General features: G+C 34.5%; 16 protein-coding genes, 2 long non-coding RNA genes and 2 other non-coding genes across 23 annotated transcripts; 8 read left to right on the top strand and 12 right to left on the bottom strand.

The window, feature by feature from the left end:
• Positions 1 to 9,685: 9,685 nt before the first annotated feature.
• LOC125213795 (protein CHUP1, chloroplastic-like) lies at positions 9,686 to 13,764 on the top strand. Its single transcript, XM_048114533.1, has 6 exons — positions 9,686 to 11,016; positions 11,273 to 11,404; positions 11,492 to 11,673; positions 11,749 to 11,860; positions 13,203 to 13,337; positions 13,433 to 13,764. The coding sequence occupies exons 1-6, from the start codon at positions 9,859 to 9,861 to the stop codon at positions 13,574 to 13,576; spliced, it is 1,863 nt and encodes a 620-aa protein (XP_047970490.1). The 5' UTR covers positions 9,686 to 9,858; the 3' UTR covers positions 13,577 to 13,764.
• A 1,380-nt stretch (positions 13,765 to 15,144) lies between these two features.
• Positions 15,145 to 17,405, bottom strand: LOC125213796 (protein trichome birefringence-like 38). The gene is made up of 5 exons (XM_048114534.1): positions 17,028 to 17,405; positions 16,786 to 16,957; positions 15,946 to 16,121; positions 15,700 to 15,858; positions 15,145 to 15,624 (listed from the first exon to the last, which is right to left on the bottom strand). Exons 1-5 carry the CDS (start codon positions 17,315 to 17,317, stop codon positions 15,333 to 15,335), a joined length of 1,089 nt encoding a protein of 362 aa, XP_047970491.1. The 5' UTR covers positions 17,318 to 17,405; the 3' UTR covers positions 15,145 to 15,332.
• Positions 17,406 to 26,521: 9,116 nt separating this feature from the next.
• On the top strand, positions 26,522 to 27,418 carry LOC125215792. Its single transcript, XR_007175305.1, has 2 exons — positions 26,522 to 27,012; positions 27,100 to 27,418. It is a non-coding gene; the product is annotated as an uncharacterized LOC125215792 (long non-coding RNA).
• Positions 27,419 to 28,014: 596 nt separating this feature from the next.
• Positions 28,015 to 30,839, bottom strand: LOC125211069 (U-box domain-containing protein 7). Its single transcript, XM_048110754.1, has 2 exons — positions 30,341 to 30,839; positions 28,015 to 29,013 (listed from the first exon to the last, which is right to left on the bottom strand). The coding sequence occupies exons 1-2, from the start codon at positions 30,619 to 30,621 to the stop codon at positions 28,161 to 28,163; spliced, it is 1,134 nt and encodes a 377-aa protein (XP_047966711.1). The 5' UTR covers positions 30,622 to 30,839; the 3' UTR covers positions 28,015 to 28,160.
• Positions 30,840 to 33,641: 2,802 nt separating this feature from the next.
• On the bottom strand, positions 33,642 to 33,712 carry TRNAG-GCC. Its single transcript has one exon. It is a non-coding gene; the product is annotated as a tRNA-Gly (tRNA).
• Positions 33,713 to 35,795: 2,083 nt separating this feature from the next.
• On the bottom strand, positions 35,796 to 35,866 carry TRNAG-GCC. The gene has a single exon. It is a non-coding gene; the product is annotated as a tRNA-Gly (tRNA).
• A 387-nt stretch (positions 35,867 to 36,253) lies between these two features.
• On the bottom strand, positions 36,254 to 40,744 carry LOC125216770 (ubiquitin-like modifier-activating enzyme atg7). Of its 2 annotated transcripts, none has more exons than XM_048118534.1 (14): positions 40,335 to 40,744; positions 39,433 to 39,650; positions 39,062 to 39,253; positions 38,923 to 38,977; positions 38,749 to 38,843; positions 38,400 to 38,589; positions 38,215 to 38,323; positions 37,990 to 38,134; positions 37,750 to 37,908; positions 37,453 to 37,641; positions 37,128 to 37,328; positions 36,891 to 37,006; positions 36,648 to 36,804; positions 36,254 to 36,578 (listed from the first exon to the last, which is right to left on the bottom strand). In XM_048118534.1, the coding sequence occupies exons 1-14, from the start codon at positions 40,480 to 40,482 to the stop codon at positions 36,405 to 36,407; spliced, it is 2,148 nt and encodes a 715-aa protein (XP_047974491.1). In that variant the 5' UTR covers positions 40,483 to 40,744; the 3' UTR covers positions 36,254 to 36,404. The 2 variants fall into 2 exon arrangements, with proteins under 2 accessions (XP_047974491.1, XP_047974492.1); XM_048118535.1 differs by having other exon boundaries at positions 36,439 to 36,578; positions 36,913 to 37,006.
• An 897-nt stretch (positions 40,745 to 41,641) lies between these two features.
• LOC125209165 lies at positions 41,642 to 42,052 on the bottom strand. Its single transcript, XM_048108773.1, has one exon. The coding sequence runs from the start codon at positions 42,050 to 42,052 to the stop codon at positions 41,642 to 41,644; it is 411 nt and encodes a 136-aa protein (XP_047964730.1).
• Positions 42,053 to 44,335: 2,283 nt separating this feature from the next.
• Positions 44,336 to 45,918, top strand: LOC125212197. The gene is made up of 3 exons (XR_007174630.1): positions 44,336 to 44,457; positions 45,661 to 45,736; positions 45,858 to 45,918. It is a non-coding gene; the product is annotated as an uncharacterized LOC125212197 (long non-coding RNA).
• Positions 45,919 to 49,705, bottom strand: LOC125209164 (the record flags this gene model as incomplete). The annotated part of the gene is made up of 11 exons (XM_048108772.1): positions 49,418 to 49,705; positions 48,725 to 48,869; positions 48,527 to 48,594; positions 47,573 to 47,643; positions 47,132 to 47,383; positions 46,798 to 46,961; positions 46,657 to 46,712; positions 46,531 to 46,583; positions 46,293 to 46,461; positions 46,108 to 46,205; positions 45,919 to 46,014 (listed from the first exon to the last, which is right to left on the bottom strand). Coding segments are annotated over exons 1-11 (1,353 nt in total), but the record flags the coding sequence as incomplete, so codon positions are not given.
• Positions 49,706 to 51,580: 1,875 nt separating this feature from the next.
• Positions 51,581 to 52,502, bottom strand: LOC125216137 (dof zinc finger protein DOF1.5-like). The gene has a single exon (XM_048117771.1). It carries the CDS (start codon positions 52,375 to 52,377, stop codon positions 51,934 to 51,936), a length of 444 nt encoding a protein of 147 aa, XP_047973728.1. The 5' UTR covers positions 52,378 to 52,502; the 3' UTR covers positions 51,581 to 51,933.
• A 7,868-nt stretch (positions 52,503 to 60,370) lies between these two features.
• Positions 60,371 to 65,546, top strand: LOC125210981 (protein LIGHT-DEPENDENT SHORT HYPOCOTYLS 10-like). Its single transcript, XM_048110645.1, has 2 exons — positions 60,371 to 60,893; positions 65,096 to 65,546. The coding sequence occupies exon 1, from the start codon at positions 60,395 to 60,397 to the stop codon at positions 60,881 to 60,883; it is 489 nt and encodes a 162-aa protein (XP_047966602.1). The 5' UTR covers positions 60,371 to 60,394; the 3' UTR covers positions 60,884 to 60,893; positions 65,096 to 65,546.
• A 4,885-nt stretch (positions 65,547 to 70,431) lies between these two features.
• On the bottom strand, positions 70,432 to 75,390 carry LOC125210980 (pre-mRNA-splicing factor SYF1-like). Its single transcript, XM_048110644.1, has 5 exons — positions 73,719 to 75,390; positions 72,606 to 72,790; positions 72,341 to 72,511; positions 71,080 to 71,532; positions 70,432 to 70,993 (listed from the first exon to the last, which is right to left on the bottom strand). Exons 1-5 carry the CDS (start codon positions 75,196 to 75,198, stop codon positions 70,553 to 70,555), a joined length of 2,730 nt encoding a protein of 909 aa, XP_047966601.1. The 5' UTR covers positions 75,199 to 75,390; the 3' UTR covers positions 70,432 to 70,552.
• A 6,236-nt stretch (positions 75,391 to 81,626) lies between these two features.
• On the top strand, positions 81,627 to 83,202 carry LOC125213886 (peroxisome biogenesis protein 7-like). The gene is made up of 2 exons (XM_048114668.1): positions 81,627 to 82,214; positions 82,540 to 83,202. Exons 1-2 carry the CDS (start codon positions 81,677 to 81,679, stop codon positions 82,944 to 82,946), a joined length of 945 nt encoding a protein of 314 aa, XP_047970625.1. The 5' UTR covers positions 81,627 to 81,676; the 3' UTR covers positions 82,947 to 83,202.
• A 16-nt stretch (positions 83,203 to 83,218) lies between these two features.
• Positions 83,219 to 89,961, bottom strand: LOC125209163 (probable serine/threonine-protein kinase SIS8). The gene is made up of 14 exons (XM_048108771.1): positions 89,835 to 89,961; positions 88,397 to 88,775; positions 87,567 to 87,770; positions 87,279 to 87,470; positions 86,873 to 87,129; positions 86,439 to 86,528; positions 85,724 to 85,889; positions 85,078 to 85,384; positions 84,884 to 85,007; positions 84,756 to 84,775; positions 84,518 to 84,674; positions 83,872 to 84,160; positions 83,690 to 83,762; positions 83,219 to 83,622 (listed from the first exon to the last, which is right to left on the bottom strand). Exons 2-14 carry the CDS (start codon positions 88,640 to 88,642, stop codon positions 83,540 to 83,542), a joined length of 2,208 nt encoding a protein of 735 aa, XP_047964728.1. The 5' UTR covers positions 88,643 to 88,775; positions 89,835 to 89,961; the 3' UTR covers positions 83,219 to 83,539.
• Positions 89,962 to 94,449: 4,488 nt separating this feature from the next.
• Positions 94,450 to 95,096, top strand: LOC125215630 (abscisic acid receptor PYL12-like). Its single transcript, XM_048117102.1, has one exon. The coding sequence runs from the start codon at positions 94,507 to 94,509 to the stop codon at positions 95,050 to 95,052; it is 546 nt and encodes a 181-aa protein (XP_047973059.1). The 5' UTR covers positions 94,450 to 94,506; the 3' UTR covers positions 95,053 to 95,096.
• Positions 95,097 to 99,599: 4,503 nt separating this feature from the next.
• LOC125210830 lies at positions 99,600 to 103,323 on the top strand. The gene is made up of 4 exons (XM_048110432.1): positions 99,600 to 99,711; positions 100,888 to 101,958; positions 102,050 to 102,889; positions 102,975 to 103,323. The coding sequence occupies exons 2-4, from the start codon at positions 100,903 to 100,905 to the stop codon at positions 103,017 to 103,019; spliced, it is 1,941 nt and encodes a 646-aa protein (XP_047966389.1). The 5' UTR covers positions 99,600 to 99,711; positions 100,888 to 100,902; the 3' UTR covers positions 103,020 to 103,323.
• Positions 103,324 to 104,887: 1,564 nt separating this feature from the next.
• Positions 104,888 to 107,888, bottom strand: LOC125212943 (two-component response regulator ARR2-like). Of its 3 annotated transcripts, XM_048113254.1 has the most exons (8): positions 107,823 to 107,888; positions 107,561 to 107,641; positions 106,222 to 106,550; positions 106,049 to 106,125; positions 105,942 to 105,978; positions 105,673 to 105,865; positions 105,289 to 105,586; positions 104,888 to 105,220 (listed from the first exon to the last, which is right to left on the bottom strand). In XM_048113254.1, the coding sequence occupies exons 3-8, from the start codon at positions 106,538 to 106,540 to the stop codon at positions 105,074 to 105,076; spliced, it is 1,071 nt and encodes a 356-aa protein (XP_047969211.1). In that variant the 5' UTR covers positions 106,541 to 106,550; positions 107,561 to 107,641; positions 107,823 to 107,888; the 3' UTR covers positions 104,888 to 105,073. The 3 variants fall into 3 exon arrangements, with proteins under 3 accessions (XP_047969211.1, XP_047969210.1, XP_047969212.1); XM_048113253.1 differs by lacking the exon at positions 107,823 to 107,888 and having other exon boundaries at positions 107,561 to 107,786; XM_048113255.1 differs by lacking the exons at positions 107,561 to 107,641; positions 107,823 to 107,888 and adding an exon at positions 107,292 to 107,419.
• A 9,359-nt stretch (positions 107,889 to 117,247) lies between these two features.
• LOC125213289 (CBL-interacting serine/threonine-protein kinase 12) lies at positions 117,248 to 118,889 on the bottom strand. The gene has a single exon (XM_048113746.1). The coding sequence runs from the start codon at positions 118,708 to 118,710 to the stop codon at positions 117,334 to 117,336; it is 1,377 nt and encodes a 458-aa protein (XP_047969703.1). The 5' UTR covers positions 118,711 to 118,889; the 3' UTR covers positions 117,248 to 117,333.
• A 6,070-nt stretch (positions 118,890 to 124,959) lies between these two features.
• On the top strand, positions 124,960 to 127,770 carry LOC125213288 (calmodulin-binding receptor kinase CaMRLK). Its single transcript, XM_048113745.1, has 2 exons — positions 124,960 to 126,437; positions 127,010 to 127,770. The coding sequence occupies exons 1-2, from the start codon at positions 125,054 to 125,056 to the stop codon at positions 127,642 to 127,644; spliced, it is 2,019 nt and encodes a 672-aa protein (XP_047969702.1). The 5' UTR covers positions 124,960 to 125,053; the 3' UTR covers positions 127,645 to 127,770.
• The last annotated feature ends 2,063 nt before the right edge of the window (positions 127,771 to 129,833 follow it).

Below are 129,833 nucleotides of genomic sequence, written 5' to 3'. Positions count from 1 at the left end.
CGAATTAATAATATAGAGATGGAGGCTGAAACTAATTAAGGAAAAATATTGGGGTTGGCAGAAGAATAAATGTTGGTTATGAGCGTGGAAAGCTGTTTTTATATTAATTGCGGGAGCAATGGATGTGTTGGCAATTAATAAATTATGATTATTTATCCCATAAATTAGGGAAAACAGAACTTTCAAGGACCACATTTCATTTATTCACTAGTTTCCCCAGCTTCTGCTATCTTCGTTTCACGTACCTTTCATCATCTACAACTATCTGCCTTAACGCTACTTTCTTCGTACAATTACTAGTACTCCCTCTGTCCTACATAAGATGACACATTTTCCTTTTTAGTTTGTCCCAACTAAAATGACATATTTTCTTTTTTTGGAAACTTTCTCTCTCCAATTAATACACCCAACCACTTTTTCTCACTCCTATTAAAATATCTATTTTTCTTTATCTCTCTACTTTAGTACTTACACCCACCTTTTTTCTCACCAATTAAACACTTTAACCAAAAACTCCTAAAATCCTGTGCCGTTAAGCAATGTGTCATCTTAGCCGGGACGGAGGAAGTATTATTTATTTTCTATTATATACTCTGTATTTCTTTATTCTAATATCTTAAAAATTATTGTTGATATCATTAATTTTATAAATTTATAAAAATGAAAACTTAATTTATTCAATTTCTCTATAACTTTAAACTGAGTATAATAATAAATAAACCAAGGTTAAATTTTTATGTACTTTGTAAAATTAATTGTATCAATAAATTACCTCAAGCCTGCTAGATAACTATAAATTTGACGGGGTTCCAATAAGTGATCAAAGAAATGTCTGTCAATTGAAGTTTGCATGATTGGGCTTGGAGAAAACAGTCTTGCATAAAAATTGAACAAATTATTTTGTGTGTTTTCTTCTCATACAAACTTGGTACCTATTTATAAGTTCTAGTAGAACTTCAATAAGTATAGCCTTCAACACACTAGATAAGGAGTTGGAGGTATCATCATGATGAATGGCCAAAGGTCTAACCATATGAATATGAATATTTTAGGTCAATTGCATCTTGTTTCAGAGAAGACAAGGCATGAATACATAGATTTTTCTAATGTTCTCCACAACTCGTAAAGATGCACATCCTTACTTTTAAATGGTATCTTATTCGGGATATAGTTCGTTGTTAACAAAGCATCTGCCCATATGTTCCGAGGGTAACTCTGAATTAATCAACGTATCATTAGTAGTATATTTAACTGTTTGTTTTTTTTCTTCATCAATGTCATTCGACTGGAAGAATATGAAATTGTGATTTGATGAATCATAGTATCAGTTTTGTGGCATAATTATGCATGCTAGCTGTGCTACATACTTGTTACTTTTACCACTTCAAATACATTTTGCTTCTATAGTTAAGTTAATTTTATTCTTTATTTAAAAAAAAAATCTATGATTGCATACTTTAGCCCAAACATGAAAAGGTATCAAAAATACTTTTATGTAATCAATAGAAAACGTGATGAAGTACTTTTACCATCTAGCTTGCAAATTTTTAAAGGTGGTGTTCGGTTGTCAAGATAAAATTATACTAAGATATAATCTAGGATTGAGTTGTGAGATTATTTTAGTCATAGGAGGTTCGCTAGAACTAATTATCCCATGATTATCCATCTAGGATTGAGTTGTGAGATTGAATCTCATGAACCAAACACACTACAAATTTAATCTCGGATACAATCTTGCAAACCAAACACCTCCAAATTGTATACGTTGATATGGATGAATTCTATGGATTTCATGGTCAGCTCTATCAAGTGAAACAACTACTTTCACTTTTTTTTCTTCGAACACATACTTCACATCTTTCGTGTGAGTTTAGTTCATGTATGTTTAATAAAACAAGGTTTAATAATAAAATTTTTTTATTGCATTTAGATTTACATATTTCAATCCACAATGTCATAAATTATCAGCAAATAAGGTGATGTATCATCTTCCTTATATTCTTTTCGTACCAACCTAAGCGAGACGTATTTATTTTGACATAGAAATTTAGGTAGTGATGTTTAGTGAATTAAATTATTTATAGTAAAGCAAGAGAGACAAAAAAGTAACAAAGAGAATGAGAGATAATAAAGTGGTAAGAAAAAAGAAAGAGAATAAAATAAAAGAGATAATGAGACACAAGAGGATAAAGTAGGAGAGATGAATATGTTAATTATTGCTATAAATTAAAAAAAACGTCTCACTTAGGTTGAGATTTATCAAAAAGGAAAACATCTCACTTAAATTGGGACAAAAAGACTACTTATTTGTTTTCACAATGCATACCTTTACATTCGGCTTCAAATGATCATTCACTAGGAGTCTAACACCAGTGTCGATAATGGATATGCTGATATGCATCACATCCATATAGATAAGAACTTTTTCTCTATTATAATTTTGAATACAAATTATCTACAACAACTATCTTAGATGAAGTTTGGTTTCTCATAACTTTCTACGTCTAAGAAACTTGTGAATAGAACAACTCATTTTTATAACACATGACATGTTATATGTATCACTCGTATCAATAAACTATTCATTCAGCTAGTGGTTCATGTGGATACATACCACTGCAACCACCATTTGATCCTCGATGTCTTTTAACCAACACGTTCAAAAAATCTACACAATATTGTCTTCAACATTATATGCATTACGATTACAATTATATTGAGCATTACATGCACTGTTATATTAATATTGTGTGCCCGGCGTCGGAATTCTAGTTTAATTCGTCCAACTTTAGTTCACATAATTATGTTTTACAATAATAAAGCATCCCACATTTATTAATAAAATTAATGATTGTGAAAAATAGACAAAAAGAGAGATGTGCAATTAATAAAAATGAAAAGTAGCCCAAGACCTTGACAATTTATTAGTCTAATTAATTAAATGACATATGACAGCTCTCAACTAACATTTATTTCTTTTATTGTGAGTATGTCGTGTGAGATATGCAATATATAGACATAGTATCGACTCATGGCCCAAATTCTGTTTCAATTGGATTTGATTACACATAATTTCTTAGTTGATTTTCGACAATTTTTCTTGCAAAATCTAATTTATGTTCACATCAATGCACCGCCATATCTAAATCTCAACCGATGCATCAGATTTTTTTTTTCTCTAATCAATTTTGATATAACCAATGTTTTAAAAACCGGATCGGCCAGTGAACCGACGAAGCTACTGGTTCACGATTCAACCGGTCCTACCGGTTCAATCACTGGTCGAACCGTTTTACTGTGACAAATTATATATAATATATAAAATATATTCAATTTAAATGAATGATAAACTTTATTAAATTTTTTATCAATAAATATAATTAAATATACAAATTACAAGTTAGTGTGGATAAATTTTTTAATATTTTAGATATAAAAAAAGATAATTCATAATAATTCAAAAAAATGATATGACAAAATATATAAATAAATAAGAATTATTAATCAGTTTTGATGAAAATATACTATATAGTAAATAATATATTATAAACCTTAGGTATAACTACATATATTTACATAAGTACCTATATTATATAAATAATAGTTAATTTTAGTAAAAAAGAGTGAATTTTTTATGATAAATATATTATCATGTTAATACCTACTCACTAGAATATAAATTTAAACTTGAATGATTTGTTTGAGTAAATAAAAAAAATTGTTTTAATAATAATAACTAATGTTCATGTTATTAACAAGAAATGCTTGTGGTGGAGTGGCAAGAGATCATGAGTTCGACCCCCTCCAAAAGCACTTACTTTACAAAAATTTTAAACAATGAAGAAAACCGATTTCCAGTTCCTAACAATAAAGAAAACCGATTTCCAGTTCCTAGCTAGACCGGTTCGACCCGCCGATTTCGGCGGTTCGCAGCGGCCCAACATGCTGGCAGCTTTACAGAGAGAACCGGACCAGACCACTCACTGATTCGCGGCCGAACCGATCAAACCGACCGGTCCGGTCCGGTTTTTAAAGCACTAGATATTAACTCTTGAGACATCAAACTATATGTGAAATATATCTGACGTTAATATGACACCATCTTTAAAGTAAATCTGGCCGAAAAAATTTAATCATTGAAAAGATTTTTCCTACTATAAGTTACTATGGATTATAGAAGTGGTTGTACCAAACCAAATTATGTGAAGGAAAAAAAGTTTCATCTTAAATTTGAAAATATCCTACAATTAAAATATTTTCATCTTCAAGGCTTCAACCATAATCATTATCTGCATGTGTTCACATAACTATATACTCAACTTTTAAACAATGAAATTCTAATCTCCACGTTTAAGACTCATTGCATCAGTATTTAAGCGTGAAATACACCTCTAAACTCACTCAACCACCAAAAAAACACTATGCATTAGCTACACTCAACTAAAATTGTTAAGATGGATTGCTATCTTAGTTCCGAAATATATAAAAATGTAATTAAAGCTATTTTTTTGCTTCAATTTACATAGGATTGTCCATTAAATTTAATTTGATACTGATATATTTAAGGCTTCAACAAACTAATACTTTATCCATCCCACAAGAATATACACTCTTTCCTTTTTAATCTGTCTCACAAGAATATACACTTTCTAATTTTAAAAAGTCTTTTCTCTCTCTAATGAGGTGAGATCCATTCTCCACTTGCAATACTTTAATTACTCTTTCTCTCTATCTTATATTTTACATATTATACATTAAAATTCGTGCTGAACCCAAAGTTCATATTCTTTGAGAACGGAGGGAGTAATGAATACTACCTCTGTCCCACAATAAGAATCCAATTTTGTCATTTTAGTCCATCCCACAATAAGAGTCTACTTTTACTTTTACTATAAATAGTAAGTATGTTTCGTATTCCACTAACTCATTCCACTTACATTTATTATGAAACTAATAAATAAAAGAGAGACTCTTATTCCACTAACTTTTTCAACTCACTCTTATTTATATTTCTTAAAATCCGTATTGAGTCAAATGTGAATTTTTATTATGGGACGGAGGTTGTATTACTCTACCATTTAGAACTTTTTAACTAAGACATGGAGTACTATATTAGTATAATGTGCCTCAAAATCTGAGAGCATGGTGACCGAGAAAAGTAAACTCATAGATAAATGACTTGGACCATAAAGTAAAACGAGACAGAAAAATTCCAAAAAATAAAAGACAAAAATAATTAACTTTGATAATGCAAGATTCATTAAAGACACGTACGTACTATTCGTTGGGTTTGCTTCTCGAAGCCAATTGTTCTTTTCCTCCAAATATAATGCCAAAGGTGATTGTAAACGTGGGTATGAATCTTTGCATGACAAATATTTTTGGCTTTGAAAGTGAAGCATTGGCCATAAAATTAATTTTGCAGAAGTCACGAGAGTTAATTTATTAATTCTGGGAGTATGAGAGTATTACCACGAGAAAAAAGAATATTTAAATATACCATCTCGGATAACAAAGCGGCATCATCAAAGAGTGTTTGGTTTGCAAGATTGTATCCGAGATTAAATTTGTAGTGTGTTTGATTTATGAGATTCAACCCCATAACTCAATCTTAGATGAATAATTATGCATGTGATAATTAGTCATAACTAATCCTCTATTATTAAAATAATTTCATAAGTCAATCCCAAATTGTATCTTAATAATATTTTATCTTAAAAACTGAACACAAGCTGAATATATCTATGGAATAATTACTGGTTTTTGTCAAGTATTGGTGCTATACTCTATGGTATAAAAATTCACATATAATAATTGTTGAATTATTATTATAATATTGAAAAAATTAGCGACTAGTGGTGTGTCAACCGCTAAATCTTTAATGATCGCTACAGTTAATTAACTCTGGGAAAAATAAGATATACACTAGCTATATTAATACTCTTCTAGATATTATTAAGACTCGGAAAATTGTTGTATTATATCTTAATAAATAAACTCGAGACTAGTTATGATTTCTTTTATTTCTTTTATTCCATATTTATATTTGAAGCGTTTAGACTAATTAGATGTCCTTAAAATGATGGATACCGAACGTAGCAAATAATAGAAGAAAGAGATTGTGTCCTATGAAAAGGGCAATCAAGCAAGAAAATCGAGTAGGGAGTTCACACATCAACTTCACCACTTGTTAAATAAGTCTTAATTTTTATATTTCTACATATATTTATAAAACCTACTCATAAAATTCGAAAATAGATGGTTAATGTTGAATATTATATATACCATCATAAATTCATAACAATTCCGTGATATGATTATAAATTATTATTGTCCGTGCGGTAAAATGAATATTAACATTATAATTTTGAACACTTTTAGTCCTAAAAATGACAGGGTCATTAAATTTGACAGTCAAATATTAGTATTTTACTGCAATATTTAAATAATAGACTAAAGTTATTTTAATGTAAGATTATAAAATACTTATATGTTTACTACTCCATCCGTCCCACAAAGTTTGTCCCATTTTTCCATTTCAGTCCGTCCCATAAAATTTGTCCCATTTCACTTTTTACCATTTTTGGTAATGGACCTCATATTCCACTAACTTATTTCTACTCACATTTTATTATAAAACTAGATATATAAAAGTAGGACCCACATTCCACTAACTTTTTCAACTCACCTTTCATTACATTTCTTAAAATTGGTGCCCGATCAAAGTGGAACAATCTTTGTGGGACGGAAGGAGTACAAAAATGGACCATTCTTGTTTAAGTTACTAATTGGGTCAAAGTTAGTTTAACTGTTAGATTAATGGGACCGTCGTTTGTATGATAAACTACTAAATGATAATATTAAAGTGGAACAATCTTTGTGGGACGGAAGGAGTACAAAAATGGACCATTCTTGTTTGAGTTTCTAATTGGGTCAAAATTATTTTAAATGTCAGATTAATGGGACCGTCGCTTGTATGATAAACATACCAAATGATAATATTAAAGATAAAAAATCTATGTATTAAACACAATATTTTTGATCAAAATCGTAAAATAGTTATATTATATGTTTAACAGAAAAAATGAACTTTAATCAAAATAAAGTACTGTTTACGTGATAATTCATATGGGCATCTTTGTTGATTGAAGCAGAGAAGCCAATTCACCAGAACAAGAAACGATTTACTAAATGATAATTAATTTGTTTGTTTATATATTGTGCATAGTGACAAAGGAGCCCTTTGCGAAGACAAATAAAAATGTGAAAATGAAGGAGCAAGGTTGGTTAATGGTCATATTCGTTTTGCTCAGGGCCCTTTTCTGAAAGTGATATATCAGCCATGAAATTTACTAAACTACATCCCTCACCTAAAACTAAGTAATTGTAACTGAATATATTAAATATTGATAAGTAAATATACTTAGAAGCATATAATAACATTTAAAATTTTCATTATACAAAGCATATATGTATGTGTGCATTCCTTGTCCACATGACTTTACTTAATATTAATATCAAACACTAGTATATTTACTAATTTGAGTATGACTTCATGTGTCATTTGTCTAGTTCTTAAGTTTAATCTCATAAATGTTATACACATATGCCTCCTAAGAAAAATGTTATTATGCATGTGTTTTAATTAATTTATTATTATTTGAAGGAAAATGGAAAATTAAGTATATTATTATTATTATTACTATTATTATTATTATATACTCCTTCCGTCCCCAAAGAATATGCACTTTGGGTTGGACACGAGTTTTAATATAAAATTGGTAAAATAAGAGAGAGTTTGAGAGAAAAAGTAATTAACGTATTGTTAGTGGAGAATGCGTCACACTTCGTTAGAGAGAAATGACTTTTCAAAATGAGAAAATTCATATTCTTGTGGGATGGTGGGAGCATCATTCTAGTTGTTAATTATTATTTCAATCTGATTAGCAAATTCATTTTTTATATTCTAGTTGTTAATTATTATTTCAATCTAATTAGCAAATTCATTTTTTATAAGACGCATTGACTTGCATCTCTTGTGAAGAATCTTATTCACGTGACCAAAAGAAAATTGTTTCCAAGATTTGTTTGTAATATGTGTAGGTTTCTCTGTATCGATTTCAGTAAAATATGTACACTAATCAACTATCGAGCCAGTAGTACTAATAAATTACTCCTAATTATTATAGCTATAACAATAATAATAATTGTGATGAATTGATAATGATGACGACGATGATGATAATCATAATGATGATGAGATATTTATTAGTACTATATGAAATAGTGTTCGAACTCTACTCTCTAGCGACTTGTTCCATTCTACATGAATTATTTTTCTTTTGAAATGTTTCAATTTAAATGATAGAGTACCTTTACGAAAATAGAAAATCACTCTCTCTTTATTCTTTTCGCTTAACTCACAAAATAAAAATGCTTCACCTACGGAGGAAGTATTTCTTTATAACGTGTACCACAGTCAGAATATTTGTGAGTAAAATTTTAGCTAACGTTAACAGACTTTTCCAGAAAAGAGCACGAATATTTCAGGTATTCAATTTTTTATTACTGAGCAAGTTCAATTGAGTTGAAGTTTATTTATTTTCACGCTAATTAGTTACGTGTTCCATTTGGAAATTATATCTAGGGACATGTCGCACAACTTAAATTATTAAAATCGAGATCTCGTCCTCCTCATATCGAAATATTGCTATTAATATTTTACAATCAATATGATTTTTTTTTCATACCCTATTACCGTGATCTCTATTATAATAAGCTTTTAATATTTAAATCTATTTGAAAAATTTAAGCACTACTATATTTTTACTATTGCTTTACAATGAAATAACACAATTTATAAATCAAATATTTATTAAATATTTAATTCGCTCTTTTGAGGCATTAATGTTAATTATGACTCCTTGTAGCTATAAAGTCCAAGGCTAGTAAATTGGAGATTGAGTAATTTGAACTCCATTTTAGCCACACAAAAGGTAAAATTAAAGTTGCATCCAATCTGATTCAAACAAATAATCTCTTTTACACAATGTATCATCATTTTCTCATAATTTCAGAACCTGACCGTTGTAGAAATCTTCCAACTTTAATAACTTTAACCACCACCACATTCAACTTTCCACAATAAAATCCGCAGGTATAATAAAAATTAAAAGTAGCAATAAACTCCTACAAGTCTCCAAATTTCTTTCCATTAATTCAATTTATTTTATAATATGATTTTAGTTCATTTAATAATTAATAAATTAATACAATAGTAATAAATAATACCGCACTTTAAATACTCTTGAAAAATCTCAGCCAAAAATTTTAATTGTATCACATTCTACTCAGTTGGCCAATAGCCCTTGCTACTTTTGATAATCCCGTGGGTTTTAAATTTTTAATTGAAATTCAAAAATTGTAAATACTATCACGAATTACATCACGAGTAACATTCTCAAAACTTTATTATCGATAGAATAGAGGTATGGGTAGAAATATTGTGGCTGGTAAGAAATTAATATACTCCATCAATTATTTTATTTAATGCTTTTATTTTAAATTAAAATTACAATAAATCTGGATATTCTTTTCTAAAGTACTTGTCGATAAATAATCTTAGCGAATTGAAGCTACAAAAACATGGTTCTCTACTTACAATAGTTTTTTATTTTTATTACTCCTATTAATATTATTTTTATTTTATCATCCTAAAACAAAACTACCTATGCAAAGCTGCGTGAAGAAGAGAGTGACGCATGTAGTAGAATCGTCCTTCTCCAACATCTCAATTCAACACGATAGCGTTGGTGGAAAGAGAGAGAGCAGCCGAGTTATCTTCAATTTAAGGCAACAATGGTTGCTGGCAAAGTAAAATCCGTAATGGGGCTTCAGAAATCAGCCGCGCCACCAAAGCCCAAGCCCGACGCCTCCGCCAGGCCGCCGTGGTCTTCCGGCAAGCAGCAGAAGGCCTCCGCCGCCCCCTTCTCCCGCTACTTCCCTCGCGCGTCCGCTCAGGTCCAGCCCCGCCCCCCCGACGTCTCCGAGCTCCTCCGCCTCGTCGAGGAGCTGCGAGAGAGCGAGTCCCGCTTGAAGACCGAGCTCCTGGAGCAGAAGCTCGTCAGAGAGTCCGTCGCCATTGTCCCCGTTTTGGAGAGCGTCATCTCCAACAAAGACTCCGAAATCGAACTCTCTAGAAGGAAGATCGGATGCTTGGAAGCCGAGAACGAGCAGCTCAGGAGCGACAACGAGTTTCTCCACATGGAACTATCCAAACAAAATCAGATATACGAAGAGAAGATCCGATACATGCAGGCCGAGCTAGCTGAGATCAAGATAGCCGTTACCGAGTACGAGGAGGCCTCGTCTTCATCCACGGCGGCCGTGAAGCCCAGCGACGCTCGTAAACCAGACATACCTACCAAGTGTTTGAGAAAATGCGCGGCTCAAATTACTAATAAAACCGAAACTGACGCGAGGAGAGACGAAATCTGTGAGAGGAATCCAGCGGCAACGGGGAATTCGGAGGAGATTCCAGAAGCTTCCGATGTATTTATCGGGATAAGATCACGTGCCCCGCGCGTGCCGAAACCGCCTCCCCGGCCGTCCGCGTCGCTTCTCTCGATGGTTCGTTCATCTTCTCCCGAATGTTTGTCATCCGTCTCGTTGCCTTCTTACGGGTCCTTGTCCGATTCAGCGCACCGCGCATTATCGGAGATTTCCAATCCGCCGCCTCCACCTCCCCCGCCGCCTCCGATTAGAGGCTCCGCTCCGTCACTGCCAAAGAAAGCGGCAGCGGCGCCTCCTCCTCCTCCTCCGCCTCCGAAAAGGGGGTCGAATCCGTCGCCGGCGAAGGTCAGGAGAGTTCCGGAGGTGGCTGAGTTTTACCACTCTCTAATGCGGCGGGACACCACTTGCCGGAAGGACTCCGCCGCCGGCGATCCGCAGGCTGCCGGTGCAACGGCGAAGGACATGATCGGCGAAATCGAGAACCGCTCAGCTCATTTACTAGCCGTGAGTCCTCTGTTTACTATTTTGGTCAGGGTATGGGTGGTTATTTACCAACACTGCCACTGTGCCATTGGAATTTTACCGGACTTTTTTCAGGATAAGACAGTGTTAAGATTCGAGATCAAAATTGGTAGAGCAGAAAGTGTAGTAAACTGAACAAACCACGTGGCCAAAAATGACCATTCATACCCTCTATTGATTGTGCTCTCCCATTTCCAAATGTTTATCATTATCTGATTTATTACTGCTTTAATCACAGATTAAGACTGATATAGAGACTCAAGGGGATTTCATAAGGTTCTTGATTAAAGAAGTTGAGGCTGCAGCATTCACTGATATTGAGGATGTTGTGTCTTTTGTCAAATGGCTTGATGATGAGCTGTCTTACCTGGTAAGTACATCCCTTAATTTCTCCCAATGCTTGTTATTTTGTGTTTGGTGATTATTTTCTACTTGTTGTTTCTTATTATGTATAAAGGTGGATGAGAGAGCAGTGCTGAAACACTTTGAGTGGCCTGAAAAGAGAGCTGATGCGTTGAGAGAAGCTGCATTCGGTTACTCTGATCTGAAGAAGCTGGAATGTGAAGTCTCGTCGTTTCGCGACGATCCTAGGCAACCTTGTGCTCATGCTCTCAAGAAAATACAGTCTTTGTTTGAGAAGTGTGGACTCTACCTAATTAATTACTGGAATTTTCATTTTGTAATAAACTAATGTGCTGCTTTGCTTTGTTGCAGATTGGAGCATGCTGTGTATAATTTGTCGAGATTGAGAGAGTCAGCGACGGACAGGTACAAAGGTTTCCACATTCCTGTGGACTGGATGCTCGATTCCGGTTATGTTAGTCAGGTAAATGATCTCATTCTCACAAGTTGTGATCCTTGTTTTGATCTTTTTGAGTGTTGATAAGTACATTGTTAAAGGGCTATAGATTCATCTAATTAGTTGTTTATAATGTTGACTTGATTTATACTAGTGTTATTATGGGATTGCTTAATACTTCCACTTTGACTTGTTATGGTGGAGAAGATCTTCTCTGAATCTGTCATTTAGACAAAATTTCACATCCTTCATAAACAACTGTATTATTTTGCGGAGTTAGTCAAGGTCAACTCTAAACAATTATGCAAGCATTCAGAAAAAATCGATTTTTTTATCAAAATTATGCACAGATTGAATTATAGCCTATATATTTGAATCTATAGGCTGTTAATTATGTTCCGATGTCTTGACAGTAGTAGCAAGAAGTCCCCCTTTTACTGCCATACACTCATGTGATCTTGGCTGACTATCCAAACTCATATGAAGTTGTAATAGGAAACAACTGACATAACTTTTGTTAGTTAATTCATATTAATCCCTTCAAATGGATTAATACACTGGCCTTGTCCAAGTTCATCCATCTCAGGTGGATTTCGGCAATAGGTCTGTGTCAATTAAGGATTAGCAATAACTCACTTCAACTGCAGACATATTGCATGCATTTCACATGTCACTGATTGCATATTTAGTACTACCTCCATCCCACTCAAAGTGACGCATTTCTGAAAAAAAGGAAACACCACTGCATAAAATCAAATGTTGAACAAGAAACGTGTCGCTTTGAGGGAGTATCTGTTAACTGCAAATTTTTCTGAAAATTAAGCCTTATTAGTGGAATCTGTTGATAAACATGAGAAACCAAAGGAACAATGATTAAATGAAAAAGATGCATATAGGTAGTTGAATGATCAATTTTTTACTTGGTAATTTAGTATAGGAAGTTCATTTGTGGTCCCACGAGGTTATTTTTGCAACTGAAAATTTATGGGGAAGCATCATGACATACACAAAATTAAAGTTATGGTAGGTGAAAAAGAATGCCTCATTTTGTTTTGTCCAACTACTGCGTGAGAAGCACTGAACATGTGCAGGGCTCTCAAATCTTTAAGGTGCCTCTATTTTGTCTCTTTTGATTGGAATTTAGTATATTCATTAAGTTGACCTTAACCTTATCCCATGAATTTATGTCACTTGGGTACTTTTTTGCTTGCTTCTGTTTGCTTTACCACAATGTATCATCCCATTTTTTGGTGAAACTCTAATGTGAGAAGCTTACTTTTTACCACATTGGACTGTTCTACTACGCTCGGGTTTTACTGTGTTAAATAGCAGAGGAGGGGCTGACAGTTGTGATGAAATGTGTTTGCAGATCAAGCTGGCGTCCGTGAAATTAGCAATGAAGTACATGAAGAGAGTGTCGGGGGAGCTTGAAATGGCTGGTGGCATCCCCGAAGAAGAAGAGCTCATAGTTCAAGGTGTCAAGTTTGCTTTCCGAATACATCAGGTGATTGATTGTTTCTTGTTTAAATTTTTCTACTGCATCTTTTGAACTTCATATATTGCAAAGTGATCAGTACTAATTCCAATTGTGTTTCTTAGTTTGCGGGCGGTTTTGATGTGGAAACTATGAAGGCTTTTGAGGAGCTGAGGGATAAAGCTCGACTTTGTAACGTGCAGTGCCAAACACAGCAGCAGCAGCAGAAGTATGTTTCGAGGTCCTGTGCGTCGGCTGTTTGTCTGTAGACTAGATGATTGCCGCTATTTTTTTTGTGTAAAATAGGGTTGAAGATAGGGTGAGGATGTGAATATGATTGGCGGTTTCAGCTGCATTAATTTTGTGCAAACTTATTGATGTATAAGCTTCAACTATTTAAAATATAACACTATGATTTGAATGAAATTTATTTGAAGATAAAATTAATTTGGAGTGATGCCTTGTCTGTCAAATTTATTGAAATTGTTTGTTGAGGTCTTCATTTCTTTTTTCCAGTATGGATTCAAGTGTTCTACTTTTTTGTTCGTTGTTAAATGTTGTACATATTTAATATTCCTGCAAGCACTGGACAAATTTTATATTCCTGCAAACACTGGACATATTTTAAGTGTAGCAAAGATATGCATGATATATAAGGAGATGGTTCGTTTCAGATTAAAAAAAAAAAAGTAATTTCTTGAATATCATTCCTGACTCAATATTAGACCCGGTATATTTTGCGATGCCAACTGATATTAATATAGCAATTTCAATGTTCAAAGTTCTTAACTAAAAAAATTTCTCATGGATATCGTCCTTCATGTTTAACTATTAAGCAAAATATACAAGATCCTTTGAATGTAAGGGTTAGAGAAAGCTGAAAAACAGACATAGTAGTTGACATTAAAAACAAAAACTAGAATTGAATCTGTTTTCAGAATCATGTAAAGGCCCATTAGAATTTGAAATATGGGAGACGGCCCAAAACGCTAAACTTAGATGTTTTGTTGTTAATTGCCGAGTATATTCAGCCCAATAATTGCAACCGAGGTCATCATTGTGAAGCCCCAATTCCAGATTTTGCTTCCTTAACTTTCCAATCTCCCTCTTTTTTATCTGAAATTGGTCCCATGGCGATTGAGCAGAGTTGTGATGAAGCGGTTACCTTTCCTCCCTATTCTTCTATGAAGCTCCTCTTTGTTGAAATTGGAGTCGGACACAATCAGCATGGGTGCGTCTCTCTCTCTCAACTTCTTTTCTTTTTTACTTTTTTGTTTGCTGTTCATTTTGAAATTGCTATCCTCTTAAGTTTGATTCCCTTTTCAATTTCTTGTGATGATTTGACATTTCAACTTTAGAAACATCAGGGATACGCATATAGAATGATGATTTTTTGTACTATAATTTCTCCATTACAAAATTTTGGCCTTAGTAAAATATGTGTATGCTGCATCACTTTGAATTTGTTATTGGTAGTATCTTATACTCTATCCAACAAGTTTTTCTGCATTTACCATCTCCAACCATACTCCAAAAATGAGTTTTAGTGTAGAAATCTTCTCCAACCATACACCAAACTCAAACCCATTTTTGGTGTTTTTTGTGAAATAACACCAAATATGGTGTAACTGCAAAAATTTTGTGATACAAAAACTAAAAAATGGTGTAAATTTTGAATTTGGTATAAATGACTGGAGTAAAACTACGTTTTGGAGTGATATATACTCAAAAATGGGTTTGAGTTTGGTGTAAATGATCGGAGATGGTCTAAAGTTGTGAATATAGTTGGACTATGTTATTTCCAGTGTATATCCAAGTTTACACTGAACAATAAACATTTAACCAAAAAACAACAACTACACTTTCCTTTTCATTCAATCAGTGAACATTTTTACATTTGAATATGATCTTCTCCCTTAGTGCTTCAATCAAACTAATCACAATTGGTTTATAGTCACCCTAAAACTAAAAAAAAAAAAAAAAAAAAAAAGACAATTAATTATACACAGACAAAGAAAGGGCAGATCACATAACCAGAGCTGCATAGAGCAGCTGGTTCCATGTATCCGGCAACCCGGGAAGGCACCAATGGCTGCAATCGACCCCTGCATGATCGCCACTATAAGCCGATGGATGAGCATCCTTCCTCAACTGAGACAGAAACGTAATGTCTAACAAATAAACGCGCTTCTGCATCTTGCTCAACACGCTCTTAACAACCTCCACCTCTTTTGGCGTCCCCCCTGGATACGTCGACCCTTCCAGAGGCTGCTGCTCCCCGTTGCAAGTCTTTGACGACGCCATCCAGTCCCTACCTCTGCCAACATCACAAAAAACCAACACTTTTAGCAGCCATAATTTCAACATTGCATTGTCTAAACTAACAACTTACTGATAGTGAGTGGGAGAGATCCCTTGGAAGAACACTCTGGTCTTGGTGGGATCGACGTTGAGGTCAACCCAGCGTCCCCACGTTGTCATCCCTTTGAAAAAGGCCTCGAGGCGGTTCATGTCTTTTGACATGGTGGAGCCATACTGTATGTAGTCCCATCTGCAACCACAGCCACATATTATCAGTTATCATGCCTTCCCTACTGCACGATTAAAGTGGTCGAAAAAGACTTGATTCATTTCATACGATTGAGCGCTTCCTTTGTGAGTCCACCAATGCCATGTGTTGAACACTAGCATATCCATTCCTCTCCACGCGTTCCCTTGCTGAATCGAGTCCAGCTTCAGCACTCTCCCTATCTTCTCCCTCGTTATGTCCACTAAATATGGGGATCGGTACAGCAGTATCGTGACTCCATAATCCTGAAATTAGTAATCAAGAATAGTCACTATGGCGGCGGCTACTAGAACTCAATAAATCAGAGGTGTATTAAATGGTGTTTGGGCTTAGGCTGGCAACGGAGAAATATTTATTGTTACATAGCTGGAGATTAGGCCGCTGTGGCCCATGTGACAGGACATTCATTTATTTTGTTCAATACATTTAGTTTATTCAGTTGACGATTTTCACGTTTTTACCAAGTTCTAAGGTTATAGATACATGTAGGAGAAGCTTAAAAAAGGCTTGTTAAACTTTGTAGGATAGCCATTTCTCCAAATCTTGTATTAATCCATTACCATTAAGAATGACTGTTTAAAGAAGTATAGCATCTGATTCTGCTAACTGCTTGTTGTAAATTTGTTATAACAGAAAAATGATTCTTCAGCTACAATCCCATTAATAGTGTTCCACTTTTGATTATTAATAGTATTGCCTCTTAAAAGTTAAAGTGCGAGGCAATCATTTAAATTGTTGAGTGAAGCATCCGTGACTAAAGAAAGATGCTAACAACAACGGTCAAACATTAAAAAAAAAAAGCAGAAATTCTATAAAAATCTTATCTTAGGGAGTGACTTAGCTTAATAACATGGAAAACAGAGGATTTAACATTGATTATAGTACTAATTAGAAAAAAATTTATTTTACCTGGAATGTAACAGAAGAGAGGGTGCCCTGTCTGATGTAGTTGTATTTAGAATTGGGAGAAGCAGCATGGATCATACAAGCCAGAGACTGCCACTGATTCAAACTCAGCGAGTCTCCCACAAACATGATCTTCTTCCCACTCCATCTCTTGAGAAAATCCACCCCATCAAACCTGATTTAATTAGAAAGAATGATTTCAAATCTATTCCAAAAACACCACAGAAAGATGGATGGATGTGTACCTAGGGAGGTTGCAGGAGTCGGGCTTCCATGAGAACTTGAGGAACTGCTTATCGGGTCGGCCGTATTTAATGCAGTCGAATTCGGGGTCGATGAAGGGGCAGCCGGAGGATTGGTAGAGCGGGTAAGAAGGGTCCGGGACCCATTTTCCATGGAAGAGATTGCAAGAAGTGGGTAATTCTTTGCTTCGGGTAGCGTTAACGAGCTCGGATGCAGCCGGGAGTGGCAGCAGCGAAACGAGCAACGCTGAAAGCAAGATGAGGGAATGGCGGTGATTCAAAGAGGAGAGCATTGTGTTGGTGTGTTGTTTGATTGTTCTATCTCAGCTCATTATATATATAGGGAGAGAGAGAGAGAGAGGGGTGGGTTCACTCACATGGTTTATTAAGCGCAATAACGAGGATGAAATCGAGATGGAATGTAATGTATTCTGAGTGGGGGATGCAGAGGTGTCTTTTTCTACATTTGTTTTCTCAGACTATTCAACATTTTTGGATGCTAATAACATGAATAATAAATTAATAACATAAGTAACTCCATTCTATAAAAATATAAATAAAATAATAATTTGTTTTGTATTTCATGGGCGCGCAGCTCACGGGATTTTCAATTCTAACATTCTATTTCACGTTTGTTTTTCTTGGAATTCTATTAAGTATATTAAAAAAGAAATATGCTCTTTTCATTCTTGAATAGTAAAAGCTTTAATTTTCGACTTTTTTAAAATTTTGTTAAGAGAATAAATATATTTGGTCAGAAGTAACAATTTCCGTCTTTTATATGTAATTATTTTTTAGAAAAATGATTTGTTGATACACTGTTCATAATGCACTTATATTTTTCCATAGTTAAATTAAATAATGAAAATCGTATTATATTTATCCAACTCAATATTACAAATATCAATAAATAATAAATGTCTCAACATATTTATACAATATTAAAATAAGAATATCAAACTGAATCAAACTAAGATGTAGTAGCTCTGGATTTTATGTATAAATATTACGTATAATATGTTAATAATTTGTCCTTTCCGTTTTTAAAGTATTAATTATACTAAAATAGATGATATCCACATTAATTATAGATACATGTATTATCCCATAAACATTTTTGACAAATGACATTTATGCAAAATATGCAGCCAGCTAATAACAATTAACAACTATATGAGTAATATATATTTTATGTTTTCAACTGATTCTCATTCTAAGATAGTTCTCAACTGAATCAATCCCTAATCCCTATACATGTGATTATTATTAGTACGAATAAAAATCAAATTAAAAAATTTTCTTGAAAATCAGTAAATCAATTCATGGAATAATATTTCAGAATCTCAGATGTATCTTAATTAAATTAAAGATAATGGAAAGATCTTTAATTCAGAATAAAATCTTAAAATATAGCTATAGACTAAATTAGTTATGATCTCTTTATTGTGTTTTGCTTTCTACTCCCGGTTATTAGTCATTTTAAATTTGTGATTTTTTTACTATACGATTTCTTATCATTGCATTATCTACCAACAGTTGTTCGTGTACTTTTTTCATTTTCCGTTTATGTGTGATTAAATTCATAGCATACTCCATTACCTTTGTAAACAGTGTGCGTGCGGTACGTAGTCCTATTATTATCAATTCATCAAATGAAAAGCCAAATGCCAATAAAACTTAATATTATGAGTTAGGACGACGCAATAATTAAAACTAATAAGTGACCTCTACATCCTTAATTAACTTCTTTCATACTTTTTGGTGGGCAGAGGGCCAAGGAATTATAACAAATATAATATATATGTATTTGTGGGGGAGTGTTATATTGCTAACTCATAACTTAATTGATAACTACAACTAAATAATAGCCATTAGATATTTAAATTAAGGGCTTAGATCATTAATCCATAAATGTCAATACGATTAACGAAAAACGTCAATAAAGCCATAGTATTAATTCCAAAAAATATCACTAGGGGTATTAATGTCAATTAACTACATGTTTAATTATAATTAACTTTTCAAAGAAACCCCAAAACTTTTAATTCATACAACATATATACCAAATTAAAGATAATTTCATAAGGATTCCAATGGTCATAACTAAATATCAAATCCAATCCATTTGATCAATAAATCAATCGACTAGATTATATGTATCATCATCATCATTTTGTAGCATATTTAGGTCATTGAATGTGTATATATATTAGTTATGATGGTATTTGGTTAATTGGTTTAGTTAAATATTTTAAATTAATGATTAAATGAGGATACACCAATTTGTTTTTTTTCTATAAATAATTTTGATTCCCATAATTCATAACGTGGGAGAGTAGATCATTACATAATACTACTTCTGTCTTTTAAGAATAGAAACTAATTTTATTTTGGACGGTCCCTTAAAAATAGAACTTTTTGAATTTTTCTATATTAGAGTCTAGACTTCATAATCCACCAACACTATTTTAGCTACCTTTCTCTTCTCCTCTCTTACTTCAATCATTTTTTTTTTATTTGTTATCTCTCTTACTTTATCAATAAACTCATGACGTTTAAAAAATTTCTATTTTTTGAGGACGGATGTACATAGTATAAAGTATATCATTAAATTTATAAATCAATAACATTTGAAATCGATTAGAATACACAATATCAATAAAAAATCATGAGATCATAGAATATTACACATGCAAAGCAATGCATTATATTTTTAAGTACGTATAGCAGAATAATAAATATAACAACTCAATTTTCCAGATCATTATGTGATACTAGTACTATATATTATGATCATCAGATGTAAGATTATGCAAAGTCGATAAGAAGTATCTATTGTGAATGAATTATATGTGATTGATATTGCAGACAAAATATTTAGATTATTTGGTAATTTATATTTGATTAATTCAATTCAATTAAGAAAAGATAATTATGTAAAAAAACACTGATAGACTATAGTTGTATCTAAGTCTAACCCACCTGGCCCACTCAAACAGCGGGCTAATTGTGTGCAGGCTAACCGATTGTAGTTATATCTGGTTGAAAATTTACAGTCCTAAACCCTCTAAGTTTAGTAGGCTATTCGGATCAGCTTGCACTGACATCTCTACTTAATTATACCAATTAGATTTGATTGTTTAGTGATTCATAAATACTGTAGTTATTTATTATGCATTAATAACACCCACATTTATATATTTATTTAAATTCAATAATTATACATTTATGGATTTGTACACAACCAAAAATTAATTCTTTCTACTATATCTTTGTTGAAGCAATCAAAGATGGGAATGCGGTTAACAAAGTGGCTGTTAATGAAGTAGTGATTGCGAGAGGGTAGCATGGCCCAACGCACCTAGAATTAGACTCATTATTGACTCGTCGCCACCAATCATACCATACACATTATACATATAATATAAAATATAAAGTTATAAGCTACCCAAAAATTTAAGTTAATATATATAAATAAATAAATGTGACAAGTTGCAGAGGATGGCAGTGAAATTGAGGAGGAAACAAACTAAGATAGTTCAACATATAGATTTTCCCACTTGTCCAAATATTGTAGCTTCTTTATTGGAATGCCACCATGTGTTCTGTTCTATTCAACATCATAAGCTGGGTCCATTATTTCGTAATTATTTTTTAATTGACGCTTATCTCGTTTACGTATATGATTACGCCAATACCTTGATAAGTATTATTATTGCATTTTGGATTGGATACATTGATTATTCCAGAAAAAAGAAGAAGATGATAGTTACATTTTAAAGTTTATCAATTATGGAGGGAATCATAATAATTATTAATTCTTAAATTAACATAAAGAGAAAATTCTTATAGGTTGTTTATGTACTAATCCATTAATATTTTAACATATATATACGTTTAAAAGTTGAATTTCTAACTAAATAAAATATACGTGCCGCAGTGAAAATTATTTATTCTTTATTATTTTTGGAATCTTTCATTGATCACATGGTGATTACTTAATTTTTATTATTTTTCTTATGCCTAAACTTATTTCTGTTATTTTTATTTTATCAATAATCCATTTATTTGTGGTGTCAAATAAATTAGCAATTCGAATGCTGGCAGTTAACAGATCATCGTATATGTGTGGCGGAAAGAAGAATTACATTAAAACCATCATTTTAATTAACCAATCTAACAGTGACGTAAACCCTAATTATTGGGCTTCTATATCTTAATCTAACCCAAACATCATTTATAATGACGATTTCAGTTAACAGGATTCCAAATAAAGATATATTTAGTTTATTTTCTACTATTACTTTTAGTGTTGAAATCATTAGAGGTGTGCATCAAGTCTAATCAATTTCCCAATATAACTTTTTTTACAAGGAATGAAATATACATTTTTGGGGATCTGTCAATCATTTGCATCACACTTTAATTCATTCTGACTTCTGAATACTCGGCTGTTTGGAAAAAATATTCTCCTTGTCTATGATTGTGTAAACACCAAAATTCTAATTATAGAATTATATCTAGCAGTTGCCAAATTTGGGATGATATATTAGCTTGTACTACTACCAACGTCTTCCGAAAAGAAAAGTCTCAATCAACCGCGAAATATTGCAGGACTTCAAAACTATATATGTTTACATATACGAATATAGTACTAGTACTATAGTAGTATATTTTTATGCGACTTAGATATGCATCTATTGATTTTATTATAGTACTGTTCAGGCTCATAGTACTACCGAGGAATATTTTCATATATAAAATGATACCATAATGAATCAATTAAGTTGTAATGATATCTCTCATCCCTTAACTTATTACTTCCTCCGTTTCTTCATAATTTAGTCATTTTACCATTTTGAGAAGTTTCTTTATAGTTGAGTCGTTTCCTTATATGGTAACTTTTTCCTCTTTCTTACTTTACTCTCTCTTACTTTATTCCCTCTACTTTATTCACTTTATACTTTATCTTCTCTCTTACTTTTTTATCTATTTATTTAACACACTCAACATTCATTTCTAAAACTCCGTGCCGAAAAATTCCGCCTCAACTACGAAGAAACGGAGGGAGTATTTAATACAAATATAACATAAATATTTCCTCTGTTCATTAAAAATAACACGTTTTCTTTGGATTGCTCCACTAAAAGTAACATATTTTATAAATTAAAAATAATATTATTTCTGTTTTTTTCTCTCTTACTTAGTTACCTCTCCATTTTACTCACAAAACAATATTATTTAAATTATAGACTAAAAAAAATATTTTATATTTAATGGAACAGACATTGTTATATGTATTACATATATAATGTTGTATGTATATGAGAGTGGACGCGAGTTCAAAAGTGGTGATTATAATTGTTACCCAAAAAGGGCAAAATAAATTCCTAACAGTAGGAGAATTTAAGTTGAGTTCATCCGGTGTAGCTGTAATGACAATTAAGTGTAAATAAGTTAAGGCTGTCCTTTAATCTACACTAATTAACGCCGCCTTCAGCTAATCAATCAAAACTACTAAGCTGTCCAAAAGTTTGTTATATTATGCTATCTATCACATGTATCATGATGAATCTTCCATGCAAATAATATAATATATTATTAAACGAACAATTATGTTCAGTAGCAAAGCCAGCATATTTGACTATTTCAGAGTAGACATATTCTTTCTTTATTCCTTTTTATTTTTAATAATTTTGATCCATTGGTGACCACCCACAATGCTTTCAATATAAAAGTAGAACCGATTAAATTGAAAATACGACTTAGTAGTATTAATATTATCCATATGCACTAGCTAATCAAACTGATAGGCTAGTTAGGTCAAGTTCTGTCGCCAACTATGGTCCCAATTTGTAAATTGATATGCATGCACATTTCCCCCCTCAAAAATATTTTAATCCACTAGTTTATACTTTTTGAAAAATTATTAATTTTCTTAATAACTTTCCAACAAATTTCTATATTTATTAAAACTTCTTTATGTTATTCCGTGTGTATTTTAATTCTTGAATCATCAATCCTTTTTCTTTGAATTGAAAAAGAATAATACCATTAAATTACAAGAAAGTGTTTCACTTTGGTGATCAGCTTGGGTGTTTTTATAGATGGTTTTATCACAACTTATTTTACCGATTGAGTTTTGTTAAGCTTCGATTGTAATTTGGTGCAGAATTTATTCAATATTTATGACTCCATTACGAATAAGAAACCCTTAATTTAAAAAAGAAAGAGAAAAAAGACTGCCTTGTTTTGTAAGATACTCGAGTAGTTGCACTGTATCAATTATTTGGACTCAACCAAATGATCATTAGACTCGACCCATCACCTACATTTACAATTTGAGGGACATATGAAAGTGGATTAGTTAAGCCATCTAAAAGTTTACTATTTTATGAATTGACAAATATAGCGCGACTCGACCTACTCTAATCTCTATTATTTGAAATAATAATGCTAGTGGTACTCTAATTAACTATTAGAATCGAAAGAAATAACAAAGCAATTGAAACAGAAATGAAAAAGAAATACTCATAAAAACAAACTAACTGTAAGTTGGATCGATGATAACCCTCAACTAGCTGTTGTTCAACCATACCGAGCACAATTGGCATTCACCTCACACTTTGAGAATCGAATCCGAATTTGACTGGGCTCACGATTATGACCATAAACCATCCGAAATCTATTGGCATTGGCCATGTGAGAGTCTATAAGGCCAACGTTTTCAACATCTATATATATATGGGTGGTCCAATTTTGAGGTAAACGGGTAAAAACAAGAAGCTTCCTTAATCAAAGTGGCACTCACATTCTAAATTTTGTCATCGAGTTTGATTGCAACCAGTTGAAAAGTGTTCTCCAACATGTTAGGTAGTAAAATGAGTTTGATATTTGTGATAGAAGATGGAACTTGTGATTTCTCAATTACAAGATAAGATTATTTGGTATATGGCGACAAAGGAGCAATAGTCAACTATTAAGGTGAGTGACAAACGAAATTTATGGGATGCACAAATAATATAAGTTCACCTAAGCACATTGGTCTGTGCTGATTAATTAATCTTTCTACGGATTCTATTATTATCGGAAATAATCTAGTATTTCAATACTATTGAGTTAAAGTTTCGGAGCCCACCCAATATGTTCTGCTCATGTGTGGCCACCTTATTTTTTGTTGTTGTTTTGTAATTTTGTTAGATGGGCATAATAATTTCTTCTAAAATAAACAAAAAAATTAAGTCATGTTTCATTTAGTCACGATGCATTATAATAATACGACATTGAGGATATTATGCGGTTGCTAATTGGTCATGGAATGAACACGTCAAATTTAATTCTTGAAGTTGAAAGAACATGTCTTTCTACTCAGTCAATCTCGAATTTTTGGTCTATATTTTACTTGGTCAGTGTAGGCACGATTTGGTACATTATAGATAGTGACATAATTTAAAGCTCTAAGCCTTTAATCCCAGAATCAAATTGAGTTATACTAATAATGGTTTTATGGAGGAATGATACAAAAGCAGCCCAATTTTCGGCCCATTATCTCAAAGCAGGACAGTAATTCCTATAAGCCCAACTTTATAATGAATATTACTACCTCCGTCCTGAAAATTTGTCCCATTTTTTTTATTTCCGTCTGTCCCCCAAAATTTGTCTCATATAACTTTTTACCATATTTGCTAGTGGACCTTATATTCCACTAACTTATTCCTACTCACATTTTATTATAAAACTAATATATAAAAGTAAGACTCACAATCCACTAACTTTTTCAACTAACTTTCCATTACATTTCTTAAAATCCGTATCGGATCAAAGTGGGACAAATTTTGGGAGACGGAGGTAGTATAAAATTTGATGTTTTGGATTCAAAGAATTGGATCATGTTGTTATATGTTGAAAGTGTTTTTAAATGCCAGGATTGTCATTGGGGTTGTGTCTGAGTGGTAGCATTGGCAAGGCAAGTGAGAAGAGGCGTGGGCTAGTTGTGAGAGCATCCAAATATTTGCCGTGTCAAACCAAGAGGAACAGATCACGAAAATCGCTGGCTCGAACGCATGGCTTCCGCAAGTGGATGAGCACCACCAGTGGGAGAGCGCTCAAGATCCGACGTGCCAAAGGCCGATGGAAGCTCTGCAGTAAAACCAACCCCAGCAGCGGCAAAAGGGCCTGATCTTGTCACTAGTTTGTTTCTTGCTTACAATTCTCCCTCGATTCAGTTCTAGTTGTCTACTACTTTGTGACTCTGCTATGTTTGAAATGTAAATGTTTTTCTCGTCAAATGCATCAACGGCCAGCTTGATGGTCTTGCAACCTAGCATTTTCACTTACTTCAATTGCATTTCCACAAGCACTGTGAAAACGCATCCCGGTAATTGAAAGTGCCGAAGACCAAAGAGTGAGTTATTTATACCAAGCATGGCTAGATCCGGTCCCTATGGGAAGGAAAAAGAGTTCCATGCTCTTCCTTTCGAGAGGGGATTAGGAAAAACTATTGATTGCACTTCTTCCCAACCTTCGTGAGCATGAAAAAACGGCTCAAATGGTATGATAGAATCATACCTAAACAGAAATGGAGGTGACTTCCACATTGAGAAACTCGAAAACCATGCTATTTTCCTCGATCTCGTCCAACGTTTTTCTTCATTTTTCAGGGGCTTTATTGGTGGATATTTCTTAAGGGTTATTTTGTCACCTTTTTCATAAATAGTAGTAGTAGTAATAGGGTTATCGTAGTAAAACTTATATAGAAATGAGAATCATGTTTCACAACTTTTTTCGGCCAAACTTTTCTTTACATTTTTGAAAGCTCGTGTTAGACTCAATTGAGAGTGGAACAGAGGAGTAGCATATTTATTGAGTTCAGTTGGACTATTTTGATCAAAATGACACAATGTTAATTTCATATCTAGTGGTTTACTTCATAATAAAGTAAACCTCAGTAAGTAAAAAATATACTACGAAATAATTAGTTATAATATTCAATTCTTAATTTGCAAGCAATAGTTGTTCTCAAATTTGATAGATCACTTCATAATTCATTGGTTACATATATAGGATTTAATTTATAGTAGGAGTATCTTCTTGCGATAAGCCGAAGAGAATGGAAGCATTCATACAATATGGTTACACTTTTTTGCTTGAAATTATAATGATAGTAGTGTAATTAAGCAATAGGGTAGGATGGTCGCTTGGCAATGCCGCAGAGTCCTTCCACAATTCCACTCTCCCTTTGAATCTTTCCAAATCCAGCCTCACCCCAGTTCGTTCCCCACGAATTCTTTACCAACCAAACGTCTGAGTGAACTAAAGCAAATGGAGATTTTTCTCTGGTATTGTTCAACTTGAAGGAATGTCTATGACTTTTTGCCAACACACACGTTTCACAATTCAAAACATGTGAAGACGAAACAAATTCGGGAAAGAGTAGATGGAGATACCCTATAGATGAGTGGGGGTGAATTCCGTAAATATCCAGTTTCACAGGGGTCAAAATAAAAAGAGCTTGAGTTTTGGGAGGTATTGTGCAAAATCCGGACAGTTTGAGGTAGCAAATGGGTAGGAATATTTTGGTGGGTATCTTTTGTGAAATAATGGAATTAAGGGGTTGTTTATGGAATTTGAAGAAACTTGGAGTATTTAACTCCAATACTCCCCTTTCCAGATCCCTATCCGCCGCCACCCCTATTTCCTTTTCTTCAATTTTGTAGCTTCTGGATGGTGGGTGTTGATCGATGCTTTCCTCGCCGCCGACCTTACCTCCAACGGCCTCAAGCTGTGTTGCTCCTTCACTAACTTTTGCAACGTCTACTTTAATGCCTCCTTCTGTCTCTGTCACGGCACTAATTACAGCGCCCTCCGTGGCAGCAGGTCGACCGTTGCTCATTGCCACCATGGTACCGGCGCTGGCAGCTCTCCGTCGTCCCTCTTGGTTTCGACGTAACGGTGATGTCGAATCACAACAATTGACAAGGACGCAAGCGTACGTCTTCTTTGGCGTAATATGCCCCTCCTTATTCTCCGGCAGCGGTGTGTAACGGACGTCCTCTTTTTCTCTCATTTCTGGCAGCTGAAAAAGAGTTTCACCACGAAGATATGGTCTTCCGCGGTTTCCTAATTGGGAGGAGCTGTGTCAATGGGTTTCCTAGTTCCGCGGTTTTGATATGATCTGCCCTTCTCGTCGGCCTTGAGTATCTTAGAAATCCATGGCTAACAAACTAAGAACTGAGTGGTTTTTGAGAAGAAAAATACCTGTACAACTAAGAAAAAAGGGGAATATATAATGAGGCTAATTAACCAAGCGCGTTTTGTTTAGCTGTTTTATTTTACGGCTGTATGATATTTTGAGACTTTATGTACACCAAAAACAAATTTCATTCACCATTCTACATTTCTATGCTTTATTTGGAAAGAAATCACAAATGTATATGAATTTGACCGGTTAAGGGTAGTGAATATTTCCAAATAATAAGATGATTTGTGCCAAAGTTTAGCATTAATTGTAAGAATGGAATATTCCCACAAGTTAGTTACTACTATCATTTTTCAATCTTTAGATGAGCTTATGCTTTGAATTTATGCATAATATTTCAAACTAATGACGAGATTAGGCTCGTAAATCAATTCTTGATTTTTCAAGCTCCATACGAGATGATGCTCAGAAATAAGAAATAACTCGTAAAACTCTACACGAAAACTTAATTTTGATCTTTCAAACTCGAGACGAGATTATGCTTGATTACAATTTTTCAAGGTCTAGATGAGTCTATGCTTAAATGTCATTAACAAGTTCCATATAGAGATGATGTTAACAATTCATAAGTTAAAAGACATGATTTTTCAACCTTTAGATGAGATGATGCTCAGTTTGTAGAGGAATTGGAATGTGCATTGTTCTTAGACACAAACACAGCCACATATGTTCTAAACTTGTTTGCCTAATTGAGGCTAAAACAGAGGATAATCACATATCAAAATTAAAAAATACACCAAAAATTTATTACTATTAAAATAAATCATCCAGGATTTACAATCAGAATCACAAACATGTAGTTGCACCAGAGGTGCAACCACCAGTTGTACCCATTCCTTTGTATATACCAAAAAAAAGTACTACTATGACTGAATTTTCTAATATGGTAAGCTCTTAGAACTGGTGCTAACCACCAAAGCCTTGAGCTTGGAAGCATCTCCGGCCGCTCCATTAGCACGACGCGTGATGGTCTCCATGTTCTTATACAAACTCTGTTTCACAATCTTGGTCATCATTCTCTTCCCTTGCTCGGCATCCTCCTCACTCAGAGGCGATCCCATCGACACCCTCCCCACCTGCAGGGGCCCCGAATGTGGCCCCATCCTCGTCTGCTGCTCATCCTTGAACCACTGCAGCAGCTTCAGCGCTCTCTTCTGCGCCAACGGGCTCCCCAGCAGCGCCACTTCTAGAAGCACCTGCACGATCCCGGCCTTGGCCATCTTCTGCCTCTGCAGGGAGCTCTGGTGAGCCAAGACCATCAAAATGTAGGCAGAGAGCTCCTGGCACTTGGGCTTCTCCTCCCATGTCATGATCTCGATTAGCCCCTCGGGCACCGTGGGGTTCTGCTCCAGCGCCTTCCTCCCGGCTGAGGTCACTACCAAGTTGCCTAAGGTTGCTAGGCTTTTCTCCGAGGTCTCCTTCACCGAGGCTAGCTTCGTTAGGCTGGTCACGATCCCCGTTGAGATCAGGGCTGGCGCGTTGTCTAGAACCGAAGAGAGGTTGTGCAATGTGCTCAAGCAGAGCTCTTCTGTCTCTATGCTTGAACTTGATTCAAGAATGCAGACTACAGTTGGAATGATTCTTGATGAGTTTAGGGGAAATTGAGTGTTGGCTAGGCCTGATATAGATAGGAGGAGCTCTGCAAAGTCTCTCTTATCTGTTTCCTCTAACAAACTCAAATTCTTGGGCAATTTTGATAAAATTCCTGCCTCCACCATTAAAGCCTTGTTCCTAAATAAGAAGCACAAAAAAATGTTAGTCATTCAAGAACTACTATAAGTCAACAAGATTGAAAAAATGTGAAAATCAGAGTTTTGTATTGTCCATATTCAAACAAACATGCCAAAAATCAGCAACCCATTATTTTATGATCATTTACATGAATTTGAATTATGCTACTTGAAATGTCCTTGAGCCGTGGAGATTGGTGCAGAGTCAGCGCACCAAAAGAGACCACCCACTCCCACTTGGGGAAAAGAGAGATCGAATTATTAGGCTTGTTAAGTTATTAAAACGCAAAATATGCTTCATGACATATTATACTATATGCTAAAGTTAAAAGTGATGTTAGCTATCGTTATCTTCAACCTATACCTGTAAGTTATAGTATTATATTTTCTGGGTCAATCATATCCTTACACCAAGAACTTCAATTTCCACTCTGTATCATCCTATAAAACTAGAATTTCAAGCACCACATACGACCAAACAAAGTCCAAGTCCTATTGTTGAGGCACCTAACTTTTAATTAAAAAATCCTAGAATATAGTCGTATCGGCAGGGGATTATGCAGAAAAAAATTGGTAAGAGCAAGTATGTTTTCTAAATTATATTCCTAAATACATCCGTCCTCGATTAAGAATCAAACTTTGACCGGAGTTTTAAGAAATATAAAGAAAAGTTGGTTGAAAAAGTTAGTGGAATGTGGGACCTATTTTTTTATATTGGTTTTATAATAAAATGTGAGTGAATTGAGATAGTGGAATGTGAGACCTACTTATTATTTATGATAAAAATGAAGTGTGACTCTTAATTGGGGACAGATCGAAATGAGAAAGTGTGACTATTAATCAGAGACGGAGGGAGTATATTTTTTAAGTGATTCATATCATTATAGAGATTTTTGCATAACAATTTATATAAAACTTTAATAAATGTAAATATTTTCTTTTTCTAAAAATTAGCTCCATTTGTGTCCGCTACTACATATCGGGGAAGACTTCTCCGAAGCCGTGGCGCTGCCGGAAACCGCAGTTGGCGTCTACGACACCGGCCACTCCACCCACCCCACAAGTGATTAATGGGCAGTAGGCCTCCATAATGGTTGCAATTTCCATTTGTGAGTAACATTTTTCCAACTAATAAAGAATAAGTATAGCTTCGGCCCCTCCCGCAATAAAATATATTCAATCATCCAACTAGATTAGAGACTATTTGCTTAATCCCATTTAATTCGTCTAAAAAACAACAATAATTTTCAAATTGATGACCAAGACCTCAAAATTAAACTCCAATTTCAAATGAAATTGAAACAAATTAATTAAAATTTAAAACTCACGTGAAAGATGCATTAGCGAGTTCAATAAGCACTTGCACAGCCAATCTTTGATGCGCCGCCGCCGCCGCCGCCGCCGATCCAACCATAGCAACCAGCGGCGGAATAACGCCGAACTCCGCCATGGTCCTCCGCCGACTCACATCTTCCGCCGCGAGCCTCTTCATCTCCCTCGCCGCCGCCTCCTTCTCCTCCCGCCCCCCGAAATGAAGCATCTTCACCGACTTCTTCAACGCCGCCATCCAATCCCGATCTTCAATCTTCGCTTCTTCACACGTAATCATCTCTGTATCAATCACAATAGCCTCCTCCGCCGCCGCCGAATTCGAGCTAGATAAAAATCTTTTAATTTGCTGGTTATGGAAAAAGAATGATGTATTTGAAGAAGTATGTGTCGAATTTGTAGTTGCCTAACCAATTATTTGAATATTGAATAATCATTTATGTCTGACTTTTTTTGTTGAGAGAGAATCAGAGACTTTGCGAGAAGATACAAAAGAAGCAGATAGCACATGCAGCTTAAGCAATCTGTCTCTTTCGTAGGATAAATAGAAATATAATTTTATTAATTTTTTTTCCGGTACAATTTCACGAATTTAGATAATGGGATTATTAAATATTTTAATGGAGGCTTAATTAATAATAGATTTTGGAACTCCCACAAATGCCCATGTGATATCCAGCATTTTAGTTGGCTGGCGTTTTGGGACACTGAATTAGTGAGATATGACCTAATCATTGATGTAATTTAATTCCTCAAGGGCTAATTAAACATAATGTTACTTATTAATGGATGCAACTTTATTTTTTTAAACTTACAGTCTTACATTATAAGATATAATACTGATCAATATCGCGCAGGTATACCTAACAGATCCGGTTGGGATTATTAATTCATCTTTTACATCCTCTAATAATTATCGAATGTATTTGTTTATGAGTAGAAAAACTATCTCTGATTTGTGGTTCCATTGTTAAGCTACAGAATTTATTATTTTAATTAAGAATTAGTTTGTTTATATGATTAAAATATAATTCTGAACCAACATTAATTGCTTATTGTGGTGTAATGCTTTGATCGTCTGGTTCCATATTCCACCAAAACCGCTTATTTGTTCAGTTGTCCTCACACATGTAGGCTGCAATGGGATAAAATTAATAAGAGCTTATAAATATTTTGTCATTTGTATTTGCTTATGATCATATGAATTTATATAATATAAAGTAAAAAAAAAAATTACTTCCTGATTTATAAATCTTGCTTCTTAATTTATGGATATAAATTACTAAAATACTTGAAGATTGAGTACTGGCTAGTTACCTCTATTTTATCCCATTTATGTATACATAAAATCAATTTTTCAGAAGTGGGTATGGCCTTTTCATCTTTTAAACAAATTCAGTTAATCACATGAATTGCCTGGTGTTTACCAACTATATATAGATGAATGCATATATCAAACGACTTCACATGATATATCAAACGACTTCACATGATATATTATAGTGCTATTATTAATTTATTATCATGTTGTCTTGTTTCCTTATAATTTGGACTCTGAGGGAACAAAATCTAGATATATATTGTCCAGGCCAATTTCCACGTTACCACTAATCATACTGATTCTATTTATTTTTGTAATATATAAACATTTAATACTGTAAGATTCATTTATTAGGCAATAAATTTCTATAGAAAATCGCAAGACACGTGTGCTCTATGTAGTGGTTTGGTCTCCCATATCTAAATTAGAAAAGGACATTTCATAACCAAGATAAGTCACCGTGTTGCATTATTTTCACTTGCATTTCTTTTGAGATAATTTGCATTTCGATTTGTAGGTCTCCTGAATTCATCAATGCAATCAGACCAAATTAAATTCATAATCATAAAAAAGAAATACAATTTGTTAGTATACCGTTCAAGTTCATCTCCCATTCCTAGAAAAATACCACTCCTTTTTCTATTTAATCTTTTTCTGAAGGGAAAGTTTCATTTATTTACGTGATCACCTCCGTTGTTTCACAAGATTGAATAAACTAGAATAAAGATTGGTCACAAAAGTGATCCGAAAATAATTAGAATTAAAAATTGTTGTCACGACATTAGAAATAATCCTCGGCATCACAACTTCTCCTTTTATTTTATAAATATGTATATTAATTAGAATAGAAAAAACGTACTTGAAAATTGAATTCCCGTACATAATCGGAAAGGGAAAAATATGATAAATATGACGGTGGCAACATTACCATTTACCACCCATGTGGAGTTGCATTAATGAAGAACTTTTAAAGCTTTATTAATTAAATTCATCATGTAATTGAAGTTGGCATTGGCATTTGGCTCCAACTATTAATCAATTTACATGTTCATGTGGAACAATATGGTGTGCTCCATGCACTCAAATTTTGTACACGTGCAATTCTCATACAACACTTGGCTCTTTCTAAATTTGCATCTAATCCTATATAAATCTCTATAACGCCCACTTCTCTAAACACACATGCTTGTGTCAATAAATCTCAACATCTTCAATTATACTCCATGTTTCAACGTTGTTTGACTAATCTAATGAATTACTACAATGCACAATTATCCAACAAATATACATTAGTACATGTATCTAATAACATTACAACTATACAGTGAGAGTTTTATATGGAGTAATAATAAATGTAACTTCCAATTATATCACAAAATGCAATAACAGATTATGGCAACGTGTTTTATGTAATAAAATGTTGCTGCGAGATAATTCACCAAAAATTATCTTGGTAATAGACTATACGCATTTTAATTTTTAAAATCAACTTGATAAATTAACTAAGAGTTAGAGAGAGAGAGAGAGAGAGAGAGAGAGAGAGAGAGAGAGAGAGAGAGAGAGAGAGAGAGAGAAAATGGTTAAAATATTAGTTCTATTAATGAAAAATTAATTGCGTTGGACTTTGAATTTATATGGTCCATATCTAAGCTGGTGTGATTAGGATTTCCACTATTTGCTTCTACTTAGATGGTGGCTCTTCCTCCCAATTCAATTAATCTTTTTGAAGGAAAACGAGGTCTTAATTCGGTCGTATATGGAAACGTGAATATAAATTTCTTAGTGGAAATGACCCAAATATGAAGTTTACATGAATTTGGCAGGTTATAGTTAGGAAAGCCAGAATTAAAGCACAAAGGTTATACAACTTTATCTATATTTTATCTTTTTCATCATCGTTATTTTGTGTTTGCTTGCAAAGGACAATGGATAATCCCATTTTCATTGGATATTATTACTAAAAATATTCAAAAATTTATTGCACCAGCCGGGAATCGAACCCGGGTCTGTACCGTGGCAGGGTACTATTTTACCACTAGACCACTGGTGCTTTGCTACTTTGTTTTCCATATTTGTTGAAATTATTTGCACTTACTTCGTTACAACAGAATTCTGAGAAATATGTCTGATAGTCAGTTTCCATATGCCACTATGTGCGATGGCTTGTCCTCACACATGTAGGTATGTATACATACCTACATATATTTGACAGTCAGCTTTCATATGCCTACGTAGGTATGTATAGCTGAGAAATTTCCAAATGATGCAAAACCTTGGTAAAATTTTATTGGATTTGAGTTCTTATTGAATAGACCTAATAAGAACTCGATATATTTAGATTGAGTCGGGTTAGATTCGGATTACCTGTTAATAAAATAAAATTACTCCTTATTTTACTATTTAAAATATATTATACTTTAATATTGAGTTCTTACATTTGAAATTCGTGAACATTTTCATCAATTTATTAAATTCAATTATTCACATAAATTGTCTGGTTTAATTTACCAGTCTATTTATAGTTGGTACCTCATAATATTATAGTGCAATCATATATGTATTGCCTTTGTTTTGGACTTGAGAGAACAAAATCAATATACGTATTCTCCAGCCAACTTTCCACGTTACTACTCATCATATTGATTCTATTTAATATTTGTATTCAATAAAATACATTTAATAAATTTTATAGAAAATTGCAATACACGTGTGCTCTATCTACTGGTTTGGTCTCCCATATCTTCGAAATCTGGATAAATTACTGCATATATTTATTTTTTCAATTCTTATTAGATAATCTGCATATAGGTCCCTTAAATTCTCATAAATGCAATAAGGAAAAAAAAATTCGTAAATCTTAAAAATGGAAATACAATTTGTTAGTCTAATTTTAATCGTGTATATAATTACGTGACTTTCCTACGTAGTGTGTAATAAGATTAAATAAAGAATAAATACTCCTAGATATATTTATCGAGCAATAATGTAAATTAAGTTCAAGGAAAAACAACATTGGATCAAGATCTAAGTTATGCGAAAAGAATATTGAATGCAATATAGAAGAAACTCTAATCCATTTAGTTGCCGTACGATTATCATAATTTAATTTAAGATTAAGTTGTGAGATTATTTTAATTGGATAGGTGTGACTATAACTTATTATCATATAATTATTTATCTAAAATTAAGTTATGAGATTCAATTTTATGAACTAAATATAGAAAATAATAGTACTATATATTTAGTCATATGATATAATCTTTCAAATTGAACTGAATAATTCAGTAGAAATATCTTCTGCTTGAATTAAAACGTCTACAAACTTGCTCCTCATTACCAATACCCAAAAACTAAACTTGTCACAGTCACACCATGTTTGCAAAAGGGATGGTGGCAAGTTTAGCATTTACCAGCCACGTGGAGTAGCAATTGATGAGAAGTTGCAAAGTTTTTTTATACCCATCAATGCCATCATGTGTTTGGATTTGAAGTTGGCAATATTTGGCCCAAACTATGATGCCATATTATATGGTGCTCCAAATTTTGTACACGTGCAAATGCCATACAACACTTGGCTGGGATATAACGTGACTTCCAAATTCTATCATACGGAATCCAAACAGTTCATAAATTAATGGTGTTGGGCTTTTCAATTTATGTGGTGCAAATCTGATTTAAGCCTGTTTCAAGAAGTAACGTGATTAGTATTTCTTCTAATTGTATCCACTTAATTAGATGGTCACTTCCAACTTGCTAACGTAATCTCCGACCATTTACGCCAAACTCAAACTCATTTTTGAGTATATGTCACATCAAAAAGTAATTTTACTTCAATCATTTACACCATATTTATATTTACACCATTTTTGAGTATTTGTCTAACAAAATTTTGGAGTAAACCACCATATTTGGTGTTAATCCATTCAAAAACCCAAAAATGGGTTTGCCTTTGGTGTACGATTGGAGAAATTTTGATGTATGGTTGGAGATGGTCTAACAACTAACAAAGAATAACTGCCTGCGTATTCATTTTATTTGAACAAAAGAAAAATTGCACCAGCGGAAAAATTGCGTATTGTTGCACCAGCCTATAAATATTCTAAAAAATTCTCAAAAACAAAATTAAATAAAACTGCACCAGCCGGGAATCGAACCCGGGTCTGTACCGTGGCAGGGTACTATTCTACCACTAGACCACTGGTGCTAATGTATTAGCCTAAGCTATCTGTTTTTATTATTAATATTCCATATACAGAGTATTTATTTTATTACTACAGCGTATTTGTTTTTTTGATGAGTTTCTGTGGTTTTATACATATAAAATGAAAATAGTCACAAATGATACTCCCTCTGTCCGCGATTAGGAGTCCCGGTCACTTTTGCACCCCCGTTTTATAAAAATCATAAAAGATAGTTAAAGTGAAGAAATGGTAAAGTAAGAGAGAGAATAATGTTGAGTATCAACAGTATTCTCTCTTTTACTTTATAATTTCTTCACTTTAACTATTTTTTATCATTTTTATAAAATGGTTGCGCAAAAGTGACCGGGATTCCTAATCGCGGACGGAGGGAGTATATGTTGACAGACCCATGTATAATATACTCGTTATTTATGCAGAAGGAAACGATGTTGTTAGCCTTTAGAATAAGGCAATTAACATGCATTCAGCTAAACCAATCCTTTTTTCAATTTATTTTGAAATTAATAAAAACAAACCTCTATTGCCAACGTTAATTAAAACTCAAATGAGAGAAAATTCATCATCGTCATCGCCAGTTTCATCAGCCCAATCCACTTCAAATTTGCCGGCTGATTTCATCAGTTCAGTTAGTCCGGTTAGATCTTCTAAATACGTCGGATGGTTGATGGCTTCAAGTATAAAATCCAATCCTCTCTTCTCATACTCCTCCACAACCTGCGCATGTTTAACTTAATCAACAAATTACATGCCTTATATTCAAATATTCTGTGAAATAAATCTTACAATGGAGCTACAAGCAGTGCAACTTGCAGACGCATGGCCGACGAGGATCATCTGAGAAAACTGGGACAGAGAGCCTCGCACTTGATGGGGCAGAATTCCGAGAGGTTGATCGCCGCCATTATCAATTGTGCTGGAAAATTCAGCTTTTGCTGATATCCTATAATGGATATAATAGAAAAGATAAGGAAAAACGTGGAAAGGAACTCACGGATAAAAGCTAGAAAGTGTTCAGAATAGACATACCCAGAAGGATGATGTAGAATACCTACGAGAAGCTCAACTGCGAGAGAAGATGCAATAGGAGCAAGTCCTGGACGTGTGACAGTACATTGCTGGTCTAATGTACGGTTAGAGGTTGACTGCCAAGCAGACGAGAACAGTTAAGATTGTTTTCTCTGTAATAAAGAAAGGAAAACATAGATGTGTGTGTGCTGGGGTGGGGGGCGTGATATCCGAGATCAGTAACTTCAAAATACTTACATCAACTGGAGCAACAACGTCATTGCAAAAGTAACAACCCAATCTCTGCCCCCTATTCTCCCCCTCAAGCGAGATGGTTGCGATTTCAGCAGATAAATCATTTACAGCTTCTGTCTTTATTTCATGAGAAGAACTAAAAGGACCAGCTCCATGGCGCATAACTAGAAAGCTATCAAACCCGAGAGCAGCAGTAATAGCGATCTACATTTAAAGCAAACAAGTTCATAAATCAGTAACCAGATACTATAATTCATTGGCTAACATATAACAGGAATTCAGATGATGATTACAGAAAAATCATACTCAAGGAGGAAAGAGGATCAACCTTGTTGGTTTTGGCACTAAGAAGAGTTGGAAGCCACCTACTTTCTCGTGTATCAGTTAGCAAAAATATTACATCATGTGAATCTATTAAGTTATGCAACTGTTTGCAGTCTTCAAGCACACTATTCTCGTCTTGGCTCAGTACAGGATGCCCAGGCATAGGAATAGCCATTACAACTGATTGTGTTTCCTGCGATATATATAGCACATGAAATAGTGAGAAAGACAATAAAAAGAACGTGCCCTTGTGTGAAGAAATTGACATCATGAACGAAATACAGAAGATAACACTATGTACCACTGCTGGATATATTCTAGATAAACTTTTAGCAGCTGCTATGGCCTTAAATTCACCACCATTCAGACAATCATCCAAGGTATACAGCGACTGCCGAAGTGGATTAGACATAGAAACTCTACCACTATCAACAAATGTGATCTTCCTAACACCCCATGCCTGAAATAATTAATAAAAGTATAAAAGGCAAGTGAGCTCGACACAAATATTGTGTGATATATAGATTTCTAAAATCCATACCATAAGCATCCTAGCAACCTGGCATCCAAGTGTACCTGCACCTAAAAGAAGGCATCTTGTAGATGACAAGACAGTCAGATTTAGTGATGGCAGCTGACGCCATCTCATAAGCTTTAAGTTTAAATCGGCAGCTTCAACTGCTAACCTGTCAATATCCATGTAAAACTAACAATTGGACACTGTGAAGAGGTTCTGAATTGTCTAGTAGTAGATTTTGCAGAATACCTATTTGGATCCATTGTCTTGGCAAGACTAATGCACCTTGATGCCTTTCTCCCTCTGTTATTGAGTTCCCAGCCAACAGCATTTGGCACGTTCTCATGATTTCTCAGCTCTAAATGAAGATGCTCGAATGAGAATGCATAAAAAACGGAACTTCTGAAACAAGACAGATATTCTGGTAGATCTACCTTGCGAATTTGATACTGATGCTTCTCCCACCAACGATGATTCTAAATCAGCCAAACCACGACTCTCACGATAGCAGAAAAAATGAACCTTAGGAAGACACCATCTTCTGAAAATATACCATAAGAAGTTTCGAAGTGGCCAACCAGGATTATTTGGAAGATGGCAAGGGTCATAAAATCCAAACAGGATCTGCAGGGAATTGGACATGTGGTTCAATTATGTAGCGGTGATTGGTCATTCAGCTTCATTCGTGCAAAGACATCGATATTAACAACATATGTCTTTTCTGCAATTGGGTTTAAGTTGATATTTTATTATCACAATCCTTTCAATACACATATGACAAACCTTATGACCATCCCTCTGACAGGCTTCAAACTCAGCCAGATGCCTAATAGTCGCAGCAGAATTTGAAGGAATGGATACCAGGAAGAAAGGAATATCTGCAAAAGACTTTACCTTTAGCTGTTACTTAGTGGAAGTAAAGACACCTACCTAACAATTATTAAGGATGGCATTTACCAGTTGTTGAGCACATATTGCGCCAATCATTACAAGCAGCCGTCACAGACTCCACCTACAAGCACAATGTTATCTTATATATCAAACTTAACATCTCAAAAAGATGAGAGTAATACCAGCAGCTTGATATTTAAAGCACCTCATTCTTACTAAACCATTGAGTAGCCGGCTTAAGATTAACAACAGTTGCTGGAGGGTCAAGAACCAATGCTGGGAAAGCAAACCAATAATAAAAGCTCCATTTTTTCAAGTCAGCAAATGAAATGACGAGGAATCTTGATAGAAGGCTGCAGTCCTCCTGGACTTTGCCGGATATGATATCCTCCAATATCTGACATTTCACAAAACATGGAAATGAGAACATACCCAAATTCAAGCAGATTTTTCGTCATAAAGATCAATTCAAACAAAATATGAGTTCGGACTTTGGAGCAGAAGAGAAAAGCCTCAACCTCAATAAATTATGCATAAGGCGAGTCAAAAAGATAAAACAATTAATAAAAATTAGACCTTTTTTGCTTCTGCTTTGAGTAGGCTTTGTTTGTCGAGAGCCTGGAACCCCTCCAATGTGTTTGTATTGTAAAGAATACCAGGGATTGGACATCTATTCCTGTTCCCACGACTTAATACAGGCTCAAGTGATTGTTCATTAGACTCAGGAGGTAATGATTCCGTGAAAAGAGTTAAATGATTGGATACTTGCCGATGTGAAGAAGGGGCATAGAAACCTGCCATGAGAGTTACAATAGAAGTGAAAACGTCTTCATGGTTCAAATAGCTACAGGTACTCCCTAGTCCCTAGAAGTCAATTAGTTCAAAGTACAGTGCTTGCGAAAAAAGGGTATCCTCATTAACCTCTAAAAGTCAGGTAGTTACCACTGCTTATTAGTGGTTAACAGTGAAAGCATGTAGTTTAGGGAGCATCTAATAAAAGAAAACCAGCAATGTTAGTAACATGCAATGGATTAGCAATGGCCCAAACATTTCCAATCTGACATTAGACATTTTCTACACTTTCAGGGGGGGATTTCAGTGGGAACCTAGGACCTGTGAAGTATTATCACTGCATAACTCTGATTTATTTGTATGCCCAATATATTTTTATCCCCTTAATTAATACCTACAATCTGATTAGCATTACTGATGCCATACAATTATAATATCATATCTAAACACTTAAATTCACACCTGAAAGGGGATAGAACAAATTTAGCAGTAAAGCAACAATGACATTCCATGAGACATAACTGGATGAATAAACCTAAAAGTAATTAGTGATGCCGATGAGATTGCAGCCTACAAATAACAGCACAATGCACTGATCTCAACGCAGTTTTAATTTGTGGAAGTCATGAATCAATCCAAAACAAGCTTGAAAATTGGAAGCAATCCAGGTGTAATTTAAAGTGTACCAGTGATAGGAATAGGAGATTCGTCAATCCCAAGCTTGTTGAGCTTCAGTGATGACAATCTGTGCCAAAATCCCTCGTCCACTGCACTTTGAAAAGGAGCGAATTGAAGAACTGATTCATTCCCTTCATCCACCGAACTGGACGACATGAATTCCTACGCTCCTCTTTGCTTTGATCGATCAAATAGTATTGACAATTGGGGTAAAACTACGCCGCATAAGGATCTGCGACTTGCACAACTCTATACCCAAACGCTGCGAAAAATTAGAAGAAAATTAGGGCACACAGTTGGGACTAATGGAGTTTGTGCCGTTCTCGGGTTTGGATGAGGTGAGAAGAAAGTTGGATTGAAGTCTTGTAGATTTCTGTATCTTCCAAATCCGATCCATACGCTGCTTCAACACCTGTTAAATCCATGTTTCTTGAATAGTTAAACAAAACATCTCGATTGCTTAAATATTTACGTCAGCGACCCCATTTTTGGGGTATTTTTTATGTTTTATTTAATTAATTTATTAAAAGAAATAGAGATTTTGATTTAATATACTCTACGTATGATTTAAAGATCGTATGTTGCATTTTGAGATCCGATTTTAAAAATCTAATTACTTCTCACTTTTTATATGCTTATTTTACATTTTACTAACTTTTGTCACTCAATTTTCTTCACAAAATTCAAATATATTTTTGAAGCTCGCATCAAATCAAAGATAATTCAAATAACTTTTGCAATTTTTAAAATATATTTTATTCCTTTTATTTTTAGACTGGAAGATATTTTTGTATTTTGTAATTATTATTCTCTTTTCTCTCATTTTATATTCCAACATAATTATTGAACTGATAATCGCTCTATGTGAAAAATGCTTAATTTAGTTCCACCAATTAGTGTTTACCTTTCTGGAATCCTACCTCTGTTTGAACTTTTAAGCCATTGTAAACATAATTTATTTGATAATCTATATATTAGTACTAGTATTAATTACTGTATATAGTACATTAGTACTTATCTTTATGATTTAGTAGTTGATAATGAGACATCTAGACTATCTTTAAATCCGTAAATGCATCAATTATAGTTTAGGTATTTGGAATGCTGAAATGTTGCTTACTAGTTCACCACAAGGTGGCACTGGCTTGGTTGCTTACGACTTCTAATTTCATTTATTTTGAGTTCATTGTAACATGTTTGCAGTGAGATAGTGTAAATGCTTCTTAAGCTTGGTGACATATCCAAACAGAGCTCATTATTTGGTGTATTAACATAGGAAAGTTGAAGAGGAGGAAGCATTCAAAGATTGATCCGATCACTGGCCAGGAGCAAACGCCTCGACCGGGAAAGTCTTGGTGATACCGGCAAGGCTCTTGAAGTGAATCTTCCCAGTGGGTGGATCATCAACAGTTATCTGACTCACCGGAGGCCATAGAATCAGCTCCTTGGCCTTCACTCCCTTGAGCTTCTTGATTTGCTTCTTCTCCACGTACCCGGTTATGTCCGTGTCGTAGCTCACGAGCTTGCTTATCATCTTGAAGTTGTGCTCCACCTTCGCCTTCTGCTGGATCCACATGTATCCGCTGCTCCTCACGAACCCTACTTCGATCACATCCGCCAGTGGGAGGAGGCCTCCTGGCAGCTCGAACTCTTCGAGGAGGGCTGTCGCCTGTTTTAGCCCTTCTTCATGGCCTTTCTTCACTATTGCTCCTTCCCTTTCTGCCATTCTTGATTTGTTTGTTTTAGTTTTGAGATTTGTGGGGTTTTGAAGTAGTTGATTGATCAGAATTTATACAATGGATTCACTCATTAGAAACAAAACTGTAATGGAGAAACCAACGTGATGAGCTTTGTTTATATCAAAAGAACTAGTGTTTTGCACAACAATGCTGCTCGTCATTTTCATTCGACTGTGTAATCTTTCTCGATTATGGCTTCTATAGCATATGGATCAAACATGAAAGTTTCTCTTGCTCAATAAAGAGTATCAATTTGATGCAACTGTCCAAATTGGTATAAAATGGTTTTAAGTAACAACATAAGTATGTACATATATAGTACACCCTCGTCCCGCGCATAAAGTGAAGCATTTCCTATCCGGTACAAGATTTTATGTAGTGTTGTTTTGTTTTGTGAATTGAGTTGAGTGGATAAGAGTGAGGATAAATCATGATACAGAATAAAGAAGAGATTATACTAAAATAGAAAATACCCTCTTAGTCTTTTATTAATTGTCCACTTTGGTTCTTGCACGGATTTTAAGAAATATAAAGGAAAATGAGTTGAAAAAGTTAGTGGAATATGAGTCTCATTTTTTTATATTAGTTTTATAATAAAATGTAAGTGAAATGAGTTAGTGGAATATTAAACCTACTTACTATTTATGGTAAAAAAATAAAATTGGATAATTAATAGTGGACAACAAAAATGGCAAAAGTGGACAATTAATAAGGGATAGAATTAAGTGAGACGTTCCTAAAAGGAAAATGAGTTGGAACAAGGGAATAATGCAGCGAACTACTCCCTCCGTTCCATAGTAATGGAGACGTTTCTTTTTGGCATGGAGATTAAGAAAAATTGTGTTAGATGAGTTAAGTAAAGAGAGAATAAAATGGAAAATGAAAAAGGTAGAAGGATGAAGAGAGAAAAAAGTAAGAGAGAGCAAAGTAGATATGGAAAAATATGTTGACTTTTACTTAAAAGGGAATGACTCTATTGCTATGGAACGTACTAAAATGGCAAATGACTCTATTACTATGGAACGGAGGGAGTAAAAAAGTTAATCGGATACAGAAATTATAAAAGGAATAATAATAAAATAAGAGGGCAATCATAACTAGTAACTACCATGGGAAGCATTGTAATTAACTCGTCGGTATTCAGAAAATTCCAAGTTGCTATTTTTGAAAACATTTTCGAACAACTGGCCTTGAAAATAAACCCTGAAATTGTGTGTCTTCATATATAATTACTACTAGAATATTAAAAGTTTAAGCAGTCATATTCGTAACTGCAAAGCAATTAGCTGGGGCTCATTTTTCGTGTACATTTGCAAAGCAATTAGCTGGAGCTCATTTCCGTGTTAATTTGCACCGATGCTTCTAACAATCTGACTTTGTCGAAACTTCACTACATTTTCATTTAATTTATTAGTATTGCGTCATCAGCGTTTCATAACTTCATTTAATTTATTAGAGTACTGATGTAAGAATTTTAATCAAATTATTTAAACGATATAAATATCTTAATTGAGGTTTTGTAGCTTTAACCAAACAATTTTTTCCAAATATTGGCCTAATTATCTTGAGATAAATACATTTACTTTTTTTGTACTAAAAAGTATTTTATGGACATAATTAATAACACTATGTATGTATGGACAATAATACTACGCACAGAAGAAAAAAATACGTATTGAACTAATTTAAAATTGAATTCCATTATTTGATGGTTTGGCCATCGACCAAATTGTACCCATCCCTAACTATTCCCAATAATATTTTGTTAATAATAATAAGTGATAGAGCTCGGTATAAGTTGAGACATCAACAGTGCCCGACGCTCCACAACTTACGTGGTTTATTTGACTTATAGATTAACATCCCAACCTAAACCACACATTTTATTCTTCTATTTTTTTTTGTAACACCAAAAACTATGTCAAAAATACACATTTTTACCAAAAAATAGAAAAAAGTAAAATAAAGTATATGCAATAAGCAAAATAATACTAGTAATAATTTCAGTGTAATTTTATGTTTTGGGTCCTCTATTACTAGAAGCATTATAATAGTAGGCAGATGGAAAACATTAGGAAAACAGTAGGCAGATCAAATTGAATATTAGAAGCATTATAATAGTTTTTCTTGCATTATTTAAGTTACTTGCTCTGCAATTTAATCATATATATACATACATACATATATATACACTACAGCTAGGGAAGCTGTTGCTATATATAAATGCAGTGTACCTGATCTTGCCAAATTATCAAAAACATCATTTCACAATTTACATTGCCAAATTATCAAAAACATCTATCATCTCATAATTTACATTGTTTATATTAACACATCGGAGATTTTGGGAACGAAGATACCAATTGATCTCTTGTGAAGTCTCGCCATGTCGGTTAGTTTCCCTCTCTTCAATCTAGTACCGTCGTGTATACATATGTATGTGTATGAATTGATGAACATGTGTGCATGAGCATGCATGGTAACTTTTTGCTTTTTACATTGTTTATCTTATGTATCAATATGTGTTTAGTATAACTGTACAAGGTTTAAATATACATTTCAAATACATTATATGTATAAGCATAAGATGAAACATAAGAACATAGGCTTTTTGTGTGTTCCATCTTAATACAAGACATTCCAATTATATTCAAAACTCAGAAGTGAAAGAATATGAATTATTTAGCCATCAAGGATTAATTCTTTTTCCATTGTTAGAAATATATGAACACAAAATTTTCCCAGTTTCAAAAATGGCAATAAAGTAATTAAGTACTAATTAGCAAGTTTCATGGAAATTTAATCAAGCTTTCCCGCGTAACGTTATTTCAACAATGAACAAAAATGGAAAGCAACACAACCAACTAATAACACAAGTAACATTCATAGGCATATGACTTCTACATTAAGTCATCTAGCTACAGACAAAATGGTCATTGTAGATGTTGTGTGATTTAATTTTCGAGGTCATGATTTTGACAAACAATTTACATGCAATTTAGTTTGGATGAACGCTTTTACTGATTGGGTTTAAAAATTATTGATACTTTTATTTTCTAATAGTAGCTCCATAACCAGACAAATATCATAATCAAAGTGGGGAAATAAAAGACAGATGAAAATGAAAGTATCTATATAATATATTACAAATAACACATATGTCCATAGTAGGGTTATGTTTATAAAAAAGAATTGGTGCTTGTAAGATCATGACAAAATCAGCTGAGGAACTTAATTTTTGAAAGATGGTTAAAATCTTATTTTGAAACACTTTGCAAAAATTATAAAGTCGTAAACATCTTATAAATTATTTTAAGGAACTTGTAATCTCGGCCAAACATACCCTCTAAATCATCTATACTCTACAAAAAGTAACTGTTATGTCACATATGAGTACGTTTATCACGAAATTGATGTAATTAAGAGTTGAAGAGAAGGCTTAAATTAATTGGAGTAATATTTCAAACTTTGTTATGTTATTATCTAACAATTATCACAATATATATTGTGGGGACAAAGCTATTAATGCATGACATTATTCATTATTGTGATATTATTATTCAATATGTATCTTACATCAATAATGTCGTTTCAGATTGTGGAGATGAGAGTGCACGTGGATTGTCCCGGATGTGAAAGAAAAATAACAAAAGCCCTTTCAAAATTAGATGGTACAAATCCTCTACTTCCAATTCCTATCATATCAAATTTATTTTGATTCATCCATTTCACATTATTCTTTATTAAATTCAGAATCATCATATACTAATTGAGGTGCAATATATGAATTAGGTGTGGACAGCATAGACATAGATATGGACATGCAAAAGGTGACAGTCACAGGGTGGGCAGAAACACCTATACATGGCGAAGAGTCTTGTTGTTTTATGGTGTCAGCAACATGCGCCACCACTCCGGCTCCAGCATTATGAAACCTTTCGTTTTTCCCCTGTTTATTACAATAAAGGTATAAATTAAAGAGACTATCGCTTGCCATAAGACGTAGTGATGATGTATGAGGCTGGTTTAAAGATTACTTAACCTGAATATTGAAGTGTGCAAAGAACGGCCAGAATATCGAGTGAAAGCTGACATCAACTTTCATCCATCCCAATCGTTGTAATCCACGTATCATTTCATCTGTAACAGACAATTTTCATTTCCTAGAAGATGAACAGTGATACACCTTAATAGAGTAGGGATTTTCATTCATAATTGGGATTGTACCTTCCACAATCTCATGATATTCTACAGTGTTCTGTGTGCTCAGATAATTTTGAGCAGCCTCCTTTGCTTCAGCTGCCTCTGAAGGGAAATTAGGGCTCTCGGATAAAACTGGCGGGCAATGCTCCACGTTAACAATGTGTTTGTAGCCATCCAATGACCCATTTGTAGGCTGCCAGTGTCAAAATTAGAATTCTGACTAATCAAGATAATTATACAAAACAAAGAAATGTGAATTTACTTTAACAAGTTCTTCTTCTCTTCTAACGGAGGATGTGCGCCAACCAACCATATCTGGACATCATTAAGAATGTGAGTAATCAATGCAACAGAAAACAACCATTTATAGTAATTGAAATCAGCATACGGTCATAAGAGACGTTTGCATAAAGCACCCGGCATCTGAAAGCAGCAAGTGCAGACCTGCAATGTAACTCAGAAAAATTAACTTAAGAGCTGAACACCAAGACAAAAGTTAACAGAAGAACATCATAACAAGTTCCCTCACAGAAATTTTCCTTCATCGCAGTCTGAGACCATTCGTAATAATAGAGGAGGTTTGTCGGCCTCTTCATCAGTGAGAAACAGCTGACTGCCAGTTTGCCCAGTAAAAATTGGAGCAATCGGTGGAGCAATTTTCTCCAAGAACGACACACCCAACAGAAATGGAAGCTGAATTATTGGAGAAAATTGACTGTCTGGAGGTCAGATCCCACATGACTATATATCACAAGTATAAGCTAATTGTGTAATATTCTACACTTAACTATAAACTATTAGTTTTAAATCAACACAAATAGAATATATATTTACAAGTCAATCTTTTAGTCAGCAAAATATACCTGTTTTCTTCCTCTTACTCCAAGATGCGGTGTTGCCAGGGTAATAAAATTAATTGCTTCCAGACCAGCAATCAAGCCACCATTTTGAGGAGATGAAGGTTCGGAGTTTGTGTACGTATTATCAGGAGAATCAGAAAAAACATTAGGGGTGTACAAGACAGCAATTGCATATCTTGCAATTAATCCACCAAGTGAATGGGCTAAAAATGAAATCTTTGTTAGGCTATCCGCCTTTTTCACGACCTCCGTGACCTGTTCCAGAAAAGAAAAGAGAAAGGGGTAAAGGAGAGAAACACTTCAACTGCCAATTCAGGCCCTACTCTTCATAATGAGCAGTAGAAGGACATTCTGGTTCTGGCATATGAAAAAATGTTGGTTCACAACCCTAAGCACACTAGTATTAAAGAGGATGTGTACAAGCCCATAACCGAAAGAACTTACTTCATCAGCCAGTCGTCTACCAGCACCATCAATGCCTGTGAAAGTCTTGGTGTACATATTACAAGAACTCACTGCAATAGACCCTTATTCCTTTTTGGGGTGTCCCAACATATTTTGAGCCATTTCTATTTATGGTAAAAATTTAACTACCAACTCCACTTACACCACTGAACAACATCTCCTAAATTCCTGTGCCCAAAAGAAAGGGCTCTAATATCTTGGGCGGAGGGAGTAAGAGATAAGAAATGCGTTGACTTTTGCTATAAAAGGAAATGACTCAACTACTATGGAACGTACCGAAATGGCAAAATGACTTAATTACCGCGGAACGGAGGGAGTACTACATTAAATGCGGACAGACTTTTGCATGCATTCTCAAGGACAAAAAGATGCTTTGTTTTGCATATTAAATCTCCAGTTGTTCCCCAAGAAAAGTCCCTGTATATCTATATCCCCATATACATGGAAAGTAAGCACTATTAGCAGTTGTAAATTGGCTCATTATTCTAATTCATTGCCACACATTGTTCTCAATAAGGGATAATCTATCCCAATTGTAATATTCAAATATACCCTCACCCTCACCCCCACCCCCACCTCCATGATGTGTTGAATAATGCAAAAGGTATGGAAAGAACAAAATTGGGAACATGTACTCACAAAAAGTGAAAACTTTATCAATACCACAAACATGATGAGGCCATATATTGTAACCCCAAACCCTTCACTAAGGCCACCTTCTCAGACATAGTCCAAGTCTCCAAATAGCATATTGCTGCATCATCAGTGGTATGACAATGTGGCAATGCTACCCCATACATTTTCTTTATTCCAAAAAAGTTTCATCCCCATGTCAACAAAATGGTACTACTACACAAACACTAAAATTGGAATGAAGTTATTGTTTATCGAGTGGACTTTATATATGTGAAACAATTAGAAAAGAAAACATACCATGTACCAAAAACTTTTTGCCTAATCGCCTCTTCAATTCTGCTTCACAATACGTCCAGTCATTTGGACTGCAATACTCAGAAACTTCAGCATACATAAAAATCATGTGCAACTTAATACAGTATTTGTTTCTATCTACTTTACATTCTCGAGATAGCTATCAGTATTCACTTAATCCATGTACAATAATCAGCATACCTCCCCATGATTCCATGAACAAGGACAAGAAGATGATCGGGTTTATCCTCCGAATTTATCATGGCCGTTGAAGAAGAAAGATCTCCTTGAGTGGTACTCATAGCTTCAGCCTTAAGGCTATGTTGATTCCAGATAACTTTTAAGCCTGCAATATGTAAATTAACCGAGTGAAATTGCAGCAGATATGCTATCATGCTGTATGATTAAGTACATTGACATGGAGTCAGCAAAGAATGTATCTTGCTTATTTGACCAAACATGGAGTACAGGCATTGATTAATTCCATTAGGCTAGAACATGACGTTTAAGCAAAGCATGATTGATTAATGATTAGATTTGCAGATGAATAATTGAGTGACCCAATCAAGTAAGTGGCTTTGTCTGTTAATGGAATTAAAATTAACAAATTCAGTTTGGATACATCAGGCTAACAAGAGCATAAATTTCAAAATCAATAATTAAAAATTGCATATTTTTCACAAAATTCGTGATCTCGATTCCGCAAAGATAAACAAGTTTCACAATCAAATTGCAAGAGATTAAGCACCAGGTTTTTACAGTAAAGAAAAAAACAAGTCAATCACCAAATTCCAGAAATTCTACAATTCCATCGCCGGTAAATAAATCACAAAATAGTGAAAATCTGTAAAATCTCGTCCACACATTACAGTTTTAGAGAGAGGAAGAGGCTACCGGAATGTGTGATGCAATTCCAGTAACGCCCTGGTCGACGAGACGAGAAATTAGAGTAAGAAGAATAAGGAGAAGGGGAGCAAGAGCTAGAAGACGACGGCGGCGGATTGACCGAATTGGTATGCCGGCGGCTGATAATTCGAGGAGAGAAAGAGTAAAACAAAGGCGGAGAGGCCGCCATCTATCGGCACTCTGTATTATTTACAGTCGTGAATAATAAATTAATAAAATCAGGAGTTTGTAGCCGATACTGAAGGAATGCCACCAAAATGTGAACTGAGTTGGACGGAACAGAGAACTCGGAAAGAAAACAAACTGAATTAGATTTTTCGATCGATACAAAATGACGCGCGGCGCGTGGCTAGTACTCCCTCGTCCGCTAATAGGAGCCCCGTTTTTTCATTTTAGTCCGTCCGCGAATATGAGTTTTGGTTAACTTTTCTCATAGATGGTAATAGGATCCCACATTCCACTAATCCATTCCACACTTATTTTATTTAAAATTAATATATGCAATTGAGACTCATGTTCCATTAGTTTTTTTCCATCTACATTTTCTTAACATTTAAGAACATTAGTTTTTTTCCATCTACATTTTCTTAACATTTATTAAAATATGTGTCGTCCATAAATAATATTCCTGACGGCGGACAGAGGGAGCAGTAAAAATTGGATGGATACAGCCCCCCTCTATCCAGATTTCAACGTACATGTCTTCAATAATGGGCATTGCACAGGCCCAGTTTTAGTGGGCCGCGATAGACCTGTCACTCAATTTCATCTTTGGCGAGAAATGATGCCATGATTTTGACGCTCAGGACTGATGAGTTTAAGAAATAGAGTTGATCAATGGTGCCACAGCCCTATTAATATTACTATATATCGAGTAATACATGATATAAGTTACAACTAGTGTATGTAAAAAAGAAACTAATAGTAAGTTATTAGTGGTGCAAGAGAGAACAACATATCAAGTATATTTGAAATAAATTACTTCCTCTATGAATTTTAAAGGAAAATTTGTAAAGTAAGAGAGGTTAAAAGAAAATGTGTCAGTGGACCCAACTCATTAGAGAGAAAGAAATTTTTGAAAATAGACAGTTTTTATTTTTAAGAAAATGATAAAAAAAAAAAAAAAAAAAAAAAAAAAAAAAAAAAAAAAAAAAAAAAAAAAAAAGAGTTTCTATTTTTAGAGGACGAGTTGAGTATTAGCGATGTAGAAACAGAAAATTAAATACTAGTGGTGTCTGTCTCATCAGACTGGGCCATGCTCTATAATGGCTCATCGACTATATGCAAGTTTTGTAAGAATTTCAAGGCCAAGGCCCAAGACTTTGCATGAGAGTTGAAATCTATAGTGTTTAAATTTAATTGTCATAGCATAGTTGGTTCGTCTGATGTTTATTTAATTATTTGTTGAGTCAGTCCCTAAGGGATCAAGATTAAGTTTCCGTTTTCTAGTAGAATTACAAGTTATTTTTGTGCTTATAAATTGAACTTATTCGAGTCTTGTAAACATAGATAAATATAATTATAGTTTTGAGTTTTAACTCTTTTACTCAATTGTGTCTCGACCAGCAAAGTGTTCAAGCAAAATTTCATCGACTTATCAAATTGAGAATTATAATTGTTTTTCTCGTCATTCATCATCTAAAAAATTCGAGAGTTTAAATATAATTGTTCGTAGCGTGTTCGAACATTGATTTATCTAGAATGCTGTGTTTTAGCTTTGTGGTGTTTAGTTCTTGACCCTTGTTTTATTATTCATTAGATTCCTATGCTATGCAACTTAAATAGATTGTTGAATGGCGCAGATCATATCGTATCAAAAACTCTCCTAAAAAATCCAAGTGCGCCGGCCTTCATATATCTAGTCTTACTATATTATTGCGAATTAATGAATTTTGCAAAAGGAAGTTTTCCATCTCAATTTCCACTCTTGTGATTAGTATCATAGTTGGCAAAATATTACTTTTATAAAACTCCACCTATAAAATACTCCTTCCGCAATTTGTCAGATGAGTAAATTTTAAGTACTGTATTTAACAATCATACTGCTATTACACTTGTTCTACATTTGCAGAGAATTCAAAGACTATGTTAACAATCATATACTTATATTCAAGTAAAATGGATTGTATAATATACTCTATATGATATAGCATGAGAAATTTACTTACAAAAACAATAGTGTCACAACAAAATGATTGAATTTAATTAATTATATTATACTCGCAAAATCACGAGGCTAATTTCATATTGCTCCATTTTTCAATAAACCATATATTAACTTGTTAGACCAATTCATTACCACACATTTCTACACATAAACTAGCTTCTTAGTCTACGCGTCTTACTTGTATTTTCAACGGTATAATCATATACAAAAATTTAAAATCACCAACTAGTACAAGGTGCATATGTACAACAAGAAACGTAGAAAAACGATCATATCCTATTCTCTATTTTCCACAATTAAATTAATCCTTAAACTACACGACAAAGAATCGGATATCTCAGCAACTCTGACTATTGAGATCGCATCTCCTCCTCTTCGCCGCCTCAAAACCGCCATGCTCCGCCGCCCGCCACTCCTCCACCTCCATCCGCGGCGCATCATTAAAGAAGCACCCCTCCGACGTGGCCGGCTTATTTTTGCGGCGGCCGGCTCCGATGGGGACGTTCCGGAGGGCCCCTCCGGCCGTCCAGTACCTCTGGCAGCCCCGACAAAAGTGTCGGGGCTGATTAACATTGTAGTTGTTGAAGTAACAAAACTTGGTCTCCGTGCTTTTGCACCTCGGACACGGGATGATCTTGTCCGGCCTCTTCTCAGCCGCCCGATCTTCCGCTTTCCATGATTCACGATCACAATCGCCCGCTTCTGATCGCTCCTTAATGATCGGGATCGTTGTTCCGAACAACTTGATCCCCGATATGTTTCTTTCCTCAACCTCCGCCATGGAAGCACAACAAAGAGAGATTAAAGAATTAAATTTGATTAAAGGGGTGATTTGGTGTGATGAAGTATTGAGGTATTTAAGGAAGAGTATTTATTGACTTGTTATGTATGAACTCAATCACACTACCATTCTTATATATAAGGATTTATGTGAGGAAAATATTGTGGTTACACATACTGTAGTTGAATAGAAAATAGCATCTGTAAAAATTAAAATTAAATGAAATGATGTGGTAGCCAATAAGAAGTGGGGTTAAGTGAAAAAAGTTGATGCTCAACTTTTTATCCATGTCATGATCTTGTTTAGTTTGAAAACCAGGGGAAGTGGGGCCCAGGCCAGGTATGTTGAGTGCAAAGTGGGAGCATAAAGGTAAAGATTAAAGGGATAAAGCCCAAAAGTTTCTTTTGATCTGATTAATTAAAATGAAATCCACTTGCTCTTTATCCAACCCACTTTCTTCATCTCTTTTTTAAATAACAAGGGACATAAAAGATCAACGACTTAAGATATTGATGATTGAAATATCATGGTAACATGGTTCGAGATATATAAAATTTATACTACTTCCGTTCACAATCAATAATTTTTTACTCTACAAAGTTTTAACAATCAATAATTTTTTACTCTACAAAGTTTTAACATAAAATTAGTAACATAAGAAATATATAAAAAAAAATAGGTCACATCTCAATGATCTCATTTGAAGCAAAAATTTGTTATGTGTCTTAAAAGTTAAAAATGACCGTCGTTAAAAAAAATTTGTTCATAAAAACATATCTTTAATTAAATATTTATAAAATAGTTGCAACGGATAACATAACCTTTCTATAAATATGTTCAATGCCAATTACAGCTGTTGTATTTTAATGAGTCAATGAAATATTTTCCAAGTCAACATACGTTTTTATAGGGTTAGGCAACTTGTGTCCAATTCCATCCATTTTATTCCTCTCTCTATTCTCTAACACTGTTTCACCATTTCTTGTCTTGAAATTTAAGGAATAAAAATGGTGAAATTAAACGGATCACTTTCAAAATCGTTGCGATCTTATATGAGTGACCCTTTTTCTCTTCTTCACTTTGGTTATAAATCACGAAGCCAGCAAACATTATAAGTTTGAAAATGAATTAATGTCGAAATGATTACTTAACTTTATTGAGTAACTAATTTGACTGGTTGATCATTTTATAAACATATTTAGTATGTTTGTCTAGAACATAAATGGACTAAACAGAAGTGATTCATTTTAAAAATTATACTAGTATATTATTTCATTTTAAAAGTATTGAACCGTATATATATAATATGTCAGCTAAGGTCTAGAATTTAGGAATTAGGTGCCTGCTTTCAATATTGATAAAAGTTTGATACCAAAGTTAGGAACTTTGTTAATACACAAATATTTATGATATTGATGTGTGCTACAAAAAATTTGGTCACTAAACTTTTTTGATGCGTTGCTTCTTTTCCAAATTTCACGTGTAACTTTAGATTTGGTCTCAAACCAATCATACAAATTAAGAACTAAAGAGGCTCTATATTTTTTCAATGAAAAATAAATAAAAGTAACATTAAAGGTGAATAGATCCTTAATCTCAGTCTGATGCTGTTATGGTAATGCTCTTCCTTTTTCCTGCAACTCGAATCTCCACTTACTCTAATGAATCTGTTCCTCATTTAATTATTTTTCTTTGAATGGAAAAAAAGTAGACTTTGATTATGGGATTACTTTGATAAAGATCTCTTTATTTTCGGTTAATTCAAAAGTGGCTAACCACATTTTTGAAATCATTTTCCACATATCTACTGTCATTTTGAAAAGATACACTTTCACTTTGGGAGTGCCCTTTATAGAAAAAATAATCCAAATTCCGATTGCATCTTTATTGCTGAACTGTTGAAGAGGGATCTAATCGTCTAAATATTGGTAATTTACTATAATTTCAAACATGAAGTTGTGTTTGACTTGGTCACTTCAACAATGCTCAGTGTTGAATTTGAAATCACAAAATTTCATTTTTTTCACCAGAGTTATATGATGAACTTTTTTCCGGCACTTGTGTGTATTAATTTCAATGATACATAGTACTGATACTGTAGCTAAACAATGATATAAAAGTGTACTAAACAGTACAGTACTAAAAATAATAATTTCTTTCTTTTTCTTCTCTCTCTACGATAATCCTAGAGTACCCCAAACTCGACGACCATAGCCTTGCTATACAACGGTTGTTGGAATAATTGAATGAACAATTACATAAAGCACTCTATAATGATTAACCAATAACAACGCAGAAGGAGCATAAACAATAAAACGGAAGCGTACCTTGACCCATATTAAATTGATAGGCGGAATAGCTTTTGTAGCGGCTATTGATCTTCTAAACGATCAGAGACATTCTTCGTAGTAGTCTGCCGAGAGAATACAGAGATATCGAATGTTCTTCTGACGTCCGGGGACATAACCCTAACATATATTTATACATAATATAAGTCCCTTTATTTTCTATTCGGTCCCTCATCAAATAGAAAATCACATATGATATCTACACTTATTTCCATAACGAATAAATACACTTTAGTCTAAACTTTAATCTCTAATAAATAACTTTAATTGGACAACTGAAATATAACTATACACATTAAATTAGTTATGTGAAAGCCCAAATTTCTAACAACAGTCGCACTAGACAACCGCTTAGTTCGCTCTTCCTACAACCGCTTAGTTCGCTCTTCCTGAGTCTATAATCGATAGTTTCATCTAGTTACTAGTACTTTCTAGCACACATCCTAATAGCATCTAAGATTTTAGAAAAAAAACCGCACTTTTAACCTTAATCATGTCAATTTTATTGAGTTAAAATATCAATCATGTGAATGGATGGAGTAATTGCTATAGCTATATAAAAATACAAGAGTACCAATTAAAAGTCTGATATAAAGACTCTCATCTTTTTACTTTAATATAGCAGTAAATAATAAAAGAAATTCATTATTATTACTATAGCTAATGACTTTTGCTCAACTCAAAAAAGCGTAAAAAAAGTAAAAGAAAACGAAACCAAAAAAGCGACCATAATGTCAATAAATAATTAAATTAAAGATCTTAAAGGCACTTCGAAAGAATTACATACCGCTTCCTCTTTCTTGAGATAGATGTTATATCTGGGTGATGACATAAATTTTACAAAATACTATTATTTTATGTGTTAAATAGAAAGAGAAAAAGTATAATAATTGAATGTATAAATAAGAGAGAAAAAAGTAAGTACTAACTAATAATGAAGAGAGAAATGGTAGATGAATGTATTGATTAGTGTTGAACTTTTTTATAAACTATGACATCTTTTATAGTATAATAAGTTAAAAATAAAAGTTTGATATCTTCCCGGGGACGGGTTGAATGTGATGGAGCATGATCTGATTATTTGCACTTTTATATTTCTATATAAGTTAATTAGGAGTAGTAGTTGTTGGTGTCTATAGAATAATTTAAAATGATAGTATCAATTAAAAAAAATAAAACTGTACTGGTTAATCATAGTCATAAAATGGGAAATAGAGCCAAAACTCTCTCTTGTGGCTCTGATTTTGTTTGTAGAAAAATGAATCAAGTTCATCTTGTAATTTTAAACAAAAAATCTTTTATCTTTGCAACTCTTGTAATCAAGAAGGACAACACTTTAGCATCACATCCAACTATCCAAGTACGATTCTGGACATATTCAATGAATTTTTGGCATTTGAGAGGTGTTGCAAATATGGTGGGCTCTCACAATTCACAAAGTTTATTGGGTTGGAACCTATATACATATATACACATCTGGCCCAGTGTATAGATAATTTCTTATACTAAGATTTTGAAGTTTTGGACTACTGCAAATAATAATCATTTCTTATGCTACAGGATCAAGCTAGCCTCTTTATTTGGGCATTTTCGTTTGATCAAGTTGTACAAAAAAAGTTGATGCAGGATTAGGAATGAAGATTTTTGAAAAGTAAAATGAAAAAAATATGTATATTTACCTTACGATGTGATGAATATTCTACTACTCGTTTATAAAAACAATAACTTTATAGGTTATTTTTACGTTTACGGCCAAATAATAATTGAGAACATTAGATTTTTAATATTATCTGGTCTGAAGCTTGAAAAACTATATACTCCATGACTTATGACCACTATTTAGAAGGTAAGCACATCATTTTAAAAACACTTAATGTGAGAATAATTTCATGTGGAGTTTATAAGACGATATGCCTTTTGAGAATCATCTCACTTGTCGTGTTAATGATTAAAACTTATTTGATAGATCATCTTTATATTTTTTAGCATAATTTTATTTAAAGTTTGAAAGACAAAGCATGACTTGTGTATATCAATTAACAACTACACTTCTAAGCATCATCTCAATAGTAGCATCAAAAACCATATATACTTAAGTATATTAAAACTTTATTTAAATTTTATATTCTCTGCTTCCATAAAAAATAAACAACATTTGAATTGACAAAAAATTGAATGCATAATTTAATAAAGTAAGAGAGATATTGAAAAAAATAGTGATCGGAGTACTATTGTTAGTGGAGAATGAGACTCGCCTCATTAGAGAAAAAAAATTATTAAATAAAATTGGTCTATTTTTAAAGGACATCCCTAAATGGCAAATGTGATCTATTTTTAAGGGACAAAGATATTAGTGGGATAAGACGAAAACGAAGATTACTATATAGAGTAACTGATAATTTAAATCAAGATTCCAAAAGTAGCAAGCTGGGCAAGCTATTTGGCTGGGAAACCTCATTATTTGCATATTAGGACCGGCTCTAATTCAAATTTATTTACCTTAATTATTTTAATTGAGGACGCCATATCTTTATTATTCATATTTTGCATACATATTTTGGATAGAAAATATTTATTTTAATTATATATAGATTTATTATAAATAATTATTAATATCGATATTAAATAAAATAATGGGAAAATATATATTTTATTTAGTATATAATCGTTGAAATTTGAAAACATATTATTTGAATGAATAAAACATATTTTTAAATATTTATATATTATTTAAATTAAGTAAATAAATAATTATGTTAAAATTTTCAAATTGCTATACATACTCCTTCCGGTCTCTATTAGACGTCTTATTAACTTATTTTGCCATTTTTGTTTGGTCACTGTTAGAAGTCTCATTTTACTTATGGAGTAGTACTATTTTTGACAAGTAAACTATATATTCCACTAATTTACTTTATTCACATTTTATTATCATATATAAAAGAAAATTCACATTCTATTAACTTTTTCTACCAATTTTATTTATAAAGTCAAATAATTTTTAATGCCATTTAAAAAATAGGACTTCTAAGACCAAATTGAGTAACATACTATAGAGAATGTGAAAAGAGGTGACAGCTAAAAATATAAAGTGAGAGGAGAGAGGAGAGAAAAGGCAGAGAAATTTGATATTTATGCTCTTTAGAGGCTTAAGGGTAAAATAGAAAAAAAAAACTTCAAATAATATTTTGCATTTTAATAGATTTGTGGCGATATTATTTCAAGTTCAGACCTATCAGCGGTAAAATGTATTTTATTATTATATGGACTAAATTTGATGCTCACTCTTTGAAAGTAATTATTTCATGCCCGTGATATGCATGAGTACATCATCAAAATTAATTCTGTTTTCTAAATTCAAAACATATTAAACTTAACTTACAAAAATTTAACAACCTCCAAAAATCATATTTTTATATAATTTCTCAATATTAATCTTAAAAGAAAGAGGACTTATATAGATAGATAAATGAATTATCCATAACATTAATACTTCAACAAAAAAAAACAAATTCAAAATTCTCAAATTTAACCAATTAAAAATAATAATACTACTATTTATAAATATTGTTAAAAGTAATAAACATGGTTAATTTATGTTTTTAAATGTACCACCAACACTTAAAAAAACATCTTTATTGTTAATGTCTCAACTAAAATTAGAAGACACAAATGGAAGTATCATAAAAAAAATCAAAAGATTAAGTTAATTTGTCATTTATTTATAACGCTTTCTTTTACATCATAAATTATTGTTATTTTTTTAAAAAAATTCAATGCAAGTAATTGCGTCTTATTTTTGTGTCCCTAGAAAATAAGTAATTATTTTGTAGTGAAAATACAATGAGACAGATTAAGAAGTTGATTCCAATATATCAACAAAATAATTGGGAATTAAGTTTTCTTAAAAAGCATTACTCTTGAGTCTTGAGTGTCTTTTCCTCGTAAATATAATTAACACTGGATTTGAAGTTAATTAATGTATTTTATTCAGTACATTAAATTCTAATTTAGTCTCCAGAAAATTCCATAATATTTTGAGACATTCAAATAATTAATTATATAATGATCTAGAAAACATAAAATCAAGGCTCTGTAAACTTAGTGTTGTCACCATAATTGAACAAATAGTAAGTTTTTGGCCACGATGTGGTACGTGCAGAAATGGAAGAAACAACACATTAATTAAGCACTTGGTGAATATTTAATACAAAGGAAATACGTGGATAGAGATTAAAGATAGCCCTGCAAGTTGCAACTAAGGGAAGATGAAGATGCATGAATTGCCTCCAGCCCTCCACTTGAGATCCCTCTCAATCTCTTACTTAACATGGTCCAAGTAAATAAATTAGAGCGGTGTAGCTAATTTATTCTATTGACCCAAACTATCTTCACGAGACCCAAACGTAGTTAGAATAATCAGGCCCAAAACTAATTAAAAGATACCAAAGTAATAACAATATGTTCCAGCAATCCAAATTTCTGCCCCCGCATCTGTTTATATGATACCTAGCCCAGGGCAGTATTGAGAAACATACCGAAGCAGTACGAATGACTATTGCTTCAGATATATGGGTGGAAAATTTCATATTGACAAAATGAAAATGCATGAAAAAATAAACTATCATGCGATAGCAATAAAGAACCTATGCCGATCATCTTGGACTCTGCGAATGTGATTATAAAGTTCTTATTCCATTATGTACCCTCTTCGTCCCATAGTAGTGTAAGAATTTCTTTCAGACACAAAGATTAAGAAAAATGTGTATAAAATACTCCCTCTGTTCCCACTAGAATTGAATTTTGCTTTTCAGCACGAGATTTGATGTAGTATTATTTGGTGAGTTAAAAGATGAGAGAATAAAGTAAGAGAGATAAAAAAGTAGAGATGATGTTGTTTCCATTTTAGGAAACGTTTCATTTTCAATGGAACAACTCAAAAAAAAAATGTTTCATTTTTAGTGGACAGAGAGTGTATTAAATATAAAATATAAAGAAAATAAAGTATGAGAGATGAAAATTTAGAGAGAATAAAGTAAGAGTGAGAAAAATGTGTTTTTTTTTTAACAAGTAAATGACTCTACTACTAAAATAAAAAAAAATGACTCAATTACAATGAAAATAGGGCAGTTATATTGTAGGACTAATGATATTTCTTGGCACGAATGCTCAATTTTTATGCTTATAATGTTTTGTTCAATTATACTTCGATTTTATTTATTTTCGTAGTATACCGTACTCGTACTATTTATTTAAATATACGGGTGTTGCTATAGTTGGCTAATTGTGACTACACCAAGTTTGTCCATCGGTCCAATTTTTAAAACATTGGTTGTTACAAAGTTGCAGCGACTGATCTCCGGTCACAGACGCAATCATAAATTCATGGATGTACAAACCCATAATAATATTCACACAGTACCAAACTAATCATGCTTTACACAATCCCTAATAATCAAAATCAAGATAAAATATAGTAAAAAAATGATAACTATCCTGGTGCATTTATAAACAGACGTTGAAAATTAATGCATGCACATAGCAATCTAGCAATAGGTCCCACAAAATGTCCCATCAAAATAAGTAATGATAAATAAATCATAAAAAGTCTTAACCATTCCATTATTTTGTTTCACCTTCTTCATTTCCAAATTATACCAAAAACAGCCATGAATGACTCCTGGAGCGGTCAAAGCAGCAACATTAACCCGGCACCGATTAGCCGGTACGAGGCGCAGAAGAGGAGGGACTGGAACACGTTCGGGCAGTATCTGAAGAATCATCGGCCGCCGGTTTCCCTCTCTGAGTTCAATTGCAGCCACGTGGTGGAATTCATGAGATACCTCGACCAGTTCGGGAAGACTAAGGTTCACATGCATGGCTGCCCCTTCTTCGGGCAGCCCGAACCCCCCGCGCCCTGCACCTGCCCGCTGAGGCAGGCGTGGGGCAGCCTGGACGCCCTCATCGGGCGCCTGAGGGCCGCCTACGACGAGAACGGCGGATCTCCCGAGTCCAACCCCTTCGGAAATGGAGCGATTCGAGTGTATCTGCGCGAGGTCAAGGACTGCCAGTCCAAGGCCAGAGGGATTCCTTTTAATAATAAGAAGAAGAAGAAAAGGAGAAAATTGAATGAAAGCAATCCCGAGCTGCCCGCTTGAATCAAACAAGGTAATTAATTTTCTCTCTCTCTCTCTCTTTTTATGTTATTGAAACACGATATTGAGGTTTGGAAAGCGACAAGTGGTGTGTGAGAAACATCAATCCGGTGTCTGCAAAAGCTTTGAAAGTTGGAACTAAAACTTGGGTGAATATATAGATTTGGGAGAGAGAAAGAAAGGGAGGGGGCAGGACCACAAGATCGATTGATTGATTGAATATATACTCCATTTAAGAATACTCTGTAATTCCTGAAACCCTACACAACTTAACCCTAATTCAGCTAAGATTGATTGAGTCTTGCTAGTGTTGAGAAGAGGCATTTTAAAAACGATGCAGTAATTCATCTGGAATTAAAATTAGATATTTATTATGGTTAATAAACTAGTAGTACTTGTTTTGGGGCCTTTGGGATCTGGGACATGAATGTCAGTTCAACGCATACAATGTCTGCGGTTTTCCTTGAATTGGGGAATTTAAATTAATGATATTTTTATTTAATAAGTACAGTACCATATCTATATACTCACTCCATCCTCAATTTAGATTTAAAGAACCTTATGCCATTTTAGTTTATTAACAATTTATAGAACCATTTACTTTATACCACTTTTAATATACGGACCTCATATTCTATTAATTTTTTATATTTACAATTCAATATAAATTAATATTTTAAATGAGTCTCACGTTCACTCACTTTCTCCTTTTACTTTTTTTCATGAAGTTAAACAATTTCTTAAAACTCATACTGAGTCATAAATAGCTCTTTAAATGGTGGACGGAGGGAGTATACTATAGTTGTTAGTATTTGTCTCCTTCTGTCTCTTACCTTCATTTTTTGTAGGCACTCCGTTCCATAGTAGCAGTGGAGTCATTTTATCATTTTAGTATATTTTATAGTATTGGAGTCATTTCCTTTTTTAAATAAAAATCGTCACATTTCTTCTCACTCACTTTATTCTCTCTCCATCTCTCTAACTTTTTTTATTTTTTAACATAATTTTTCTAAAATTGTCTGAAAAAAAATAAAACTGTCTCCACTATTGTGCAAGAAGGGAGCATGAGATTCATTTGTGAGTGTAAGTGTGTGTGAATATAGATATATATGTATAGATTCTTCACTTTTTTATTAGGTATTCCATGCTATTTGTTTCCAAATGTGCGTGAAATATTCATATATGGGGAAGCTCAGCTATCCTCATCCATTATAAGAGTAATGTTGTTCTTCCTTGTCTGTCATTACTTGTTACTAGTTGAATCAACTCGAGCTTTAAGATATGTAAATAAAATTGAGTGGAAAACGTTAGTGAAAAGTTAATTTATTAGAGTATTAATTTCTCAAAGTAGTGAAAAGTAAACACAGAGAAGCTTTGGTGGGAGAACCAAAAATGAAACTAGGGACAAGTAATGGCCGATGGATAGAGTAATGTTTTAGATAAAGAAGAAGTAACATTGTCTAATTTCCAAACTAAATCTATAGTCCTAATAGATAGTAGTATGAAACCTAAACATGTAGTATGTGACAGATCAAATGAATCTCCTTCCTATAATGAATTTGTAAGTCCCTTTTTATTACTGTATCGGACGTGATATCAAATACTAAATTTATTTTACTCCCTCCGCCTGTCATTAAACGTCACACTTTGACCCGGAACATGTTTTAAGAAATACTATAATGAAAAGTGAGTTTAAAAAGTTAGGAACATGTGAGTCTTATTTTTATACCCCCTCTGTTCCCTCATAGTTGAGGCGAAACTTTTCGGCACGGAATTTAAGAAAAGAATGTATATTGCGTTAAGTAGTTAGATAAAAAAAAAAGTAAGATGGATAAAAAAGTAGACAGAATAATGTAGAAAGTGAATAAATTAGAGAGAGTAAAGAAATAGTGATAAGAAAGTGTTTATTATTACTATATATATGGAAATGACTCAACTATGAGAGATCTTCCAAAAATGAAAAAATGACCCAGAGACCGGATGGTGTATCTATTAGTTTTGTATGTGAAAATATTGGAGGTGATGCTTTTTTTTAATTCAGTAAACAATCCTACTAAGGATTCAATGAATTTATATGTACGGTACAATAATAAGAAAGAGATACACAGACTCACCATAAGATATAAGGAATCAGAATAATAAACCTTATTAGTGCAAAACAAAGACCATATTATCAATTTATCATATTCATTTGATCAAAGGTTAATAATGTCTTACAAATCATACTACTATATTAAGATAGCGAATATTATGGAAGGTGTGAAATTTAAGGTGATAAATCTGCCTCCCCTAACTCACATCTATGTTATATCGTGATGTTATAATTATATCATCATAATTCATAACTATAAGATTAATCAATAAAGTATACAGCTACAATTTTCTCATTAAAGTATTAGAGTTTTCTCATTACAAATCAAAATATTATCTTTATTATGAAATTGTGAAATTAAGGTAACTAAATATAATGAGCAAAATTTTAAACTATACCATAATTGGAAATTATGGAGAATGACATACTTATCAATTACCATTTGTCCATTATCAATTAAAGTTAACAATATTAACAGGTTGTTACGTGAAACATATAGGGTAATCTTCAAATCCAATTACTTAATCGTTGTTGTATATTTATAGTAAAAATGTGTAATTATGACTTGATTACATCTCTATATATATACACATTCAAGATTTTTATTATAACTGCATTCTTATAATAAGTGATATTTTTTCTTTCATGGTGTTGAATAGAAGCATTTGTTTATAAAAATTTTGGTTTCTTGAATATTGATTGTGCTTTCTTTTATTATAACATGAGATAGTGTCAAAATATGTGAAAATCAATAAAAATAGGAGAAAATAAGGATATATGGAAATATTTTTATATAGAAAATGCAAGGCACGCAAAGGTGAAAGGTAGCTATGTATTGCTTGACTAGGATTAGTGCAATCTAGTCTAAAAGGATACTTTAACACTTAATTGAATTTAGGCCAATATATTAGCTTGATTCTTCTTATCAACCCTTAAACTGCAGTTAAGCCTCTCTTTTTTTATTGACTGAATTAAGTTTTAATATTCAAACTTAATATGAGTTGGGCTCTGTCGAACATATATGTTTACTGTTTCCTATGACCTTCAAGGACATGAATTAAGCCAAACTCTTCAAATATAAAAGCTGTGCTTGTAAGTATTTTATAGTTTTGTCTGAGGTCATGACCATTTTTAGTCCCTTACAAAATAATTCATAAGCAAAACAAGTTGTTAAAACTTTCAAAAGTTTGCTCTAATTTATGAAATCGATAGAATTGAAAAAAACATTTTCTTGACACCGCATATAAACTTAAAAATTGATAGTATTAAAAAACTACAAATATTTTCCTGAAATGTCATCAGAGTCACCTCTAAGTTTCTAGTATAAATATGAAATGATATATGTTTGTGAAAGTTCTCAGTGCTTTTATTGTTAAATTCATTTTCGTGAATCACTGTAAGTTTGGTAGAGTACTTTTGATTTTCATGAGTATCATGACATTGAAGATATTGTACAGCTCTGCATTAGATGATTTAGCTTGTGATTTCTTTGTGCAACTTTTTTTCCACACTATGATGTAGAAGTTGTGTGAAGTTGTGTCTATTTCTATAGTATATTGCATTTTGTATATATACTGGCTTCCATTAATGATGGGTCCAGGTGGAGTCAAGCGTCGGGACCCTACCGACGACCTATGAGGACCAGAAAACTCCTTTAAAAATTCAGTCTTTGGAGTTGCCGTCGATCACATGGTGCGGCATCTCAGCCTTAATCCTTCGAGGCTAGGGTTCAGTTTTGTTCATTGCAAGGGACGGCTTCACGCTGCCTTTGTCTTCTAACGCCGATGATGACCTTTTCCACTGTGTCCGACCCATGAGTTCAATTTTCTAAATCATTTCATAGTCCTCCTTAATGAAATCAAAATCTCACACTGTCAAATGTCCCATTCATATTTTACTATGCTGTTTTATCTTATTTAAATATTTTAAGTTTGATGGTACCATATATACACGTCATATGTTACATAGAATTCATATGAAATTAGAGCATGACTTCGAAATTAAAAAAACCTGTAGATATGCATGATTATGTAGAATAATCAAGTTGTTGTTCATTCTATTCAGTGGGACAACATTTGAGGAAATTATGTAATCAGTCTCAACTTTCTATGACTATTTTGCAGGACCAGATTCACATAGCAAGTTGTAGTGGATGGAGCAACAAGGTTGAGAGAATAACCAACATTTTGAAGTTAGTAAAACTGCTAGATCAAGAGCTTTTTTACATACTAAAGTTTAATATACTAAAAAGCATGTTTGGTAGGGTAGATAACTATCTAGAGGAGTTATCTACCCTACCAAACATGTGCTAAGTATACATATGTTGTAGTTTAGTGATATTGAAGTACCATTCGAATTATTGGTGGTTTCATCTTTCAAGCTTACAAGATCGATATGTCTAGTTTGAAGTGAATGTCCTAGTCCTCACAATCGAGGGGTTTGTGTTTGTTGTATTGAATCATGGAAAATTTTCATACAGAGTATTGTACAAGATTCTCCTCCAGATTGTGTAATAGATTCCATTTGAAATTTCGTATTTTTGGTTTTTGATAATAGTATAATTTTTTTCATTCATGAAAGGGGAGCTAATTATTGCAGGCGGCCGGTACTTCGTAGTATATGAATTCTAAACTAGAATTATATGTCATCTCGGTTATGACATGTTATATGTGGTGCAATTTCAAGCTTATTGTTTCTTAACATATAATTCGATCAAATGCAGTTCAGTTTAGATGATCCTCCTAAAAAACCAACTCTTCCGTGAAGATTAAAATAAGGGCAAATTGTGTATAAAGTCATGAACTTTCAAAATAGTTTGTTTTTTCCCATGAACTTTAAATGTTGCATGAAAAGTAATGAATTTTACCGGGCTATGTAAATTTTCCATTCAATCCGACCTAATAGATTTTCAACACAAGCTTATCATATGTGGCGTCAGAGGCGTGACTTGTCAAATGACAAATTTAAGGTTCAATTTAAATTGTGGATTTAATGCTACTTTTATGCTGAATTTGATTTGTGGAATTCGATTTGTATGTTTATGCCGATTTGTATGTTGAATTCGATTTGTGGAATTTGGTTTGTATGTTTTCATTTGTGCTACTTGTATGTTTGTGATAAGTCCAAGAACAGAGATTGCAAAGATAGAAGAGAAACAATCATAGGGGAGTTTTGTCAAGTCACGCATCCGCCACGTAGGATAAGTTTGTGTCGGAAATTTATCGGGTCGGGTCGGATGAGAATTTTACATAGTCTGGTAAAATCCATGACTTTTCATGGAACATAAGTTTACGGGGAAAATTAAACTATTTTAAAAGTTTATGACTTTATAGACAAGTTGAAAAAAAAAAAAAAAAAAAAAAAGGCTATGAAGTCTATAAATTTTGCAGATTTTAACCACAAAAATCGAATTTTACAAATTTCCGGTAACGATATCAACTGGGCTAACTGTACGTAATTGGTCTATGAGGTTATTGCAGCTTTTCGATCACAAATTATTTGGACTGTAACTTTTTCGAAATTCTCAACCGGTTACCCAAAACTTTTGGATTTTGTATACTAATCTATCAGGCCAATTGGCCATGGAAACATTAGTATATTTTTTACTCCTTTCTTGATAATTCTCGATTTGCAACGTCAAATGAATATACATTGATATTGTCCAGGTTTGACTCAGCGTGGATTTTAAAAAATGTGAAGAAAAATGAGTGAAAAAAGTTAGTGGAATGTAGACCCTACATTTATATCTATTAGTTTTATAATAGAATGTGAGTGTAATGAGTTGGAGGGAAGTAAAGTTCATTTATCACAATAGTAAAAAAAAAGGCAAAATGGACAACATTTCACGGACGGACCAAAAAGGCAAAACTGGATAACATTTCGCGGACGGAGGGAGTATTATTATTCCCTCATTCAAGGCTTTGAAGACATTACTAATAGTGTAATGATCCACATTATTAAAAACATAAAAGTAGTTGAAATAATATTAGTGGATAATGATTAATAGTGTAATGTATTGTAAAAATGCAATTTTCAAAAATAAAAATGAATAATTTTGGCACGAATTTTAAAAAATTGTTTGACTTTATATAAAACATCAATAAAAAGTTATTGGTTCCATTTTTATATTACAATGGAATGTAAACGTAATGAGTTAGTGGAGTATAAGATCCACAGTTTACTTACTAAAAGTGGAAAAAGGTAAATGTTTTTTTAAATGTGAAAGTAATGAGTTAATAGCATATGAGGTCCAAATGACAAATTGTGTCAGGATTTGGTATACAGAGGGAGTGTTATTTTATATCTGCACAGTTTATGTTAATTGTTTAGAATAAATTGAAATAATAAGTACTCCTATAACTTTAAAATTTTAAATCAAAATACATTTTTACATATACTCCATATTCTTAAAAAAATATTATATTCTCTGTACTCTCTTTATCCTTTAAAATAGGTATTCATTTCTTTTAGCCCGGGTTTTAAATGTTTTACCGAATATGGAATAAGCAATGTGTCAAGGTACAATATAAAATAACATAATGAACAATATACATAATGAACAATATTTTAGAAAGAGATGGAATACTTACTAAATTTCAAAAGCAAATTTTTGAAAACTAAATGGAACTCAGTCATTTTTAATCAAATCCTATGGACGTCGGGTTATTTTCGTGAATGCTCCATCAGGTTGTGGATTATTCAATTCTAGGTCAATTTGGTCATCGAATATATTTACCAATCCATGAATTTGCGGATTAATGTACATTTCAATTTCAAAATGCCTTCACCTAATGATCTTTTCCGTATTAAATTCAGCACTCATCACGTGAACTAAGTTGGAACCGACCTTTAAATTTATATTCATTTACCCATAGAAAAGAATTAAGTAAAAAACCACTGCTACTTTTAGAATAATAAAGAGAAATTGGTCTCTAAAACCATGAACTTTGCCTAAAATTTGGTATTTCCCATGAACTTTGAAATTGGTATATAATATCACGAACTTTGCATTTTGTTTGGTATTTTCCGAACTCACTCAAATAAGATATTTTCATCAAAATCTTATTTAACATAGGCAACCGTGATATGTTTTATAATATTTGAAACCACTTTTTAAGTTCATAACATGTAGCATAAAAAGTCACGTTGAAAACCACGTTAATTTAATTGTGTCAAGTATGATAAAAGCCTCGTAAGGTAGTCAAATATAGTAATAAACATGCCGTGGGAAATACCAAACAAAATGCAAAGTACGTGATATTATATACCAATTTCAAAGTTCATGGGAAATACCAAATTTTAGGCAAAGTTCATGGTTTTAGAGACCAATTTCCCAATAATAAATTGTCTACATGCTTTTGTAATTGTTCAGCATAAAACTTCTACAAATAACAAAAGAGAGTATATGAAATGAAGGAACAAATGCTAAATGAAAATATGCACGAATCAAACGGCTATATCAGAAATAGAGTATAAACAAATAAGAGCGATATCGACCAAATGATATTTCTGACAAAGGCAAAACAAAACTGAAGTACTATAAAATAATGAATGAGAAGCCGTTTATATAGTTTATGTTAAGGCCTGAGGGTTGAGAACCACTTGCTACCAGAAACTTCATTATATTGAAAACATACTACTACTTTAACAAGTCATCATAGAAGGTACACCAACAGATGCGAACGATTATATGGAAACATATTCAAACACTAAAAAGTGCTATATCCACTCAGAAGAATAAAAATTAATGATCCTAAACAGGCCAAGCATATGGGCAGACAATAGTAGATTCATCAAAAGGAACCCTATCATTGACATGAATCTCTCTTCTACTTAAAAATTAGCTAGTCAATCTCTTTCCCGACCAAAGAATCTTCTTCAGCCATCAACAAGAAGAAATACCACATTGTTCAGCGCTCAGCTGCTCCGCACTAGCTATACATATCTGCATAATTGCCAGAAAATCACAGCTCAGAAAAAAATCAAGGACAAAAGTATACCAAATGTAGATAGATGGTGATACAACAATTAGATGTTTTCCCCTGAAAATATGCACAATGCAATAGCCATAGTCACAATCTGAAATTATTCCTAATTATACATCCACTTTTAACATATAATTGCTGAAGCCAAACAAGCAAGGGCAGATAAATTAAAACAAGTTGTGCTGAGACGTAAATGACATAATCAATTCCAGAGCTAAAGGATTCATAACTTAACAGGCACCACTTCAGTAATAGTACTGAACCTATAGTATCCTATCCAGCATGAAATGGCACAGACATAAAATACAGAACAAAGAAGCAAGGACAAAAAACATTGTTCAAACAATACATTTTATTGATCTAAATATTTAATCTTTCAGAGACATTCAAAACAAATGTTACATAGTGACAACAAAGAATAAAGCACAGTGCAACATTAAATTGAAATTAGCATAACGGTAGATGATCAGGTCATCATCAGTCTATAATGATGTATTCAACTAAATGTTACTCCTACCAACTAAGAAAGTTCATCAGCCATCAAAGCTGGGGAGCGCGTGAGAACGACGGTCACGCGAATTCGGCCGAATTGTCATTGGTAACTGCGTCACGCTACGTCTGTGGGTTAGGTTTTTAGCGATGATTGATTGTTTGGTGCGGACAATTAGGGACTTTTTTGGGCTTAAAAATGTGGTCGCACGGTGCGGATGGGCCGATGATGATGACTTGAGCGTGGGATTTGGGAAAGAAATGTCCGGTCATGGAATTGCCGTGTCTATGAAATGGCGATTTTGCCCTTTCTTGTTGCCCGGATCTAACCCTATCCTTTTAGCCGCCGACGATTAGGGTTTATTATTGATTTCAATGCTTATTTAAGTGCTGACTTTATATTAACAATAATATTTCATTCAATTGTTATGTTTTAATGATAGTTACCATTTATCCAAATCGTAGTAATTCATTTCATTCCCTGTGCACAAGACGTATAAATTAACTTTGGAACTTTTTTTAAATAATAGAGTACATTTCAATTTTTAATTTATACTTTAATAATCAGCTCTTATCTTATGGAGTAAATGTGCTGATAAATTATATTAAAAATTAATTATACGCGTCAATTTGGTTGTAGAATATACCCTTGAAAGTTGAAAATAGTAGTGCAATAAGACAAAAATTGAACAACGTAAATGATACTCATCGGACATTTGAGCATCAATATCTATTGACTTCGAAACAATTACATTTAGTGATGGTCGATCATATTAAGTTTATAAGTTGTTAATAGTCTTATAGTCATACAAATTATAAATGAGATGAGGATAATTTGGTTAGTGTAAGATCCAAATGAGATCATACTCATAAATCAGTTATCGTGTTTCAAGCTCCAAACATGATTACACTATTTAACTCATTTTTAAACCTTGCACAATAAAAGGTTTTACATATACTCCATTTATATATGGAAGTCAGGGTTATGAGATCCCAAAAGGAAAGAAGCATACTTGAATTTCACATAGACAATATTTGAAGTAAGATACATCAACAAAATTCAACAAAATTCCATTTCATGTATACAATAACTTCAAATAGATGAATCTAGGCGCCTCGTCTCATTCGTTTGATTCTCTCCAAGGCACCTAGATGGCCATCGTTCTCTTTGTTTTCCGTATCAGTTGCTTCTTTACCCTTCTCGTCTGCTTCGTCTCTCTTCCGCACCAATCCTCCAAACACTGCATCTGGAATTTCTTTCTGTGCGATCTCAACCTTCTCCTCATCTTCGGGATCACTATCTTCTGGAAGCTCGATATCCTCTGTATTTGCTGTAGTCTCTCCATTTTGCTGCAAACCAGCACTCACGAATCCTAATCGTCTACCACCATCTTTAGCACTGGTTTCATTGGTAGTGGGCAGTAATTGCCTCTCAAGTGCAGCCATTTCGTCCTCAGCAACGCCTGCCTTCTTGAGAACATCCTTAGCTTCGTCAAGGGTCTGCATCTGGTCCTTTTGCATCAGATACTCCGGTAGGATAAAGTGCGTCTGCAAATAGACAATGGTTAAGGGAAAACATTTCCAGAAGAAGAAAAAAACAGAGCAGCATGCAACCTGTAACATTGGTATTTTACCTGGCTATAGCTAGCATCAACACTTCTCATGATTCTGCGCATCTCCCGATATGTATCCTCGTTTCCATGCTGTACTTCAAATTCATGCCACTTTTTCCAGAAGTCAGGATCAGATTTTGGATTAGCAAACTGTGATGCATGCTTGTATAATGCACGAGCACGATCGATTTCACCAAGATTCTTCTCGAGTTCAGCATATCTCAAACACATGACCTTTACATCCTTGTCTGGCAGTCGTGATTCAATAGCTTGCTCATAAATCTCCCTAGTTTTTGGTAATCCGAATATGTCAGCTGCCCTGGTAATATATATCTCATACATGCCCAACTTCTCATTAGGTGGGACAGCTTTTGTAGCCTGATCATACACCCGCATTGCTCTTTTGGCCAGACCATAGTCTTCCTCCAATTTGGCGTATTGAAGATACAGGGGTTTCACTGATTCTGCAGGAGCCTAATCAAGGGAAAATTTATTTAATCAATCAGCATCAGTGAAGGTATAAAAAAAAAACTATGCACAAGCTTGTGCATTCACACACAAGGATGCTGATCGAGGATTAACACAGGCTATTTGAACAAAAGCATGCAAAGCTTTACATAACCCAAGGCCGGCCATAATACACAAATCAGTAACAGGGCATAACAAAAACAACACTATGATGACCAACATCTATAGAATGAAGTAAGAGGAGTTTCCCAGTGACTCAAGACGAAAACACTACAAAAACTTCTATGCTTCAACACAGAGAATGTCCGCAAAATCCCTCAGTTACAATTAGTTTCAATTAAAGAAAGAAACAGATTATTTTCTAAACCATTATGCTAAGATGTTTAGCAAGAAGCTTATTTAAGAGTTATAAAATGTTTATGCTAAGCTCTAAAGAACTATAAGATGTTTTTAGAGCTTAATATTTTAAGCAATCACAGTGTTATACATTACAATGACTAAGTTTTCTAACATAAGATTTTTCTTTTTTTCCCTTTACTTTTTGGCCCAAAAAGTGGGGATAACCTCAAATTTGTGAAAGAGCTCATAAGCTTCAGCCACTGCATTCTCAAAGCAGATATGAACTGGTCAATGAAGACTGACGAAACTTGTCAGCAAAGCAAGTTATAAGGCCACCAACAAATCGTGTAGCAAATCATGGCACTGCCTGAAAACTGTTTTGCAGTTTATAGCACAGATAATCAAAAGAATTGCAAAACAGCAGGATAAATCGTCTACATGTCTCCAATCTATAGCACATGAGGAATCAACATACCTCTTCAACTGCCTTCTCAAATATCTCCCTAGCTCGTTCCAGCTTTGATTTTCCATATCTCTTAACGAATTTGGAAAGATATGTGACCCATATATCTTTCACATGCGGGTACTTAAATATTTTTACACCTCTCTCATAAACTTTAAATGAGTCTTCAAAGTACTTGTGTTCCTGGAAAATGACACGAGAGTTATTTCTCAATCTAGCGAATTGGAGAAAGGAGTGAGAGAACTACTACTACCAGAGGATTAGGATTAGCACTTACTTCTAGAAGCATTGCATAATTTATGATAATCTGGGGAGTAGCAATTCTTAGATCCAATATTTTCTCATAAACTACACGAGTTGACTCCAAGGTACCCAAGCTTTCCTCCAAATCCACATAAAATGTCCAAAGTTTAAGGGATTTATGAACCTTCATTTGCACTGGTTCATTTCCATCAGCAGCAACTATAAAAGGGTAAGCAGAATAAGCATTCAAATTCAATTCCAATTATATCAATTGATTATAGAGAAAGTGTAAGAATTACAGCTTAGATTTGCCTAAAAAAGCACGGCCTGGTGCAAAGAAAAATAATTAAAATTGATGGAGTATTTTTTAACTCTTACATTCATAATCCATAAAATCATTTTGAATAAATTATGAATATGTGAAAGTCAAGATAAGCAAATGGAGAAAGATAAAACAAACTAGCAGACTTTAATTGAACTTGCAGTGCTTCTGTTAATAAACTAGCTAATTTGCTAGCAAAGTAACTTGAGAAATTTATCCACCTTTTACTAAAATTGGTCTTCAGTACACTTGCAGGAAGGAAGTTATGTATTTCAACTTTCAAGCTTTTGCGGGCAGGGTAGAATATTATAAATTCTGATTCGTGCAACACTCACTAGAAAACAAGATATAAAGACTAGCCAGGAACACATGCTCATAATTGTGAAGAGTAATCTAGAGAAACAAAATGGTCACAAAAGGTTCTTGGTAGGGGAGTCATTAAAATAAACATGCTACTCTTGCTCTATGAATTTCTTCGAATCTAGAAGTGATAGATTTAACCAACTGGCAATGACGATAGCAAAAGATGCACTTGAAATTACAAGTGTCCCTCCAGCTTACATTTATACCAAATAATATAGCTACATCATTATCATGGACCATGATCAATTTTGTCTATAAAACTGTGACTTCCATGTCACTTGACCCACTTCAGCACTAGACTCACCAAAACAGCACAGCACAGAAGTTTACTCGGAAGTCATAAAGATTTTCTAAAACATAGTACTGTATAACTTAATTTCAACTTCATGAGTATAAAAGATCCTCACACATGAATAAAGGAAGAAGGTATCTGTGTGTGTTGGGAGGAACTAAAAATCGTACCTCTCCTCTTGACCTCGACAGATGGTTCAGCAGTAGCACGCCTCATCAGTTCCAGTGCACCCTTTAAATTTTTGTGTCTGAGCTCCATCTCAGCCCATTCACACCAAATGCTTGCTAGATGATCGACAGCCTTGTAATTAACCTGCACAGCCTTATCAAAAATCACCCGGGCATTTGAAACATCTCCATGAGTCTCATACAACTTAGCAAATGCAACCCACAGAGTATGGGGTTTCCCAACAGCCTTCATGGGATCCACGGTCCTCACAGCTTCTGTGTAAGTCAAAATTTGTTTTGTGGGATTCCCTTCAAAAAGCTTAACTCTCCGATGCCACTGCTCCACATTGTGAGGATTCTGCCTCAAAAGCACACTGTTAGCTAACTCCGGCCTCCTGTCCATCAGATGCTCATATCTCGCCAACCGCAAATCCACATCCTTGTCATCCTTCAACCAAAAACAGCTGATCTTCTTCCTCAACTTCTCAATATCCAACCTATCATCCTCCTCATCATCCTCCTCTATGGCATCCTCATTCCCATCTTCTTCATCACTGTCATCCATATTGTCCATCTTAATTGACAACACACTGTCCTCAAATTGTGAATATGCATCAAAAATAACACTGAAATCCCTCACTGTGACTACAGTCGTCATACCTTCCTCAAAGATATCTCTGGCCTTCTCAAGAAGCTGTCTCCTAATATAATAATCAGCCAATGAAGTCCACAGTCTCCCCACTTCATCCGTAAACTTCCTAATCCCCCCTCTAATTATCGCATCCACATTCAATCCCGATATCTCAGTGGCATGCTGAGTCAACAAATCACACAATTCCAACCATAGCCTATGTTTTGTCTTCCCCTTTATAGAGTAAAACTGGTCGTCATTTAAAACCCCAGCCAACCTCTCCGCAGCCTCCTGCCACAACTGCGAATTGACCAAGAACTCAATAAAATCCTCAATATGACTTGGATCATACTTCAGGTACCTCTTGTACACCCTCAGCGACGTATCTATCGGCACGCCCCTCTGCGACACGAACACCAGATAACACTCCCAGATTCGGTCGTGCTGAGTAACCGGCAGCGCGCACAATGCACGGTCGAACGTGCGCCGCGTCCGAGTAATCAGCTTCTGATGCGTCAGAGACTGCAAAAACATAGTCCAAATGCGGGGCATCTTGTGCATCGTGGCGAGGGCTCGCTCGAAAGTGTTGTTCAGCGTCTGATACTGCGAGTGAGTAATCGGTAGATTCCTCACGATCTCGAGGCGCTCGCGGAGATAGGCGTGCCACAGCTTGTAGCTTCCGGGCAAGGCCTTGAGAGCTCGCTCGTAGATAATGGCGCGCTTCTTGAACGGCGCGTCGCTCTTCGCGATTAGGTATCGCCACCACAATTTGAGATTGTTAGGGTTTCGAAGTACCTCTTCTTCGTAGAGGTAGTCCTCTTCGGTGGGATAGAGATCCTGAGCAATCGACATGCTTGAGCAAGTTTGGGGCTGGAATAGCGAGAGTGGAGGAGCGTAGGAATTGGCCGCCGCCGCGAAATTGAGCAGGGAGCTTCTAAACTCGGCGAGGCGGAGAAGAGGGAGGATGCGCCGGTAGACTGGTGTTTCTAGGGTTTGGGCGATTGGGATTTTGCCCCTTTTGAAAGGTGTATTTTAATTGTAGGAGTGAGATTTAATAATAACTCACGCTTTAACAAGGGCTCTGCAGAGGAGAGAAATCACAGCACCGTGCTGTGCCTTGAAACGGCGCCGCTTTTGCCCTTTATAAGATTAGAAAAATGGCCGGCTAAACTTTAATGAGTAACTGAAATGGGCTTGTGTGTTAAATGACGTGTTAAATAAAATGACCACACTTGGGCTTGGGTCACCAAATTAATCAAATGGGTATGTGGTGGGTTTATTTTGATCGTTTTTGAACTTGTCAAATCTCTTTCTCTAAAAAAAGTAAAAATGATAGTAGTAGTTTTAAAAAATAAAGTACGTAAATTTAGTCAATAGTATATCGATCATTATAGATTATAATCATCTCTAATTTGATGTCACATTCTCAATTTCCCCTCGCATTTTTTACCACTCCCAATTCAAAAAACCGTTATTGCTAACGTGCGTACCTAATTTTATCATCATTGTTTGAATCAGACTAAAAAACACAATTAAAACATTTCCAAATTGCTTAATTGAAAAAATAGTGTAGTTAAATATATTATCTTCCACAATTAGTGCAGTGTTGAGAATGTCGGAAGCAAGGAAGCAAAAGCAATGGCGGCAAAGCTATTAGTACTAAATTCCAGGCTTGAGCCCACCGTTGGGAGCAGCGATAAGCTTACGACTCCAGATTGTGGCCACTGCAAATGCAGAGGCGAAGTGGGTGCAGCTTTCAAGTGTGATCGCTGCGGATTGGAAGGCCGGCCTCACATACGCCGCTGCCATTCAACTCAACTGATCCTACTGCAACCTCTCTATATAATACAGAATATATATATATATAGGGTAGTGATAAAATGCAAACCCATATATTGTACAAACTCCAAACTTTTTCAACACAATATCAACGTAATGTCAACAGTATAAAATTTCAAGATTCTGATATCAATACAATATCAATACAATGTCAACACAATTTCAACACAACATCAATCGTTGACATTGTGTTGACATTTTTTGTTGCTATTATTTCATGATCTGTTGATATTTTCTAACGGTCCAGATCATAGTTTGGAGTTTGTACAATATTTAGAGTTTGCATTTGATCACATCTATATATCTACTTGGTGTTTACCTCTACTCTGCAATCTGTGTGTGTGAATATATATTTATATGTGCGTCGTAATTGAATAAGAAGACTATTTCTCTGTGCAAATTAAATAGAAAACATAGGCAGCCTTTAATACCACTTTGTTGAGTTAGCTTTGTGCAATTTTTTATGTTTACAGAAGCTCAAAATTCAAGTTGATTAAATGGCAGTAGCATACAAGCAAATGCCACATCATAAAATAATATAGTATAAAATAGTGTTACTAAGACCGTATTACTAAGACCGTATTTGATAATTTTGTTTAATGTTGCAGGGATCAGTTAGTCTAAATTCACTAATTATCGAGACCTCTTTGTTCTTGTACAAGAAAGCTCACCAAACTCTCACCACGCGGCTGATTTTACACAAGTAATACAACGAGATTACAAAGAATCTAGTTCTAACTATTACAAGGTCTTGAAGCTATCAACTTAGCCTCACTCGTAATCGCTTCAACCCGCACACTCAATACACAAGTTAGTAACACTAGGAAAGATCCTCTCGGATCTAAACACAAGAAACCAACGATAACGAGAGAACAAGAACAAAAGATCAAAGTATCTTGGCTCGAACCCGCCACAACAACACGGATCTATTCTTCCGAACAAGACCCAAGGAGCATCAATGGATTGGATAGAGTTAACCCTCGACCACCAATACCTCCACCGGAGAAACCCTCGCACCGAGATCAAGTTCCTCCGAACAAATCTCCACACACGGCCTTCGAGTTTTCACAAACCCTAGTTCCACCCTAAACAAGCAATCGAAGAAATTGCCTACACCAGACTCACAACGATCTACCACTCAAAGAACCATCGAAGATCACCAAGAGATGGCCGGAAGTTCATCCGAGGAAGAAGAGAGAAAGAGAGACGCCTGAGTCACATAGTAGTAGAGAGATGAGAGAACAGTGAGTGAAACGGCGCATAGCCATCTCTCACTTAACACCAACAACCCGCATCCAACGGCTGCAAAGCTAGATCCAAGAGGAGGGCACGTGGCAGCATCCGATGATAGAAGGTAAGTTATTGGGCTCAACCCAATTAAAAAACATCTGGGCTTAACAAATAACACAACCCAAATAAGAGTCCACTCTAAAATTTCCAACAAATGTAATTTGAATGAGTCGAACATAAAGTCATTTTTAAGTTTTCAAACTGTTCTATCTCAGATTATAGAAAGAGTGTGAAACAAGTACAATAGGGAGTAATATTTTTAGATAACTATTTATTGAGTTTTTGAACATTTATATGATAACAATTACATTACTTTCCTTTCCTATTCCATTCCCTCACTCGTCTCTCTCCCTCTCTTACCGCCAACTTAGCTCTCATCATCTTATTTTTTAATTAATTTTCTCTCACAGTATCTTTATAAATTATTATGCAAAATCTCCTATTTAATTATAATATTCTCTTTCGTGATTAGGAGTTTCATTTTAATTAATTTTTTAAAATTGCTATACAAAATCTCCTATTACTAGTATAAATAGCCTAAAAGTATATTTTTTAATATTTTTTTTAAAGTCTAATCTTGATCAATATAATACTCTCTCCATTCTTCATTAGGAGTCTCATTTGAGTTCAACAAAGATTTTATGAAATACTATGAAGGAAAGTGGGTGATAAAAGATATAGTCGATTTACATATTAGTTTTATTTACGTGGATGGAATAAATTAGTAGAAGATGAGGTACCATTATTATTAGTAAAAGTTATTCACAAATCACAACTTCTAATGGTATCAGACATAAAGCTTATTTAACTTACATATAAGAATGAAATCTGATGAACAATTTTACTTGGACAGTTTACACTATGTAATAATGGTTTGTTTCGATTTTCAAAATCTATATATCGTTGGCTTTATGATAAATAATGATGCTTTTATTCGATATATAGATATATATGGGTGGACCATGTTAGAGTAGGTACTAATCAAAATGCAAATGGTCGAAGTTGGCTAATGGCTACCTCAAAAAGTTTTGCTATAATTAAAAATAAAGGAAATAAAAAACACTGCCTATTTAAGGAGAATCATAGTATAACACACTTTTTGTTGAATTAATGCAATTCACTTTTATTATACTTAGTACTTTTAAAATAAAAAGTGAACCTTTTTTTATTGAGAGAGTAATATACTTCAACTAAGATATGTTTCATGGACTATATACACTTAATATCTTTAAAATGCAATGCTCATTAAGGGAATAATACTTACACTCAAAGTAGAGAATAATATTTTTTAACTTAAAAGGTAATACTGCTTTAATTTAAATGTAATAATACTTTTTTCGTGAAAGATAATACTTCTCATTAAAAATGCAATACTTTCTAGGGAACTATAATAATTTTAACTATTCTAGCTACTTTTATAAAGCATTACTTAGCGACTATAAAATATTACTCCAACTAGTCCTCGTGTTTTATATTTTCCGAATGAGGCCGGTTTATATTTTTTCCAGGAGAAGAGGGGCATGAGGAAGTAAATCTTGCCGCGCTGGAGCTGCGCGTCGGGCGGAACCACGATTATTTTGGGGCACATGCCGTCGGCCGCCGAGGGAGACGACGGCTTCTTCAGGACGTGCTTGGGGTGCAGTTTCATGATCTCGGCGGCCGTCACGGCGCCGCTGATTTCCTCCACGTGGCCGTTGGTGTGGACGATACGGATCACGTCGAGGGCCCCGCACGGCAGAATGCACGAAATGCAGCACCTTATGCTGTTTTTCATGGCTCATTCTTTTGAGAGGATTTGTGATCTTCCAATATCCACAAGGTAGGAAAAGGTCATGTGGATTGTGGTTTTCATTGGAAAGTGAGGGATATGATAGATAGACTTTTAAAACTTTATTTAGTTTTGGGAAGTGCTAATTATATTTGACTTGTGTGATATTTACTTGTCTTATTAACCCAATTTGGTGAAGTTTGTCATAACATTAATCCAATCCAAGATCCATTTTTAATCTTTGGTAGAACACTTCTACCATTTATATTTTCACTAGCTATATAAGAAATCCCTAACCAAATAAACAAGCCTAACAATTTCAAGAAATTAAACCCTCATTAATTATTTTAAATATTGATTTTGATTTACTACACCCCCTCCAAGAATAATATTCTAGACAAATGTTAAACCATGATCCAAGTTGGGCATCTAATTCTTCTTACCTAGCAAAAATACCAACTTTTTCTTAAAATTATAGCGAAGCTCTATCCATTAGTCTTTTCAACTTAACCTCATATAAAGAAATCCAAAAGCAAGATGATGACTCGTAAAAATGGTTCTTTTTTATTAATGACAGACTATCCAAAGAATTTAGTTAGATATAACTGATTTGATGTATATCACCCCGTGGGCCAAGGACAAAAAGAAAAGGTCACTAGCAAATTAGATAGAAACGAAATAGTTTATGATTTGATTAATATCCTAAATAATAAAATAATTTGTGGGTGTATTATATATATGGTCTAATGGAGTTGGAGGACCCATATCATTTAATGGTAGAAATGTACATGTTAGTGGGAAGCATGTGAAGGATGGATGAGAGGGGTCCATTTTGGAGAGTGTCATGCTCTCTATCTAAATCTTAATCTTCCTTAAAATCATTTAAATGATGTTTACAAGTAGAGAGAAAATAAAATATGAGATAAAAAAATATATCTAAATGACAAAAGAATAAAATAAATAAAAGAAAATAGAATATTGTTTTTTGAAAAAAAAAAATACTCAACTATAATGTGAGGGAAAGTATTACTCAATCTACTAGCTTGTGGATGATTAGGTTTAAGAAAACCAACACTAATTAGTTATGGTATCATTAGAATTTTTTGAGGTCATGTCATGGGGTGTCTGAATCTTAACTTTATATCTTAAATTTTATTAATTTTTTCAAGAAAAACTATCCGATCACGTTCATAAGTTTCTGTTTGGCTCTGTTGGCCGACTCCACCAACTCTTTTGACATATTCTCTAGAAATAAGTGAATAAATCCAAATCAATATTAGCCAGGCATCTGTAGTACATAGTTGTGAATTAATCCATTTATTAAAATAGAAATAAAATAAGTAGAGATGTAGGACCCTTCAATATCTATTAAAATAATGTAACTGAATACTTATAAAATGGAGCAAGTGGAATTAGAAATTGAGTCGCAGAGAGGGACATTGAGCAAAGGGGCTTGCTTTCCTGAACTATTTTCCTTTAAAAACTGCATTATGCCTTTCTTGCAAACTTGGATAGTTGGATTCTCGATCTTAACAAATTACATTGAAATCTCTGCACTGGGATAGTGCCTATGAAATACAAATATTGTGACCGGAATGACAATAACAAAGTAAAAACTTATACATTGAGATATTCAAATACTATTAAATTGAAACAGCTTATAAACTGATATTTTTTCCTTATTCAAATATTCACAATGATTTGAATTTATAATTCATTTGGTAAAAGAATATCTTAGTAACTGAACTGTGCATCATCTCGTCAATAGATTGAGTTTTATCACATAGTGTATTTATAGTGTAGCTTGAGATTCATCTCTAGTCTATTGACCTTATAAACGCGATGAGTACCACTGAGCTATAGTATCGTGGTATATTTATAGTGTAGCTTAACTTTCTTGTACTCCATTCCATCCACAAAACAATAATTCATTTTACTATCCCGGACGTCCACAATTTGAAGCTCCATTGACCATCTGACCTTTTTCCATTTTATTATATAGTCGAGTGTGGTACTCGACTATATAAAAAACACTCACATTATATTGTAACATTAATATATAAAAATAAAATTCATATTTCACTAATTTTTCATTTAATATTTTTAAAAAAATCAAACAATTTATTAATATCCAAGTTAAAAATAAGTTTTGAGGGAGTATAATTTGTAGACGATATCGAAAAAGAAATACCCAATATTGGCCTAGTAAGGCATACACATTTTTGGTTCAGCCCAAGCCCAAATAGAGTCTGAACCCAAATAAGCCCAAACCCAAGTTAAGTCTCAGCTAAGATGGCTCTCTAACTGGAGGAAACTGCAGAGATATTAACTGCAGAAGCTGGAGTTAGTGTTGTCGAATAATTGGGCGTTAGTCACACCACTCGAGATAATCCAATCCAGCACCGGAAAAACCCCAATCTCCGCCGCGGAGAAATGCCAGTTTTCAAGACGCCGTTCAACGGCTACTCCGTCAAATTCAGCCCGTTCTACGAGAACCAGGTCGCCGTCGCCACCGCGCAGAATTTCGGCATACTCGGCAACGGCCGGGTCCACGTCCTCCAGCTCGGCCCCACCATCACCGAGCGCGCCGCCTTCGACACAGCCGACGGAGTCTACGACGTCTGCTGGTCGGAATCGCACGACTCGCTCATCGTCGCTGCAGTCGCCGATGGCTCGCTGAAGATCTACGACCTCTCGCTGCCGGCGGCGGCCAATCCGATCCGATCGCTCCACGAGCACGCTCGCGAATGCCACGGCGTCGATTTCAACACCGTCAGGAAGGATTCATTTCTGAGTGCGTCGTGGGATGATACCGTGAAATTGTGGACCGTGGATCGGCCGGCGAGCGTGAGGACTTTCAAGGAGCACGCTTATTGCGTGTACGCCGCCGCGTGGAACCCTAGGCACGCCGATGTATTCGCTTCCGCTTCCGGTGATTGCACCGCTCGCATTTGGGATGTGCGAGAACCAGGTTAGCTCAATTTCACCAGAAATTATGCAATTTAGGTTTTAGATGAAGTATCAACCTGTCCAATTTCAATATTGATTGCGAATTTGAGCTGGTCTTTGTGGTTTAGGTTTTCATTTGTTGAACAAATCAACTAAAATTGCTTAATCGCCCCTATTTTACCAGAAATTATGAAATTTAGGTTTCAGATGAAGTATCAACCTGCCTAATTTCAGTATTGATTTGAATTGAGCTGGAATTCATGGATTAGGTTTTCAGTTGTTGAACAAATTCAAAGAAAATTGCTCAATCCCCCCTAATTTTACTGATCTCTGAATTTTTTTCCCAGGCTCTACAATGATTCTTCCTGCTCACGAATTTGAAATCCTGGCGTGTGATTGGAATAAATACGATGACTGCATCATTGCAACTGCGTCGGTGGATAAATCGATTAAAGTTTGGGATGTGAGGAACTATAGAGTGCCTCTAGCTGTGCTAAACGGGCATGGTTACGCAGTGAGGAAGGTGAAGTTCTCTCCCCACAGGGCGAGCATGATAGCGTCTTGTTCGTACGACATGAGCGTGTGCCTATGGGATTATATGGTCGAGGATGCACTCATTGGGAGGTACGATCACCACACAGAGTTTGCAGTTGGTGTTGATATGAGCGTGCTTGTTGAGGGGCTCTTGGCGAGCACTGGCTGGGACGAGCTTGTATACGTTTGGCAACATGGAACGGACCCTAGGGCGCCATAATACAGGGTGTGCTTTTCTTGTTCTTCCTTCCATCTCTCGGTGTATAAAGAAACAGATTGCAGGGTCTCCTCTTCATTGTTGTACTTGTTCTTAGCCTTTTACGTTTACACATCATACGATGAAATGCAGTGTGATGGTTGAGAACAGAACGATAAATTCGATTCTTGAATAATGTAGCAGACCCAACATGCTCATATGTATGGAATTCCAGTCATACTTGAAGGAAATATGTTACCTTTCACAGTTTTTTGTTGAACGTGTAGTTCTTGTCATGTCTCTACTGCTTTATATAAAAAGAAGCAACTGTAAGTTCAGCAAGTTTCTCAAAAAGTGTTGTTATGCAAACATTTTGCTTAGTTTCATTCCATACAATTGTATCAGATCATAGTCTACATTCTGTCAAGAAAATTGACATTCCAGTGACGATTAGCACTACAAAAGAATGCTAATTTACCCCACATTTTCCAATTATCGGCCCATATTTGTAATTCTCACTATCAGCAATGCCCATCCATACCTTGTATGTGCAATTGTTGCAGAGGAAAGGCGCAGTAATGTATCAATCGAAATAAATGAATAGAGAGTTGTATATATTAGCACAATAAGAGCTCGCATTCTTGTAGGCGCGAGAGGATCTCGTGACAGTTTGGTCGTTCATCTGGTTCAGCCCAGCAATCTGAAGATGTAGAAGATAATAAAATTTGCAACTCTCTCTCAAAGGAACACAGCTTTAAGTAATATACCTGCTATGAGCTTGCCCAGAGGGCCTTCTGGGATTTCAAGCGTCTGCCTGTCGTTGCCGACGGCATAAACTACCTGCTCGTCAGGACAACAACAAATGTGCATTATGTGTGACCCTCTTTGGCTTGCTATAAATGAATGGAGTTTTGTTTGTGTGATAGTTGCTGTATGGTGAGATTTTTACCTGTACAGATGGTATGCCTTCCCATGGTCTTTTGAGTGTGCAGAGCTCCCACATTATGACGCCCAGGCTGAAGATGTCGCATTTCTCTGTGAAGGGCTCGTTGCGAATAAGTTCTGGTGCCATCCATTCTGGCGTTCCAGCTGAGGAAGAGTCTTTCATCGGCGTGGTGATCAGTTTCCGCGAAAGTCCAAAATCGCATATCTTCACCACCCAATGCTTGTTCACGAGGCAGTTCGCACTTTTCAGATCACGGTGTACCACGTTCATTCGATGGATGCTTGATAATCCCCTGCACAGCCCAGGAAAGAATGGACCAAAATTAGTGGCAAAAGGAAGAAGAATCAACCAAGTGAAACATATAAACTGAAAAACATAAGTATTTGTCATTGCTCGTGAACCAAATGATACCAGATAAATAAAACTCATCATCCAATTCGTTCACAATCTTATTTGACATTATAGATACCACCTAACATTAGAATCGACAAAACATACAACATAATGGAAAAGCCCGAACAGAATGTGCACAGAATCAAGCCTTTGTGGTCTTATTTTTGCTCTGATGAAGATGCTATATTCCAATAAGCCAAATGTTGTAAGCACGAGGTAAGAAAATGAAACAAAGATGCTATATTCAGCAAGACACCTGCATATATCAACAAGCATTTTGAGTCTCCTTTGCCAGCTCAGCTTCTTTTTCAGCGCACTTGCATGGATTAAGTAATACAGTGAACTCATTTCCATAAATTCAGTAACTAGGGACAGGCGCGGAGGTGTTGTGCACGCACCAAGGAATAATATAACTGCATTAAGAAGATAATATGCTTTTTCTAACAAACATTTGACAGCAGAGGAAGAAACTGTGATTTAAGCAGGGAGATTACCATTTGGGTGGCGAATCCGGCTGCAGGATAGAAAAGGAATCATTAGGAAACTGAATAAGCCATATTCCCATCAAATTAAAATCATTATCATTACACACTCTAACATCAGAGGTACAGCAAATATTTACCTCAAGATAGATATCTCATTGCAGAAGTCTTCAATATTCTCAGCAGTCGGATCTTGCTCAAGAAATACTTTAATAGCAACCTCTAACCCATTCCACGTGCCACGAAAAACTTCACCAAAGAATCCTAATACACAAGGAAGAAGATAAAATAGTCTTGAATTGCAAGTGATCATACTATACAAGAACATACTTACCAATTCCTACACGAGCTCCGATAGTTATCTCAGAAAAATCAATATTCCATTCTTCAAAGGGTAGCAGTGGCTGGTTCAGGAACTTTGACGATTCAAGCACTTTACTGAATGTTGACATCATATCAGGATTCGCAAAATTTTCTGGTGTGTCACTCATAAGAGAAGCTTTCCTGGAAAACCTCTGAGGAGAAGAAGGCATAGAGACTGCCTTGTGAGAGTGTAATTGTTTCAGATTCAGGGGAAGTTTACATGCCAAAGGCTTTTGACCATATAACCCATCATGTGCGTCCGGATTGAACCTTGACACCTGGAAAGGAATGATGACCATAATACAAAAAATCCATAGAGATTGAAGATGAATAGCAGGCATGTATACATATTCATGCATAAAGCGACAAGTCTATTAAAGGCAAAACTGACCATAGGTAAGAAACTAAGGCATGAAAATGGAAAGCACGAGGAGTAAGTATTCTACCATCATTTTGTAAGATCATAGTTTTTAATATTTTTGCAATAAATCAAACTAAAAATAAAGAAAATTTAGTCACTGCAGATAAATTGCCTTATAACTCTTTTATCACCAACTATTTACTGGGTGAATTACACTAACTAGTGTAAAGGAATAGAAAAAGGTAAAGGTTCGTACACTTCCTCGGTCTGAGTAGTCTTCTTGTTCACTCGCGGAACAACTATAAGACGAAGCTACTTGTTCCTCTGGATGACGATTTCGTTTGAGTGTTTCACTCATCTCACGAACAGCCCTGAATTCAAACTTTGATGACCATGTAAGACATTCCCATGCAGAATCGCATCATTAACAATGCAACACTTAAACTATAAAATGCTAAGTAAAGAAGATATCTTTTTAAACCGTGCGGAGAGGTTTCTGAAATAGAAAGCAGAGAGCCTTGCTACAGACAGAACTCACATGAATGACTAAAAGGATAAGCACTTCTTTCAAGAAGAGCACACAAGTAGATATACAGTAATAGATGCATAACAACAGTCATAATTTTCAATATGACATTTTTCATGAACATATTCAGCCAAGCATCCAAGAAAGTTCACATCAAGTTCTGCAATGATCAGAATTTAGCCACAATTCATGCAATAATTTATTTTCTACCTCATCATTATAATATCAACCTTCATAAATCTCATGGGGAACTTTGTTCTGGAAGTCAAATGGCATCTAATAATTAGAGTCATATTGCTCGTGTGCGGGTCGATTACCATATAGCCATTCCATCTTCACTGATAAAGTAGGTTTGGCTCTTCACATGGTACAATTGTCATACAATTTCTATCCCCTATACTAAATATTTTAAGAATTAAGATACAGTTTAGAAAAGTTACAAGACCTTGAACTTGCAGTCCTTTGTTCAGCTATTGTTTTCTTTCGACTACGCCTCCAAAAGGAATTTGCTACATTTGGTTCACTGTGGGATAATCTGGACAAGAACAGGTATTTAGTAACCTCACCCAAACTAATCACATGATTGCATGAATATTATTTTAGTTGGATAACGACACAGTAAAAGTTTCCATGCATGGTACACATTATTTTCTCAGTGGGAAATAAAAATAGATGCACGCAACAAGGATCAGATTATCAGTTCTGAGATTTGGATTGTTAAACAACTTCCCAACATGTATAAAAGCTGAAAGCACTATATTCCAGCAGTATCAGGGGAAAGGGTGTAATGCTAAAAGGTTTAAGGCTCAGTACAAAGAGATTTTATTTAAAGTTCAAGTTAAGAACAACACAAACTGGATCCAAAACATTTATTCTTACCCTTCAACTTCTGTTTGATCTGAAAATGCACGCACTGGACTATTTGGTTCAATAGGTGAATCATATGAATCATTTTCAGCAGAATCACTCTCACCAGCAGAGAGATGAGAGAGAAGGACTGCCTTAGCTGAGCATGGCACCAATTTCCCAGGGCTACGTGCAAGATCAACCAAATATTCAATAGAATTTAAAACAACTATGGCAGACATGTGCCTATACGCGTCTGATCGCTGTATTACCCCTTCTCTATCTAAACCCTGGAAGAAGTGGGAAACACAAACACAAAATGAGGAGTTGTTTATGCAGAACAAATTCAGCTATGGCAAACACTAGGAAGATAAGCAGCTGCTGATGGTATGATAAATATAAAACTCATTGCTCGCCTCAAAAGAGGTTGGCACCTTACCACCATAAGCATACATTCCAGGCCAACAGTGTCAGCAAGAACTTTGAATAAGATAGCTTTGGAATGGCAAGATCCATGCTTTACATGGCCCAGCATATGGATACCTTGACTGTCCAATGCATGAGAGACCGCTTCAAGTGCGCCCCTCACATGGTCGGGTTCCAATTTGGGTCTTTTGAAGAAATCACAGACCTTTAGAGGTGTTAATAAAATATTCAAAAAACTTAATTTCATGAAGCTACCTCAAAGAAAAAACTACGGTAAAAAGGAACTCAAAGAATTGCACACCAATCCAGCTAACTTCTTGATTATGGCGGCAGGATTTGGATTGAGTCCCCTCACCAATGTGACAGCTAGCTGCTTTAACATAGAAAGCTTCTTATCTTTACGTGCATCAACAAGAATAACATTGGGCCTGAGCCCATCAGCATCCAAAGCCTGGAGCTCATCTATGGAGGGAATAGTATCAAAAAGCTCCTTGAATCTTCTTTCCTAAAAAATAAGAGGAATCATAAGTAACCAAGATAGCCACAATTAAGTTGGTTTGCAATACCCCTTGCCATTTAAAGGTAATGCCTGGTTTAGAAGAGAAGGTAAATCCAGTCATTAGCATGAAGAGTATGAAATAGTAGTAGACATTCCTTTATCAATAAAACACAAAGGGCCTCCATGTCATAGAATGAAAAAGAAGAACAGTTTGTTAAATTATTCCATCATGCCCAATATACAAGTTCCAAAATGTAAGCTAACACAAAATTCCTTAATAAAGAAAACCCTGAGTTGGTAAGCATGAATAGAACTATTAGACTATAATATAGGGTTATGACTGAAACTTTGTTAGAACTTAGAACCCAGAGCTTTCACGCAATATTTCTCTACAACAATGCTATTATTTTCAGAAATTGCTGTGTTCTTAAGATTGAAATAGTTTAATGTCGATTATCCTTCCCTGTTATGCAGATTTGAAAGAGATATATTACATTAATAGCAACATATACTTGGTGTTAGTCATACAAAGAGGTAAACAATCCTGGGAGAATTTCATTAAAAAGGAGAATATATTTCCGAATTAGCATACAAAAAATTAAGCACACTTTAAAAATTTAAAAAACACTTACTGGATAGACGAAGTAGAAACCATCCGGAATTGGTTCTGCTAGCTTCCCAGTGTCCCACAAAATCTGTGATGCTAAATGAAGGGCTGGGCTCCCACAGTCAAGCTGACATTTTGATTTAGAACTTGAGGTTTCATCTGGAGAAGCCAGAGAAATTACTCGCAGTTTATCAATAAGACCTGACGGCCACCACTGGGCATTATGAACTGATCCTTCCACCAGTCTAGTATCGTCCGTTGTCTCCTCCATGTATTCTTCCACTCAAAATATAATATCATGTTTGGCAACATGCAACATGCATAAGCGTCATAGCAAACGCAAACTCTGCTCCACAAAATGTTCATAAACAGCTTGTCTATGATTTGCGTGTAGAACAAAGAATCTACAACTTGAAAAAGAGGGGGGAAATGAGCAAGCTCAGACGGTTAAATTATTTTCACAGTGTTTATTTAATGCATTTTATAACAGAATGAACCAAATAGCATTTTTTAACAAATCTCTCATATCCTCCCAAAAAATGGAGCACAATGAAGATGGTATATAAAATAAAAACATTTTCAGGGTCACCTTTTTTCCACCAGTGTAAAAATGTTTGAAATGAAAATGAATCTGAAAATCATGTTATCCACAAATATTTCAATATATAAAAACAAATTTTCCTGACAGATTTTATAGCTGATGCGTGTCCATTCCTTTCATCTTAAGCAGCACCAATGTGAACTAAAACGGAGGAGCACGTTAACCTTCCAACATGGCAGATTCACTGCTAACTAACTTTTCTAGCTTAGGCAACACATTTTCTATCTTTGTTTTTCCGCTACGGTACTTGATTTTTCCTTTAGTTTCAAAACTAGGCTTTCCTTGTACAGATTTTGTAACCAATTCCCAAAACATGAGAATAAAAACTTGCTCCAAGCCTCGAACTTATCCTTCACTAGCCAACAGGATGCATTGTGATAACCAATGATATAATCTACTTTCCAACATATCCATCAAACAGCAGCGGTCTCACAAACAAGAGAACAAAGTAAAAACTAAAAACTAAAGAAAAATAAGGAAGGACTGGATTCATTGATCAATTAAAAAATCAAAAATAGCAAAGGAGTGGATATGACAATGAGAGGAAGGGAAAAATCTCATTCTCGTTACAAACTCAATAATCAATAGAGAGAACTTAACTTGATCTTCAAACAGGAAACCAATCAGTCAATAAGAAATCCAAAAATTTGCACTAAAAGTAAAGAAGAAGATAGCAGCAGTGTATTAGCGAATTAAAATTCATTTTCCAATTAATCAATGAAACAAAACCTCCTCATCCGCTCATCCGGAAGCATGTAGAAAGGAACAAATAATCAATCATGCAGCAGTGTATTAACGAATTCGCGTCAACAAAAGTTGGAAACGGAAGAAACAACGGCAAATAATGATGAGGGAGAGTTACCGGAAGATCTGTTGCCGTGAATCTGAGAATGATCAGCGGAATCATGGCAATCTGAATCTGAGAGAAGCGGCGTTAAACTCTGCTTCTACGTTGGCGTCATTATTAAAACAAAATCAATGGAGTTGGATTGATTTAGTTCATCCCTGTAGATTTAATTTATTAATATAAATAATAAACGTCAACGACTCCTGGCGTGGTTTAATTTTGTGAATTTTTAATTCGAAAAGGGGCGTTCAAACCAACGGCGTGTGGAGCGCACATTCTAAATTTCTAACTAATACAGCGTGTCCGGTTTAGAGTCACCAAAATCAAAGATAAATGAAATTATATTATTAGTTCTCATTTAGAAATTTTGGTCATGCACTAAATGATTAAAAGGTCAAAACAAAGGATTCGGATAAATTTTATTTGAATAAAATATACAAAAAGATGTTTATTTCGGATCGATAAACACGACAAGTGAACATATTTATTGAGTAAGTGAAGAGGATAAATGCAGATTGAAATGGCTAGCTCTTACCATAATAGAAACGTGACTTACTTATTTCGGAAAATAATATAGTTCAATAAATATGTGACGGCAGAGTAATAAATAGATTAAATTCATTATATATTTATATTCAAACATTTCAAAAAGTATTTATAATAAACGACAAATATCTTAAAATTTTCAATAAAATCAAACATCCCACGATATAGCCTCGACAGACAATTAATTGGACCATAGCATTATTTGAGCTTGTCTATAACGAGAAAATGATGTGAATAATTTGTGATAAAATTTATAATTGATTAATTTTTAATCTAAAATTTCAAAAAAAGTTTATCTATGTACATTTATCACTATCTTAATTTTATTGTAAAATTTTAAACTGGATGAACTTTAAATTAGATTTCAGGAAATGATTTTGTACGTTTTAAATCCCTAAATTTGAAAGAATACTAAGTACAAGTACAACATGTTTTTTACAAATCATTTATCACAAGCATTCTCTATTTTTTTCTCATTATTCCTCTGAATTAATTGAGGGTATAATTATATTAATGTATTAATTAATAGTATTTACTGAAGTCAAATTGAACATTTAAAGTTTACATGGTTTATTTTAAAACAAAAAACAAAAATTATTGTATTTGGGCCTGGGGTTTTTGGTCCCCAACAATTTAAATTATGTTTATAGTTTATATATTCGGCCATATGGCCCATATTATCATACAGTTGTGCATGGATATAACTTATAACTTGGCATCTCAACTTTAAATGGTATACATCATAAATTTATTGAGTATATTAAAAAATTTCGGAGATATCAATATTATACATAATTATTATTAGTAAAATATTTATAATCTAAAAGGAAATAGCTTAATTTATAAATATATCATATAATATTAGTGGAGTAGTATTTTTCGTTTCAGACTATACATTGTTTATTCTAGAAAAACTATTCCTTAAATTATTTTGTGTCAACATATATATCTCTAGTTTTAATTGCTTATAGGTGTGCAACTATTTTTGGTGACGTTGACACCAAAAATACTTCACATCTATTAACAGTCATTTTGGCTTCTAGCGTCAAATTTATGGCTCAGCAATTATAGACATTTGACAACACTGAACGCTGAAGCTATATTTCTGAAAAGCAATAAATATAATGAAACATATGTGTGAAATTAAAGAATCTCATATGATAATGCATTTCGATATTCGTGCTGAGATTCAGTATCTTTCCGACTAATATTGTCCCACTAATTGATTCGATAAGTACAATGCAGATGATAATATCATAATACTACTCCCTATTATTCAAACCATCTTGAGGTTTAAAAGTCTATATTTCCATTTGATGGTTTTGAGTCATGACTTGTGACCATATAATATGCTCATATTTATTTTAATTACCAATTAACTAGAAGCTTGATCAAATAATCGATGCACTTTCTGGAGGAATCGGAGATCTTAGAACACATTTTCTTCAGCTGCAGAGTTTCTTTCTAGTAGTCTTTGGTACTATTGTTGCAACAGGTGGAATTTATCCTTTTGCTTACCCAGAGAACCAATAGCATGCTTCCTTTCTTGGTTGGGCGCTTCTTTCAGCAAGTTTGACAGAAAGTTGCGGATCTTCTTGTTCTACGTGATATCATGGTTGATTTATTTTTTTCGGAGTAAAATAATTTTTCAAGGTTTTGAACTAAATTGAGACTTCGAGAAGAAAATGTTAATTATGCGCCTTCACTTGTGGATTAGGAGTTGGTGCCCAAGGTTTGGACTCTCAATTGCTTCATCAACAGAAGATTTGAGAAATATCAGAGGTTGGAATGAGATTAAAGGTAGCAGGTATGTTGCTTGGTAAAGCTCGGGGTTTGACTTTTCTTTTTCTTCTCCTCTGGTTGGCTGCGTCTAGGGGGTGTAGATGCTTGGTTGCTCGGTGTTTGTCTGTGATTTGTAGGCTTTGTTAGTTGTAATTCTGCTATATTTGCTAGCTTTTATTTCTCCTTTTTTGTTGGACCTCTGCTCACCTGCTATGGTTTTGAGCCTTTCTAAATAATTCAAAAATAAATAAATAAATTTACACATGGGTATATTAGTTTATGACTTAAAACATTAGTTTTTATAAGAGTAAAACTATACTTCCTCTGTCCGCGAATAGGAGTCCCGATTTATAATTACCATAAATGGTAAAAAAATCTCACATTTCACCAACTCATGATTCCACTCACATATCATTTAAAATTAATACTCTACTTGTTCACATACAAGTGAGACTCATACACTACTAACTTTCTTCCACCCACTTTCTACTTAACATTTTTAGAACTCGTGCCGGAAAGAAATAAGACTCTTATTCGTGGACGGAGACCGGAGTACATATTCAAGACATTCGAAAAAAGAAGCTACTATATATAACTATTTTAACAGAGATTACCTAACGATTAACAAAATGATTAATACTTATTGATATATACACGTAAAAAATTATGTTAGTTCAGTACTATTCTTTTGTATCAACTGCTTCAATGCACTTAAAAATGATCAAAGGTGTTCAATATAAATGTGAAAATTACTACACACTGAATAAAACCAATATCGACAATTTCACAAAGTTAGTGGTCTGAGCATTTAATAGCAGATGAAGAAAAATTGCAGACGGTGTCCACTTCTCATCGAGATTAGAGCACATTTATGCCACCAACAAAAGTTCATTTAGTTTTATTTAACTTGTAGTAGTATAGTAGTACTATAAAACAATAGAAGGTTTATTTTGCAGACAATAAGTTAAATATCAACATTAATCTCAGGTGGTTTGCATGTGGATGAAAGCCAAAACACAATTAAATTATTAATAATTTCAGTTCGACCGATTCCCACAATAAACAAGATTTGAAGTTTTGAACACATTTTTGGTCAAGCAAGTTTTTGAAATTTAGATGAATGGAGGTAATAAGGGCATTTTAGGAATATGATATCTCTCTTTCTTATTTCAATTTCATAACATCTATCAAATATAGAGTTTAATTATGTGGATACATTTACTCGTTTAGACATTTAAACTAGCTAGTTTTGAGTTGCCGATGTTGAGGCGTCGAATCAAAAGTCATTGTGTAATTATTCGTAGATAGTTTATAGTTGAACACTCAGATCATAGACCATTAGATTATGCGTAGTAATAAAATAAATAAAAATATTAATAATTCAAACTAACATTATATCAATATAGAGAGTGACAATTCCTAACTCGGTAAGAAAATTATTGTTTGGCCATTATTATGTCGTGTGTCGAATGAGTAATTATCTGTCGGCGTGAAATTAACTAATTTACCAAGTAATTTTATTATATATCTAATGTATTTTATAATATTTGGAGGCCTTCATTATTCTATAACTATAGCGTAGTATTATTTCACAATATTATGAGTCTGTTTGGGTTGCAAAATTGTATCTTGAGATTAAATATATAGCGTGTCTGGTTCATAAGATTCAATTTCATAACTCAATCTTAAATGATAATCACATGATAATTAGTCATTGCCAACTTCCTCCAACTAAAATAATCTCATAACTTAATCTTAAATTAAAATAATTTCACTAACTTAATCTTAAATTAAGTGGAGTAACTAAGCATATGACGACATAATTGTCGGTTCTAATTAACAAGTCGGTTAATTGGATTGCAACTTCATTAATTTTTACCATCAGATAAACAAAAATGTCACATGCAGATAAAAATTTTAAGTTATCAATAAATTAAAAATAAGATAAAAGAAAAGTACTGCAAATGCAAAACCATGGTCCATGAGCTTACTTGGATTGAATTCCATATGGAAGTGCTTATTTGTATTTTATACGGAAGATTCAAAAACTGAGTTTTCATTTATGTAAAAATACATTTGTATATCAAGTATAAACAGACCCAATGTACTAGTATTTCAATTTTCGAATACATTGTTCTTTCACAAATTTTTGAGCCCAAACTGAGCCCCTGCCCCACTAAACGACAATATCAAAGTCCTCAGAAACTGGGTGAGGTGAAATTTGTGCCCACTTGCATATAAATCCAAAATTCAGCGCACTCATATTAAATAATTAAATCATAGCGTAACGCAACATATATATATATATATATAAGTATGTTACCAAGGTGAGAAATTTAGGGGGAAAAATCAAGCAAAAATGCGAAATCATGAACATCGAGGCAATTCCGCAACACAGAAAATGATCTCTCTTCACCACACTCACAATCCGAAGGCAAATCAATGCACTTCTTTAGCGGTGCAAAGGGTAGCCGCCCCGCTCCCTCTCGTTTGGTCAATACTGCGTCGTTTCGACCAGCCCCAAGCCTACAAGAAGCTCGTGAAGAATTGCACCATCCTCGGCGGCGGCGGCGTGGGGAGCGTGAGGGAGGTGGCGCTGGTGTCCGGCATGCCGGGGAGGATGAGCCGAGAGCGGCTGGACCGGCTGGATGAGGAGAATCACGTGATGGTCTACACCGTGATCGAAGGGGATCAGCGGCTGGAGAATTATCAGTCCACGACCACCGTGCATGAGGCGGAGGACGGCGGCGGCGGGGCGGTGGTTATCGAGAGCTACGTGGTGGATGTGCCGGAGGGGAATACGGAGGAGGAGACGAGGATTTTTGCCGATACCGTTTTGGGCTGCCATCTTCGCTATTTGGCGCATCTTAGTGAGAAATTAGCTTCAGGAATTATTGCTCTGTAAATATATATAGGAGAACAATTTTAATTAAGGTTTCATTAATTAGATTTTGTCAATTTGTGTTATAATTTTAGTTATTAGTTTAATTATTAGTCACATTTTCAGATGAGACATGTTGTCGGTCACCGATTACCTGGGATTTTGGTAAGAACGCCTAGCTAGGATATTTTTATAAATTATGTTAAATATAGGCTATAGTAGTACTTGTTCCGTTCTATAGTAATTGAGGCGTTTATTTTTTTCACGGAGATTAAGAAAAATTGTGTTAGATGAGTTAAGTAACGGGGGAGTAAAAGGAGAAAATGAAAAAATTATAGAGACAAAGAGAGAAAAAAGTAGAAGAGAGTAAAGTAGGTGTGGAAAAATGTGTTAACTTTTACTAAAAAGGAAAATGACTCTATTACTATGGAACGTACCAAAATGACAAAATGAATCTATTACTATGGAACGGAGGGAGTAGCTTTTAAAATTAATAAATTTATACGCATTGTCAAATTCACTTTTACACTTAGTAGTTGCCTTACAATCCAAATATTCATCGTTATCTTGTGCAGAAGAAGAGATAAACAAAAGAAAAGAAAAAGGAAATGAAATGAAATGCGATCAATTTGAAAGGAAATCGCTAGAAGAGATGACTATGAAGTCGCAGCTTATTTGCGCTTTTTTCCTCCGATTAATTAGTTTAGTTATGGCGAGATCCTCATATTCGTCTGCTTACCTAATCATGGAATTGCCACGTGCCACTATGTATTAAACACGTGGTTTTAACAATCAAACTCCAACAAACAATGCATGCATCCACGTGGACAATTTTAAAATTATAAATATTTCAATTGGTAGTACTATTTCTTCATAGGATTTTGGTTATTGTTGTAGAAAATTAAGTTCATCATTCACGGCCCAGCTCATATTGGTTTGGGCTATGGAACGATTGAGGCCCATGAAAAAGCAATTAGTTTACCAACGTTGGGCTGATGAAATGTAATTTTCTCCCCATCTTTCCTGTCGCCCACATTAGAGAAATAAATTTTCCTAATTTCCAAATTGTAATATGGTAATGGTAACAATACTACTCCATATTCATGCAAAAGAAAATTATTACATTCGAGCATAAACTCAAACCGTAATAACTAATAAGCAATAACGCATTTTCAGTTAATACATTATACATGACCGATTTACATATAATCTGCGCTATTTTATCCAAAACCAAAACACTGTGTTATATATTCATAGATAGTGATTTCTTGGCTCTTCTCACCAGTAACCACGCAAGACGAAATTTGCATGTGCATGTCATTTTCAAAATCTGTGTATTTCAATGTAACATCGTTTTATAATAAAGTAACACGATTTGGTTGTATAAAAAAGAATTACCACAATTTGGGGGAAATTAGTTAGAGTCACCGAAATTTAGGGATGGTAAGATAATAGTCCAGCATAACTGAGATTTAGTCAAATTAAGTTGTGTCTTGAATTAAGGAATCGAATTGAACTTTGAAGTAGCAAGTTTGATTTGACTTATCATCACCATGCGTGGTCCTCTAATAATTTAATTTCCCTGTGTATCTTTTGTTTTATTTCTTATGCACCCTTGATATGATACAGACTAAAGAGAGATTTTCCAGATCACTTAAGTACTATTTCCTCCGTCCCAAGGGAGATAATAATCCCTTCCTTGGACTGCACGGGATTTTATACAGTTTTATTTTGTGTGTTAGGTGGAGAGAGTAAAGCTAAAGAGATGAAACAAAATAGTAATAAATGTGCTTCCATTTTTAGTAATGAGTTATCTTGATTGGATAAATCAAAAAGAAAAGTGGATCATCCAGTAGGACAAATGTGAATAATTACAAAAATGTTGAGGGAAAAACATTGGGGATTAGATAATAGATATGATACTCATAATTTACATCATAGAAGTCCAAAACTTAAAAACTAGTCGGAAAAAATATACTACTATGAAATCTAGCATTATTTTCAGTTATTTCGTGACGCATATTGCATGCATATCTCAAATTAATATAAGTACTTAGTGGGTGTTAATTGTATTGTTAGATCAATAATTATTTTAAATACAAATATCCTATATGAAAAAACAAACTCATATTATTTCAACTGTCACAATTTTACTTAATTCAATGCTTAAAGGACAAAATTTAACAAAAATTTTCAATCCCTTTTAAAGTTGAGGTATAGAACAAAATTTAACAAAAAATATAAACTACCATACATTTTTTATGGCAATCTAGGCCTATAAATATTACTCTAATTTAATATTAGAAGAAAAGCAACAACATAAACATCTGTGATTAGCAATTAGGAAATTCCTGGGATTAATGATGAAGACTCAATCAGTCTGACATATTTGTCATCATACGTCGATTGTCTTCTTCTTACAAAACATAATTGAAAAAATCAATGCCCATAGCTTAACATGCATCGAACCGAAAGTGGCCCCTCTCATATTTTCTCAACAAGATAATTAATAAATGTTTGAATTGATATCCAACAACAATTAATGGCAGACGTAAAGTCGTCTAAGAGCACTCCAATGATCTCCCTAAAAACTCTCTTATTTCTCCCTAACTCCTGCTACATCAGTGCCACATCAGTGCCATATCAGCACCAAAATTTATCTCCAGTTTTTAGCCAACTGTTCCAACTGTTCCAATGGTTTCTCCCTATTTCTCCCTTATTTCTCCCTAACTCAACATTTCATTTTTACATCATCATTTTTAATATTATTTAATTTTCCCTACAAATGTGTTTAATAAATAGATTTATAATGAACAATTCATCGTTGTATTAATCATTGGAAAATATAATACAACGAGAAAAAAAAAACTACAAATAAAAAACCATAAAAAACAAAGATTTAAAAAACTAAGAGGGGAGGCGTCCGGCGGGAGGCCCAACAGGATCTTCATATTTTGGATGGTCGACCAGAGGGACTGCTTCTCTTCTGGGGTTCCGCCACCGGTGAAGTACAGCGTGTACAACTGCGTCCGATTGGCGACATTGGCAGAGAGCGTGGCTTGTTGTATGAACTGGGGTTCCGACTGGGCATCCGACGATGCGCCCTTCCCCTTCCGCCTCCCCTTCGCCTTCAGATTTATCGCCGATTTTCCTCCAACACCCGGCGATTTTTCGGCGATTTTCGGCGATTTTTCGCCGACAATAACGCCTAACCATTGGGAGTGCCCTAAATTATTTTACGGATGCCCAAATCTAGAAATATAAAACTTAATCTAATTACGAATCTGTCTCACTAATCCCACTTTTTAAAAATTAATAGGAGATTGTTATCAATTACTAATCGATGCCACACTTTGTAAAACTAATTAATTCATAGGAGTAGATTGTAATCGATTACGAATTTACAACCCACTTTCAACTCTTCTAAATTTCTTAGACGAATGCCAAGGCAAGTATTCTAACTTGGGTCATTTACTTTATTTTTGTTTCTTAATTTTATGTTAGGCACTTTTATTGTTAAATGTGCAAATAATCAAACGGATTTATTAGTTGTATATTCATAAATTATTAGTAAATTCTGTTTTTCCACACTCTATTAAAGTGTGTGTATACGTGTATTTCCAACTTTTGAGTCTTGACCAAATCAAAACTGATTTATCATAGGAAATTAGACATGACAAATTTGTCAAAGTTGCTGTCCATAAAACACAGTTCCATTGGTGAATAACACAAATTTGGAAATAAGTAGAATATGAAAGGGGGAAAAAATATAGGTAACATTAGTTTGTGAATTTATAAGCAAATAAATATATTTGAAAATTGAAAGGATGTATCATGCGTCTTAATTAAAGTAAATGATGAATTGATGACAATATTGTTAAAATTAATGTGCAATGGTATATTCATTCGTATTGAAGAAATTGGGCGTAATTGACTTCATAAACGAACGCCAAATCAGGAACGATACCTATAAACTATTTTATTTTGATTAGATTAGGTAAAATTCTACCTATAGCAGCCGCATATTTGGAAGCATTTTTTAGGCAAAAGTGAGTAAGGAGGATTCAATAAGCGTAATTAAAGCTATTCTTCTCCCTAACTTCACGGCAAATATTAAAATAAGCGCGACAAAAATAAATAAAAATAACATTCCTCCTCAATTAGCCGATAACTTTTTTTTGTGCGTGTATGTGGGGTGTGAATAGCAATGAGTTTGAGTAGGGCCCACCGGCCCAGCCCAGAAAAAAGTAAACATTGCTAAATTAAACAAAAATGGGCGCGCGAAATAATGACGGTTAGGTTTTTATAACTGTCGCTGTAATCCAACGGTATGTCCGTGTCCGTGACATTAGTCTTCCGACAAACCAAAGACCTAGCTAGTGATAAAATAATGCTATTGGCCCTCCTCCTTTTTTTTATTAATCCTAAAAAAAAATGAAGAAATAAAAAATTTAGGCCCACCACGTTGTACCATCCTTCCACATGCATTCCAATTTGAGTCTGTGAGTAATCAGCGCTACTCCTGCCTAGTGCCTACTAAATACTCATTAATCTTGAAAACCACAACCATACACTCTCACTCTCTCTCCCCCTATTTTACCTTTTTTTCTTTTGCCACCATTCGCGGGAAGAAACTCCAAATCTAAGAATTGGAAATCTGTGGGCTTCTTCTGTCTTCCCCAGGTACCAAAGGAAATGCCAGATTTTTTTGTTTTTTGCTTTGTTTTTTTCATGGTTTCATATAGCTAAGTTTTCTTGTTTCTTCTTCTTGTAATGTGCCTCCCATCTTGAGTTCTTGTGTGGGTTTTAGTAAAAATCCATTCTTGACTGATGATTTTGTAGGTTTCTTTCATTTTCTTTTCTTTTGTGTGTGTGTGTGTGTGTGGAGGGGGTGAAGAAGTTCTTGAAGTAGCACTTCTCTATTTGCTTTTGGTTTCCTTTTGAGAATGTGCATTTTTGTCGACAATTGGATTTTGCTTAATTTTACCCAGATTTTTGTGTTGTTAATAAAAATGGTTAAAATTTGTTGAAAGGATTGGATAATTGAATCAGATAGATTTTCTTCCTTTTTGGCTAAGATTGTGATTTTCTTTTCTTTGATTATTATATTACACAGCCTTTTATATAGACTTCAATTTCTAGCTATACATTGAAAACATATTCTAATTCTAGTAAATATCCTTTGATTTGATTCTCATTAATCCTTCCTTGATTCTTGCCATCATTCTTGTTTTTGATTGAGATTTCTTTCCAACAATAGTACTTTATGAATGCAACTAATCACTCAAAATACAGAACAAGATTTAAGCATTCAGATTTTGTCCCTTTTTGGCCGATTGTCTTAATCTTTGGCTGCCAATTAACTTATACTCCGTATTTGAAAAAGGGAAAGAAAAGATGACTGATAACAGAACATTGATGAGAAGCATTCATGGCCAATTTAAATTAGAAATTTAACTTGGTTGATAAGTAAAGGTGGGTGCTTTTTCAGTGGTCAGTTCTCTTTGCCGTAAAAATTCAAAGGTTTGGTGCACTCGTCAATGATTCATCATGAACACTGTTGCTGATTAGATTTCAAAAGAAATTGGAAAACTTTTTCAGTTGTTGAAATTTCTTCCTTTGAACTGAAGACTCTGAAGTAATTCCTTATAATGATGACTCTTTATTATTTTGTTGTTTTTTTTCTTCACTCCCTCACTTTCTATATAGAACTGCCGCAGCCTTAAAAAATGTTTATTCTTTCTTGTGTATATACATGATTATACCGATGATCTGTTGTTCAAAATTTTTTCCTCTGAATTTCCATTCTTGTGTATAAAAAGTGCTGCACTTTACTAATTTAGTCCTTTTTTTTGTTAGATTGATAAACACATAATGGAAAAAAGGCAACTAGATTTCAATGCACCACTTATGTCTGCAAGGAGATATTCTTCACCTTCGAAATCTTCTGATCTAGCTAAACGGAAGGCGGTTGAGCGGCCACTGCCCTCCCGGCAGCAATCTCTTCAACCTACGAAATCCAAGTGGGAAAGTGAGGAGGTGACGATGACCAAACCAGCATCCGTTCCATTTCACTGGGAGCAAATCCCGGGAAGGCCTAAAGGTGAAGTTGAGAGCCATTCACATACCCCGGAGGAATCAAACACGCCACGTCTTCCTCCAGCAAGGGTGTCAGACGCAATAAGGCGCAGTTCGGGCGAAATCCCAAAGATTCCTCCTGGTCGGTTATCTGGTCCCTTGAGATACTTTTCTGGTGACAGAACGAACGATCATAACTCTTACAGGTCGAACGTTGAAGCATTTTCCTTCACTGATCATGCTAGTCTGTTGGAGAGGTTGAATGATAGTTTGAACTGTAAAGATGATTCGGATTCAGAGAGTGGAGATGACACATATTCGGATGCACTCGACACACTCTCTCAGACAGAGTCATGGTCCTTCAACTATAGTGTGAGTGGGATAAGTGGCTACCAGAGTTCAGGTGTGAAACCGTCCGGAACCTTCTCTGTCGACACTCAAACTCGAGATTTCATGATGAATAGGTTCCTGCCTGCAGCCAAGGCTGCTGTTCTCGAAACACCTGAATACGCTGTGAAGAAAGCGGCTCCAGTTGAGGAGAAGCCACACAGGCCAGTTTCTAGGGAGATGAAGCCTTCGCTCAGGCAATACAGTTCGGATGCATTGCCATATTACGCTCAGTATATCAATAATGTGGAAAGCGAAGATGAGGATCAGGAGTCGGTTGCTCCTCCGAGTAAAAAATCTGGGAAAGCTTGGGGGATCCTCCCTCGTTTCTGTGTCAAGAATTCGTTGTGCCTTCTGAATCCCCTGCCTGCATTGAAGTCGAAACCCAAAAGCCGGGCTCCTTCCCCTACAACGCGTGAAGTGAAAAGATTCACTAGAAATGCACATAGTGGACCACTTGACAAGGTGATCATCTCTCAAAACTAGCCTATTTCATTTTCAACTATACAGATGAAATTATTTGCAATTTTGCTGATGATCTCTTGAATCCCTGCAGAATGCTTGCCAGGTGGTACAAAAGAAGAAATTCCATTCAGGATTACTATCTCGGGATCTGCCAGGAATCGACAAGTTTAGCAATCAGTTTGTCAACTCAGGTGACTCACACAGATCAGCAGGAGTGTCTCCAATGGGGCGACAACGAAGTGGCAACATTTCTCCATATCGTAATGAATCTCCAAAGTCTCCATTTCGCGAAGGAGCAGGGTTTCTTGGCGTCCCTAAAGAAACCGAGGCTTTCAATGCTAAGATTGCTTCATCGCGCAAGATGTTCAAGGCCCTTCAAGATGTTTCGAGGAATCAGATAAGCGCAGCCCCTGCAGCTGATCCTGTGGAGAAAACCGTGTATGTAGATTACGTGAAGAAGAAAGAACTTCCCACTACAAAAGCTCAAGTTCTTGATGCCCCCAAGGCCAACACATTGAAGGAAGCCAAAACACTAACTCCTAAATCCATACCTTCTGCCTATTCACATAACTATGCTGCTGATGCAATGGAAGATTTTAAACCGATGCAAAGCCATGATCAAGAATCGAGAAACGAAGCTCCCTGTGAAGCTAAATTCGTAGTGAAGGAAGAAGAGAAGCTAGAACCGGAAAATGGAACGAAAGAGATGGATCCTCCTATGAAATCTTTACCTCCACCACTACCAAAATCTCCATCTGAATCTTGGCTTTGGCGTACTCTGCCTTCTATGAATCCGTTTGCTAACTCACGTCGAGGCAGCCCTCTTCACCCCAAGAAGCTGCAGGGGCAGAAGACCTCAGCCACTAGCACCAAATGGGAGACAATTGTAAAGACTTCTAACTCGCGACACGATCATATCCGCTACTCAGAGGTGTGGACACTTGACACTCTTGACACCTATACTTGACCTCATTGTTTTGTGTCATCTTTTCTCATCAGCGTTTGCGTTCTTGCAGGAGCTTGTGCATCGTGCTTCGTACCCGCGGCCTATGAAGTCGTAGGACACCATACGGCCAATGCTGCCGTGGTGCTATTCTTTGGAAAGTGTCAGATTTGCAAGACCTTCCAGCTATACTAATTTTACGCCTTTCCCAATTTTTTGAGGAAATACAATACGAGTTGATGAGCTTTGAAGGGAAGTGATTGTAGTTTTTTTCACATCCTCTCCTTTTGATATGGTGAAGAGGTAAAGATGAAGCATGTGATTTCTGATTATCATATGCTCAACGTGTATATATAATACACGGTGTATTTGTTTGTTGAGCTCTTTCTTCGTGAAGTTTCAGAAAGTTCATTTTCCTGTTATGTCTGAACAAGGAGGTTCAGTTCAGCTTGTCCTTTTATAGTGTATGTAGTTACCAAATGAATCGATCTTCACTTGTAAAATTATACTCTCTCTTTTCCAACAAGCATCGATAACTTCACTGTTTTGAATTTTGATTAGGAATTTGAATCTTAAATCTAAAAAATACTATTATAATTGAATTTCAATTGCAAATTCTTTGGCTAAAACAAATATTTGGATTCCAAATGGTTGTAAAATAGGATATCTTCCAAACACAAACAAGGCATGCACTCACTCACAAAACTCAAGATTATAAAATTACATACTAGCTAATTTATATAAATAAATAAAATTTTCAATTAAAAAATTTTGATTAAATTTTTATATACTATCAATTAATAAAGTTGACGGAACATGTTATTGGCACTTAGGCCCAATGGCAATTGAGTAATGTTTTCAATTTGGGCCTGATGTCAATTGGTTTATTCCTATAATTTGACATATGAAGTTTCTGAGGCCCACAATATTTGGCCCTACGGTCAATGCCATGTCATAATAGCTCATAAATACATGGCGACGAGATCACGACTAACTAATTAAGGCATGAAAATAGGCTGTTAAACATAATTTCTCATTTATTAACGATGATGGGGTCCCCTACTTGTTCTCTTTAATCTTCATTAATTCTTCTAATTTCAGCGCTAGCCCGAATTAAATAATCACATTTGCCGCCTGTTTCAAGTCAATGTGTGGGGGTCCATCCTCTCATAAATTAATACTAATGTGTTCACACACTTAAAAGAAATACTCATATTAACATTAATTTGAAAAAATGATCATGTAAAGAAATAACAAAAAATAATATAATTCAATCATTATAACCTACTGAATAAAGAAAGTTCAGATTTTAAAATTTCCTTATCGAGAACTGCAGAAGAATCGATGTCGTGTAAAAAAAATGAAGAAACAGAAGAAGAATTAATAATCCAGTACAACATTCAATAATTAATTAAAATGAGGAGGACTTTTGGGAGGGATTTTAGGTACTGTTGTTTAATTGTCCGGTCCAAATCACAATCAAGCTCAATCAATATAATTTATTAAAGGGGGTCAAGGTAATTATTATTAAATATGATTGCAAATTGACTGATAACCATCCGGCATTTATAGTATTCTTGTTATTAATGAAATCTATCTCTTTGTATTTTTATGCATGTATTTTGTAAGACATGCAATGTAACATATACACCAACTTAGTCATCATTCCTTTTAAACAATTCCACCCTTATGTAAAAAAACAATTGCAGGGGCCAGGGAGTACAGATAAAATTAATTTTCATTCTTTTTTTACAATTAACAACTTATCATATCGTTAATAATTTATAGTACTACTACCTAAGTACCTACCGAATATGTGTTTAATTTAATCTCATTTGTACCGAAAAAAAAATGAGACGTGGTGACATTATTGCATTAGTAACGCTTTTAATTAAATTTACTTGTGTTAAAATTGCGAAACAAAGAAAAAGAAAATTACAGCTCTGTGTTTTATCATCATGCAACTCAATGCAAAAATTCAGCAAATTAACAGAAACAAACTAAATTGCACAAAAAAGACTAAGTACTTATAAGATCTGACTACCATGCTCTCGAGCATACACGGTCAGATCTCAAGTACTCAGCCACTTTCTACATTAACTTTGGTGTACACATATTATTTCATCACCTATATATGATGATACAATTTACTAAATAAAAATAATTGTTTAGCTAGGTTGCAGTCGATGAATGAGGGGTTAAAGCAAGCGAAAGTTTCGTGTTAATATCCGAGTAGTCGTTGCCATCTTTGCTGCTGCTTAAACTGAGGCTCAATCCCAGTTTTAAATCGGCTGGAAACCACTTCTTCTCCTCATTCATCTGTAGATTAATAATTATGGTCATGGTTTATGCTAAACGTAACTAGGTTTATTTAATTTGTTAATTACCTGAATAATATTCTCGAGATTGAGCTTGGAGTTATGAGACGCTAAGAAGCTCGATTTCTGATGATAATTGATCGTAATGCTGTCGATGGAATTACTATTCCAACGAGATTGTGGTCTTAAATTCCAAATGTTGTTTGATTTGGAGATTTCTTTCTCTTTGGATTGATCTTGGAGCCATCTTCTTCCTTCTAGGATCCGGCTAGAGATAGACCGTTTCTCTAGGGTTCCAACCTCTGAAATTAGTCCTGGTCCAACCCTAACTTTTGGTTCGTATCGATGAGAAGACCATGGATGATACCTGCCTTGAAATGAAAATAAATGTGATATAGTATAATTAAGTGAAATTTTGATTATGTGATGATTTAATTTGGTCATGACAAGAACCTGTAAGAAGAGGATAAGGGTTTGATCGGATGATAATTGTGATCAAGTTGATTATTCGAATTCCTCGAAAAGACAATGCCACCATTCTCCATTCTCAACTCATGAAATGGCTTGCATTTCTCAGTATAAGGTAATGATGAGCTTGAGAAGTAGCCTCTCCCTTGGATATATATCCTATTTGCTTGGCCTATTACTGTTGCATATGCAAATATTCATAAAAAAATTTCTCAAAAATCAAACTTAATTATTAAAAATGAAATTAAATGTACCTCGTCCGGATTCATCGAGCTTCTTACTTCTATACATCTGAAACAATGATAATATAATTATGAGAAAAAAAGGAAGTTTAAGAAAAAGAGATATATTTGAAATGCACCTGGAGATGACTCTTGACATGAGAGATGCCTAGTCCTCTCACATTCATCAATTGAAGCACTGCTTTAGGAGTAGCTCCTGCAAAATATAATAATCCAAGATTGATTACATTCACATATATATTTCATATAGTATTTATGTACATATATATATTGATGTAGATGAACAACTTACTTTCTTGGCCACCTAGTCTTCCAATGGCATGGACAAAGGAGAGATGAAGCTCAGGAGTCCATCTAAGCCTTGGCATCTTCGATCGGATGTATTGTCGTACTGCATTCTTCTTATCCTTGCCATCTCCGTTGTCATTGTCGTTGTCATCCTCGGATCTCCCTTGCTCCCCTTCTTGAATGCTTATGCCTGACATTTCAACCATGGGATCCTCCACTACATTGTTGCTGCCAGCATCCTCGTTCAAGTCGATCGAGGAGAGGTTCTCTGATGAATCTGATGATGCTGCCATCTTCTTGTCTTCTTCTCCACTCAAACTCATCTTCTCATCACTGTCAATCAAGGAGATGTTGTCTTTGGATTAATTGTCTTAAATCAGATCAAATTAGGTTAAATGTGTCATAAAAGATTAATTAAAAAAATACACTTGAATTATTGAAACAATAAACAATCTTGACTAAAATTGATTATGCATGTAGTATGAAATTTGTGTACAGCTTAATATAACTACTTGCATGTTATAGTTTTTTACAGATGGCTGAGGGGGGGGATATTTTTAAATAATTCCTTATATTAATTGTTTCATTCAGCTTCATTGATGGAAGTAGATTTGATTTAAAAAACTCCAAATGGGCAGGTGAGACAGTTGAATATATATGCAGAATTGAAAGAGTTTGATTATACAGATATACTTAAATCCACCCTCACCCCACCCAATAAAAAAGTTAAAGGACGAATAAGGGAAGCAATTTGAGGGGGCAAAAATAAAGAAGTGTGGTAATTTTCTATTGTTTCCCAATGAAATTTTATTTTTCCAGATTAGAGTAATTGTAACTTACAAGAAGCAGTGGCACTCAGAATTAGAGACTGAGAAAGGGAATTTCTAAATTCCTAATTATTTGCTATTTTCAAATTGTAGGAGGAGCATAATTTTTACACCTTCATTATTTGCAAACAAACATCTCAAGATATGGGGAAAAGGAAAACCCTAAAATTGGGATAGAGAGAGGCAAGATGACATGCAGCCTACATGAAATTAAACATGAATACATATAACTTTATAAATATCCTACCTAGAAAGGATGATATCTTCAGAGATTAAACTCGCTCTCAACTTTATGAATCATTTTTTTTTTAATCTGTTTAGTTTGTAAAGCTCGAAAAAGGTTCATGGTCTTTGATTCCAGCAATAGAGAAGCATCAAACCAATAACCATTCAAGATACAGTTAGTTCAATAAATGATTAAAATTCATAGGGGAAAAGATAATATATTGGTCATCAAATAAAAATTAAGACCAGGTTTCTCATAAAGTAAATATTTCAATCAAGATATATACAAACCCTTGAGATATTCGATCTTCTTGAGTTTGCAGATAATCGTCGTTCCTAATCGGATCGACCTGGCCGTCAGTTCGTTGCTCTCTGACAAGAGAATTAAATAAGGAAAATCAAACCACCAAGATCATCATATTGGAAATTTTTTTATCAAGATGAAGGATGTATGAAGAAAAGGTAGAGAGAGAGAGAGAGAGGGTTGAGATTGTGCAGTTTGATTCAACAATGGAATAGTGACTATTAGTCAGAGTAATGAGATTTTTTTTACCTAGACTTTCATGCATAATTGCTGGGGGGTGGGTGTAGTTTCTTAATGGGGAAAACAATGAAAATTCAACAATGGTCGGACACTCCACTTGTTGCCTACTGTGTAATAATGTAATAATTCTTGAATTATGGATACAGATGAAGAAGGGGTCCATTGGCTGTTGAGTATCATGTGACTTTCCCTAAAACATAAAACCCTTTTTTTTCTATGACAGTTGTCAGTATTTTTTTCTCTCCTATTCATGTGATTATCTTAATTACTCCATCTCAGCTAGTGACTCTGCTGACTTTGATTTATCTATTGATCAACAAAGAAGAAATTAAATCATCTTTCTTTCTGGGCATTATATGCTTCCCAAGAAATATGTCACTTTGAAAATGGATTCCCTATCAACCTTATCTTACCTAAAAACAAAGACTTTCTTTCTGTACAATGTGAAATCGCAATTCTTTGTCCACATGTGCTTCATTTCATATTCATCATTATTTAGGGTTTCCGTAAATCAAGATCAATTAAATAATAGAGGGAACATTTTTTTGGTCCGCAAACTTTGCTAAGGTATCAATTTTAATCCGTGACATTTGGAAATATCTTTTCAGGTCCATTATCTTTTACTATTTCAAACTTTTTTAGAAGAAAATACCCTCAAGCCTATGAAGGACATTTCAGTCTATTTATTATCTCTTCTTTACTAAAATATTTAATTTTTATCTCTCTTAATTTTTTTGCCACTTTATTAAAAGAAATTAATTAGGAAAAAGTAAGAAAAAAAAGTGAAAACGAGAGGGGCGAAAAATTAAGAGAGAAAAATTAAAATATTTTAATAAAGAAAAGAGAATAAATAGACTGAAATGCCCTTTACGGGTTTGAGAGATTTTTTGTCCAAAAAAGTTTGAAATAGTGGAAAACTAGCTCAAACAATATTACATCGAATTAAGTTAATAAATATTAAAAGATATTTTCAAATGTTACCAACAAAAATTGATACCTTGGCAAAGTAATACGTAATGCCAAAAATATGGAAGCATATTTTGATAAATGTCATCATCTACGTTTTAAACATTAGGACATTCTTGGGGATGCGCTTGAGACCATATTCACTGAACATAAATTTTGATAGAAAAAAGACTTTACACTGCAAATAATTAGTCTATATCTTAAGTAAGAAATTATTCACAAATTTGATGAATGAAATATATATAGAGGGAGGAATATTGTATATTCAAATAAGAACATTATATATTCTAACTAATTAAGAAGTACACAAAATTTTGTATCACACGGTACAAATTTGATCTTAAATTGAAAATTTGATCAACTTATAACATGTTTGGACCACTAAATTTTTATTCATAAAAAGATGGTCTAACATTATTGCGACCATATAGAGTAAGATATGGAGTATTTCACAGCGTATATATATGCAAACGTGGCTTCTGAATTTCCAAGCAAATATATAGTACTAATAGTACTACATGCTTGCTCTCTACGAATACAAAGCTGACATCAAGCTCTTCAAAAGTAGTTTTACATTCAAGCATGATCATTGTATAATGATTACTTCCGTCATTTTCATGATTTAATGAGACGTATCCAAGAAAATGCAGTTAAATTAAATCGCCATGAACTAGTTATTTTCACCCACGAATAATATCTCAATGCTGTCAATATTCGTTAAGTTAATTGCATCACAGCTAGCTGCATATGGTCCTAATTAAAGAATGAACATTTAAGTGGAAATTGATGGAAATCTAACTGCAATATACTTAGTCAATTTTGGTGGCAATTTCTATGTTCCAATTCAGCCCGGACATAATCACCTATTGTTTCTTTTACGTTTATATGTATGTAAAACCTAATTTTATCATCCAAAATTCATTTCAATGATTGAAACCGTGACATTACGAATTTACGATGACATGTTAGAGGGTAACCTATTGTTTATAGTATATAAGAAAAATATATAAAAAATCACCTAATTTTTATTTGTTAGAAATAAATATTTGAAATTTAATTAATACATAAATACAAGATGGAAAGACAAGGTTAAATTGAGAAGATAAAAAAATTGAGATAGGGATATTGTTAAAATTAGTACTCCACTTAATTATAAATATATTGTTAAAGGGAGCATTTATTTTGAGCGAAATGATTTAGTAATAAAAATATAAAATTGAGTAGTGAAAAATAAAATGACAAATATAATAACCTTAATAATAACTAATCCACCAAATAAACAACAACTAACTTCAATTATTTGTATCATATCACTCCTTATTTGAAGTAGATTCCTTCACTACTCCTTGATTGAGTTTGTAAGTGGCTCCCAATTAACTCTATCAACCGATTGGGTGATTTAAATATCAAATATATGTGTCACCTGCATTTACCACGTCAGGCAATATTCGCGTCTCTTATTAATAATTTCACACCGTACGGCACAATGCAGAATATGTAATGAAATTTCGAATTGTGATGACTCACATTTGAGTACTTAATTTATAAGTATATTTATTTAATAGTAGACTAATCTAATTCAGTATAACCTGTTTGATCAGCTGGCCGTCATTAGATAGCTACACAATCTCGATTTTGAATTTCTAAATTGCTGTAGATTTGCAATACATTAATGTGTGTTAATTTAAATTGAGATAACGAAGCATTAATAGTGATGGTGAAGATTACTAGTAGATCCATAGCAGGGGCAAAGCCATAAATTGACGTGAGAAGGGGCACAAATATATTACCAACAAATTTTGAAATATTGAGAAAGGGCATTTAAGAAATATTCAGAAGTAAATTTGTAAATTTTAAAAATTAGCATTGATATACATTTTTTGAGGAGGGGCAAATGTCCCACTAACACACTACATAGATCCGCCCCTGATCCACAGTATTTAGTTTGTTCTTTATTGTTTTCGTATATATTCAAAGAAAGTTAGTAGTACTAAAGGAAATCCGCAACTTGCTCTTTGAGTTGTTACATCTAATGTGTATATGTATACTGCATCTGTCCACTATCATAGTTTTGGTAGTAGACGCGACTTTAATACAAAATTGGTAAGTCATGATAAATATAGGGAGAAAAAGTTATATGAGATATTGTTATGGAAGAATAATGAATCTCACTGCATTATAGATAAACTTAACAAAAACTAAAAAAATGTAATTTTTGTGAATGAGCCAAAATGAAAAAAACAAAACTATTGATTGCAAATATAAGTAATGAAGGTGAGTCGGAGAGGAAGGTGAGTCGTGAGAATGCATGTAACAAAATTTCTTAATTTTATCCGTAGTGTGCACAATTACGGTCTTGCATCCATAAACAAATAAATACTCAAATGGCAAGGTCTTCAATTCTTAAATCGAGGCCATTCAATTAATGAAATGGAATTATATTGTTCTTCTTTGACGTGTAATTACTATATTTTGCCTATGAATTAATGTGGCATGGTTAGGAATAGTTACCGCTGCTTGGTCAAGGTTAGTTTTAATAAGAATAATTAAATGGTAGATTTCTAAAATCGAGGCCATTCAATTAATAATTGAATGTGGCACATTAGCTTTTATGGATTAACCACCTATTGATTAATTTTGGTCCCCACTAAGATTTTATAGGCAATTACATAGCAAAAACTCAACTTATAACACCGTCCTACCAAATCTACATCTCTACAATTTAAGTTATTTAGGATTGCTAATCCAAATGAGAAAAGTAGCTGCAATATTTTTTAATTTGATGGTGTTTGTTGACTATGTAACATGGGTATATAACACGTATATCTATAATTATGAAATAATTTTCAAAGCATATATCTATCTTGTGTACTTAATTACTCATTGAAAAGCCGCATGGAGCCATTTTTTTTGCTTAGGAATTAAAATTTAAAAGTACAATCCAAATCTATGTTTAAAAATGTAAAGGTATAATATAGATCGTCATAATGAGCGATCACGTTTAAAAATTGGATGAAATATGCCTCCAGAATTACTCTACTTTTAATGAAATTAATGTTGTGTTACATTCCATCACCAATAAATACTTCAGCTGTAAAAGGAGTAACTTCGGGGGAAAAAAATTAAGAAAATATATTTTTAAAATAAAATACAATCAATATGCAATTATTCAAAAAATTAATTTCTATTGTACAAAAGTACGTAGTACATTCACATATGTATTCTTTTTTATTAATATTGGCTTACAGGATGCTTCATCAATTACACTTAATGGTTTTATAGTTACAACTGTATATATAGTCATGATAAATAATTAAATATGATAAATGACTGATATGACTTTAGAGATGGAAAATTAATTATTGTGACTAATCCATGTATAGGGGTGTTATATTGCTAACTATTTAAATTGCTAACTCTGCTAACTCATCAATATAGTATTAAAAATATCAACACGTTGACATCAAAATGTCAACACATAATATCAACACATTATATTGAAGTTCAACAAAATTATGTGTTGACATTTTAATGTCATCGTGTTGACATTTTTAATACACTATGTTGATAAGTTAGTAAGTTAGCAACTTAAGAAAGTTAGCAATTGATCACACCCCTCCATGTATATATATAATTACGATAAATTGTATTTTCATAATTGTTTAAAAAATATATTGCCCTACTACTTGTTGCACTAAATTGCAATTGATTCTAGTTAATTTCACTTTAGACATCCGCTGACAAATCTTGTACTCGTATAATATAGATAATGAATTAGGGTGCATTATATTGCTAACTTTTTAAGTTGCTAACTCTCCTAACTCATCAATGCAGTGTATTAAAAATATCAACACAATAACATTAAATGTCAACACAATATATTGAAATGTCAACAAAATTCTATGTTCACATTTTAACGTCATCATATTAACATTTTTAATACACTGCGTTGATGAGTTAGCAGAGTTAGTAATCTAAGAAAATTAGCAATGGATCACCCCCCTATTTAATTATATTTATTTCTTTATATAATAGTGTTCAAAATAAGGTTAAGGTATAAGTCCACAAATTAAAAGAAAATTTAAGAAGTGTTCGTTTTCTGGTAGGGAAATACTCAAGTACTCATATGTATATATGTATTTATGATATTATCATCAGTACACTTTTACTGATTATTTCAAAACACTTCATTAAACATATATACATTGGATACCGATCAATTCCAGTACAGCATTTCAAGTTCATAAACAAAAATTACAATTCATAGTGTACATGTCAAGTATTGGACATTTGGACATGATCAATGTCTTTCAATTGATCAAAGATTCGTTTATAAAGTGCAACATACAAAAAGAGTTGGACCAAATTTAAAATCTTGGTTGCCATTTGAAATTAAATATTTTTTGTTTGACTATTGTTCCTTAAGGTCCATGCATAGCACATTCCAATATTCCATCCATTATTCACTGGATTATCTCTATGATTGTCATACTCATAGTATACAATATGGACATCGTTTTGTACTAATATCAAACAATATTAATCGTACAAAGTTAGAATTGCAATATTTTAACTACTACTGTAATATATATGATCATGACCTCTTAATTACTTACTTTGAATTTCTGAATCCCAGCAGTCAAATGATTGCATTCTTTTCCAACAATGATAAATAATCTCTACGTCCCTAAAAAAGTATGAACTATTTTTCTTTATTCTTGAAATTTTAGAAATTTCTTTTTCTCTAATCGGTAAGACTCATTCTCCAATAATAATAATACTTTCTAAACTTTTTCTTTCTATCTCTCTTACTTTTTCAATTATACATCTCGTGCCGAACCAAATGTTCATACTTGTTGGAGACAAAGGAAATAATAAATATGTAGCACATATTCAAATCAGTAGTATCTTTTTTAGCATAAAAGATTTATTAGTAAAACCTTGAGCTCATTCTCAAAAACTTGTGTGATCGCCCCCCACCACGAGTTTAAAAAATTAGTATTCCCCCCATTCCATGTTATTTGAGTTATTTCTTTTTTTCACTCGTTTTGAAAAAAATATATTAAATAGTTAAAGTGGAGAGAGAGTAAAGTAGGAGAAAGAATAACATAGAGGAGATTCTTCTAGTTTGTATTCTCTTTCTTACTTTATTATCTCTTCATTTTAACTATTTATTATAATTTTTTCAAACGAGTGCAAAAAAAGAAATGGCTTATGGCTCAAGTAACGTGCGACAGAGGGATTAATTATTTTAGCATATAAAAGTGATTGTGTTAAAATTATTACTCTTAATTCTTTTTATTAAAAGTAACAACAATGGAAATGAGTTCCCAATAAAACATTTAGTGATTAAAAGTGACGGTTACAAAATATATTTTTAGAATAATGTACTCCATATATTTTATTAAAAACATAGGTCAATTTTGATTTTGCATAACAAGGTTTAAAGATTTCGTGAAATACCAAATTTTGTCAAAGGTTGGTGATATTTCAACAAATACCTCTAAAAGTGATAAATTTCAAATTGTTTTCTATTTAGGGTTGAAATCCTAACTTTGCCTTTTTATTTTATGTTGTAATAATCTAGGGAGTATGAAGGATTTTCTAATTAAATCAGTTTCCCTAAATTCGAAACCTAAAAATTTCTCCCCTTGATTTTTTATTCGAGTGCCAAGTCACTTATTTTAGTACATTTCACGCGCCTATTAATTTGTTTGATTAAGTGGTTGATAATGCGAATGGTAAGCACTTATCATTCAACCGTAGCTATTATTGCAACATTTATTGAAAAATCTATTTAGCAAAAACGAAATCATGCTGGAATATTGCTTCTATAGTTTAATTTTCCTTTTCTTTTTAAATTCAAGTCCAATCCAATGAACGTATCTTTTTTATAAAAAAAAAATCCAAGAACATACACGATTTCTTCTCTTGTGAGAAAAAATAAATACGGAGTGTGAATTTTCAATTGTTTTGAGTTAAAGTTACTCATTTCAATTTTAAATTTATAATAAAAACAGGACAGAGGCCCAATTTCTCTTGCATATTATATCCTATCAAAATAAGCCCAAACACTCGACCCAAAGGCCCAAAACCCTAATACTATTGCATTTGGAAAATGATTTTTATATAACGAACAAAATGAAAGGAATGTGATAAAAGTGTCAATAATATATTTTCGTCATGAATCATGTGCATTGTTATACATTCTCTAGATTTTCAGAAAAATTCATCTTAAAATATAGTGAAGAAGCAAAATTCGAGATAGTAAATTAGGATGATAAAAATACTCTCTCTATTTCACTAGATTATGCACTTAGTCGATTTTTACTTAAAGTCTCGTCCATTTTCACCTTACCTTTCTCTCAATTCAATTGTTTTCGCTCTCTAAACCGCACATTGGCGTACTCTCTCCCTCTTTGGTTCTCGTTTATTATCTCCTGTCCTCGTCGTCTCGACTACCACGTTTTAAGTTTCTCTCTCTCTCTCAACTACGTAGGATTTGAAGCTTTCTGCTCATCAGAGGTTATCAAAATGTGTATTCTCTCAAAATGTTGCATACTACTGTATAGGTTACTGTTGCTACTCACAGTGGATGGACATCTCTGTTTTTATTTCACTTCCATTGCATTTTCATGTAAGCTTTTCATATGATTTCTAGATTTGGCGAAGCATAATCGGCTCAAATGGTGTAGGTAAAATCTGATTCAGCGGATATAATGAGAAAAGAGGATTTATCAGCAGATTCAATATTGGTAACCAGTGAAGCTCACAAACACGAACCAATAAATGCACCAATCTTTATTTCTCGCAGATTTGATTATTATTACATGTCACATTCTACAAACCAGTACCCTAACAATGTAATTCATTCAATTAATCATTTCACAAATTCCAAGTCCCATTCTTCAGCTCTCCTTAATTAAAACCGCAACTTTGTCTTTCTACATGTTCGAATTTTAAATATTAACATGGTACAAAATCTTTGAAACAAAAAACAAAAGTGACAACTCCTAAAATCATATTTATCAGCAACCATCCAATTCAAATAAATCATCCACTTTTTTTAATATTTATTCATTTATATCTCCTTCACATCATCTTCCACATCATCATTATTCATCCAACCCAACAACCATACTCTTTTTGATGATTTATCAATGACCACCCAACCACATCATTATATATTTATTTATACATATATTTTTTAATAATAGTATTATTATATGAAATATTTATTATTGCATAGTAAAATTTATAAAATAACACAATAAATAAAAAACTAAAAATCGTAAAAATAAACAAATAGAAAACATAAGTTATAATATTATTATAGGAGAAAAGGAGATTTTTTATTTTACCAAAGAAGAAGGATTATATGAGGAGAAAAGATGAGATTTTTTTTGTGTGCAAACTATGGCAATTGTGATCTCTATTTGTAGAGGATGAAAAAATATGAATTTTGGTATAATTTTTATATATGTTTAATATAATATATTTAAGATATATTATAGTTTAAAAAATTTATCAGCCAATAAGAATGTGCCATTTGGCACAATCTCATTGGCTGAGTCATAGAATAAGTTACCAACCAAGGGTTGGTGGTTGCCTCCAAAGAGAGACATTTTTTTTGAAATGCAATATGGGGTGACGGTCAACCCCCCACAACCGGTAAACATGGTCTTATGTTCTAAAAACTGATGAGATAGACCAAGCACATTGCCTCTCTAGAAGATTTTACATGACCTATACTTGATCACACAAGGGGATGAGTCGATTACATTTGAGCTTCTTCATCTAACTATAGGATTAGGGCTGCATATTTAGTTCCCGGGTTTTGGGTATACCTGATTCGAACCCGATAATACCCATAGAGCTTTGGGTACTCGAAACCCGAAATTATGGATTCGGATGATTGGTAAAGGATTTTTTAGGTTTCGGGTATCCAAATAGTACCCAATTAATACCAGGTTATAGATTTGTGCATTTGTGCTTATAATGTAAATCTATTTAATCACTCTTAGTTTAACAATATTTTCGCGCTTCACTTTTTCAACTTTAAGTATTTTTGTTCACCCCGGTCCACCACCACTACACCACAAATGTCTATTATTATGTATATATATTCTTATATTATCATAATAACGAGAAAATAAAAATGCTGAAATTGAAGTTTGAACTTTGAACATAGTCAATAAGTATTACTCGTATGTTAATTTTGATAGCTCTTATATTCATTACAAAATAATTCATATAAATAGAATAAATCATAAACATAATAATTTCGGTATTTAGGTACCTGAATAGTCAGGTTCAGTTCAAGTACTCATATTGAGTATTAGGATACTCGAATTCACATTTTGGATATAAGATATTTTAGAAATTTTATATTCGGTACCTAACTTTTCGGGTTTGGATACCAGCAAGTATCCGATATTGCATTCTATATAGGTGGATAGAAGGTCTTATCCAAGAAACCAAAAAAAAACATAGCAATTACATTCAACATAATTCATCAAATGTTAGAAATAAAGGAGATATGGAGTTTCCATATTTACCCTTGTGGGGAAGAATCATCCACAGCAATTTCATTGTTGAGGCTGAGCAATCCAGGCCTCAATTCTTTGTTACAGAATTCCTCATATTCTACTCTGTCACCTCCCTTTCTCATCACCTCAACCACTCTCAACGACGGTGTTAGTTCAAATATCTCGACAGTTATCGTCAACGGCCCCTTCACACCATCGCTCGATCCCTCAAGGCTCACTCTGAAATCCTTCTTCCTCACTGTGAAGCTCACAACCTTGGCGATTTCCTCCAGCTTCGATACCACGGCAGAAAACGTCGCTGCCGTCACGAATCGCGCCCTTCCGTTTGCGCCTTCCTCAAACAACCCTGACAGATCAAAACCACTCGAGAAAGAGATAATGTCGAACGCATTCAAGCTAGCCGGCTTCCTTTTGATCTCCGGCTCCGAGTCCGATTCCGACTGCGATTGCTCGGAGAGGCAATCGTCGAACAGATTCTCCTCATTAAAGCTACACAGCTTGTTATCCTCGATGTAAAATTTGACATGCTTAAACCCCCTTTTGAACCACCTGTTCTTCATGATTTCCGGAATCGTGATCCTCGTCTCCGGATTGGCATCGAGCATACGAGTAACCAATCGGATCAATTCCGGAGAGAACCAGCGCGGGCAGCTGAAATCCCCTTTGTAAATCCTTTTATACATCGCCATCACATTTTTGTCATGGAAGGGCAAGTAACCAGACATCAAAACAAACAGAACAACGCCGCAGCTCCATATATCAACCTTCTCCCCATTATACCCCTTCCTCGCCAGCACCTCCGGCGCCACGTACGCCGGCGTCCCGCAGAATGTGTGGAACAGGCCGTCGTGATTGATCTGCTCTGAAATCGCGCTCAATCCGAAATCGGAAACCTTCAGATTCCCCTCCTCGTCAAGCAATACGTTCTCCGGCTTCAGATCTCGATGGTACACGCCGCGCGCGTGACAGAACGCGACCGCGGAAATCAGCTGCTGGAAGTATTTCCTGCCGACGTCCTCCTTCAGCCTCCCCTTGGCGACCTTGCTGAAAAGCTCCCCGCCTTTGACGTATTCCATCACGAAGTAGATCTTCGTCTTCGTCGCCATAACCTCGAACAATTGGACAATGTTAGGGTGGCGGACGCGGCGGAGGATCGAGATCTCGCGCTTGACGTTGGCGGTGAGGCCGACCTTGAGGATCTTCTCCTTGTCGATCACCTTAATCGCCACATTCTCGTTGGTTTTGATGTTCCTGGCGAGGTACACCTTCGCGAACGTTCCGTGCCCTAGGAGCTTCCCGACGTCGTATCGCCCCAATAGGAGGCCTTTAATCTCCTTCTGCTTCACGGAGGAATTCGATTCTCCGGCCGCCGTGGCTGCCATGGAACGATCTCCTCTGACTAGAGAATGAGATCGGCCGATTCGGAGATGGTGAAGCTCTGTTGAGGATTCCGCCTCTCTCTGTTTTTATGGCCTCGTATTTTTTGGAGGTCATAAAAGTTTGAATGTGAATTACTAGTTTTTAGGAAAGTGTGAATCGGAATTCAATCTCCATTTAATTAATATTAACGTTGAGTGACCAGAAATTATTTGGAAAATATATTAAATTAAATTTGTTTGTGTGAGCACGATTGTAAATTTGAAGGTATACATGCCGCCTTACAGCTGGACGGCCGTTATAGCGGTCTTTCGCGTTTGCTGATTTGCCAACGGCTATCAGCCGAGTAGTAATCTGGTGTGGCGCGTGCGCGAGCGGATGCGGGGTGTGAACCAATTATTGTCGTACAGCGTGGAGATATGGGTGTGGGTTAGTTGGCAAGTCCACCTACACATCACACGATGACGTGAAGTTTGTGACAGTGCATATATAACTGACGCGTGTTCAGCGCTAGATTTTTTGGGTCTTGCTTTGGAGTATTTAAATTAAATATTTGTAGCATTTCTTTTTGTGAAAATTATTTCATATAAAAATAAATTGATTTCAGTAAAAATACATATATTCAACAATTTGGAAGATCAACAACTGGTGAAGTGAGAATTGAGTTGTAGAAGTATTTTTTTTATTAGAAACTGTAAGGGCATTAGCAATAAGGGCTCTTCTCTGGAGCCTATCTCCATTTTTTCCTGTCAGGTCAGCAGGCCGATCTCAGAGCCTACAATAGAGAGCTCATCCCATAGCCTATCTCAAAGCCTATCTCATTTCATTTCAAAAACTAAAAAAAAAGCATAAATATCTAAATAATATAAATAAAATTACATAATAAATTCATTCTTCGATGTATTACAATATTGGAAAACAAAATACAACGAGATAGAAAATTCATTAAAAACGAAATAAAACATCACACATTAAAAAAAAAGATACAGATAGAAAATATAATAATGAAAGACAACGGAAGTAGAAATCGTGAAATCGTGAAGTAGACAACGGAGAATGGAGTATATAATGGATGGAAAATTGAATTAAATTATAAAAAAGACAAAATTGGATATCGGCTCCGTCATCGGCCCTAGCCTCCGCAATGGAGGCCTATTGCGGGATGATGCGGAGCCGATATGGGCATCGGCTTGGCCGATATATTGGCGGAAGGCCGGAGGCGAAGGGGAAGAGAGATGGGCTCCCTCCCCACAATGGTGACCCATGGAAGGCGATTGGGGGACCGATCCATCGGCTCTGGGAATCGGCCCCCATTGCTAATGCCCTAAGATATACAAGTATTTATCACAAATAATTATTAGAATAGTAGTAGTATTCAATTCCATGTAGTAATGTACTAAAAGATAAAACAATTTTTTTTTGTCACGGCGTGATTGGGTGATGAGATGTACAGAATTTAGAACATCCTTTTCGAATTATCTACGTAAATTGTGTTCCGCATTTTTCAAGCAAAACTTAAATTTCAATTGTTTGGTAATTCGTTAGTCAAATCATATTGCAAACAAATTTGCAAAGCCATTATTGCTGTCATAGGAGGATTAAATTTTCAATATCATTAAAGTCATCTTTCTATGAACAAATAATTAAATAAGGGATTTCTTCTCAATTCAAAATTTCGATCATCAAGTATTGGCTCTCTTTGTTTAATTGGAAATGAAAATCCTATAGTAGTTTCCACAATATATGTTTGGAACCACTATCTAGAAATATGCTCTTATTTACTCTGAATATTTACTCACACTGTCACACAGCCTGCAAATGCTAAATATTTACTCACACTGTCACACAGCCAGATGTGATGAAGGAAAATATTTTTTCAAAAAAGGAAAATAATGTAAGAATTAGTAGAGATATTGGTGTGAATTACTAATGTAATGGACGATGCTGATACATCTGTGATTTGTTAAGCTAATCTGATAAAATAGAAATTAAGAATGGTGCATGCACTGATTCACTACTTTTATTTATTTTATGGAATGTCCACCACAAAAATAGGGGGTGTCGGTAGCCAATTAATTTTCACATGGACAGGTTAGCCTTTTCTTAAGTGTGACACGTGTTAATCTGAGGAAGTTTTATTAAGATTTTTTCGTCAATTGGGTAGTACCTTTTCAATTTAGTGAAATTAGTATTATCATGTACGAGGTTTGAATACCTCTCCAATATTTCATGATCCAATAATACTAACTTCACTATTTTTCAATACGAGGTTTTTTACTTTAACCTATTTTATATTAAAATATATGTCATTTCCAATATTCCTATTTATATGAAACAGAAAGGAATAGTACTAGACTATATAAAAAAAAGAGATGGAATACATAATAATAAAGTGGCATTATAAAATTTTATTACACGCATTAATTTGTGTATGTGAAGTTTCCTTTTAGCAAGTGGACCTTGCCTCCAATTTGGCTGTCAATAAGGCCCATTTAGTAAAGGAGGCTTGTTGATGAAGTGCCCAAATCTCAAAGTTTCTTTGAAGAAAATTTATATGCACACAACTTCTTTTTGGCCCACTCTGACCCAATAAAGTGATAAAATGAAAATATATCCCTTAATAAATGTACGCCTTTACAATCTTCATTACTCTCATACACAAAAAAAAACTCATATCTTCTTCATCTGAAACATCGAAATGTAAATATTCCAGCCTATTGGTGGTGCAAACTGAGTTGTGATAATCTGACTGGTATTGAGTGGAGAAGACTTCCTTTAAGTTCTAGTGCATAACTGAAAAAGTTATAATATTGGATTAGCTTTTGTAAATTTGTTCTTGCATGACTAAGCTAAAAGCGATTTGTGATTAATTGTATCTGTTATAACTTTATAAGAGTTATTGCATGACTAATGTAACAACATATTTTGATTGATTGAATCGATTATAACTTTTTAAGAGCTAGAGATTGAATCTTATGGATTACCCTCCTTTCTGCATGAAAAAAAATCTCCCCATGACCCCACATCTTTAAAATAAAATTAGTTGTTGCAAATAAATGAGTCTATATATATTTAGACATAAAGTAACATTTAAGCAATCTGACCGGCCTTGTTCAAATATATCATCTGTTTTATTTAATGCAAGCCAAAGAAAAGCACTAAATATTACTAGTATTTTCATTTTATGGCGCACATGGCAAGATATATCATATAAAGAATGATGAGATAGATATCCATTTAATGAAAGGATGAAAGAATGAAGTGGATATAATAAATTGACAATTTAGCTTTCACAAGTTAAATGGAAACTATCCTATTTGAAAAATAACATTATGAACAGTAGATTATATAATTTGTGAGCATATTTATATGTTGACATGAGGTCAGAGTATTTTGGTATAACATGCATTGAAATAGCAAAAGTGGTGCATTTCTGTTAATATAAGATTCGGTGGCACATATTTAATTGCTTATCAAAAATGAACAAATAATTGACAATCTATCTTTAAGAAGAGTGTCCTGAAATAAGAATACTCTTTTTCTTTCATAGTCCAGTTCCTTATTTATTTCATAAAAAATTGAAAACAAAGTTAATCTATAATACGACGGAAATACAAAAGTTTTACTTGTACACTTTAAATTGCTGGACAGTAAAATCCCAGCTGTCATTCTTTTTTGGAGACTTTGGTTTGGCTTATGTGGGATTAGGTCGATTCATAATCCATCAAACCAGAAAAAAAAAATTCCTTTTCGAATTTATTGAATTAATTATTCTTAAGATAAAGAAGAATTAAGGCGATAATCACGTTTCAGGGGGAGATGGATGGCCAACCTAAAATTCTGATACCAGTTGTGGAGTAAGTCGTCTGCTAGTTTCCAAATTCACTTTAAATTGATGGCCCATCATAAAATTATTCATAAACATGAATAAGAATATATTAGAAGTCAGACATTAGTTGCATCAAAAAAGTATGATACTTAAATATTAAACGGGTTGAAACTTCCAAAACTAGTACAGTTAAATTCATCATTAAATAAGGTACTGGTTTTAGTACTATTTAGCCCTTATGGTTTAACTTCAAAGATCAATATTGGGTTGACAAGTTATGAAGCAATGTTCCAAATGTGTTTATGTCAGAATTTGCATAATTATAGTGCCTAATAATATTGGTTTTAATATAGCGGCATTTCATTATTGTAACTCAAATAATATTTTATTTTATGGTTGGATCAAGGATATCCATTGATGGACCTATAAACGATTTTATGTGCTGATTTGTAGATACTTTAAAAAGTGAGACACTCGACACAATAATCTCCTAATACCCAAAAGCAAAGATCAAACTATTATGGTAAAATAGTTGGCCCAAATATTTGAAATTGCTCCAAACTCATTGCATCCCCACACTCTTGAATTAATTATAGTTATATTGATTCATACAAGACACTGGTCATACTTTCACATTTCTTTGTTTTTTTTTTATGTTTCTGTATCATCAATGCGCATAATGTATGTTATGTTGTTATGTTTACAAACCAAATCTAAGTTTGGCAAAAATTAATTATAGTGGAGCAGGAATTGTAACATGGAAGATAAATAAACCAGTGTCGTGGGTGGCCGACTCCTAGTCTTATTTCTGTCTTTGACTATATGCCTCAAATCAATTCCTCCATTCTCTGTCCCTCTTCAATTATTATATATACTCCGCAGCATGGTACAAACAATATAATAGTATACCTATTCATTCTATATATACCATAATTCACTAGCTAGGCATATAATTATAAACATAGATCCAGTAGAGGACAACGAATTTTGACAATCATACATTAATCATATTCACACCCACCAAATCTCCTACATGAATTTACGAAATTATACTGGTATTCGGTTTCCTAGATAAAATAATACCAAAATATAGTCTAATGTAAGATGTCTTTAAGATAAGGATATGTTATCTCACTCTTTTGGGCTGTTAAATAATTCATCATTTTGAACTAATTCGCTTTAGGTCTTAGCGGGCCGGGATGGACTTTGATGATGGCATAAGAGCATCCACAGTGGGGGAGCCGCGGCTCTCGGCCCGGGCTTGGGCAGCCCGCGGCCCCCCACTACTGAGGCGAGGGCAGCCCGCGGCTCGGGGGGGTGGACGAGAGAGAGCCGAGCGCTCGGCCAGGCCGAGGCTCTTGGGCAGGCGGCTCGGCCCGCCACTGCAAGGGCCGAGAGCCGCGGCCCTGCCCACCGAATTTCCATTATTTTTTTTTTTTTTTTTAAATTCGAAAATTATATTTATAAATACTATATTCATTCCATTTTTTTTATCTTCCTCCATTCTAAACCCTAAAAATTTCTACCATTTTCAAAGTCTACAAAATGCAAGGTGGAGATGATTCTCCCGGCTATGGAGAATCGGGATTTGCCGCATTTTCGTCTTCCCAACCGTGGAGATCGAGTCCGACCCCCCCTCCAACGAACTTGTGGAGTCCACAATCGCCGCCGCCGTGGCAACAGACACCCCAACTCCGAGGTCAGTCCTCCTCTCAGCCGCAGAGGAACGTGGGTCGTCCCCAATCAGGGTTCGGCGACTACCGGCCCAATATGGACGCGATAAACAACCCTTCTAGCAATATTAAAATATACCAAAAATGTATAAAAACAATTTTAATTGTTGAAATAGAAGAAAAAAAAATGGTGGCCCGGAGGGCCACCATTGTGGTGGCCAAGTTTTGAGGGCAAGGGCCAAGTTTGTTGGGCATGCCCAAGAAATGGTGGCTTGGGCATGCCCAAGAGGGCCACCATTGTGGATGCCCTAACATGAACCTTATTTATCTACCAAACAGCCAAATAACTCATATAACCCATATATCTTGGTCTTATCTAGGCTACCAAACAAGCATAATTTGTGAAATTATTTTAATCTTATGAGGTTAGCTATGACTAATTATTTCACAATTATCCACGATTGAGTTGTGTGATTGAATCTCATGAACCAAACACACTATATTTTTAATCCTTAGATGCAATCTTACAAGCGGAACACTCAGATAGAAGTATTCGGTTGAGTATCTTGGATGTGACTTAATTTCTAAATCCTGTCATATAGAATTAATCTTAGCTCATGAATCTTAGTCCTTTTATTACACTATCTAAACAAAATATCTATTTGGACATGGACAGCAGCCCACTAAATAGTGTTGAATTGCTAGTGGTTCTGGTTTAGTCTTCTCCGTGTCTGTAAATTGAGTAGTTGACGAGCCTAACTCACAAATCCAACCTCACCGCCCTCAATAACTACTTCAACTATACATAATATCTCCCTCTCTCCCCTCTCTCATCTCTGTATCAGAATGATGCTGAGACTGCTGCTCCTCATCTCTCTCCTCTCCCTATCAGAATCAGCAACCTGCACCAACACCTCCGACCGCGCCCTCCTCGCCAAGGCATTCGCCTCCGTCTCCGGCTTCAAACCCTCCTGGTTCTTCAACACCACCTGCTCCATCTCCCACATCAATCTCTCCTCCAGAAACCTCACCGGCGCCATCTCATGGAAACACCTCACAAACATCTCCCACCTCCGCTCCTTAGATCTCTCCTCCAATCGCCTCACCGGCTCCCTCCCACCTTCCCTGTTCTTGCTCCCCAACTTAACTCAAATCAACCTCTCCAACAACCGCCTCGGCGGCGCCGCCGGACTCCCTAAACCGGCCTCCCTCAACTCCTCTCCTCTCCAAAAAATCGATCTTTCCTTTAATAGGTTCAGAAACTTCACCTATTTATCCAATTTTCCTAATCTCACCTCTCTCAATCTTTCCGGTAATGATTTTCGAGCTGCGCTTCCGTTTTGGTTCGCCAACCTGACTAATCTCGAAACTCTTGATATATCCGGCTGTAATATTTCGGGGAGTTTAAGGCCGATTTCCGGTCTTAAATCCTTGAAACACTTGGATATTTCGATCAATCTTTTTACCGGTAATTTCCCGGCTGATATTCCGTCGTTAGTTAATCTGAGATTCTTGAACGTCTCGTTCAATAACTTCTCGGGCTTTCTGAATTCAAAATACATTGACCGATTCGGGAATTCCTCTTTCATTCACGCCGGCAATCTCACCACCACCGCCGCCGCCACCGCCCCTGACCTGCATATAAAGCCCACCCTCCGCCACAAACCGCCGCCGCAAAACCAAGAAATAAACCTCGGCCCGATCAAGAAACCGAAGCCCAGATCGAAAACTCGGAAAAGATTCATTCTTGCGGCGTCGGTAGCTTCATCCATCGCCGCCGTCGCCGTCGCCGCCGTGGCGGCGTGCTTCGTGTGCAGAAAGAGGAGGAGAGCGAGGCAGAGCAAATGGTCCATCTCGACGCCGATCCAAACCCCGTTCAGAATGGAGAAATCGGGGCCGTTTTCGTTCGAAACAGAGTCGGGGACGTCGTGGGTTGCCGACATCAAGGAGCCCACCTCCGCCGCCGTAGTCATGTTCGAGAAGCCACTGATGAACCTCACATTCAAGGACCTCATCGCCGCCACGTCACACTTCGGCAAGGAGTCCCTCCTCGCGGAGGGGAGGTGTGGGCCCCTCTACCGCGCCGTGCTGCCCGGTGACATCCACGTGGCGATCAAGGTTCTTGAGAATGCGAGGTGCCTCAGCCGCGACGACGCTGCCGCCATGTTTGAAGACTTTTCGAGGCTCAAACACCCTAATCTGCTGCCTGTCTCTGGCTACTGCATTGCAGGTAATTTTTTTTCAACTTCAAATTTTCAATCAGATAGTACTATTTTCTTTCTCTGTTTTTTGTATTATTGTCAACCAATACACATAATTAAATTTTAACGTTTTCTTGAGCTACTACATTTAATGAGTTCACGTGAGATTTAGGAGCTTAGAAAATGCCAATACAAATATTCTTGCAGAAGCAAGATCAGATATGATTACAACTAGTAATAGATTTTCGTGATTATAGTCTTTGAAACTAGTGCAAGATTCAATTTTGGACTGTAAAAATTTCTACTTGGGCGCTTCGTAGTTGGTGTGGACTGTATAAAGTCAAATTTGGAGATCTTGTGATTTCGGGATTTGTATTAAAACTTTCAATCTTTCAGGTTTTTTTCCTATTAATATAAAATTGTTAGGCTACGGATAATATTTGGATATTTGTGTATATAGCATGTGATTTTGGTGTTGATTTTGAAGTTTAAAAGGCATTAGGACATGGACTGTTCATGCAACATAGGACGGTTGAAACATGAAAACTCGAATGCGAAGTTAATGAGGTAGTTGGGTTTAATTCCGTTCCGTTGTGCGCAGGTAAAGAAAAGTTGGTATTGTACGAGTTTATGGCCAACGGAGATCTCCACCGTTGGCTGCACGAGCTCCCAACGGGGGCGCCCAACGTGGAGGACTGGAGCGCCGACACGTGGGAAATCCAAAGTGGGGCCCAGCAAAGCAGCCCCGAGAAGATGGAGTGGCACACGCGCCACCGCATCGCTCTCGGGGTCGCGCGCGGGCTCGCCTACCTCCACCACGCCCGGTCGAAGCCCGTGGTGCACGGGCATTTGGTGCCGTCGAACATCCTGCTGGCCGATGATCTCGAGCCGCGGATCACCGACTTCGTGGCTAGCCAGGACCGATCAGGGGGGTCCACTGAGGATGACGTGTATAGTTTTGGCGTTGTTCTGGTGGAGTTGTTGACCGGTCAACGGGGCTCGGGCGACGCGGTGGATGGGGTGAGGAGGCTTGTGAAGGGCGGGGAGGGGGCGAGCGCGCTCGACTCTAGGCTGAGGGGGTGTGGCGACTCGGTGAGTCAGATGGTGGAGTGCCTCCGAGTCGGGTACTTGTGCACGGCGGAGTCGCCGGAGAAGAGGCCGAATATGCAACAAGTTTTGGGCTTGCTTAAAGATATACATCCGACCCCCTTGGAAATGGTCTCAAGTCACGATTGAATTCAGATGTTTATTTTTTTTTAGATTTGAATTGCTATGTTTAAATCTATTTAATCGAGCTTTCAATTATTTTTGGCTTGTACATTACTCTATTTGATGGCTCAAGAAAAAGATAGTATTTCTCAACTCTTTTGCTAAAGTCACTATTTTATTCCGAATGGCGTCGAGAGGAAATTGACAAAAATCAAAGTTAAAAAAGATCAATATTACAAATAGTAGAACTAGTGCACATGCTAAGTAACTAACCATCATTTGTTTATACGCCAAAAATTCATGAACATTTAATAAATGGTAGATATAACAAGGGGCAAAAATGGAATTTCAGTATGAGTCATCAGTCATGAGACTCTGGATCAACATCGAGTACTCTTTGGCATTTTTTCTGTCTTTATTAATTTTCTTTTTCTTTGTTTGATTGCTCTTTTTGTTGTTGTTTGTTTACATATATATATATGTAGCTTTAATCCTTTAAATTTATGATATTCCCTGAATTTATTCAAAGCTACAAGAAAGCAATATTCCTCTGCGTACATTAAAGTGCATAACGACAATCTTTAGCAAAGAGTTTGGATCTAAATACCTTATATTTATGGATGGGGACATTTTTTTATTGCTGGTTTTTATAGTTGAAGAGAATGGACCATATTTCTTTGTTCCTAGTTTTGCTTTTTTCTTATTTCTTTGTTCCTAGTTTTGCTTTTTTCTTACTAGTGGGATACCCGCGGGTTGTGCGGCAAATTTTGAGATTATATTATTTGGTCTCAAATAAATATTTTAACACAAATATTAGATATACGGTGGAACGTAAACATTTTCGTTTGGTTGGAACCTGAATTAAAATATAAAAAAAAACTTATTATCGTGACTTCGTGAGAATATACGAGAAAAAATGCATTGAATATATAAAGTAATTGTAATAATAGTAGTCTAGGATTTGGACTTAGATTTGCATTCATCAAGTAAATGAGTTGGATTTGAACTAAGACTTGCATTCATCAAGTAAAGAAGTCGCATTTATTGTAGATTTTCACTATCTAATTAGTAACTAAATAATTATCAGTTTATATGAAATGAGTTTATATGAACACATAACTAAAATCTCAACCATATAGTATATCTATGGCGAGTACATTGTACGTATTCTTAATGGACGAGTACAGTATTAGGTATCGAATCTCAAAAGTTAAGAAATTTTCATAAGAGACCATAATAGACCATTTGAGTTATAGGTAATGCTCCTAGAGAGACATATTTCCAATATAAAGGAGTCAAAATTCCTAACAGTCAAGCTTTGGATCCTTTTAAAGGACTAGTCGCGTATAAAGACTAGGTAAGGCCAGGTTGGTCAGATAAAAGAATCAAATTGAACAATTGAATGGATAAGTTGACTTTATACTTTCAGTTCCATAACACAAAAATATGCACCGGTAATTACTTCTTACAGTTTGTCTTATCATCTCTAAAGATTTTTTTATTGAGTATAAATTTACTTGTACGCACCAACGAACTTATATTAAGTCAACAATACTCCTAATATGGAAGCTAAGATGGCAGAGAACAAATGGAAAAATGAACTTGAGAAAATACTCTGATTTTTGGTATCTTGTCCATCTACAACTACATACCTTATAATTATCATTAAGCAATTCATAATTTTCATCGTGATCACCAAAGATAAAATGACAAAGGGGCTCCCACTTTCCCTATTACGGCCTCGTTTAATCAGCAATAGCCAAATAGGTGTATATAAAATAACTCTCTGGCTAGTTCAATCAGAAGATGATAATTTGAAGAGACGGTGCATGCCATATAATTGGCTACACATGAAGATTATATTGATACTCCATATGATATGAGCATTAGTAATGATTTTATAGGTAATGTCATCGTGCATGCATACATAAATTGTAATTTTCCTTTGACAAAACATTAATTAATAAGTATAGTGGACTAGTACTAATAATTTCCGTGCCTGTTGCATGTACTGTTTAAATAATGTAATCCTCCCGTTTCAAGATATTAGACCTTTTTCTTTTAGGCACATGAATTTAATAGATGTTGTTTAGTGGTGTAAGTGAAGTTGGTAATAAAGTAAATTTTTACCATAAATAGAAGTGACTCAAGTATGTTGGGACAATCTAAAATGGTATATGAGTCTAATATCTTGGGGACGGAGGGAGTACGTTGAA

Source organism: Salvia hispanica, chromosome 3 (genome assembly GCF_023119035.1).
Source record: "Salvia hispanica cultivar TCC Black 2014 chromosome 3, UniMelb_Shisp_WGS_1.0, whole genome shotgun sequence".
Taxonomy (NCBI): domain Eukaryota; kingdom Viridiplantae; phylum Streptophyta; class Magnoliopsida; order Lamiales; family Lamiaceae; genus Salvia; species Salvia hispanica.
Note: the sequence above shows the minus strand (reverse complement) of the source record. Positions and strands in the feature narration are given on the sequence as shown.

Coding starts and splice junctions, on each gene's coding strand:
- LOC125212943 (XM_048113254.1), bottom strand. CDS start 106,540: ATGAGTTTGAGTGGAGAAGAAGACAAGAAGATGGCAGCATCATCAGAT. Junction 105,866..105,941: donor GCTCGATGAATCCGGACGAG/GTACATTTAATT, acceptor CATATGCAACAG/TAATAGGCCAAGCAAATAGG. Junction 105,221..105,288: donor ATCTCGAGAATATTATTCAG/GTAATTAACAAA, acceptor ATTAATCTACAG/ATGAATGAGGAGAAGAAGTG.
- LOC125216137 (XM_048117771.1), bottom strand. CDS start 52,377: ATGGCGGAGGTTGAGGAAAGAAACATATCGGGGATCAAGTTGTTCGGA.
- LOC125213288 (XM_048113745.1), top strand. CDS start 125,054: ATGATGCTGAGACTGCTGCTCCTCATCTCTCTCCTCTCCCTATCAGAA. Junction 126,438..127,009: donor CTCTGGCTACTGCATTGCAG/GTAATTTTTTTT, acceptor CGTTGTGCGCAG/GTAAAGAAAAGTTGGTATTG.
- LOC125209163 (XM_048108771.1), bottom strand. CDS start 88,642: ATGGAGGAGACAACGGACGATACTAGACTGGTGGAAGGATCAGTTCAT. Junction 85,385..85,723: donor ACTACTCAGACCGAGGAAGT/GTACGAACCTTT, acceptor ATTCCTTTCCAG/GTGTCAAGGTTCAATCCGGA. Junction 84,776..84,883: donor AATGAGATATCTATCTTGAG/GTAAATATTTGC, acceptor TCTATCCTGCAG/CCGGATTCGCCACCCAAATG.
- LOC125213886 (XM_048114668.1), top strand. CDS start 81,677: ATGCCAGTTTTCAAGACGCCGTTCAACGGCTACTCCGTCAAATTCAGC. Junction 82,215..82,539: donor TTGGGATGTGCGAGAACCAG/GTTAGCTCAATT, acceptor TTTTTTTCCCAG/GCTCTACAATGATTCTTCCT.
- LOC125210830 (XM_048110432.1), top strand. CDS start 100,903: ATGGAAAAAAGGCAACTAGATTTCAATGCACCACTTATGTCTGCAAGG. Junction 101,959..102,049: donor ATAGTGGACCACTTGACAAG/GTGATCATCTCT, acceptor GAATCCCTGCAG/AATGCTTGCCAGGTGGTACA. Junction 102,890..102,974: donor ATCATATCCGCTACTCAGAG/GTGTGGACACTT, acceptor GCGTTCTTGCAG/GAGCTTGTGCATCGTGCTTC.
- LOC125213796 (XM_048114534.1), bottom strand. CDS start 17,317: ATGCTCTCCTCTTTGAATCACCGCCATTCCCTCATCTTGCTTTCAGCG. Junction 16,122..16,785: donor TCTCTTCTGTTACATTCCAG/GTAAAATAAATT, acceptor TACTAATTTCAG/GATTATGGAGTCACGATACT. Junction 15,859..15,945: donor CACAAAGGAAGCGCTCAATC/GTATGAAATGAA, acceptor CTGTGGTTGCAG/ATGGGACTACATACAGTATG.
- LOC125210981 (XM_048110645.1), top strand. CDS start 60,395: ATGAATGACTCCTGGAGCGGTCAAAGCAGCAACATTAACCCGGCACCG.
- LOC125215630 (XM_048117102.1), top strand. CDS start 94,507: ATGCGAAATCATGAACATCGAGGCAATTCCGCAACACAGAAAATGATC.
- LOC125213289 (XM_048113746.1), bottom strand. CDS start 118,710: ATGGCAGCCACGGCGGCCGGAGAATCGAATTCCTCCGTGAAGCAGAAG.
- LOC125211069 (XM_048110754.1), bottom strand. CDS start 30,621: ATGATTACGTGTGAAGAAGCGAAGATTGAAGATCGGGATTGGATGGCG. Junction 29,014..30,340: donor CTCGCTAATGCATCTTTCAC/GTGAGTTTTAAA, acceptor CTTCTTATTTAG/GAACAAGGCTTTAATGGTGG.
- LOC125216770 (XM_048118534.1), bottom strand. CDS start 40,482: ATGTCGTCCAGTTCGGTGGATGAAGGGAATGAATCAGTTCTTCAATTC. Junction 37,642..37,749: donor CTAGAATATATCCAGCAGTG/GTACATAGTGTT, acceptor TATATATCGCAG/GAAACACAATCAGTTGTAAT. Junction 36,579..36,647: donor GCACTGCTTGTAGCTCCATT/GTAAGATTTATT, acceptor AAACATGCGCAG/GTTGTGGAGGAGTATGAGAA.
- LOC125209165 (XM_048108773.1), bottom strand. CDS start 42,052: ATGGCAGAAAGGGAAGGAGCAATAGTGAAGAAAGGCCATGAAGAAGGG.
- LOC125213795 (XM_048114533.1), top strand. CDS start 9,859: ATGGTTGCTGGCAAAGTAAAATCCGTAATGGGGCTTCAGAAATCAGCC. Junction 11,405..11,491: donor ATGATGAGCTGTCTTACCTG/GTAAGTACATCC, acceptor TTATGTATAAAG/GTGGATGAGAGAGCAGTGCT. Junction 11,674..11,748: donor ATACAGTCTTTGTTTGAGAA/GTGTGGACTCTA, acceptor GCTTTGTTGCAG/ATTGGAGCATGCTGTGTATA.
- LOC125210980 (XM_048110644.1), bottom strand. CDS start 75,198: ATGTCGATTGCTCAGGATCTCTATCCCACCGAAGAGGACTACCTCTAC. Junction 72,791..73,718: donor TGTCGAGGTCAAGAGGAGAG/GTACGATTTTTA, acceptor ACCCTTTTATAG/TTGCTGCTGATGGAAATGAA. Junction 71,533..72,340: donor TTGAGAAGGCAGTTGAAGAG/GTATGTTGATTC, acceptor TCCCTTGATTAG/GCTCCTGCAGAATCAGTGAA.